Raw genomic sequence first — 142,202 nt, 5'->3', positions numbered from 1 at the left:
TCTCATACGTTATCAGACCCTCGTAAGACATTGATATCAATATCTGAGATTGCACACACAGCTTAACGAGACACGAGACAATAAGAATCCACACTTTATATGTCTCCCCCCCCCCCCCGGTTAGGGGTGTATCAAGCAGTTCTATAGTGAGACATTACATAAAAGTCAATGCGAAATTTCGGGTACATGTATTGTATCCTTCTTTACTACTATTTCCATTCACTTTTTAATTACTTTTTTTATGTCAGGTCCCAGCAACTCAACTGAGCCAAGTACAGTACATGTGACATGAAACAAATGTGCGCGCGCAGGTGAAACACAATGTCTCTACATAAAGCAGTACGAAAGAGCAACAGTGACGAAGTTCGAAATCTACTGCAAACAGAAGGGACAGCTGTAAATTCAAGAGATAGTTATGGCAATACTCCTTTACATTTTGTAAGCGATAAGACCATTGCTTCTCTTTTGATTGAATCGGGTGCCGACCTAAACCTGCAAAATCGAGACGGTGATACAGCACTACATACTTGGCATAGGCCCAACTTTGAACAGAACGATCTTGATGATCTTCTCAATACTGCACCAGAGAGGAAATTAGAACTCATCTCCCTGTTATTAGAATCTGGAGCTTCACCGAACATACAGAATAATTTGGGCTACAACGCCCTACACTCTTCGCTTGTCTATGGTGGTATCGCAGGGATACCCTACGATGGCCACTTTATGAATAAAGTAATATCTCTTTTAATCCAATTTAACGTCGATGTGAACATGGGAGATTTTGAAGGCTGTACGCCTTTACATCACGCAGTCAAAGAACCCCATGTGTTCAATGCAGAGACGCTTTTGGCAGCAGGAGCTCTGGTGAATGCAAGAGACTATCGTGGATTGACTCCTCTTCAGCATATCTTCCACTCCGATAACACAGATATGGCACTACTATTGCTGAAATACAAAGCTGATATAAATGCGCAAGACATGGATGGCCGATCTATGCTGTCAACGGCGGTGGAAGTGGGCAACGAGGAAATGGTGCAGTTTTTGTTAACAGACCCGCAGGTGCGTGTCAACCTTGCGGACAAAAACAGTGTAACTCCCCTTCACCTTGCTGCAGCATTTAAACGTGTGGATCTCACTGCAATGTTGATCCAAGCTTCAGCCGACGTAAATGCACCTGATTCACGTAACGCAACCCCGTTACACTACGCAACCTATGGGGGTACACCAGAAATTGTCACATTGCTGATAGAGGCTGGTGCAGATGGCAAAATAAAAGACGATGCTGGATGGATGGCAGTACAGTATGCTCTTTCTAGACACTACTGTCACACTGCTCTACCATTTGGTGAAAAATATCTAAGAGATTGTCATGCAAGTAGCACCAGAGGGCATAGGAGGACTGCAGACACTGCGTTGGACGATATTATATTGGGGAGCCTCCCTGCAGACGACATCTTTACAATAGTGTTGTCCGCATCCCAAGTCCGCGCAGGTCCGCTTGAATCTTCAATTAAACTTGATGATTTGGTTGAGTACACGAGGGCCAAATCAGAGGGACACATTTCCAGGTACTTACATGACATGTGTACCGTGCCTGGAGTTGGACGAATCCCAATGGCCATTTCAGAAGTCAAGTTCTTGAAGTCGGAAGTCGAGAATGCACCAAACGATGCTGGAAAGATGGGGCTAGGAGCTGAAAGCTCAAAGAGAGAAGTTCATGAGGAGAAACCAGAAGTTGGTGACACGAAGGTTGCAGTCGATTACATGAGGAACGAAGTTGAAGATATTCGGGAAAACGTTGAAAAATTCATCTCCAAGTGGAAACAGAAAATAGCTGAAACAGATGCGAGGTTCACAGGCACGTTGCTTCAGTCCGGAAGCGTCTACGAAGGTACGAAGGTTGGTGAGCCAGACGAATTTGATTACATGTTGTGCTTAGAAAGGCTAGCACCAGTATGTTCGGTTACATTTGATGAGGTAACAGAATACGATAAAGTCATAGTCCACAAAAACGTGGAAGGCTTTGAAAGTAGTTACGAGGGATTTTTTGACGGACAGCAACTGGATAGTGGCAAAGTTATGGGATTGTTTGTAGATGTTGCCAAAAAGGCATTAACAAGACTGGACTATAGTTTGGTGCCCAGTGAGATGTACGTTGAAGGCCTCACAGAGCATACCCTTATTGAAGATACTTGGGCTTTGCACGGCACAGTAACTTGTAACTTAAAGATCAAATGGTGTGGTCTGTATTACAAGCAGCTCGTGATTACTGTAGATTTAGTACCTGCCATTCCGATTCCAGAGTGGCCCCAAGTGGTCCGTCAAGAAAGCTATCTATTGACTGAGGATATTAGACTCCGGGGTTGCCATTTGGTACCAAAGTCTGGTTATTGGAGACTTTCATTCTCTCTGGCGGAGAAGCTGATAATGCAAAGACTGCCGTGGGAACAAAAATCGGCGTTTGTTGGAGCCAAAGTCATTCTTCATCCCGCTGTTTCTTGTAAGTTCATGGTTTATGATGACAACTATGCTCTCGATGACGACAGTTTTCCCGTTCTTGGCGATGTTCTGCAAAACGTTGGTGACTGCGATGGGACTGTCCAAGACGACGCCGATGAGTGTGAGGGCGTCATGACAATGCAAGGTAACAAAGAGGCTTCCACTTCGTCAGACGAAACTACCAGTGTTTGTTGTTTGGATGAATTGGGTGGAATCAATCAAGAAAAGTTTTCAGTACCAGCAACTATTGTTGGTAGAACGGCATTGTCGCAGTTTGGTGATGGTGCAACCATTTTAAAGTTTGCAAACGCCGAAGAATTTCAAATTGTGCACGAAAAGATGCAAAGTGATATGGACGAGAGAATTGCGATTAGTTTTCAAAAGCAACAAACGACAGACGACGACAGTGATGTCCCTACCGAAACACTTCTCCCGTTTAATGTTTTATCAACATATTGGCTGAAGAATTTGTTTTTCAACTGTATTGAACAAAACGCCAAAGATACTACGGGAGTCGCAGTCACAACTAAACAAATATTTAGCGAGCTGTTTTATCATTTAAAGGAAAATCAACCCATTCCCTATTATTTTATGCCAACTCAAGGTTTCTGTGGGTTCGAGGAATCCAGTGACGATTCCCGTTTCGAGAAGATGTTGGTTGCCAAAATAATGAACAGTTTACTAAGTCAGGTATAACTGCAGGTAGGTTAAGAGAACAAGCCTCAGTTGTTTAAAAAGATGGATAACGCTATCTACTAGTTAAATCTCTATCCAGTGGATTACGCAAATGGTTTCCCTAAAATAGTCACATCCCGTTGATACGGACACTGAGGGGACCATAGCAAGTGTCCGTATTAATCGGGTTGAATTTAAGGAAAATATAAGAGCTAGGGACAAGGCCAGTAAATCTGTCCGTGAACTAAGTGTCCGTATTTTAAAGGGGGTGCCCGTAAAGCGGGGTCTATCCGATGCCGATAGTGTCATTTTTCACGAGAACTAGTATTTTTTCTGTCTCGTCACGCAACGCTCCTACTTAAGAAACTTGAGAGGAGCATTGCGGAGGGAGGAAAATAACGACCGACGAACGAAAAAATAGTTTGATAGATCAATGATCATTAAGTAGAACTTCCCATATGCGACCACCCCACAATCCCGACACATCTACTTTTTGGAAGAGGATGTATTGCGTGCAATTTCTAAGGCCCGGTTCAATCGTCTATTTCACATGTGCCGAATTTAGAGGGTCCCCAATAGTTTTTTCGGGATCCGGGATTTCTCTTTTTTGAAGCTCGGGATTCGGGATTTTCTTTATTTGAAACTCGGGATTCGGGATTGAACGAAGGCGTAGGAGGGGGTGGAATGCCAAAAATAAACCTCCGCATTACGGGAATTCCCGAAATTTTGGGTCGGGACTACCGGATTGAAGAACGCTATTGGGGACCCTCAATAGGCCAGTTTACAGTTGTGTGCTTAGTGTCCTAGCCTTTGAGTGAACGTGAGGCTGAGGTTGACCTTGTTTTGATAAAAACCTCGATCCTTTTCTAATGTAAATTTTGCTTAAAAAATACTAGTTAGCATAAGAAAAACATGATTTACATAATAGAGCAGGAAGGGCTGTATCAAAACAAGGTCAACTCCAGCCTCGTTTTCACCGGCAACTGTAAAATGGGCTATTAAAAACGTCTTGTTCAAGGTCATTCGCACTCAACCTCGTTCCCAGGAGTCCTGTCCTACGGACGGGGGCCGACTAAGAGAGAACCCTGGGAACTAGGTGGATTTGTTACTAAAAGGCATTCTACGAGTGGCGTAGTCATGAAGCAGAGATCAGACCATACGTCAAGTGGTCGCTCACAAGTGGTTAAAAAGAAGCGGTCGTTTACGAGAGGTGGTCGTTTAAGAGAGATTTCAATTAAAGTTATTAAAGGCTTGACTTGAAAATTTTTTGTTTTGGATTGGTGGTCGCACATGGAGGTTGCGTTTCCTTCCGGATCGGACCTGCGATCAGGCGGTTCTTCTTCCCTCGGAAAGAAAAAAAGACAAAGACAAACAATACAACAGACATCGAAAACATCGTTGTCCCGTCACGCGTAAAAAGGTAGGTCACGCAATCTTCTCTTCTGCACAATTTCGTGACAAGCCAGCTATTTGCTCGTGCAAGGACGAAAAAGGAACCCGATAGTTTATTCAAGAAATGTTATAGCAGTTTTGAGAAACTAACAGGAAGAGAAATAAAGCTAATTTTAAAAAAAGAAATATCTTAAAACGATCGTGACTGTTAGCTGACACAGCGAAGTACATTTCATTTTCCATATATGGTGTGCTTACGTTTGGGTGTGCATCTGTCCATCCCAAAGCCTGACGTGCATATAAATCCACTACAAAGAACGTTTAGAGATCTTGACAGTCCACGGGTTTGAGAAGCAAAATGTCCAGCAAATCTAAAACCAAGAAGACTGCAAAAAAGAGGGCTCAAAGAGCCACCTCCAACGTCTTTGCTATGTTTGAACAGTCTCAAATCCAGGAATTCAAAGAAGCGTTCAACATGATTGACCAGAATCGCGACGGGTTTATCGATGCCGACGATCTGAAGGATATGTTCGCTTCTCTCGGCAAAGACGTTAAAGATGACTACGTGGAAGATATGCTTAGCGAAGCGAGTGGGGCCATCAATTTTACAATGTTTTTGACATTATTTGGCGAAAAAATGAACGGAACAGACCCTGAAGATGTCATAAGAAACGCGTTCGCGTGCTTTGATGAAGAAGGGAGTGGGAAAGTGGACGAAGATAAATTGGTGAATTTGCTTCAGTCTGTGGGCGATCGGTGAGTTGTTAATATCATCCGTGATGTTTTGGTCCTTGAGACATCTTAAGTTCAAACCTGGGCACTTTTCACAAGTGTGACTCGAAGGCACTAAAGTTATGCTTCACTGGTAATTTCTTGTTTAATTGCGCGGAGTTTTAAAGTATGAAACAACAACCCTTAGTTTGACCTAGTTTGTGAACTGACCCACGGCTAAATCTTTAAGTAGACGGGTTGTAGTTGCTTTTCTCTTAAAACTCAGCGTGAGTTTTATTGCTTGAATAAAAGGCCTCTTTGTGCCGAAATTATAATTCATATCCTTTCGAATTCTCCGAAAGACCTTTTGCTCCGCATGTTGTGTACATTTTATGCACAGTTAATGATTGTTGATCGATTGCACAGTTGAAAATTGCTCAGCGGGTTATCAGAAAACGGGTCTGCCAATTCACTGATCCGTTATCGTTGGCAAAATAAAGATAAACCGTACTTATAAACGAAGAATTTTCACATTTTCGAAGCAGATGTTAAGATTGTTAAGAACTGGATACATTCCAAGTGTGCTGTATACAAAAATATTCACACTCCGGTTAATTACACCGCAACATTCCATTACGTCCGCTGTTCGAATTTCCCATTTCTGTCCGTCCTTTTTTTAAGCGAAATTACTATAACAGTTCATTTTAACGTTAATTTTAACTAGAATGTTGTGGTTTACTGTGCCGGTTTTTAATAAACTTGGAACAAGTTGTTTGCTTTCTGACGCTTTCTTATCGCGGTTTGATCAACAATGTCCAATATCCATCGAAACATACAATTAGCATGTCTGTAACAACAGAATTCTTTTCATGTGTACATGAGAGCAGTATCGATCGTATCGTTTGTGAAAGCCCTCGCCCTCCATAATTGTCATATCTTTAAAAAGACAGACATGACAACTAATCAGAGACTTCACAGACTCAAAGCAAGGACTTGACGAACTCCTTGTCGCGAAAGGGAATAAAAAGAACTCTGTCCGTTTGCCGCATCCTTAAATCCGATGAGTAGTTTGGGGGGGTAATGTAGTTTTTTGGACCGAATGTAATTAGATGTTCTGCATAGCAGTTCTCTGGAAAAGTAAAAAGCAAGATTGGCAGTTAATTAACCTTTAGTCTGTCAGTATTGACCTATTCAAGATTGCCCAGTTTAAAACTTAGCCATGATCTTATCCCACAGAACAAACATCTAATTGATCAAGGCCACTTCCAAATTTGACTGTTCCATAGCTTCAGAGGTTATTGTTACCTCTTACATATATTTGCATAAAAGTAATGCACCAGTCAATTGAAGCCACTGCCCCCAGCCCCTGGGACATAGTGGGGGATTAACGGGTACATAAACATGGAATTGCACTTTTGTAACGCTTCTGGGAGGATGGGGGCAGTTATGATTTGTCAAATTAGCGGGGATTTTTTCCTGAGGCTGTAACAGCCATGACAGCAGGACTGGGCCAGAGCAGACAAGCGCTATTGTCATTGTTGCAACTACTTAATGCCGCAATCACTTTGGCATCTAACACTCTGTGATCATGTAAATGAATTTAGTCTATTATTGGTAGTTTAATAGCCTCTAATAAATTGGAGCATTGTTTAATATGTTCTAAGGTGATTGCCATAGGGAAATTAGGGATTGAGAAGAGGGTGGGTGGTAGGGCCTGTGGATAACGCTGATGCCTCCATTCCAGGCATGACCTTGTTAACAGATGAACAGAATGGCTGATTGGAGTGTTGAAGCTTTGTCCAGGGGGCCTTTCCCTCCCCAACCCCCCCCCCCCCCCACCCCCGCCTGTCAATTTGAGTATTTCAACTGATTACTTTTCAGAACCTTCAAAACTACCCCATACCTCTAAGCTATTGCACATGGCAGGTACAAAATGCAGTCACAGGTCACAAGTGCAGGTTAGAATACCAGTCAATGTGCTACAAAAAATAAAGAACGGTAAAAGAGTCTCCTAGCACAAATCACAATCCAGTTTTAACTAGACGGAAACTGCTTATATCAGTTATTTATCGATAGAGCAGTGATCAGTAGTTGTGATCTGTGTTTTGTCCTGTCATATTGCACCTCTGTTAAAAATCTTCAGCATTTTTAAACTGAGTGCTGTGACTAATCATTTTCCTTGTTTTGTTCAACAGGTTTACAGATACAGAAATCGATGAGATGTTACATGGAGCACCTGTTGATTCCAAGGGCCTCTTTGATTATGTGAAATTCACCAAAATTATCAAGCACGGAAAGGATGATGATTGACGAGGCATTCTCTGGACGTCCTGACGCACAAAAAAACTTTCCTTTATTTTCTTATTCTCAGTAAGCTTGCTTAAAGTATTTTTTGCATTTTTGTATGAAAAGGAAGAAGACTTATTTAATCATAGTGATCATATTATTTGTTTAACAAGTTACATGATTAAATTTCACATCTCCTTGTTACAAAAAAACTAAGAAAGATTGTGGATATAACTCTCTTTTTTTTTCTTTTATTTTGCCGAAAGTTGTTAACAACACACGTTGGGAGAGATGTACCAATAAAACCAATATCCAAAACCCCTCATTTTGAAAATGACGCCAGGGACATCACCTTTTATTTAAAGCACAGGCTTGGAGCAACTCAGGAATTGCTCATTATACAACATCCAAACCTCATCTAAATGCCAACATTTTCACAACTGTTTACAACATTTTCATTTTTGGGGCCTCTCTTTTGAAAGGAGGGAACCACTGTGTCTCATCAAGTACCCAGGCACTAGCCTGTTCCAGGCGTTCAGATAGTGGGGAGCGGTGCGAAGTAAAGAAGGAGATGAAAATTAGAGGGGGAACTCTCCCCCTCCCTTTTTTTTTTCGTGCTCCTTTTTACTTCGCACCGCTCCCCACTATCTGAACGCCTGGAACAGGCTACCCAGGCACTCCCTTACCACTTTTTTGTGTGTGGGTGTCTGTGAGGTCAGTATTGATATTCATTGAAGGGTAAAAATTTATTGAGGGGTGGAAAGTTTTGAACTGCCACTCAACCCGTTCCCAGAAACCCAGAGATGCCGTCCACTGAACAAGGCTAAATTTCCACTGAATATTATAAGTTAAATAAGGGAAGTCTCTTGTATTCCTTTGGTGTTTTCTGTTTGGTTATTCACAACCAAGAATGACTCAAACTTTTTAAAACAAGAATGCATTAAAACCCTTATACCGTGCACAATCACAATGTAACACAGCCAGCAAAAGTGTTGTTTATTCACTCACTTTCAATGGATCAATGGTTGTTGCAGATTTTACATACCCCTGGTAGCATTCATTGTAACTTGAGATTGCAAAAAAAGTTAAGACAATAAAACTAAAACGAACTGTGTTTTGCCAAAAAGAAGTAAGCATAAATAGTGACAATGTATTCTCCTCATTGTTTTTTTGGTCTAAATTAGTTCACTTTTATGAAACGGAACAATTCTATGCTCTTTGAAAAGTCTAAAAATTTAAAAACACAGCCTTTAAGAGTGCGAGCAGTCTCTCTTTTGTTTGAAAACCTGTGTGAGCGATTATTGCGCGCGTGCTTTCACAGATCTTCGAGCAAAAGAGGAACTGCCCACATTCTAACAGCTTTAGTGCACACCATCTTGAGCGCAAGTGGTGAGCATGCGTCACCTCTTTGAGGCTTCAATGACTAAGATGTCTCAAACGCGCTGATACCAAGTACCTGTAATAACAACTGCACGAGTCTAAACCGTTGATTCTTTTTGCCATGAGCTTTCTTGCATTCTCAGAAACATTTTGGCTGACTGGTCATAGCTGCTTTTTCTTCTACAGGAAGGCCATGTGTTTTCTTCCCTTGTATTCCGGTTCTTTGCATTTCTTTAGCTCATTTACCAGCTACCTAGGACATAAATTGTTCAGGAAGCTAACAAGAAGAAGACCAGCTGGTTCATTTAGCCTCCTAGCCTGCAAATTATTTTTACTAAATTTAATTAATCTTTTCTGAATATATTCCCCAGCATGATTTTAAAAAATCAACCATTTACATTGATTAAAGCACGATGAAGATTATTCCTATTCGTCAACGGGAAGTGAGGCGTTTTCCTCTTTAATATATCTTGTCGGTTGTCGCTGCCAAATTCATAATAATTCCTGTCTTTTATAGAAAAGACTTGCCCAAAAAACTTAGGCGAAAAGGGCCGCAATTTCGTCCCCTTCCGGTTGACGTGCGTCGCTCAAAAACTCTCTTATTTTCTCCACGCCCAACCCCCCCCCCCCCCCCCCCCTTCCCCTATCGTCGGGCGTGTCCCTCGCTCTACGTTGGCTGCGCGCTTGCCTTCGCCCGCCTGAAAAATGTGAAAAAATAACGCCTGTTCTGAAGATTACATAGCCTGCTTAGCTGGAGGAATTGTTGCGCCCGGGGTTACTTTCTTGGCGAAGGGGCCGCCACTCAACGCCCACCACATTTCATATGTATTTTTGAGTCAGGCCCACTTCAGGCAATATTTCAATTTGACTTCCTACAGTACTCGCCTGCTAATCCCGCCAACTAAGTAGGTTACGAAATACAGGTTTGGGGTCTTCCAGTCATATTTAATGTGGCCAAAGTTTGCTTAGCCTGCAAACCGCAGACGTATTTCCGGTCGTCGTTTCTCTCCCTCTGTTATCCCTCCGTTATTTTTCGGAGGGAAAGAAGCGACGACCGGAAATACGTCTGCCTTTCGCAGGCTAAAGTTTGCTTTGCTATACCTAGAATAAAGTTTAAATCGCCCTTATTTATATTGATAATATTTGTGTTAGCTTATTACATTAAAGCACCAATGACCATCATACATCCTTTGAATAAGCGTCAGCTTTTCTTTTGCGCTTTAACTTCCGCTAGCCACTGTTGTATTCTTTCCTTTAACTCTGTGTGCTTCTGAACCATGCTTAGTGTAAGAGGACTGCGATTGAATGGATCCTTCTGATCGCTATAAAACACAAAAAATTATAAAACATGAAAACCTCTAAGGGACAAATAGTTCTCATAGAGAGCTGAAAATGCCAACCCGAAGTTCACAGAGTTAGGCCGAGGCCAAACGTCGAACTTTTCATGAGACGAATCGAACTATAATTTGGGTCCACCTAAATTAAGTTAAGATCGTTTGCTGGATCAGACGTCGAACTTAGGACGCGTCGAACCAATCAACTGAATCAGACCAAAAAGGAATTTTAATAAATTTTTTCCCACACGAGGCTTGATATACGTTATCATACAATTTTTTTAATGTATTAGTTTAGTTCGGCGCACGTTTGTCCCGGAGACGATCTGCAAACGGATAGAAAGTGTTGGACGATCCAAACTCATTCAGACGAACTAAACTGAGCGAGACGTCAAACTTTGCATGTACTTAACTCACGAAGTTTGGTTCGTCTCATGAAAAATTCGACGTTTTGCCTAGGCCTTAGTCTTCCGTTGGATTTAAAAATTTCGTAATCGGCAGCGGGAATTTGCCATGTGTTTTCGTTCATCTTCGGTGCATTTTTAGAATTCCCTGTTAAGTTGTTCGAAGCCCGATTAACTTTAATCCTGGATTAAACAGGGCAAATCAGTTGTTATGGTAAGTAACCTGGGTTTTGCTTTCATCATCTAACAAACAACTCGGCCCAGGGGCACGTTTCTCGAAAGTCCAGATAATTCACGGGCTCGTTAAGCTGTCTCCGTTTACATTAAAGATAGAGGATTCAATAGTTTTGCATCTAACATGACAACACTATCAGTTAATGAAACAAAATGGAGTAGTTTGCTAGCCAGGACCCGCGCTCTTATTCTTTATATTTCGATTTGAACATTTGATTTCGGGCGTGAAAAGTTACCGGGACTTTCGAGCAACGGGCCTCAGCGGCCTCAGTTTGGATATTAGATCAGTCATGAGGTCCTTTTACAAAAGTGTAAACAGACAAACAAGCAGAGACCGTCAGTAGAGGTGAAAGGCTCACTTGGCCCATTACCCCTTACGAGCACTTTTTATGAATGACAAGAAAGACTAGGGACGAGTTAGGGTGGAAGTCCATGTTTCTGTCGCCTTAGTAACTGATGCCTAAACGAAGGATGAAATGAATATCTAGGACATGGCGATCACCACAAGTTAAGTTACTCAAAACTGAGGCTATAAGGTTAAAAATGGAAAAAAAGATAAGCATACAAACCTTAATAAATGGCGACAAATGGTCGACATGTCCACAATGTTATTTGAAGTCGGGAGAATCACAGGATCGGACATCAACATGTTTGTTATAGGATCAACAAATTCTTCTGGTGGCTGAACGAAAAAAAAATATTTGTTATTCCATACTGCAGAGTTAAATAGTCACCTCCATTTTGCCAGGAAATAAACAAACAAGCAAACAAACAAACAAATACGGCCACAGTTGCTCTAGACCACAAGAAGTCCCCATTTTTCCTCAGGAATAGTGGAGTGAGCGAAACGCGAGTGCGCGTGAAACTCACCTCACGCGAGAAAGGCGAGACGAGGTGGGGAGAAAGAACTCTCACCGCCACGTCTCGCCTTTCTCGCGTGGGGTGATTTTCACGCGCACTCACGTTTCGCTCGCTCTACTATCCCTGAGGAAAAATGGGGACTACTCGTAGTCTACAGTTGTTCAAAAGGTGGATAGCACTATCCAGTGGAATAACCAGAAAGCAGGACGAGAAAGTCTCAACATCAATATTCTCCTGACAGTATCACTACATCATGGAGAGGAAAGGTTAGGAGTATTTGATAAATAGTCATCCAGAGGGAAGGTTTTGATCTTCCGTTAAATTCTCTCAACTGACTCTGTAAGGTAATGTATGGAGATCACTCTGGAGAATTTATATGTAGATATTATAAAGGGTCTTACCTCTGGCAACTCCTCTTCCTCCTCTTCCTCTTTTTGTGCGCACTCTTCAACGCGGTGCGCAAGTTCACTGAGTCGGAAAATTACAGATGACGGTCTTCCAATTAATCTGGAAAATGGGATAGAAAAGCAATCTAACACCATACTCCTTTCGCTCTTAAAAGTACCCGGAAGAAGACAAACACGAAAAATACTGAAATTAAAATTGTAAAATACCAAAAAAATAACTAGTACCAAGAAAGTGACACTACTGCTCTTGAACAGGTTTCAATTAAAATGGTCTCACTTTAGGATTTCATTGTCCTCAGACTCAAAAGTTAGAACTACACGCTAAATGAATAGTACCATGTGAAAGTACTACTGAAGAGGTTTCATTTGAATGGTAACACCATAGTATTGGGTCCTCAGACTTGAAAGTTAGAACTACATACTAAATTAATAGTACCATGTGAAAGTACTGCTGAAGAGGTTCCATTTGAATGGTAACACCATAGTATTGGGTCCTCAGACTTGAAAGTTAGAACTACATACTAAATTAATAGTACCATGTGAAAGTACTACTGAAGAGGTTTCATTTGAATGGTAACAACATAGTATTGGGTCCTCAGACTTGAAAGTTAGAACTACATACTAAATTAATAGTACCACGTGACAGTACTACTGAAGAGGTTTCATTTGAATAGTAACACCATAGTATTGGGTCCTCAGACTTGAAAGTTAGAACTACATACTAAATTAATAGTACCACGTGACAGTACTACTGAAGAGGTTTCATTTAAGTGGTCACAACAAAGCATTTCATTCAGAGACTCAAAAATTAGAACTACATACTGATAACTAGACAAATAGTTTCATGTGAAGGTACCGTTGGAAAAGTTCATTTACATGGTCAAACTACATGATCAAAGTCGAAATTTAGAAATGCTACACTTGTGTCCAGTATTGCTTCTCCGAATAGAAGAGTTGATCAATAAACCGATGCAAGCACTCGGAAAACCAGTTTGACAAGAGAAAACAAAATTGACTAGTCGAGAAGTTCGGTCTTCGGCGACTTCAAAGGCTTGAGGCGACTTGGGCAGAGCCCTCTTTTCTCTAGACTTGCTACAAGTCGACCTCTCTCGCGCAGCGACCGAGTCTCGAGGTCGACTTGTTTCGCCTGAATGGATTTGAATTATATTATAAATTCACGCGGGGAAAAAATGATTGACATATGCTGTGTCGGGAGCGGCGTGAAATATCACTAACTGTCCTATTGGTCAATCAGTGCCATGACGTCACCGGTAGAAGTTTCGACCGGTGAATTTCGCGCCAAACAGGTGTGAAAAGTCCTTTTAAGGGCATAACCAACCAGGAAGCAAAAAATAAAGGACTTTTAGAAAGTCTAACTTTTCTCCTTGTCAGTCAAGAAGACAAAAGGAAATTCTGCTCTCAGGTTGCCAAAGAACTTACTTTAGGACTCGCTCCGACTGCTTAAACAAGTTAGGAGAGTAGGATCTCTTGTCTGTAGCCACTGCATTGCAAAAGGATTCATCTTCACCCAGGTTAAGGTAGATGTCAACAATATCAGAAACCAGCTCCTGGGGCTTGAAATGGAACTCCGATAAATTCTTCACCTACATAAAAGTAAATAACAGTTTAAAGGCAAAGTTAGTACTAATTTAACTTGATGCCGGCCGGCCCCCGATGCGTTTCCTATCACGCATTCGCTGGCATTTCCTTGATAACCAGTAACATTTTAGTCACGTGCGACACAACTTACATAACCGGTTTTCACAATGACAACTGTGGGCTAAGAAAGTTGCAGCGTGCAGTCTCAGCAGGGCACGCATATTCCACATTAAACGAAACCAGTTTTGAAAACCAGTAAGTCTCGGTCACAAATGGTCGGCGGCTACATGAAAGATTGTCGTGAGGGACCTCTGCTAGCAGGAACCTACTTCCTCTTTTCAAACTATTAGATCCACAACTCCGACATGTTTACTCCCATAGTTAATTATGAAGGCGTGTAATCTGGTAGCCTGCGAATGCACAGGTAGCATGGAGAGATGCGACGACCGGATAAACGTCTGCGTTTGCAGGCTACCAATGTGAGTCCTCAACTTAGAATCTGTAGTGTGAAAACCATGGAAACCCCCTCCACCAAGTACTCTTACATGTCATATTTTTAATTTGCAACAAATCAGTTAAACCTCTTTTATGATATCCTTTTTTATCAATATGAATTGTTAAAGATTCGGGCAAGTCTTTCGTTTCATTTTAGGACTTTTTCGCAGACAAAAATCTAAACTCAGTATCATATCTTGCTTGTTTCGATACCGCAAACTTTCGCCCGTAAGCTCCACCCACACCCCCCACCAGTTATAGGCCCATCTACGAGTAAACAAAAAAATACCTCCGGTAATAAGCCCCCTCTAGATTGTATGGAAATGAATTCGATTTTTTACGACCTTTTGAAGCTTAAAAAGCGAGTAAATAAAAAACGTATTTTAATTTTCTCTTGTCAGCATTGCTTTGTTAGTCCGGTTAAAAGAGTCCCCCCCCCCGCCGGATACAAGCCCCCCCGGTTTATAAGCTCTCATAAAACCCTTTACGAAGTTGTATAGTCCCAGGGTTTATGAGCGGAAGTTAACAGTATGCTTATCCCGTTACAGTCACTTTCGTATGACCTTGAAAAATGGTTTCGGTGAGTGTTCGTTATTTGTTTTATCAGCCAGTAGGTGAAAAGATCAAAACATGGCCTCCTCGTTTTCCCGCCAAAGAAAACCCTAATATGCAGAAGGCATTGTTCGATTGGCCAATCGAGTTGCAGTATGACGTCAAAATAAAGTATCGGATGATTTCTAGAAAGTTCTCGGGCAAGAAGTTTTTTCACCCGAGCGTTCGCTTTACCAACCAAAAGCCACGAGCGTTTGTATCCGTTCGATAAACCAATCAAATCGCTCTATTTCCGTTCGTTTGTTGTTTCTGTTTTGTTCGCACTTTTTCATGTCAAGGTCATACGAAAATCGCTCTATTCTTGGATAATTAATTTAATATACTATTACCTTGAGTTCACCCATTTTCGGTCCGACCAATCTCAGGAGAAAGTAGTTCAACATGTCCGCCATTCTCCTTATGAGGCACCCGATAAGAAATGGTCTGAAAGCCAAAGAAGCAATGATAAGTTAGTAGAGGGAATATACTTAACCAGCAACACGTCTCCTATGCGAGGCTCTAAAATCCCAAAATCTTTGCGAGGGCAACACAACAAAATCTGTGAGTTCGGAGGGTTATAGAGGGGTGTTACTGGCAAACGTTGTCCGACGATTGTAACTGAAGACTGGTACTAAGGAAAACCGCTGTTTCTCTAAAACCTTTAAAAAAGTTAACTGCATTCTTGTTTAGTATACAGTCACAAAATGCTAGAGTTAACAATGAACGTTACCACACGGAATACATTGAACAGAACCTACTTTTTGATCTCAGCTGTCATGTAACTCAGCGCACGGACTGTTTCATTAGCCAGTATATTGTGACTGCGTGCCATTCCACCGGTATGTTGAAGCTCTTGCTCCTTCTACAAACAAAACATTCAGAACAGGAAAGCACAGTTGTAAAGAATGAAGAAATACCCAAGACACAACAAAATGTTTTTGGTGGCTCCTACAAATTACTGGCTTTGAGGCAAAGTTATTTAAAAACCATGAAAGATGATTTCAAAAACAACATTCATAGCCGTGTCGTTCAATGGACGATTAGAAGAAACCCTTGTTTAGCTACGAGAACTGACTCGTCCTCAGCCGTCACTTATTAGGGAGTTTAATCAACGAAGACGACGATTTGGACCATGTTTGCAGAGAAAGGGTTAATCTTTAAGGTGTATCACCTGTTGCCTGGCTTGCTCATTTAAGCTTTCCCACTCTCCACTGTCTTTTTCTGCTTGCAGCTTCTTCAAGGTAGCCATATACTGCATAACAAGTTATACTGGTTAGAGTCAACATCAGCAACAACTAAGAGTTATTTTCTTATCATCAGGAGGTAGCCTGCGATCAAGCTCTCCGGGGATCTCTTCCCCACCCCCCCCCCCCGTACCCCCGGAAGCCTGGGGAGCCCCGGGAGAGCTTGCTCGATGGCTGATCAGGGATTTGAGAAGTTAGAACTTTCCTTTAACTATCGTTTCATTTTACCATACCTGAAGAGCTTCATCCAGTAGAAATATAGAATCATTGATCAGCAGGTTAAGGAAGCGAAGAAATGTAGGAATTTTTAGATTACTCCGGTTCTTTTGTACATTAGATGCCTAAAAAGAAAAGCAAAAATAGAGAAACTCAGACCCTGACCACGCGCATCCGAATAATTCAAAAAACGGAGATTAGTTTTTTCCTACATTTTAAAACATTAAGCAGCAACCGGAAGTGAGCTTTGCTCTCTTTTAATATGCTTTGACGCTACCAAATTTGTATTGCTAATTGTCTTTACCCTTGCAGAGACGATTTGTCCTAGAGTTTGTTCAAAATTACAGCTCAAGTGTGCAAAAAAATTCCACTTCCGTTTGACGTGCGTCGTTCAGAAACGTCGCTGCTTAAAACTCCCTAGTATATGGTTTATGACAACACCTCCACTTTCGTTCGTCCAGATGCACGTAAACTTAAGGGGCCGACCATTTCACTCTTGAGGGGGGGGGGGATTTCTGGTCACCAAGAATTTTTTTTCTAGCAATCTGGTGGGCAGGATATTTTTTTCCCTTTTATTCCCATAAGCTTTCTATTACATTTGTGCTACATGCAATTTTTTTCTTCCGACAAGCGCTTGCAGGAAATTTTTTTTCAAAATCACCTACCCCCCCCCCCCTCCACCCCAACCCCCTCAAGAGTTAAATGGTCGGCCCATAAGCCGGCGTTTTCCAAAATCTCCATCCTGGGGACCTTTTATGAAAACCTGCCTTTTTGGTGCCCGAAAATGCTGTTTATGTGTGGACGGAAGACTAAAACGGATGAAAAAATCCCCGTTTTCAAAAATATACGGATAGGTGTAGACGGGGCCTCAGTAATGTGGGATGCAAAGGTGGGACTCTTGGAGCGAGGTTGAATTCAGACCCAGAAAAGGGACGGCATAGTTTTTAGGGAAAAATATTAATTATTTACCTCGTCAGCCAACGTCCTCAAAGTATCTTTGTACTTATCTTGTTTCCACATGTATTGCAGCACTGAATACATGTGATGGCGGTAACCTGACAAGTCAAAGAGAAATCAATAGCCAGTTAGGTTTACTACACATTGACGAGATAACTATCTGGGTGTCCTGTAGGTATTGCTGGTTGCTCGTGACGTCATGGCGCCCATGTTGGTGGTCAAGAACAAAAGCATTTCTCTCCGCTGGGAAAAAAACTCTATTTCCATGTAAATTCTTCGAAAAAAAATTATATTGTATTGACCACCAACATGTTCGCCTTGTCACGTGGTTGCAAACAAAGAATTAGCTCTTATGCCTCTATTCAAAAGCTGGACAATGCTTCATTTACATGTATCCAGTGGATGAATCACATTCGATTACATAAAAGAAAATCAGAACAATTCGGGCAATTGAGTGGAGCTTCCATTTTTGAGGGAAAAATTGCTCTAAAATGTGTCTAAAAATAAACCGGTCCGTGAAAACGACGTGAAATAGGCTCAGTAAGGGAGTTGCTGGCTCAGGGTTATGGACAAAGATATATTTACTTGATATAATATTTCACAATTATTCCTCGAGCCCAAATGGGCTGTGAGTCAATAGCCCATGACGCCGAAGGCCGAATGGGCTGTTGACTCACAGCCCATTGGGGCGAGATTGTTTTAGTGAAATCCAACTAGTTGGTCAATAATATCGAGACAAAAAAACCTTAGCTAGTTAAAGCTAGACTTTAATCCTTTTTTGCCGCCAAAAAGCCGGCGCTTTTTGCTGCTAGTAGGCTCTAACATATAGCCTAGTAGTAGCTCAACCAATCAGAACGCAGCATTGATAATAGACCACTAGTTGGATTTAACTAAAGTGAAATATGGCCTTCATAGTGCACAGGACAGTCAGGCCTGCAGCGAAATTCTATTGGGCATATTCTATTGTCCTATGTACATTTTTACATGGATTTCACGTCACCATTGCTAACTCTACATGTGATGCAATTTGCCACTTTAGAGACGAGAAGGGGCCTGGAGCCGAAATAAGTGACGCAATTGCTTCTGGGATCGTTACCGGGGACACGCCGGTCAGCTATTGGTCAATTTTTTTTTTCGTGCCCCTAGCAACAGTCCCAGAAGGCTTTGCGAAAGCAAACTCGACCCAGTCTACTTTTCATTTCTTAAGTGGCAAATTTGTTGGACTTACCAAACTTCTGCTCAAACTGCATAGCATGACCTGTGAACTCAATGTCCACAAAGAGCTGTAACAAGGCCTGAGGGAGGTAGAATGGGGCAATCTTGTGCTGGAGGAATGCATTTTGTCTGTTGAACTGCAGTAAAAGTAATCTAGTCAATCAACTGGACACCTTAGAGAAGTAACTCATCCTTACACTGGCTATAACTCAAACGAACACTACAAAGTACCATATAAATGCAGGGTTCTATCTAGGGTATTTGAGGGGTAGAAGCTTCCTTCCCAAAATGCCTAGCTACTCCCACAAAAATGCTGTTATTATTACAGTATATAAGTAACTATATCGGAAAAATCATCCAGACGTACCAAGGCCAGTGCACACACTGTAACATTTCTCAAAATTGTGTCTCAAAATGCACCAGATTGCATCTCAGCACATATTCATTTAAAAAAATTTCTGGGGAACCCCCCTAGGAAGCTTGTTGCCTTCAGCCACTTGGGACTTCTCCCCCAAACGATAAATCCTAGATAGAACACTCTGAAATGGTCGGGAACCACAAATAATCTTCTTGTAAAACAGACAGTAGCTGACAAGCTAAGGGGACAAGCAAAATTTGGGGAGGGGGTGATAGTCAGCACAATTTTCCAGATTTCTGATACAAACCATATTAACTGAGGAAGGTGACAGCAGTCCAGAGGAGTTCTGTGACCTGTTTACTGGGATCAATGCTTCCAGTGTTTCCGCTAGTTTTGCCCTGAGATGTGGATTACGTACTCGCTCTGGGCTCCTACATGAACGATAATGGTTAGTCTTAAGCCTGCAGGTCCCAAGAGTGATCAATATAAATTTTTTCCTAACAAATATCAATACATAATTAAGAGAAAAGTTCATGAGAATCAATGAAATGATCAGCTAAGTGAAAATGCGTTGATCTTTAGACAAATTCTCTCCACAAGTTTTTCAAGAAAATGTATGGAGATCAGTATGGAGAATTCGTATGTGGATATTGGGGTTACGTGTATCGCAGAACCTCGCGAAGCCCGGGACAGGAGCCAATGAAAAGTCAGGGATGGGAATGTAGAAGAGAAACAGAGTCAATTGTGTTAGTGGGGAGGGCAGATTTTAAAACCCGCTGTAAAGCAATAATGTCCTGTAACCTAACAAGGATAATTATAATACTGAAAAGCTGACTTACCCCATGTAGATAACAAAAAATGTTACAAGATGATGCAGAGATCGTCCAGCATTCTCCAGGGTATCTTCACTAAAATGTCTACAAAAATAAACAGCAAAGCAAAGCTTTGATTAACAATATGCAACTATTCAAAGAGATTAGATGTGCAATTTATGTACCACTTTATTTATCAAAATAAATATTGCAGATGAGTATTTTTTTTTTTACAAGAGCATTCCTTTACCTGAGGAAAATTATAAAGTCTGCCATAGTCTCCACAATGAATTCAGGAACAAAAAGTAATCCAGCTGGAGTCTATAAGGAAAGAGAAAGTGAGTTTTGGTAAAATATTGAAAAAGAAAGCTGCTACCCAAAAAACCAGCAAATTACAACTGGTTTCATTTAAACAGTTACTATATAATAACAAATGAATTATTCTCTCATGGGAAAACGTTCACTGATGGGTATCCACTTAATGGACAGAGGCTGATGGCTAACAATATTATTACCAACAAACCTTATTTCAAAACATTCTTAAAAACTAAATAATAAGTTTAAAAGAAAACAAAAATTTATAAAGATGTACAAAATCAATTTAATGGATTGTCTACCAAAATATATCTACATTTTAAAAAATACCCCCTTCTAATAACAAAACAAACAAACAGAGTAACTATAAGTACAAGAAGCATGAACAAGATAATTTTTCCACACCTCAGTTGGAAGAGGGATTTCCACTTCTTTAAAAGAAGTCATGTCCTCAAAGTTGTCGCCAGCCAGTGCTAGTTGGTTCAGCCACGATGCAGTTGCTATGTAAAACTGCAGCACCAGATCAATCAGTGTTGGATTAAGAAGATGTGTCTGTGGAAACACAAAATATGTCACATTAGAGACTTTAAGATACACCGTCTTTGTGAATGGGTACAGGAAAATTATCTGTACCCGCAGTGATGTGTCCCTGTAGATTGCCTCTCACCAAGGAAAAAATAATGGTGTCAGTGCCATTTATTATCACATAGATCTGGGAAATCATGGTTGACTTTTATATAAATACATTGCAAACATGTTTGCCTACTTGTACCCATGAGCATAAAAAGATACACTCATGTATCCTAAGGTTTTTATTTTCACACTAAATGTTTGTTACCTCAGCTTTTCATAATTTAATACTTGTTTTGCAGTTAATTATTTTTTGCCCTCTTTTTATCATGAAACAGTGCACTGTATTAATGATTTTGTTCCATGAACATAATCATTTTTGATGACTTTCTAAGAGCCTGACTGAATTAAATGACTTTCCAGGTTTTCCCATGACCATACAAACACAAAAACTAAAGATATAATTGCTAAATTAATGAGCCCCCATCAGATTGACTGTAAAATGAAAAAGAAGAAATTAAGAGGTATAATTAAGCTGATGCCAGTGGTACCTTCAGAGACAGCTGTTTAATGATGCTGTTCTCAAACTGAACTTTATGTCTCTCATTCAACATTCCTTCAGTTTGGTACATCTGCTGTAACTGAAAACAAAAAAAAAACTTTGTTCCTTTGATTCTAATATTCTCTTACCATCTCCTATACCATCGACTGATGTGATACAACTCACTTTGACTCTGAAGACTCTTAAGAGGACTACCGCACAGGTTGTCAAAACATCATGCAGTCACTGTCAACAACAGTCCTATTCTGGACTACATTCACCCGGACGATCCTACTCAATCTACTTTAATTTGTATATAATGTTATGGGTCATAATTAAATTCATTTCTAAAATTCTCTATTTCCTTTGTTTCCTAGCCCTAATTACTCAGGTCAAGAGACAAAGGAAATTGAGAATCAACCTAGGTTAAAAAAATTTAACGTGAATTTAATTTTGACCTGTAACATTATGCCAATTTCCTATAAGATGGAGAGGCAAAATAAATAATCTCCATTAAAATTTCTAATTATTAGAAATTTTAACATCAAGAAATACAACTTGGGCGGTAGAACTCTTTTCTCTTCTGACCTCACTGATGCAGTGAGAATACATATTGCTGGCTTTTCCTTTGCGACACATCTACAATAACAAATCCAAAAAACTTATGGTGTTCTTGTGTTGTTTGCAGTCCAACAGTAACAACTAGAGAAAGTCTCTAGCTTGCCAAAAAAATTTTTGCCACAGCAGCTGCAGGATCAATATTGTTAAGATCAACTACCTGTGCTAACTCGTTCATGAGTTTTCTGTACTTCTCACACACTGTCCACAAACCTAAGATTGAAAGAAGAAACACAAGTTTGAGAGGCATTATTTTTCTAAACTAGTCTTCAGTTCAATAAACAACTGCATCACTGAATAGAGGGATAAATTAATTTTAGGTCTCTGGGAAACTGTCCACCTACCCCTCCCCTAAGCTAACATTAACACTTACTTCTTACTTTGGGCAAAATGATGGCTTAGGGGAGGGGTAGGTGGGCAGTTTCCCAGGAACCTAAATTGATCTGAATAGAGGTTGGGTGCCTGGGATGTGTAGGGTCTTTTGAGTTTGAGTTTCCATGATATGGCTGGTAATCCCCACAACCTCACCCAGCCTTGAGCCAATGGGTTTGCAAATCAGCCAGATTAAGTGTAAAAATAAGAGTTCAAGTGAGATGATCATTCTTCATTTTAACTTCTGAATTCTTGGACGAAATCCTATGGCCTTGCCTTTCAATTGAAACCTCCTCGGTGGAACTTCTGAATAGGACTATTTATGTTTGAGATTTTACAAAAAGAATTTTGAAACTATTTTGCAAATTTTCACTTTCGTCACTGTTAGCAGTGAAAAGGTTATTGAAACCTGCGACAATAAAACTATACAGGAAAATGCACCTACTTAAGGAGGAGTAGGGTAAGAGTAGGGGCAGGGTATGATGTTTCATTCACTTACCAATGCTAAGACAATGGTGTGTCATGAAGAAACACTCTGTAACAAATCCAAACGCTTTTGTGATCTTTAATGTGATTTGTTCTTCATCAGGTGGTGCAACCAGCCTTGTTTCACTGTCCAGGCCAACAACATGTAAACCAGTGGATTCTTGTCCAATGGCATCGCTGCCAACAGGCACGGCACAGTACTGGGGGTTGATCTTCAACAGCTTGGGTGAAAGAGGATCCATAAATGGCTGACACATTTTGAGCAGCAAAGTGCTCAGATTAAGAAAAAATCCATCTTCTGCTTGAGAAGTGGCAAGGAACTCAAACATCTGAGCAACCATCTGTGACAAAATAAGACAAAAATCAAACCGTGATCTACAGTGGAGTCCAAAAATCCTTGGGACAGCTTATGGATACCTTCCTTTAACAGTCAAAATGCGTAAAAATCCCCAAAGACGCCAAAAATTCATGACATATGTCCCACAGGATGCAAAGATCAATAATGATCAATCAGTCTGAACATGTGTGTTTAGTACAAATACCCTGTTTGTGTAATTTCTGTGGCAGTTATTACAGCTGAGTGTTTTGATGCAATGGCATGTGATCAAGGTTTTAGCTAGAGGGGTGTCCAGCCATCCTATGGACACCCATTTTTGGAAGAAATACGAGGAAAATTCACTTAATCTCTTGTAATTTTAAGGGAAAACATGCCTTCCGGATGGCCAGTTTTCTATGTTTGGTTAAAAGCCTGCATGAGACATGTTCTCAACCAATAAAACGCAGTTTAATTGTGCAGGAGGTACAACGATCTGCTGCAGGATGTAGAACATGCAGATTTATCTACTTTACAAGCACTTACTTTCTTCCTTATGATATTTCCATGAAGACATGCTCCGATCCAGTAGAGAACTTGGTGCTTTGAAAAACTTGATCGTTTCATGATCTCTATAATCACCTGTAATACAACCAAACATTAAATCAACCGCTTTATTTTCAGAGGTAATCAGGCCTCTTGCTCCCCTGCTTCTAACTTGAGAAAACAGCTGTGATACCACCTCTGGTTTCCCCGCAAATGAAATCTGAGGAACAAGTGCAGAAATTCCATACTGATGACTCCTGACTACCAAGGTCTGGGTGGTGCTTCTGATTGGCTGAAGCAAATTTTCCACGCGGCACAACCAATTAAAAGCCCTACCCAGATCTGTGTGGTGATGCATCGACAGAATGACATTTCTGTGCTTGTTTCTCAGACATCATTTCGTGGGGAAATCTCTTGAAATGCTGGCTGCATACTCAGGCTACCCTGTTTGCTCAGCATGCAAAGAAAGTCATGTCCGATAGCCTGGGTCTAGTCGATTTTGCTATCAGGCTAGTGATTTTTTTTCTTAACTTGCCCAACGGGCAAGTGTTGTTTTGGGGGAAATTCAAATTACAGAAGTATTGTAATCAGTCCTGCTGATTAAAAAGGGTTTGGGGGCTAGTAGAAATGACTTGTGGGCTAGTGCATGCTAGCTACAGCTTGCCCGAATGGCAGCCTATAAAACTGACTTTCTTTGCACCCTGTTGCTGTCAAGATAAATGGTACTGATGACAAAATAATCTTAGCCTTTATTCCATCTGAGTTGTTTGTTTGTTAAAAGTTGTCAAAATGAAGTCTAGGATTTTTTTGTATTTGCATTCTGATTAATCTATACACACCTGGTGAAGTTTGCCTGATAAATCATCCAGATGTGTGCGTAAGTTGGCCATTGTTGCCTGTATCTCAGCATGACTTGGTTCAGTTGGACGTCGGAAGAATTCCTAAAGATTTGCAGAAAAGATGATAATCAATAAAATAACAAACACTGAGACAGTGACTTATCTTTACACAGTTACCCAGCACTGATTATACTTGAGAGTTACAGAATTGTTCATAGTCGCAAATCTGTCAAAAAGAGATGTGTAGAGTATTTAGGAGTAGAGGAGAACCCCACTGATATGATATACAAAGGTTTCCCAAACATTTTGAAGAGGATTGAAGGTGACTACCCACCGATGGTTTGCTCGGATCCCTTGACATACTGGTAAGGCCCAAAAAATACCCCAGAAGGGTTTGTCTTTCAAAGGCATGTCCAGAAATAGAGCCCATGGGAGACGTTGAGGGAAACCAGAACTTTGATGACACAAGTATCTGAAAACAAAAAAAAATTATTACTACACCAAATAGGCCAGAGAATATTATTATATAACTGGAAAACTACTAAGTGACCAACATCAGTTTTCTCCTAATGATATCCATAGACTGTCAAGAGAAAAGATTGCTGGTATGAGAATTAATTACCTGATCTGACCAAAGAGAAAATGCTTTGATTTTTTATCAAATTCTCCACACTAATTCTTTAAGGAAATGTATAAAGATTAGTTTGGAGAATTTGTATGTGGATACTAGAGCTTTTACAAACAAGGGGTAATTTCCTAGGAAGTAAAATGACAATAGCAAAAATACATTATTTCTGAGAGTATGCTATATAAATTAAGTCTTAAAATTAGCACAAAATAAATAAGCAATCACCTCAGCTAAAACTGTGTGCTTTGCAAAGAAGTGAAGTATATTGATGTAAGTGTGAACATCAGACTGAAGTAGTGACGAAACATCTTTGGCCCTTTCTGCTAACATGCTAATTACTGGAGAGAACATGCACAGCTGAAATTGTAGAGACAAAAAAATTGAATACGGGTAGGTGTCAGTTTTGAACACTTTACAAAAAGTGTTGCTGCGGAGAATATTTTCTACTCTTCCCATATAGGGTTTATTGGTTTTACATCCCCACCCAGCTAAAAAATACCAGTTCAGCTTCAGACCAACCCAGCTCCTCTTCATAAGGTTGGAGGAGAAACCTCGGGCTCATTATTATGCATAAAGCATATGCAGGAAGTACAACTGATATTGACAGGTTTATGAGGTATTCAAAACTGGATAAAAGATGAGCACATAACTTAAAGTGTTCATGTGCACACATGAAACAGAGACCGCAAAACAAAATGTCTATTTTAAAGTAACAAACGGGCTCGGAGTGGTAGTAAACCTTGCTTCAGAGATTTCTAAATCAATAAAAATAAGGAAATCTTAAGAAATTTTACCACATTTAATACCAAAACTTTTTTTATGTTTTTTTCCCCTCAAGAAAAAATCTATGAAAACATTGCAGGTTATAAACAAAATTAAAGCACGGAATGTGATGCACCATAATTACACATCTTGGTTGGAACTTGCGCTATAGTCGGGACACTTTCGGGAGTCTCAAAATTTGACTTTTCCAACAATTTTGTGTCCAATAATTCAGTGCAAATACAAAACTTCATGAACTGGCACTGCAGAGGGGTAAACTTGATTGGAAAGACTGTAGTGTGTCTGCATGTATAGAGCAGAATTCTAAAAGAGTGCTTTTATAAAAAGATGTATTAAAGGGGTTAATATCTGTGATAACAGATTTTGCTCATTTAACAATTATGTCTTGCTGGTGAAAATTAAATTGTAAAATCTGCTCTGCACACGACAAACCAGAGGTTTTGACCAGTCATTTATCAATAAAATCACAGAGTATTATCTTCTATTCTTTTTTGCAAACTTGGACACAAAATCAAAGTTTCCCAATTTGTGGCTTTGAGCATTGCCATAAAGCATGATTTTACCAAACAAAAAACAACCCTCTTAAACGTCAATTATTCCACAATGTATCCGTTAAATTTTATCTAAATCCCCTTGAAAACAGCCGAGATATACGCAAAATTTTTTCTTATGAATTTGTTTATAGATAGGTGTTCCCTGCGACCTTAATATTCAGCAGCAGGGCTTCAAATATTTATCTTTTTAGAACAAACATATGTCTGACCAAGCTGCAATTTGAATAGGAAAGACCAGAAAAGCTGCTGGCCATACATTGCATCTACTCTAAATAACTTATTTCAGTTGACTCTAAAATTAATATTCAGTTTCAAATTGCCAGGCATTGTATCTAATATGAGCCAATTTTAATCAGTCATTGTCCAATGACTGCCTGTTATTGGCAGCTGTGCTGTGGGGAAGATTGTGTACATGTAGGTATAGAAATTTTCTAGGATGACACCTGTAAACATCTAAGAAAGAAATAAAGTTTAGTCCTGGAATATCATCAGAAGCACACCATCCTCAAAAGGAAATTCTCCAAGATTACTTTTTGGGGGAACTTTCCTTGGAAATTTTGCAAATGATGAATTTTTTTTTTTAAGATTCAAACAACAACATTTTGAAGAATATTATTGATCGCAACAGATTTTATTCCAAGAGGATAAACTGCAACCTTTTTCACTAAAAATTTCAACCTAGTTTGGAAATTTCAAGCTAATTTGAAAAATTTAAACTGGTTCCAAAAAAAACATTGAACTATAACAGATAATATTATATCGTACCATCGAAAAGAGTTTTATTCTTCCACTGAATATCCCATTAATTAAAAAAAGTCAAAATTTGGTTTGTCCAGTACCGCCATTGTTTGTTTTTTTCCTCAATCAGCAAGAAAACCTGTCAAACTGGGATTTTATGAACTTATATAACTGACGGAACTTAAGTACTAACTAAATCATCTCTTCTCTGATGCTCCTGAACAAGGCCATCCATGAATTCAGACAAAACTCTGTCTCCTGTAGGAAAAAAAACAAGGTTGAAAGAAATTCATGTGAAAAAATATCATTTTATTATTATTAATAATATTATATTATTGAAATGTATACTTTGCTGCCCAAATGTAGACCATTTGAAGATACCAGAAATAATGACTATTTTTAACCATGCTGCTGTATTTCAGTGATTCCATTTGTTAGGAGTTGTTTAAAATAGCAAAGCGTAGAATAATAAACGTATTGGATAAGGTTTTTGTGATATTCGGAATAATCAAGGTCGAGGTAATGAGTGTTATCAGCCGAGCCAAAAGGCCGAAACTGATAACACTTACAGGGATATCACAAGAACCGAATCTAACAATTTTTCTTATACATTGTTTTGAAATAAATAACAACAAATACAACGTCTCACAGAACCAATTTGACATTGCGTGCGCAACCTACAGATTAGTCAGTCATCTGCTAGCAGATAACTAACTAATCTGTAGATTGCACAGATTTCCAAAATTATCTGTGCGCTCTTAGCCAATGAGAAGATAGATAGTGAATACAATGTATAACAATGAAATTTATCAGGGATAAGAGACTGTGGAGGCCCTTTGCTGCTACTCATTCATGTGGTACAATACCATCATGCTGGAGAGCAAAAGACACACAGGGAGAAGAGAGAAAACAAAGAGCTCACATCATTTGAAATGGTTATTTCCTTTGTTTCTCTTTTCCCAGGGTGTCCTTTGCTCTCCATCATGGCAGTTTTGCACCATGAGGATGACCACCTCAGTGTTCTTACCACACTGTGGCATTGCAGCATTGCCGCACTTTTTTGGGAAATGCCACACTTATAATTATCCCAAGGACACAAAGAAGGGAAAAAACCTATTACAAAACATACGTACTCATACGTACATTTCCTTATAATATTAGCCAAAATTTAATTGGCTATCGTGTCTTTAGAAAACACCCAATCAGTTGGGTTAACTTTATCTAAACATTTTGACCCACTTTTCTCCCTAATGACCCCCTTTTCGCTTTCTATGGGTCCTGAGGACCCCAGTATAGAAAATCCTGGTAAGAACACTGCCACCTGCAAAGGGCATATCCTGTGTTAGATAACAAAATTGAGCTTTTACTATAGGTCTATGTTTTGCTTCATAGCCTGAGAAAACAGCCAACATGTTGCGACGCCACCGAAATGATGTCTTAGAAATGGGCACAGAAACCCTTCTTCTGATCGGTTCTGCAGCATGAAAAATTTGCTCCAACTAATCAGAAGCACTACCCAGATCTGGGTAGTGATGTGTCATCAGTGTGAAATTTCTGCGCTTGTTTCTCTGACTTAATTTTGAGGTAAACCAGAGGTGGCATCGCAAAATGTCGGCAGATTCTCAGGCCATTTGCGTCATTGTCTCATATAATAAGTTTTTTTCCCAAACCTTGTATAGCCAACAGTAGTTGAAAGAGTTGTTTGTGAGGATCTGCCTTGGAAAACATTTCAGGGCTCAACAAACATGTTCTACAAAAGAAAAGCAATGATTTGAGCTTATTTCTCAATATCTGAGGTGTAACAATGTTTGCAGTCATAGCTAATTAATTTATGTGAAACAATATTAAAATAATAATACTAGACAGCTACCAGCCTTAACATGGTGGGGAGGTTTGTTTCCCTTGATGCTCCTGGAAGCTACCCTGTATACCTTTTGGGGACCTTGGTCCCTGCTAGCTTCAACTGTGCTAAGCAGGTTTTAGGTGAAAGACCCGACAAATATCGCTGCCCTGTTAGCTCAATGAATTATTGGATAAGTGCCGGTCTGCTGAGTGGGAGGTCATGGGTCCAAACCCTGGCCAGACCTACACTCAGGGTCTTAAAGAGTCTGAGGAGTGACTGAGGAGAATGTGCTACCTTGGTTGTGACATTAGTCCTCTCGGATAAAGACGAAAAACCGTAGGCCCTGTCTCACAGCTCTTTCACTGTTCTGATTCTTGTGGGACATAAAAGAACCCACACTGTTGTTTGTAAAGCATAGGGGGCGTAGACCATGGTGGTGTGGTACAACCATTAAATAGGGTGGGTGGGAAATGAAGGGGTTGATATCAATTGGGACTGTGTCCTGTGTCACTGTGTTGAGTCACCGTGGCCAATTCAATAAAGAACTTGAAGAATATTGCAATGCCTGGCCTTCCAGGTTGGTGTTTCATAAGCATCATCATCATCATCATCATCATGTCTCATCGCACCAGTACACACGTAAGGTCTCCATGCTGTCTAACAACACTTTCTGTCTTGTGCAACCACTTTGGCTACTTCCCAGCTCTTGAACCCCACTTTGTTTCACTCTTTCTCAAATGTCTGTCACTTGGGGGCTACTGTTTAAGATAGCATTTGGCGGAGACTATAACTGTTGAGGCCTTGAGTGTAAAAGAGCCCAACGAAGTGTGGTATGAGGTAGACCAGTCAGTATGAAAAAATGACAACATGAACCAAAAAAGTACCATCTGGTAAGGGCTAATTATACTCAGCTTGGTGAGATGTGAAATAAAACAAGACTGACAGTCACAAAGATAATGGATAAAAAACAAGGTACAGCCAAACTCTTTTAGATCACCTTTGATTTCTCTGGATATGAGATTTAAATCTGCTCTAAGTTAGCTTAGTTAGCTTCAGCTCTCAATTCAGTATAATAATTGTAAAACATACTAAAAGAACCTGTTGAATTTTACACGGCTGTACAGACATATAAAATTTCTCATTGTTTTTGTTTTTCCAAGCAGCCATGTATCATATAAGGACCAATGAATACCATCAACCATTTCACTTAAATATTTTTTTGCTGCAAAAGGCACAATTATTTATCATGTAGCCATAACAACAGTGATCTTTTCACGTGAAAGATCACCTGGTATTTTATTGGTGGTTAAATAATAAAATAAATTCCTCACCCTGCATATGAAAGTGCCAGTGTTTTTGCTCTTTCTGCCATTTCCAGGAGAGTCAAATCTTTTACCTTTGGATGTAAAATAGTAAAACAATAACAATTGACCTTTTACTACACTGTACATCACTCTCATCTGACATCACTGTTTGTCACAGTTATTACCAAAAACCAAATTGATGAACTCAAAGAGCCAAACACTGTCTATTGTAATGTCCATGACATATTATTATGATAAATGGACAATTTACAATGTAAGTGTGCTTGATGATATGGTTGACTTGTCTTTTCAAATAATTATAGGAGCAGTACTTCTGGGAAACTTAAGCTCTTGCTGCAATGAGCTAGAACCAAACAAACAAATGTAACAAAGGGAACTTTGACAATAATAATAAGCTTCAAACCTTCCATTTTGAGCATTCATCAAAGGCTCGTCTATAGCATGAAGCAAGGTACTTTACAATAGCCACTTCGCCTGCTTCAATCTCGGCAGTGAGTGATGTCAAGCGGGCACCACCAGTAATCATGACATGGTTCCGTGGATGAGACATTGACAGTCTCTCCATGATAGCCTGATGAAAACAAAAATAAATGTACTTTAATAGCCTCACAATGGACATAAAATCTATCCCAGAAAAATAATTATCAAGCATTTTTTTGAAAAGAACCTCCCCCTAGCCATGATCCCCAATCCAATGTAATAGGAAAGTGCCTTGGTGATGTTGCCTCGCCCTTCACAATCAATATATGGAACCATGCTAACATGGTGTACTTACAGATGTAACATAACATCTATATCAAGAGCTTTCAATTGGCGAGATTTACTATGCCTTCATATTTAAGTATAGAAATCTCAACTACCGCATGCATTGTTTCCTAACAATAGGCTATTGTTGAAGAAAATTACTCAAAATAAAACAACTGTAACTATTATCTTACTGTAATAAGGACTTTGCAAATTTGGAACCAGAATGCTAACAGTTCTTGTAAACTTATCTTAGCCCTTTCATAAAACAGTAGCTGTTGCTTTCAAGACTAGGGGCATTGTTTTCACTGTTGAAAGGTTTACAAGCCTGTCAAGTACAATGTACGGTACATGTAAGATGTGATTTTAACCACATTTACAGGTGATAAAGCCTTGAAGATTCAAAAGTCACTTTGGAGGTTTATGATTGTTTTGTGAGCAGAAAATATAACCACACACCTCATCGATGTTGATCCACTGAAGGACTGGAACTTCACCATCAGAAGCAGTGTTCCTCAGATATACACACCTCTTTGGTAAACCACCATACTGTCTTTTCCCTATCCTATCACTATCTAAAAATAATCAAGAATTACAATGTCAAAGGTGGCCATTACTAAGTATTACCATTAATGTTTCAGTTTAATACAAATTAATTATTTTTATAAAATTTGTATCATCCTACGACCAGTTGTTTGAAAAGTACATCACCCTATCCAGCTGATAATATTAATCTCTGTCCAGTGGATAATGCAATCATAATGGTTTCCCTGATATTTATCCGCTGGATAGTGATTTATCCCATGGATAGCATTATCCAACACTGAATATCCAGGGCCTGCATTCTTCACAGTGATTAGCCTTAAAATCACCACTTATAGAAAAAAATCTCCCCTTCTCTATCAATATTCCTTTTGATAGGAGTCATTAGGTGACGTCACACTATTGAAATTATTTCTTAGAAGATCAAATCATAAATTATCATCATTTATTAACTAACTTGATTGACTTTTGGTATTACCAGACAGGATTTTATCAGCAGTTTGAGGCTTGAATACTGACTTAAACCATTATTCAGCTTTCATAGTCATACAAGTAGTCAGACATCTGACTATGAAGAGAAGAATTGGATCGAAGGAACAAAATTTTTCTTCCAAAATCAGGGGCAGATCCAGGATTTTTTTTTAGGGAGTGGGTGCACTCGTCTCCTGCTCTACTTCAACACCAATAAACCACATAGTTTTTTTTTTGCAGAATACCAGTTGTATTAGAAAACTGCAGGTCATCTCAGGGGGGGGGGGGGGGGGGGTTGCACCCCCTGCACCCTCCCCCTAGATCCGCCCCTGAAAATGTTCTGCTCAAAGAATGCATTCTGCTTCTAATGAAGTTTAGTGTAGAAGGAAATTCTTTGGACAGATATTAATTAAATATCTAAAAATAGTAGTTAGTTATATGCCACTTATTAACCAAGAACGAGGTCGTTACAGGGAAATTGAGTTGTATACTTGAGCCCATGATACAGTCATGTGACACTGGTCACCAGATTCCCTTTTTGACAGCTGTCAATTGACCATTAAACATGGATGTCTACAAGGATGTCCACTACCAAGTTGAACACAGATGCATATCATAATATGCCTTGGACACCTAGCTAGTAATGCCCGGTCAATACAAGAAAATAATGCTAATCAGAGCGCACCTAATATTGGAGCAATATAATACATAGAGGATATTAATTATTACACGGTGGCACGAAGATATGAATTTTATTTTTGAGTGGCAAAACATTATTTGTTTTTGTGTTGTTATTGTCATAATTATTACCATTATCTACTGTGATGAGAAATACACGCTGAAGTAGATCATTCAAGATCCAAGCTCTTTCTTTCTCATCAATGACGATATCTGCAGTAGTGGTGTGTCCTGCCTCATTTTTAGATTCAATTTCTTGGACGTCTCTTAGCAGCACTGATATTGGTTGTATCTTTGAGACTGTGTTTTCCTTTGGACTATGGACAGCAATGACTTCACCATGCTGCTTTCTGTACTCTTCAGCTTTTTCAACCGATGGAAAGAGAGCAGCAAAAGGATTTTGAGCAACTTCTGATGGGTTTTTGTTTTTGTCATCCATGACTGTTGTGGCTAGGTATCAATGCAACTATCTGAAAAAAAAAGAAGAAAAATTGAGTTAATAACAATCTCTGGATTTTAAAATAAAAAACTGATACCATAAATTCCCGGGCGGGGGGTATACTGCCATATGTGGGCTATATAGGTATGTGCCACTGTGAAGGGTATGGTTTTCAAGCAGTTTACTCAAGGATAGGTTATATAAATCAGAGAGTTTGGTTCTAGAATAGGATGAACATTTTCCACGAAACTGATCAATTAATTGGAGATTTTAGTCTAGACTAGAGAAACCGGGAATTGCCACTCAAAAAAAATCAAATCGACAAGTTTAAATTTGTGCAACTCAGCCTAAAAGCTGCTATAGGATAGGGGGTGGGGGGGGGGGGAATTTGGGGAGTTTAGTCTGGTGTAGGGTGGGAGAATTCAGCTGAAGTAGCTCTGGTATAGGCTAAGGGTTCCATGGTCCCAGTGAAACATCTCCAACCAAAAAGTCCTAAAGTACCCCCTCCCCGCCCCCCCCCCCCCCCCCCCCCCCCGCGTAAACTGCTGCTTATAAACCTTCTTCCCGGTTATGGCCCATATACCTGCAAAAAAAAATGTGATAAGCCCCAGAGCAACTCTAAGTAAAGAAAAGTAGAAAACTTTGTCTGATCCAAAGCACCAACTATCTTTTTCCAGAAAAACTTCTATCTGGAGAGGAGTGTCCGGGGGGTCTGCTATTTTGTGTTCCCCTCCCCCATCATAACGGCTGTACACTCGAAATGTGTTACCGAGAATCGGCAAGAGACGAAAAAAAAAACAAGAACAAAATGTAAAACAATACTGTGTATCAGCCAACAATAGATAAATAACAAAGAAAAGAACTAACCATATTCCACACGGACGTAAACACACTACGTACTCAAGACAACAGTACTTTGAAAAAAAGGCAAATATACAAAGTTTTGATATGCATAAGCTTATATAAACAAAGGAACGTTCTCTTTCTTACCTTTGATAAGTTCAATCACTTGTCAACATCGTTTCAAACCCATTGATACTCCTTTTGAGTTAAAAACCGGTAAAAACTCGAAGAAATTTTCTCACAGACGCCACAAAGTACGATGCATCGTCATTGCAGTCAGCAGTCTACTACCGTTAGAAGACTGGGACTTTTCGATAATTGATTGGTATGTACATGCAGTACGCACTGGTCTTTTGTTTATCCGCTAGCCAAATAATCGCAGCTTCAGAAGGACATTTTGAGAAATGCTGAGTAGAACGTAAAGGGATACTGTTGTGCAGATGTTTTGGAAAAAACTGTCTCCTTTTTGTAGTAAGAAATGATAACTCTCTCAAAGAAGATTAAGGAAGAAAGGGACAAGAAGGAGAAGGTGAAAAGTACTTCTGGGAGTTCCAAAATCTCGAGAATATCCGTTCGAGATAAGTTACTTGTCAAAGGTATGCTCATATACTTGCATAAGACATAGATCGTTGTTGTCACTGAACCAAATTTATGAGTTCAAAAAGCTTATATGTCCAGGTTACTACCTAGCGTTGGAAGCCTAGATTTTTATTGCAGTTTTTATGTTTTGTCTAATTTTTGCTAGTTTATGCTCACACTCAATACGCCCCGGTACTTGTTTTTGTTTTTCCGCTTTTAGAAGTGACAGAACTGGAGGAAAATGCGCTTGGTAAGAGCTAAATATGAGCCTTATCTGCTGTAATATCGATGCAAGTTTGGGATCATGAGGCGTTTCTGGGAAACTGCCCACCTACCCCTCCCCCAAGCCAACATTTTGTCCTAAGTGAGAAGTAAGTGTTGATGTAGGCTTAGGGGAGAGCTAGGTGGGCAGTTTCCCAGAAATGTATTAATGCTTACAATCTTGTAACAGAACAGTCCTTGTCACTAAATATGCATACTTTTTGTGATGTTTATAATTAAATAAACTGCTTCGACAGTTTTTTGTTTGACATTCTCCCCTTGGTTGGGATTTTTATCAATGCAAAGGTAATAACAAGCTAACTTATGACTCTAGAACAATGAAGACTTGAGAATCTCAGAAAATATACTGTTCAGATTCCTTGTGGTCTGCCAAGTCCTGAGGGAATGGTATTTAGCATACTTGTATGTGCCCCGTTCCCCACCCGGAGGAGTGGGGTGGGACAGCTCCAAAGCACCTAAAGATACCACATTTACTCAAATAAGCACTATCCTTGAATAAGCAACACATTTGGGACAACAGAGTGAATAAATTTTCTGCATGAACAATAGAAAACATGAGCCTTGTAAGGCATAAGGGAAAGATTTTGTGACAGTTTGAAAATTGTTTTTCGTGTTTACAGAAAGTTGATCATGTGATCAACTATTGCAAACGGCCTATAGAATGTTTTCACATGTTTTTCGTGTTTACAGAAAGTTGATCATGTGATCAACTATTGCAAACGGCCTATAGAGTGTTTTCACATGACGTCATGGCAGCCATATTGGTGTCCCAAAACAATGAAATGGCGGCAATGTTGGTGTCCCAAACCAATCCTGTGGGAGTTGAACTCTTTTCTTATGCAAACGCTTTCTTTTTTTCTAATAAATTTGCGTAGATGCTGGCCACGTGAGTGAAAACACTCTATTAGCAAGCATTGTACATCCGAACCTTGATTATAACAAAACCTTGTTACAGCAAACAAATTTGGGCAGTCCCTTTACCCTTTGTTATTGAGGTTCCACTGTGCAAGTGCAAGTGAAGCCCTGGTGGCAGCACTTGGGTTTGTAGTGTACGTGAGATTGTGTGAATCTGGACAATAAGAAAAATAAAAAAGATGATCGTCTGCCACATTGGAATGTTGGTTCCCTCCCTAATGCTCAGCAAAGTTTTCCTCTTTACTTCTGCTTGCCTCTCTCCTCAAAAACCAACACTTCAAAATTCAACACACGGACACATTTAAATAAGTTCTTAAGAACTCATACAGTGTAAGTGCTCTATGTGCAAATGAATTACAATAATTACTACTATTTACAGGTGTTTCACTGTATGCATTGTCTTGTGCCTGTCTTTGTATCTTATCATTTGTAGTCTCCCTTCTCTTTTTATAACAGAATCTTGCAAAGTTGAGTTTAAGGACCCAAATGTTCTTCATGAATTCACTCTCACCATAACTCCAGGTAAGAAAGTAAACCTTTTTCCTTCATTTTCTGTTCAGACGTATTGTACACTTTACCTTATTCATCAATTATTATTTTCTTAATTTGAAGGAGAAGGCTACTGGAAGGATGGGATTTTTATCTTTCATGTCCTTATACCAGAGGATTATAACATAAAGGTCAGCAAAAAGTGTTAATACTTTTATTATTAAAGTTGGCGTACATGTATGTGTTTATCAGTTTTTTCTACAAGCTGTTCCTTATTATGTTTTTTTCTAGTGTATAAGATCATCTTGTGAAGGTTCAGTTATTTCCCTATTTCAATTTTTATTAGGATCCCTTTGGCACAGCTTAAACAAAATTAGGTTTGTTTTCTCTGTCCAAAAAAGAGAAAATGGTGGACACACGACCCACAATGCGAGACAGAAGTGATTATATATTCAGCATGCAAAAGTATGATAAAATCTCTTCCACATGAAAAAAGAAAGGTGCAAATGAGTCAGACTACTGATGTATGACAAATGATGTCTAGATTTTGAGATCAAACCAAAAGTTTCCAAGACCAACCATTTGCCACTCCCCCACCCCATAGCCTATTAAGCTATGGACTTGTGGTATGCTTCTTATAATTCATCATTATTCTGATGATGAACTTCTGTGGCGTCCTATCCTGGGTAGGGATGGGGGGGGGAGGGGAAGGGGGCCATTTTTTTCTTGAATTGAATCTAGTTGACCAAACATTAATGCTTTGATGAATTCTTTTTCAGCCACCACATGTCTGGTGTGAAACAAAAATTTGGCATCCAAATATAAGTGAGAATGGTGAAGTGTGTTTAAGGTACGGTCAAATGTGGTTTGGAATGCTCTGACCCTCTTCACTTTGATTTAATGCTTCTTTAGGTTTTCAATTCCTATCCCAAACTTAATAAGAGGTTGAAATGCATTCCATGTGACATGTTGTTCCAAAAAGCTCATGGATTTGATTATTTAATAATTACTAATAAACCAATTATTATTTTGACCATTTGTTGCCAACTGTAGGTGTATTAAATTATTGATACAGAAGTAATTAATTGAAAGTAATTGCAATCATAATCTCCTGGTTGATATTTCACATGCATTGCATGTATGTAGCCAGCATTCATTTGGACTTCCACTAAGAATGAATGGAATGCACCGAACCCAATTTGATCACTAGCGTCTCGACCTTCCACCCTTCGTAATCTGATCACACATGTTTTGACCATCTGTCACTTGAAACTTAGCAAAAGCATTTGGATCTTCAATCGTTGTCGCCCACACTCCCTAATCTTTGGTTTTTACTAGTGTTTAATGTTTTTTTTTTTCCATTCAGTTTGTTGAGGGAACACACACTTGATGGTTCTGGCTGGGCTCCAACTAGAAAATTAAAGGTACAAAGTTAATAATTTTATTACAAAGCCTCAAAAGTGACCAACACCAATTTTCTCTGGACAATATCAATACAGAATTACTAAAGATAATTAAAGGGTTATGGGAATTAATAAAATATTCATAAAGAGAGAATGCATGGATCTTTTATCAAATTCTCTTCAATAATTCCTTAAGGAAATATATATGTACTCCAGTCTAAAGGTCTATACTGATATTTTGTTAAGGTCATTTGGTGATCACATAATTATACCATAGTACACTGTATGTTAGTATGTTCGTATGTAACAATTTTATTCATGGGTTTCCAGTACGTTACTTCCTTTGTACGGCACTTGTGCACTTAAAAAATGGTACCAACGTCTCACCTTAATCAACGACTGCAACCTGGGCCCTGAAAATTAGCACATTAAGTCCCCTTGCTAACAACAACAACAATAACAAAAACTCAGTAGTCCTGCCTTAAGATAACATCACAGGGCAAGATTTCACATCAATAGTGTTATCAGCAGTAATTTTTCTTGTGAATTATTAAGACTTCCTTCTTTTTGCCTTATTGTTGTAAATTATTGTTATTTCCCATAGGATATTGTCTGGGGACTGAATTCTTTATTTACTGTAAGTGCTTTTCAATGGTCTAATTCTAGTCTTAACTAATAAACAATATTAAAAATGGGTAGGTTTTAAGCTTGTTCCCAAGGGTTCTCTTCCCAGGGTTTTCATTAAAATTTCTAGTAGGAGGAGAAAGGTGTAACATTACAGGAGAACTTTTAAGCACAAACAGCAGCACAACATTGCATGAAAGGGGTGGGGAGGGAAAGTTTTATTCTCCCTTTTTAAGTTGGCAAAACGTCAAAGAGGCTCTTTAGGGCAAATGTCTCAACTAATTTTGTGGCTGATTGTAGGTAAGTGATCTCCAACCAGGGGTAAAATTACTTGGTAGATTGCTGGAAGATCATGCCAGGGGTAACCCTGCAAAATATTATAAGCAACTGCTCATAAGTGCCCCCACCTCTCCCAAAAACACTTACAACCCCCATGGGTATAGGCCATCTATCTGTTCACAGAAAAATACATTTGATTTTTATTCCCCATTAATTTTCTTTGTTTGATTGATATTCAGCACTCTCACAACTCCATACTACTTCAAACAGAAAGTTAAGAAAAATTAATGCAAAACAAACACTACCACTTTATTATGTTACTTTATAAACCTATAACTACAGTGTATCTTGTGAAGATGGCCCATAAAAGGCGTTCATATTCATGTTGTTTGTTTGATTTTGTATCAGTTAGTATTGAAATGAATTTTACCATGTTTTACAGCTTAAGCAAAAACCAGTCACTGAAAAATGTCTTTCCATCAATTGTGTTCCATGTATAGGCTCATCTAAAACCCTGTTGCAAAGTTGTATAAGCAGAGATGTACTTTACAGTAGTAGATTTCCTCTCAACATGTTTTATGCTACCAGAACCTGAAATAAAGCCCCAGCTTTGTGGGCTTCCCAGCAGTAACAGGAGTTTAACAGTGAATAGAGGCCCTGCCAGGGTAAATTCCGACAAGCGACATGGCCCAAAAAGTAGTGACAGCACGTAAAATGAAATCGCGACAAGAGACAACCTCCCTTGGCCAAATTGCGACAGTGATGGCAAAGCCGACAATAAGTGACAAGCATTTATAAACACTGACACAAGACATTTTAAAATTCAGACGGGCAACATGGGACCCCCCACCTGGCAGGGCCTCTGAATACTTTCATTGTACTTTGTCCAAATGGATACCCCCCTCACTAATGTTGGGTATTGCTTGTTACTTTGTATTTCGAATCCAGGACTTGTTAAACTTTGATGATCCACTAAATGTTGAGGCGTCAGAGTTGTTTTTCAAAAATAAGGTAAGAGCTCCTATTGCTATTTCTTTCAGAATGCTTTTTTTACGTTTTGATAGCTTGACTAATGCCCGCCAACTCTTAAGTTTTCAGATTGAAAACTTCAAAATTTCATGCCAAATCTTTCCATCACAGTGTGATTAACAAACTCACACCTGGTGAAAAAATTTGGGCTGACACATTTTCAAAAAATTTATACGTCCAGTATAAGTAAATTCAAACCATTCCATAAAAAGAAAACGACATGTGGACAATCATACCTCCCCAGAAATCTATGATTTATTAACCCTCCAAGTCAAAAGAATTAGATGTACCCACAATAACTCCTAACAACACCAGTACAGTCATAGTTAAGATAATTAATAAATTGATCACCAAAGGGAAACTGTTTTAACAAGTTCTCTCAACTAACCTCATAAGAAAATGTATGAAAATCAGTCCAGAGAGGTTTGTGATACTGTTGCTCTGATTCCTAGCCAACACAATATCCATACCAAAAATATTATTAACTTTCAACAGGAGTCATTTCGAAGAAGAGTAGAGGACTACATTAGATTGTATGCATCACCCAGGAGATAACAAATGTGCAGGATTAATTAGCGAAATCAACTATTGTGTCTAAATATAGAAAATGACAAGGAGACCGAGTTGTAAACAGACAATAGCCTCAGAGAAGGAAAACTTGAAAGGGTGATGAATTTTGAATCTTTTTCTTTTTCTGAAAGTCCAAGACATACATGTATGGCTGAAGCCAAAATACCAGATGCAGAAACTGCTCAAAAAGATAAACAAAGGTTCACTATTTTGTGAGACCTTCTATACTGTCACCCCTGTAAATACACTTGTAGGTTAAATTTGTACAATATACAAACAAATCGTTACTTTTTGCTAGGTTTTTGGTGTAAGTGAGGAAGATGCAAGGCAAGACTAGGCTTTGATTCTGACTTTACTGACAAGAGTCATTTAATGTGAATAGGCCAGTGTACATTGATGATTAGTCAGTCAAATGTATCCTAACTACATTACTTTAATTGTACTAAAGTTTCTGGGCAAGAACATGTCTGCCCCTCCAGAAATAAAAAGCCACTAAAGAAAACACATGTTAAATTAGCCAAAAAATAATTGGAAAGCTTTTCCTTTTCTTATTCCGTATCTTCCCTTAGGAAAGATTATAATAGAAATATACATTAAAACATGTGTCTCATGTTTAATATAATTTAATTGCAAGTGCTTTGTAAGAAACCACATGATAATAATTTTGTGCAAATAAACCACTCGGGAGAAAAAAAAATGTGAGCTAGAAGACTGACCAACATTGAACAACACAGAATTTCTGCTTAATCCATAATATAGTCGCTTCACTGTGGGCACCTTCCAAAGACCCATGGCTGGAGACACATATAATCGCTTGCCACCTCACATGGTCTCAAAGGCTGTAGTATGGGCTGGTGTAGTAGCCTGCCACTCGTTCGAGCGCTCTTTTGCGTGCGTTTTTGTGGCTTTGCCACTCAGTAGTGCTCCCAACAAATTAAAACCGCCTTGCTACGCATGCTGTGGGTGTAGTAGTTGTATTACATGTAGCTGTAGTATGCGTGGTGTAAAATAAATCAGCCCTTTGCCGTATTACCAGCCTTGCACTCAGTTTGGTTTTAATTCCCACTTCAAGTGACATCTGGCATTTGCATCTCTACATAAGAGATCCGGCAAGAAAGACCCAGTTGGTTTTATTTACGAGTTGAGTGGCCCTCTGCATCCAAGCAGTTCTAGAGAATGTGCAGTATTAGGGTGTGAAAGGGGGCACTCCCTTGTATGGCTTGGATGAGTATGCGCCACTGAACAGGGTATGGTTTTTAGGGTCTTGACTCTTAACAGCTTATATGATCTCACTATTTAGTGTTTTGAACAGGACCGGGTGTCTTCTTGGACAGCGGTCTACAAGATGTTTTCTACTGTGTGTGGAACGAAATGAAACAGAGTCATGAAATTGGGTCTTTTGTCTTAAACAGGGTCATTGTAGAGAAATGAACGATTCTTGTCTTAACCCTTTACGTCCCAAGAGTGACCAACATGAATATTCTCCTAACAACATCAGCAGATCATCAAGAGTAAAGGTTATGAGAATTACTAAATTGATTACCAAAGGGAGAGTGCTTTGATCTTAAACCAAATTCTCTTAACCATTCTTATAAGAAATGTATGGAGATCAGTCCGCAGAATTTGTACGTGGATCTTTTGGGGCTTAAAGGGTTAAACTGGGTCAGGGTTTGAAAGGCTTGGCAGCACACCTCTACACAAATTTCCCTTGAGTGCACCCCCCCCCCCCCCCGGGAATTTAGCGCAGAGCTGTATGCATTATCAAATACAGATTTAGCCAGGGCTAAAAGCGAAGCTCTGGTTAATAATACTTGTAAACAAAAAAAATTAAAAGAGGGACGACAATGAAAACGGCTTCAAGACTAATAGATCTAATTGGCAAAAAACAAATTACACGTGCAGCACACTTTTCCTTCTAATTAGCTAAAAACAAGCACGCTTTTTTGTCTTTGCCTTGCCGTTGTTGCACGACTACAACGCTGTTTTGTACGACTAAAACGTCAAACTTCTTAGTAACACATTATTTTCAGGGAGGAATTGTCGTATGTGCTTACCCAATATTTTGTTTCCTGTGTGCATGTTCCCTTTTATGTTTTACTGCCGCGCATTTTCACCTTGCTGGCCGCTCCTTGCTTGGCGCTAGCATTTCTCATTTTCTCACCGCCGCTTTGAATTTCCATGTTTTTCTTCCTACGAAATTCGTCTCCTTTGTTTTCAATAACTCGCTCTAGCTCTTTCTCTGTTAATAAATAACGCCGAAAAAGACACGACTTTGCTGTTGCTTTTTTCTTTCTAAAAGTTCCGGGCGGCCTTGTGATCTCCTTCCAAATAAAACCTTGAGTTGCATTTGGGTTGCCATACCTGTTGATTGAGTTATTTTACATTGGTATGCCTGTGGTGCGGACGGACGGACGGTCGCTGGCTCACTCGGTGTACGGTCACGTGATTACCAAATTTTCTGGGATGGGTAGATCACCAGATTTCCTTCGCGCCGCGCGTGGAGCCCCGCCATGATGTCCAAACTAAAATTAAGGTTGATTTCATGCAACAAACGACTGAACGAAACTCTACAAAAAGCAATATTGTAGGAAGCAGGTCTGAGATTACGTGGAGATTTCGATTGTCTGACTCTCCCATCCCCTCTCAGGCTAGTTTATTCTCTCTTTCAAGATCGTCGAGGGCGCGTAAGAAAATAAAAAACGCGGGATATTTCTTGACCCTCAAGCGCAAGGAAGCGTCTGTCGACAGGCTAATCTCAGGCCTTTTGTTTTTCGTGATACGACTCAACAGAGTCTTGTCACGAGGGATTGTTTAACTGTTTCTGTTGTAATCCATGCAATGAAAAAAGCAAAGTTTCAACGCAACACAACAAAAAACAACTGAATTCAGTTATCCTGCAACTGGAATAGTCCAGGATCACTCTTTTTAGTGACTGGTCAAAAAGTATAGGGGGGGGGGGGGGGGGGGTGGGCCGGAGCATTTGGAAATGTGGTTGATAAAAAACACATGGCCCACCCCCTCCCTTCGGCACAAAAATGACTGACCCACCCCTAAAGCAAGGTTGGAAATTGCATGACCCACCCCCTAGTTAAAACAAGGATGTTTGGTTTCCTCTAAGGCCATCCCCTTTTTTCTCTTCGTTTACCGTCGAATGCGTTTCCTGATATTGGCTCGGTCGGTCGGATTGAAAAAGAAAAAACTTTTTAAAAAAAATCAAAAGAAGTCTCGGAATAGTAGGCCCTGGTACCCCAGAAAGACGTTAAAAGTTAACATTCACATTATTGGATTAACAAAATGTAAAATATACTGTGAAAAATGTTCATGTTTTTGTTCTTGTTTTTCTCTGTGCTGTTACTATGCTCATTTTTCAGATTAAAAGAATTATTTCAAGTGAAAAATGGTGTAACTACGTCGTTACTTTTTTTTAAAAAAATGCCAAAAATTTGGGTCGGTCGGACGACGGTAAAAGGAGAAAAAAAAAGAGGATGGCCTAACCTTGTTCTGTGCTTGACAAAATTTGTTGATACACTGCTACAACCAATATCAAAATCACAGAAATCATACCTTTTGCTGAAAAGACAAATGTGAAAAACCGAACATTTCTTGTTTCGATGGACGTTATGAGTCTTGACACAAATATACAGCAAAACGAGGGTATATTGAAATTGTCTGTCACAAAGCATATGAAAATTTCTACAAAGACAACCCATTCCTACACATTACTTGCCGGAAATTCTTGGATTAATCCTCAAAGAAAATTTCTTCCACTTCAATGGAAAGCACTACCTACAAAACCATGGAACTGTAATGGGCCCAAAGACAGCAGTTTTGATTCCTTTGCCAATATTTTCATGACATATATTAAAACAACAACTCTAACCAAAACTGTCTTTAGAACAACAGTTTGGAAATGCTACATACACGATATCTTTTCTCTATAGGACATGAGTAAACCAGACATCGAAGCCCGCATTGAACAAGCAAACTTACATCACCCAACTATTAAATTCATGGCCGAAACAAAGGAGAAGCCTTGAGAATCCAACGAAAAAACTCCTCAGAAACAACCTTTGAGGAATTCAAATTAAAAAAAAAAAAAAACGCTTGATGGACGGTGGCTACCCACAAACTTTGATAGAAGACCTACTATCAGAAATGAAATTTACAAAAACGAGTCTAAGCTCCTAAAACAAAACATACAAGGAGGGTAAAGAAATATTGCCACTTGTGACACAATACCAGCCCTCAGTGTCTACTATAAAGGAAGCTTAAATAATAAAAATGGAATCTTATACAAAACCAACCATAACTTTAATAAATTTTGAAAGAACCACCAATCATTTCCTTACAAAAAAGGAAAATCAGTAAAGGACATGCTCGTTAGAGCAAAAAAAAAAAGGTTAACAAAGGGTTCACGGGATGTGCGGCCTGTCATCCGTTGCATTTTCTCGCACAACAGGTTTGTGAGTATTTTAGCAATTTAATTCCAGCTGCCTGTGTTTTATATAACAAGTGTGGTCAACTGTCTCGTTAGTAGTTAGTGCTTATCTATGTAACAAAATAGGTTGACCCACCCCCTAAGGGAAGCTGAAAATTGCACGACCCACCCCTTGCACGAGGCTCAAAACCTTATTACCCACCCACTCTCTGCTCCGGCCCACCCCCCGCCCTATACTTTTTGACCAGTCCTTTAAAGAAGAAGTTACATATTACATCTTTTTTTTTTAAACTGCTTTATTCATTAGTCTAAACACAGAAATAGCCTAAAGGCTATCCTGGTTCAGCAATTATTTTTTTTTTAAACTAAAAAGCAAAAAGGAGGTTCGGTTTTGGCGATACTTTTATTCTTTAAATTATCAAACTACGAAGTAACTCATATGGCTATATATTTTATGATTTTACACGCCTTTGAACCAAAAAAAAACCAAGACCTCAGGGCAAATTTCGAGTTAGCGTTTTGGAGGCAACCTGACGTAACTTCCACGGCTGCAAAACAAAATCAGTAGAACTCACTTTTAGTGGAGTAGGTGATGATATCTGGATTAACACATTAGGGCCATTTATACGAGGAAAAATAAGACGCGTCTTACATAGGACGCGTCTTAAATAAAACGCGAACTTTCCGTATAAACGGCACATTTCGTCTAAAATAAGACGTGGCTTAGCTAAGACGCGTCTTATTTTAGAACAGCCCTTAACACCTGTTCTTAGATAAGACGCGTCTTAGCTAAGACGAGGAAAACTTCGTATAAATGACCTTCGCGTCTTACATAAGACGCGAACCCATAGTACGCATGCGTTAATTTTTGGCGCGCCACGTTGGATTGACGTTGCTACGGGCAACATTTACATGAAAACGAGTCAAGAACAGAAATAAGACGCGAACCATTTATACGACCTGTTCTCGTCTTAGATAAGACATGCTCGTGTCTTATTTAAGACGCATCTTATATAAGACGCGTCTTATTTTTCCTCGTATAAATGGCCCTATTGACACTTATGGGTCCATCATCCGTAAAAATATTGGAAAAAGCAACGTTTCAAAAAGGGGAGCTCAAGCAACGATGACATCGAAGACAGTGGCGAAAACGTCGCTCTTATTATTCCATGTCGTTCAATTTGTCCAGTGTTGGTAGATTTTTCTGGAGTTGAATTCTAAAAGCTGTAACTGACTTTAAAAAGGCCGAATTAGAAAATTGTTGTCTTACGTTAACGTCCTCCAAAAAACTGATAATTAGGCAGTTTCACGTCGTGGTCGTGCAAAGACGTCAAAGAAATGTACAAAAAAGCGTGATGCACGTGAAAAATTGTTGTTTTGTCAATCCAAACCTATTGCTTTTTTTTCGTTCTCATTGCTGCTTCGTCGTCCTTGGTTAAGCTCCCTATGTAAGTTTGTGAACAGCTTTCGTAGATTTTGAACTTTTTGCCTTGTTACCCTCCTCGGCTCTCCAGGGGGGGGGGGGGGGTACTCCCTATTATGGCCTATACTGGAAGGCTCCGCCCGAGGGCGATACCTTTCCAATCTTCAGGTATATGGAAGGGTAGGGATTTCACTTATTGAACGGCAGGCTCCTATTGACCACTCCAGAAAATACCATAACACACCATAATGCTCTTTGTTTGTCACCCCAATTTTTGCATAAGCATTGTTTTCAGTTTCTCTTGGGGCTACTTTAACTCCCAAGAGAAACTGAAAACAATGCTTATGCCAAATTTTGGAGTGACAAACAAAGAGCATTATGGTATATTATGGTATTTCTGGAGTGGTCAATTGAAGTATATGAAAGGGTAGGAAAATCCGTCATTTCGGTCTGTAAAAGGACCTAAAACGGCCAACAGACGCATTTTATGGCTGTGAAAAAGAAAAGAAAATTTCCTGGTTTGGTGATTTATTCAGATTTAAAAGACGATGCAGTTACAGCAGTTTGAAGGGATGCAGGGTCGTAAACTAGTATGTGAAAGGGGTACCATTTGTCAATAGAAGGTTTACGAAAGGGGTACCTTTTCTGCGAAAAATGGTATATAAAAGAGCTTTAGGCGTCTTGTTTCCTTAGCAAAACGATTGCAAAAGTAATATGCTGAACGGAGAGCGCGCTTTTATTTGGAAGATAGAACAGATAGAATAGACTCTACAATCAGGGTTAAAAGAGCCCGGGCAAGTCTAGGCAAGCCTATTGTTCCTATTGTAGTAGAATGACGCTCATTAGTAAACCTATCCACTTCATTATATATGGAGGAAGGCACTTAATTAGTATGCAGGAAATCCAAATTAGTATGCGGGAAGACAGTGAGCAGGCTTTTATGCCGTTCAAACAACAAAAAATACGGCAACCTACCAGAATGCTTCGTTAAACGAGACAGCCAATGAGCGTCTTTCTAATTCCGGTCAACCAATCAAAACAACCATGACATCATAGTACCCCGGAATACATATGACATCATCTTCCGAAAATAACTAAAACCTGTCAAACCGGTTATACCAACCATGACGGCCACAAGATAGAAATAGAATATGACATTATTGATAAACCCGTCAAACTGGATATACTTAATGAGATTCCACCGCAAGTTAATGATACCACAGCATTTTATTCATGAGATCAAGACAATAGCCTATGACGTCACCTAGTTAATGTCTTCCTGCGCACGCTAATGAGATTCCTGCGCAAAAAAACGGCCTAACCGGTGTGCCCTATACTACTCATTAATGGCGCAGTACGGTAAGAAGCATTATTTCTCGTTGATGTCCACCCTTTTTCTTAAATATCTATCCAAGATTTCATTCAGTCCAAAAGTGACTCAATTACGTTACAGTCAATAATTCAAAAAATATTTTGTAAATTTTTTGGATGATTTTTCCGATGTTTTTAATGTATAAAATTTGGGAAGGAAGATGTTTAAAATTCTGAGAAAATGGCAAAATATTGGATCAGGGGATTGTTAAAAATTAAAATATGAAGTGAATAATTATTAGACAATTACCAGATAGTCCACCACCACAACAAGGTGCCTCTGATCCCATTAGCGGACTAACTGGTTTGTGTATACCTTTTCTAACCTAATTCATTTCCTTCCCAAATCAACATCATTTTCCCAATAAACCCAACCGTAATGCCTCCTTTACTACGTCGTCATGAACAAAGACGTAGCAAAATGATTATAGATTTCCCATACAAACTCTCACAAACTCTCTCTGATAGCGGCCAAAGTGAGGGTTAGGATATGGCAATGCGAGCCATACGAAAAACTTCAACAAAAATCGAAAAAGAAGCAATACAGAAAAATAACTGAAAGCTTACCATTGTAAATGATTGTCAAACAGCGCTTAAAAATAAATAATCCGTAAATGAATGAGTACTTAACCTTTGTCAGTAAAACTAGTAATAGTTGGCACCACAGCTGCCCCCGACTGTATGTTGTCGGCTAATTACCCCCGCAGGGATTTCACCCAGAAGGCGAAATACCGAGAAGGCATCCTAGTAGCTCGTGCGTTGGGTTGGTTTCGAGTGCGAAACAACTATTGGAGGTCGCTACGCCATCCATAGTCGCAGTTTGCAACTAACTAGGATAATGGGTCTTTTCCACTGTCTTCAATAAGATCCTCTTGCCAGACACAATCCAGGAACAAGTTACTTTTGAATCTGCACGGGCCGAATCCAACATCCTGCTGCCAATGTCTTCACCGTAACCCAGGATAGCTGGCTAAGGGGCTGCTGATGCTTGCCAAAGGCATGACCCCAGACTCTGGTGGGCGGGAACGTCCATCTTCCCGAAGTAGGTTGAGGTACCAACCTGTCCTGCCCTAGCGCCCGCTGGCACGTATATGAAGGAAAGTACTTACAGTTGAAATGTGCAGTCGGTATACCAGAAAAAATCTCGATTTGCTTGAACAGGGTCCGGGAGGAATCGTTGGGTAATAATGACGTTTCCATTGTTCGCGCCCTCAAGTAAGAAATGGTTAGGATGACGTAAATTAGAAAATGCCCTAAGGGACCGCTTAGGTAGATTAACAAACAGATTCCATGTTGCCGTGCGCCTGTTCAGAAACAGATCACAGATGTCGTCAAAATGTGGTAAAAACAATGAAGTGGCACACGAGCCGCAGGCCAGTGTGTCGCGGTACTGTACAGAACCGACCGGTTTGGCCATGTAAATAGTAAATAATCGTCAATTTGCGGGGAAACCAGCGATGGCATCGCGGTTTTCTCAGGCTAACTAACTCTGGGTTATCTAACCCAGATTTGAGCAACCCGTCCCAGGGGAATTACAGGAGTATAGAATGGGCTTCAATAACCGTTTAAGCGCCAATATTCCCGCATGATTTCTGTACATTTTCCTACAGAATTAGTTGAGAGAATACGATAAAAGATCAACGCGTTTTCCCTTCGGTGATAATTTTATTAATTCTCATTACCTCTCTTTCTTGATTACAGACTCCTACCCAGTCACTTCTCTGTATGCACTGTGATTAATGGGAAGGATTAAGTGAGTTCGCCGTGCATCAAACGAAGGAAGGAAGAATTCTCCCTCCTTCCAAAGCGCCTTTGCGCGCGTCAAATTGCCTTCCCTATTCCTTTGCGGGAATTAATAAGTGGCGACTGGGTACGAGTCTGTCTTGATTATGTATTGATGTTGTTAAGAGACTCTTGATGTTGGCCACGCTTGGGACCTGAAGGGTTAACTGAAAGTCATTCTTGGATTCCCTCCTTTGTTCTTTGAAGAAGACAAGAAACAAGCATAAAAGTGTTCTCCTTTTCAAGACCATCCACAGTTGTAAGAGAAACAGCAGGCGCGCTAGTTGTCACCTTCTCAAGGCACACGTGTATGAAGTCCTGTGCCCTCCAATGATCCAGGACATCTTTGACATAAAATATCCTCATGTATATCACATCAGTAATGTCCATGCTGTGTTGTGAGGTGCAGCATTGTAACTCGCTTATAAGTGTCTCCATAACTTCCTCCAAGTTGCATTCACTTGAATCACTTTCTGTAAAGTGCATAAAGGACATTGATTACGAGTACAGGCGTGGGTACTAATGGGGAGGAGGGGTGGGGCTGTGATTTGTACTCTTACACACCACTAGGAAACATGTCAAGCCCATGGAAGCAAGTCTGACCTCTATTCTCACAATTAAGACTTTAAAACCCCCCAAAAAACTTTATGATCATTTTTCAGTTTTTCATGTTTGCTTCTGTTGAACATTAGGATTACAATCCTCCACACACAAAAAAAATGTACACAGCACTGAGTAGTGATGGTGGTCTCCATCTTTACAACAAATAATTAAACAAATTAAACAGCGGAATCTGAAAGTGCACCAGTCAGAGCATTACCATACCCCAAAAACGAAAGGGAATAAAAAATAAACCAAGGATAAAATTGAACCACAACATGTACAGGTATATTTGTCCCTCTCCTGCATCTTCCCTTCCCCCTCCTCTATTTTAAACCCTCATCCTTTCCCTTGAAATCATTTTTTGGACTTGCCCCAACTCCCTGTTAGTTTCAGCGTCAAACATGGAGGGAGAGAACTAGTCTAGCCTGCTAGCAAGCTCTCCTTTTATGGCAAGTGAAGCGAGCCGCGAGAGAACGCGCTGCTCTTGCGGGACTTCTCGCAACTGCCCCAAATAGAGAGCTGGCTCACAGGCTAGAATTAGTCCCAAGAATAGTATCATTGTTCTTACTGCAAAGTACAGCCGCTTTGCAGATGTGAAAAACTGTCTGTTTTGTGATCCTCTAGTCCTGGGTTTAATTTCATGTACCACTGATAAGGAACAATTCTCATTATAATTATGGGTAAGGGTAGAATCAAGCCACAGGACTTTAGTCATGCCTGCGAACCTGAAAAATACAAACTCTCTGTCCTGCAAAAGAATTGTGCAAGTTATGACAAAGCAAAGTTCGTCTCCGAAACAATAGAAATGGAATGTATACAACAAACATACCAACTTTAAGGTTAACAACTAGGCTGTTGCTACAATTTCCCTCGACAGCAAAACTGTGTACACCAACACTGAAAATCTCCCTTGATGTGCATGTGAAATTATCTACGTTAAAGAAAAGCAACTGTCAGGATGTCATCAATTCAATTTTTAACGATATTGCTACTGATCACAGTAGCAGTATACATGTATATACACAGGCTTCTTGGGTCCCAAAGATGACAAACTTCATACATTTCATTCACAACATGGATACTATTGTAACAGATCTAGGGGAGGTGGGATTGAGGGTTTGCAGCCTGCATCCCTAAAAACCCCCAGCCGCCCCCCCCCCCCCCCCACCCCCGCGAACCGAACCCAACCATGATCACTTTTTACAAATACCTAGTCTTATAATTCCTGATTCTACAACATTTATAAAATGACTTAATTGTTGTTTTATAAGAAATTAAACCCCTTCTAAATTTATTAAGAGATTACCAGCTGTTATTGCTGTCATAATAGCAAGTTTAAAATAGTAACTTTATTATTTTAATCTAAGGCACAAAATAGCATTTAAATATGATCTAATGCGCTCAAGAAAGAAACCAGAATGTTCACATCTCTTTCATCAACAATAGGGACACACTTGCCTGCAGCTTGTGTGCCAGTTTTTTCACTACATTTTGATGTAATCTGTGATCTGTAACTGAACAGATGCGTGGCATCATGGAATCTATTTGTTAATTAAACTTTTGTGCACAAACATCAGGTTGGCCTTTACTTATGCAATGACTGTCACAGTAATTTACATTGTTAGCATCATCATCATCATTATTATTATTATTATTATTATTTCGGCACTTAGCACTTTAAAAACATACATGTATGTTGGATATGGTTCTCTTGTGCCACAACATGCCATTCCACCAGGGCTCCTTTTGGTAGAGCAGGGACAATGATGTATGATATTAGTCCCTTGTGGGACTCCAAATCTTGTTCCCCATACTCTGTGGTCTATACAAACAAACTCAGTTAGGGATCAATTTTTTCCCATTACCAATAACCACGCAGGGCTCCAAAAAAAACGCCTGTCCAGTAGTCTAGAACAAGTAGAATTTCTTAATGGTAAGAAACTTTTCATGCTCACTTGCCCAATGGGCAAGCCCTCAGGCAAGTTATCTGGTGAGTATAAAGCAAACTAAGATAAGCATACAACTGACCCTGAAACCCCTCCCCGAAACCAACATTTTGCCGTAAGTGTGAAGTAAGTGTTAACGTTGACTTAGGGCAGGGGTAGGTAGCGGTTTCTCAGAAACGTTAGGGTTAGGGTTAGGCCCTAAAGTACCTTAACTTTTGATGCTTTACACCAAACATTTTTAGCAATGGACACATATGCAGCTGATGTCAAAAAACAAAATCCATGAATGATACTTCTTAGGGATTCCCCAGGAGACATGGCAGATATAACTCTTCCAACATGTTGCAAAGACAGAGGTGCCTCTTTTGATATTCCACCTGACACTATTGTCATAGTTGCAGGCAGCAAGCCAATAGAACCAGAGACAAACAAGGTGTCTCTAACCTACAAGACAAATCAAACAAAACATTATTGCACTGTATACCATCAGTCAATAATCAATAATCATTACAGAAATCAATGGCAACAAGAGTTTAATGCAAAGAAGATCATTACAGCTGTAAAATTCAGGCTTGTGCAGAGTTCCAATGCTTCAACTGTACAGGTTGTCGAAACGCCAGTCACTGTCAACAAAAGTCCTATTCCGGACTACAATGAGGCCCTGCCAGGGTAAATTCTGACAAGCGACATGGCCAAAAAGGTAGCAACAGCACGTAAAATGAAATCGCAACAAGAGACAACCTCCCTCAGCCAAACTGCCAACAATAAGCAACAAGCATTTAAAAACACCGACACGAGATGTTTTAAAATTCAGACGGGCGACATGGGACCCCCCCCCCCCCCTGGCAGGGCCTCTACAATTGCCCAGACGATCACACTCCACCTACTTATCACTCCTGGGTTCAAACCTTTCACAATCCCAATTAAGCTACAGATCCGTAAAAGACCTAAAGTTCTACTCATACAACACACCTTCTTATTACCTTAGTTGCTTGGCTGTAAGGGCCAATATTTGCAGGAGCCCAGTGAGAAATGCTCTGAACATGCATAGCCTCTCGTGATGAAACCTCTCTGTTGCTAGGGCTATAAACAAGACAATCAACCTGCATGGCAATGTCGTCAGGTAGGGTTAGCTGGATGCATGCCCTGTAAAGCAAATGAAGTACAGTCAAACCTGCTTTAACGCCACTCACTTAATATGAACACCTTACTATTACAGACCGTTTGCTTTGTCCTTGGGGAAAGAAACCGCTGCCACCTGGTTAGCTCAGTTGGGAGAGCGCCAGTCTGATGAGTGGGAGGTCGCAAATAACTGAGAAGAAAGCGCTGCCTTTGTAATGACATCTGCAAATGGTTAGACTTTCTGGTCTTCTCGGATAAGGACAAAAAACCGTAGGTCCCGTCTCACAGCACTTTCACTGATTTGTTCTTGTGGGACGTAAAAGAACCCACATCACTATTCGAAAAGAGTAAGGGTCGTTGACCCCAGTGGTGTGGCCAACCTTCACGAGGTTGTGGGATTGGGTAGGGATGGCACCTTGCATGGGACCTGAGTCCCTTTCATGCACATTCCCTCTGAGCAGGCCCGTGTCCAGAAAAGCTGGTAAAATAAAATAAAAAAAGCCCTTACATTTCCTCTAAATTCAATCCGCTTTGTACGGACAACCCCTTTAATACGGACACTTTCTATGGTCGCCTCAGTGTCCGTACCAATGATGTTTGACTGTATAATTTAATAGTCTCCTTGAAACAAAACATCAAGTGTAAGAAAAAATATATATTGAAATATTATATAAGAAACCTGCAAATGTGCCCCACAATATTGTATTAGGAGGAGTTGTATTCCCAATGTCTGAAGTTCAGCCCTGGCCAAACTTTTGGCCATTAATTCAGTAATTATCCATTCAAGTTATAACAAATCAATAATATTTTGCATCCAATCTGTGTGGGCCTTTTGGCTTGCAAAATGTAAATGCTCATACAAATCTCCCACTCACACCTTACATGTATGTATTATAAGGACATTTGGGGCAGTGTTTAATGTCGGGTTTATACAACTGGCCCCAGGAGTACTAACACCCCAACCTTGTTGAGTGGCACATATCTGTATAGCTATTTTCAGGTACCCTTTTGGGGTGGGTGCTACCAAGATGGCAAACAGATGCCTAGCCTAAAAAGACAGCTGACATTTCAAGACATCACCACTGGTTTCCCTGCAAAATGATATCCAAGAAAAACAGAGGAGAAATTCCATACTGATGGTGTGTCACTACCCAGATCTGGGTAGTGCTCCTGATTGGTTGTGCCACATGGGAAAACAGACATTTGCTTCAACCAGTCAGAAGCAGATTTGGGTAGTGGCACATCACCAGTGTGGAATTTCTGCAATATTTGTTCCTCAGAAGCCATTTCATGAGGACACCCGAAATGGATCAGGAAATCTTGGCTGTTTTCTATTTCTGCCATTAAGAATACTTTTAAATACAGATAAATGTTTTCTGTGCTGTGACTTGCCTTGCAGGAGGGTTAACTGTTATAAAGGTTCTGTACACTGAGTTCACTCGAGCAAAGTCATCCATGTTCTTCACAAACACATGAATTATTAATCCATTCTTCAAGCTTGCTTTCAAATTACTTAGTGTCTCTGTGGAAATCAAAATGGACACAAAGTTTCTTGTGGTTCCCTCTGAGTTTTAATATTTTAGAATGTACTAACCAAGTCACTAACTTTAATAATACTGTTATTTTTTGCACTAAAAATAATTATTTGAAAATGGTCCATTCTGCTTCACATGGGGGTTGTGCTTAGGCAAAAGGCTGAATAAAATAAGAGGGCGAGAAAAAGATAATTATATCATGCATATTATTTCAACCCCAAAAGCGATTGTAATATAGAAGGAGGAAAAGTTGAAAAGTGGGGCCATTATTTACACCAAATTATATAATCAGTGAAGTAATTACCATGGCAACAGTATAACCAGCTGAAAACACCCTTAATTTTATTCATACTTTAAGTGAGTTTGGTGTCTTGGATTATTTGTTATTGTTAAATAAGCATGATTACTATAGCAGTGTCATTTGCGAAAGAGTTAGAAAAAGTGATCCATGAAAGTGGTACTGCACACAAATGCTGGAAACTTTTGAAAGACATCTATACACTACTCACTGAGTTACGTACCAGACAAACTCTGTAGGACTGATCTTGTAATATCTTCAATAGATAGTGTTTTCCCTTCGACAGTGCAATGCCCATAAATTCCAGTAACCCAAACATAATCACCACACTTACTGTAAGACAAATGACCTGTCGAGTAAACAGATTAAGCCAAAGAGAGTCGAAGAAAAAACTTACACACTTTCGCTCCCAGTGGTAGCAAAAAAAATAAGAAATTCACTAAAATGTAAATAGTAGCATGTACAAGGTTTGCATAGAGGTTTCATTTGAATGATAACACCATATGATTTTCTCCATAGATATAAAAAACAGATTCTTTATAATGATAAGATCTAGCAGTGAGAAAAATCCAGACATGTGGTTCTTAAAGTCCCAAATTTTTCAACAGAGGTACAAATTAAAACTGGAATTTCCAGGGATGGGGTGGGGGAAAGCAAAAAATCCTCAACAGGGAAATATGGATATTTTCTAGAGTAACACAATAATAAAATTATTACTTTGTTAATACAATTCTTAACACAATAGAACCAAAAATTCGTTGCTCAGTAGTGCTCAGTGGTTACACTATAAAATTTTATCCACAGACTCAAAGATGGAATAATTCTGTACATGTTTTGGAGCAGTTTTGGTTTCTGGGAAACTACCCACCTACCCCTCCCCTAACCCAACATTAACACTTACTTCTCACTTGGGGCAAAATGTTGGCTTATAGTCAGGTCTCTTAGGGTCAGGATCGTTACAGAGTTGACAAAAGCACCAAACTTTGCACAGCGATAGCTTATTGCAGTACCATGAATATTAGAGGGGGTGCCCAATGCAAATATGCCACTGAAGCGTGCTAAACAGGATTTAATTATTGTAAATTTTACCTGCTGGGGTGCCTGTGGTGTTTTGATTGAAAATTGTTATTTAATACCTTAAATCACTCTGAATTCTATTCTCAGGTTGTAAACAACAATTTCACTCGAACATCTGGCATTCCCAGCCATTTTTGCTTATTGATTGTGTAATTAAGTTGATTATTACTGTGCCCTTAAAGCAAGTCCACAGTCCGCCCACATTTTAATAAGTTTTTTCTAAGATGGCCTCGTCTTTGCTTCATAACTTGCAAGTACTCAGCTTCTGGGGTCTCTTCTCCTTTTTTAATGTATTTCAATTAGAGGAGGCCTTATTGTGTGGCTTAAGCCTTATTTATCAAGTATTACTTGTCGTTACATGTCACTTTAAGCTGAAGAAAGCAAACAAAATTTCAGAAAAAAGAAATTGTCAAAGAGTCTGTTGTATCACATATTATCAGGGATTTATGACAGCTATTCATGAAGAGCAAATAACGAAATGACAGAACCCAAAATAGTTCTTTCCTAGGGAGGTAATTAATTTTTCAGCTTAACATAGGCCTGGATGCCTTTCAGTCTCTCTTTATCCAGTTATCTGCTAGACGCAAGTGCATGTTTTGACAGAGAAGCAAGCACCGTGGCACAAATCATATCATTTACAACTTCCGCAGTTTGACTAAGCTTTACAAAGCAAAAACAAACAAAAAAGAATCTGGTCTCATAAACGAAAAAAAGAAACAAGTTAGCCCAAGCTCCAAAAAACAGCACACTTTATCATGAAGCCTCTACATTTGGCACTGAAGCACTCATGTCCAAAAATAATAACAGCTTATCAACTCGTAAAAGTGAGACTCAAGTGGTACAAGATTGACTCAAATGATAAATGGTGAATAGTTTAACTGCTGAAACTGTAGAAAGGGGGCCGGGCTAACTTTTAGGGCCTGTTTACATGAAGGAAGGGGACCCCAGGTAGGAATGGTAACCCACTTAGGTGGGGTAACCCGCCTGTCCATATAATCTCTCATTTTAATTTGATCACGTTTACATGATAGGTGGGGTCACCCTTCAAGGTGGGTAGCCCAGTCTGCCCCACCAGGTACCCCTCTCAGCTGAGGTCAAATTTTGCCACGTCAACGTTTCAAGGTGAGGAAACCCAGGCTAGTCGGGGTCGGATTCGAGATACATCAAATTCGCGCAAAATTCACTTCGGCGCTGGGTGGCTTCACATAATTATTAAAGGTAACAATAGAAAGCCACAACACTGAAGGTTGCAGCAAGAGCAGCAATTGAGCGTAGACGTGGTTTGCCAGCATTTTTCTTGTTTACATGGTTAGCGACCATTCAATAATCTTGAGAAACTGCACCCCAGGATGGCGGGGTTGTAAGATTGCATGTAAAGGAGGGTTATTTTTTTATCCCACCTAAGCAGGTTACCTCACTTACCTGGGGTCCCCCACCTTTATGTTAACAGGCCCTAAGTCTCAGGAACCGTGAAACTGGTAATAAACGGTATACCTAACCCGGGACTAGCTGTGATACTACCGGCCATCTTCAAGAACGTCAGCATAGCAGCCAAAGAAGCCATTATATCGGTGTAAAACGAATATTAGATTGCGGTTGTTTCATGCGTCTTGTTTTGTGACTATTTCTGTGTTCGTTTTTGTCACCATCTCTAAATATCAATCATGTTCAAAACACCCCTACTAACAAAATATTTCGTAAAGCTCTTTAGAATGATATTCAGCAATAAAAACAAGGTGTGACCAGGAGCCGATTTCTAAGCTCCTGGTGTGGCAACATAAGCATAGGTGAATGCAAAGTTTTGCAGTATGTAATCTGTCAAAAATCTGTTTGAGTAGTCAAAGTTGGGGCTGATGGGCTTCTTTATCATGACCACTCCATTATTATAAGGGACCAGGCCATAATTATTGTTGACCCTTGCTTTTTCGGTATTTTAGGGAATTTTCCACAGCATTATTTTGTGAAAAGCTGGTAACTGAATTGCTCTTGAGGAATTCATGATCGTAAGATTTCATAACCACGGGGTATTCGCCTAATTGCATCAAACAAATTACATTCATTTTCATAAATGATGCATCATTGGTTGGCTAAAAGAGGCCTTGTTCCTGTAAATTTCAGCTCTTCTGAAGTTAGTTTGTTTGTAAATTGTAACGCACGCGACGACCTTCCTTTTTTTTGAAAGATCATATAGACGTACCATTAACACTCTGTTCCAAGGGCTCTGAAGTGAATGAGCCGCTTACAGGTGTATAGGCATGCAGGGACCTCATACACTTCTTTTTAAATGCAAATGTGCAAAAAATAAAGAGTGTTAAAAATTCCTGGAGAGGCATGTTTTACAACCTCGTCCCCAGGGCTTAATAAAAAGGTAGAAAAAGGTAAAGTGACCATATTTTACGTCAATAACTCGTGACAGCAATAATAAGTGATAAACTTGAGGTCGACGGTGCGCTCCTTTTACCCCCCTCTCTCCATTAATTCTCCGTTTTAAAGGTATTTAAAACTAGTCAAAGCTACACAGAAAAAAGAGAAGTTGAAATAAGGAGGTGTTGACACCGGGCTCGAACTCGGGACCTCTCGCCCCGAAGGCTGCGCACTAACCAACTGTGCCACCCTTGCTCCTCCTTTTCCCCCTGAGGACGAGGTTGACATTTTTAATCATTATCTCAAGGACAGGGTTACCAACGAAGCAAATTATAATCTAATCTTAGCGGCACAATTACAAAGTGGGCGCGTTATCAGTTACGGTTCATGAGGTCGTTCATGTGGCATGTCAAACTTTACGATTCTATCGTTTAGGATGTGATACATATGAGTTTATGTTATTGTATGACATCTCTGAAAGTTGGCTTTGTGATCTGTTTAAATTGATATGTAATGATATTATCACTGGCAAGTCTTAGCAGTGACACTGATAGCCGCACAGTCCGCACAATGAACATGGCCACACTTACCGTGTGGAGACTGGGCACTAGTCAGTATTATGTACATGTAAAACTATTTTGAATAGTGTAACAACAACTAAACATTACCAAATTAAAAACTTAAAAATTTGCAACAAATGTTTTTTAGCCAAATCAAACAAGAAGAGTACTCACCACAGGACACCCAATATGCTATTATAGGTAAAAGTTAACCCCCCCTTTTATCTGTAATTAGGACCATTTGTAACGGGCACCCCCTCCAGTATTAATCGGTAGGTGCTAAGGAAGCTCTGTGCCAAATTTGACACTTTTGTCACGTCTGTAACGATCCGGCCTATATTTTGCACTAAGAGACCTGACTATTAGGGGAGAGGTAGGTGGGTAGTTTCCCATGTTTCTATAACTGGATTTTAGAGTAAGAGGAACAAATCTCCCTTACCTTTCCCGTGTCCTTTTGATTGTACAGGGATCTTTACCTTCAGCTCTTTTCTGAGAGCTCTAGGAATCTCAGCACCATTTAAATTACCTGTCTTATTAAAGAAAAAAATGTTAGTGTATCCTGACAACTATGTCTTTCCTTTTTGACCCCCACCCCTCCATCAGCTGTAAATTGAATGTCACTGGTAGTCTTTTACACCAGAGCCTAAATAAGCTAAGAAATAATTCAAGACAAGTAAATTTTAAATACTTCAAGTAAAATAAAGCTTCACAAAGAACCGATTAGTTTTTATTTCAGGTTAATTTAAGGCTGTTTTCCCATGCAATATAATTAAGATTGATTGACATGCTTTGCCTTTCTCAAAGCTCAAGAAACCACAAGTTTGCAAAGTCAGTTTTAAGGATGGTTTTCAAGTCCCCTGAAACTTTCCTTGAATGGTTTCAACTTTCTGACTTTAATGGGATGCAAAGTAAGAAAACTTATGATTTTACTTAGGCCTTCACACGCGCATCTTTGGTTAAGCAAAACTGAGCAGCTCTTAAGTCTTACTTGAACAGCTGTGTTTAAAGACTACCAATATCTGTAAAGTGACGAAAGTATAAGTCCTGTACTATAAATATGTTGAAAAATTAATACATGTAACATGAAGAGTCAAAACTGTAATGTTTAGACTCTACATATATGTTGCAGTTAATTTTTTAATTCAGTTAATTTTTATTTTTCCTTTGTTTTGGGTTATATATCGTATATATCTTATATATCCTGGGGTATATATCTCTATATCTCTTGGTGTGATATCTTAATGATTTTACCGACCTAATACATGTAAATGTAAATGTAAATATATTATTGTGCTAATGCAGTTGAAACAAAACACAAAAATTAACTGAAATAAAAAATAAACTACATTGTACAATATTTAAATGTGTGCTCTTTTTTGCAGAATTAAGCTTTCACTTACAATAATAATATTGTGAACATGTTCACACATTCTACTTTTTCTACTCAGAATCTACCTCTATTTCTAACTTGTCAAAATCATCCACATATCTGTGGTCTTGAAGAAATGCTGAGCTGACCTAGAAAAGATAAATTATAGTTACAAAACTCAAAGACTGTACTTTAGCAATGCCCAGTGACTTCCTTTACTTTCGATTGATACAAATATTACTAGTGCTACTGGCGACAAAATTATTATTAGTTTAGACACATCATCTTCCATAACAAACCAAGCCAGCCTTCCCCCACCCACCTCCCCTAAACAAATGCATAATGTACCAACTCTCCCTGATACTGCATTAATTTCCTGATCTACTGTGCCGGTCAGCAAATCTCTCAAGTAAAATTGAATGTTGAGCTCAATTTCTGCCTTTTATTTTGGAATTTGACCTTTTTTTTCCCAAAAATAAAATAACATAAATTGCGATTATACACTGTAGCATCAGTGGTTTCTGTGGCAATTTTTCTGTCTTTCATCACTGACTAGGTTATTTTGTCATTTAAAATACCATGTGGACATATGACCCACTTTGACTAATTTCTAGATTGAACACTTGTCATCATCATGGCTGCTTACGCTCATTAATAACACAACAACATCTTCAACCTACAAAGATTTCTTAAGGAAAGGCTACTTTTGGAAAATATCCGAAATAGGTTAGAAACCTGTTCTTTGTCCTCCAAATGCATTTTCTTGAATTGAAGAAAACCAACAGGAGCAAATGCATCATCAGAGTGAATGACAACTTCACTTTCATCTCTGCAAAAAATATATTATATGCAGTAGTTTTTAAATAATTACACACTTGGATTTTATCCAAAAACTCAATGGGTAGAACCAGCTTAAACAGGAAATTAAACTGTACCACAGGAAGTACTGCTCAGTAGCTTTCATTTGAATGGTCACATTGAAAGATTTCATCCACAGACTCAAAAGTTAGAACCACCTTGTACAGCATGATAAACCTTAACCACAGGAAAGTACTGCTCAGCCGCTTTCACTGGAATGGTCACACTTTTTAGGATTTCATCCACAGACTCAAAAGTTAGAACCACCTTGTACAGCATAATAAACAGTACCACAGGAAAGCACTGCTCAGTAGCTTTCATTTGAATGGTCACATTGAAAGTTTTCATCCACACACACAAAAGCTAGAAGCACCTTGTACAACATGATAAACCTTAACCACTGGAAAGTACTGCTCAGCCGCCTTCATTGGAGATGAAGCAAATGAATATTTTTTACTCAAATATTGTAACATAAGATATGTATTTTTTATCTTGTGTGGAAATAAAGACTATTATTATTATTTATTATTATTATATTATTATTGGAATGGTCACACACTTTAGGATTTCATCCACAGACTCAAAAGTTAGAACCACCTTGTACAGCATAATAAACAGTACCACAGGAAAGTACCGTTCAGTTGCTTTCATTTGAATGATCAGACTATAGCAAATCATCCATGGGCTCAAAAGTTAGGTAAGCAAAGAACTATGATAAAAAAGGTACATATTAACACTAATCTTCTCACTACTTAAATAACTACCTAAGGTATTGGTTACACATACATGATTATTTTCTTCTTGAACAATGGACAGTCTAATGTAAAGGTTTCATATTCTCCTCCTTCACCACAGACATTTGAACCATACTTGCAGTTCTAAAAGACATGCAATAATCATCACTGAAGTTGAGCCTCCTGTACTAACAACCACCTAAAGTGCGTAGATTGTTGTTTTAGTGCTTACAATAGTCATACCACAGGGTATAGACTAGAAAGAAAAGAGTGTAATATGAGTTGGGCCAAGTTGTCACTAAATGCACCTCAAAAACTCTGAGTTGGGTTGTGCATACAGTAAATGCAAATGGTTGCATTCAGGAGGTCAAAACAATGGAAAATTGAAAACCTGTCAACCAAGAAAGTGGTTGAAGTTTCTTTAGGAGCTGGTCATCGTTGAGAGGTACTGAATGACAATGCCTTTTCTGGTAAAATTGCGTTGTCTTGGATAGGGTTAGGTTTGTGGATTGCTGAGAGAGCAGTTTTCCATCAGGGTGTAAAAAAAAATTTTAATTCCAGCTTGTCCCTTGGTCAAGCAGCTCTTGCATTTTACTTGCCCAGGGTCACTTCTTGCTTGTCTTAGTTAATGATTTTGTCAGAGGATGACTTGCTGGGATCCTTGCCCATTGTTCAGGTAAGCTTTTTAAAGCTTACCTGAACAATGGGCAAAACAAGTGACTTGCCAGAAAGAAAATCTACTTGTCCCAGACTACAGGACGAGACTTTTTTCTGAGCCCTGTTTCATGCTAACAACTCTTAGGATCAAAACCGACTAACCAAGACTGAGGTTTGTAATGTGCCAATCACTGACAACCACATTACTACTTGTATTATTATCAGGCCCTCTTAAGGGAGGGCGACATATCTCCCTAGTCTGAGTTTCAAGGCCTGTTGTATTGTTTATTAAGGGGGAAGCCATTTTACTATTGAATTCTTTGTCGCTGTCTCAGTTTTAACAATCTTTCTGTTGTTTATTGCCATTTCAGCTGTCCTATGATGCTGGTTTAAGGCCATGTTTCTTGTCAAAATTTTAAACTAAGAGAGCCTTACATGAAAATAATGGACAGCACCACCTGATGAGGAGCAACAAAAAAAAAAACCAAAGATCGCAACCAGTAGTTACTGTCATGAGACAAATGATAAGACCCCATCACACATGTAAGTTGTTACTACAGTGCTGTTACTGTTTGTATCTTACCAGTTTACACATTAGAGGATACACTTCTGATATGGACAGGCCTAAATGCTTGTGTGGATTAAGATCTTGAAAAGAAAACAGAAATCACAAAAACAGTTTTACTTTGGTATAACTTAACATCTTTCAGAAGATAAGATCCAGTTAACATGTATTAACACAAACAGTGATTGGTTAGGGGCAGCATGGCTGAGTGGCCTCTGCATTGCAACTTGGACTCGCAATCCAGGGTTTGAGTCCCACTCTGGCCACTTGCTGAATTTTTCTCAGTCATTTTGAGTTCAAATCCTTGGCTATACTTGTAAATAGCTAACTGATTGCCTCCTGTCAGATGTGGTTTTAGAGTGGGGTGCCTGTAAACAAGTTGCATAAGCTAAGTGTACTTTCCACTATAAACAAACCCTTAACCTCTTTTTAACTTTTAGAAACAAAATAAAATAATCTTTATCTTTGGTGCTCTGTATAAAAGTTTTTTAGTAAACACATTGACTTTCAATTCACTTTTGTGGGAATATCGTGTAGTCCAGGTTCTACATGTATTAACATTAGTCTTAAAAATGTCTGTTAAAACCTGGGAGTGTCTTATTGGAACAAAAAAGTCATAGTCATATTTTAAGAAGTAAGTTTTTATCCCACCAACTTATACATAAGACCCTATACAAAAAAACTACTGCCAAATAAATAATATTGTGAGATTGTTATTTGTATCAAAATAAGATTAGCAAAAAGTGACTTGATATACCCATTGCAGCAACTTTGACCAAAACAGCTTCAATTCCTGAAGAGATCATTTCACTGAGCAGCTCTTGTTGGTCACGTCTCCAAAGGTAAGCTAATGAAGACAGTCCTAATCTGGAGCAACTGAAAGTAAACGGTGTTTAATTTTAAACCTTGTTGCCCTGACCACAACTCGCCAATCATACACAACCTAAAACCCCACAACGCCATTGATAAAATTGCTTGATGTTGGTCCTATTCACTTTAAACCTTTTTATGACATCAATGACAGGGCTTGAACCCCAGGATGGTAACGTAAAAATTCTTCATAAATTTGGACCTTAAAGACTTTTTAAAGAGAATTTGATAAAGATCAAAGCATTTCCATTTGATGATCATTTAATTTGTCTTACAACATTTTCTCTGGAGTTTTCTCTTAAGTCTCAAGAGTGACCAACATTAATTTTCTCCTTACAATATCATTAAAAATCAAGAGAAAATATTGTAAGACAAATAAAATGATCATCAAATGGAAATGCTTTGATCTTTATCAAATTCTCTTTAAAAAGTCTTTAAGCTCCAAATTTATGAAGAATGTTTATGTGGCCATCAGGGCTTAAAGGGTTAAGGTAAGGATGGGGAAGAAGGGATTGCACAGAGGTGAGAGGACTCGCCTTGGGGTTCAAGTCCTGTCATTGATGTCATACAAAGTATAGTTTGTTGCTGGTTCTTTTTTTGTATGAGGGGTTTTGCTCTGGGTACTCTTTTTTTCCCTCTCCTTAAAAACCAACATGTCCAGATTTCCATTTGATCTGGCATGTGTCTTTACTTGGTTGGGGATACTTATATAGTTAGAGGGCCATTGGTTTACCACTGCTTGGAACTATCAAGTTTCACCTTTCAAAATAATGAGTTTGGTTTGGTTTATGCCTTGAATTAATTTGCCTCTTCATACGAAAAATGTAGAAACAATTTTATCAAGGCAGATGAAAAAGAAGATCTTTAGGGAAGGAGCTTAGTTCTTGCATGGACTTAAGAGAGCTGAAAGCTTATATGTTATATACAGATAATGTTAATTACATGTATGTGATTCACAGCTTACACATTCTCTACTCTGACTCTTTGGTAATCAGACAAAATTGCTCCAGCTGACACTGCATCAAAAGCAATATCCTCCTATAAAATGAAACAAAAGAAAGAAAACAAAACCCCGATTTCTAATTAGTCCACCATTTAGAAGTTGAACGAAGTGAAGGGCTGCTACAATGCACACACAAATCTGCCATGAAGATGTAAGACATAATAGTTGTGACGCTGCACCAGAAAGGGTGACACATTTTCTGCTTTTGCATTTAACTCTTACTAAGCTAGATTAACCTATAAGTCCACCTTAGTAACAACAATTTTTGCCAGCTCTGAATATCTTACATTAGTTTTTCCCCCAACCCTGCAGCTCTCTATCAGCCGGTATCATTTGGATAAAAATTAATACTAGAAAGAAATCTGATGAATGCATCCTGCACTTGGAAGTTTGATTTACAACAAGACAGCATTATGCACCTATCAATGTTGGTCTGGAGGGAGTGAGGGGAGGGGGGTGGGAGCAGGTAAAGGCTGGAGATTTGACAAAGGAAGTTGGCCCATGGTGGAGACTTTTGAATTTCATCTGTTTGGATTAGAAGCTGACAAAGACCTGGTTACTAGTTGGTTAACAGTTGCATTACCAGGGAGATTGGCAACCAAAGATGGTGGCTGGGATATGTGGGTATTTTTTATACTCATGTGCAAGATGACAGCTGAGGAGAACGTGACATGGTGTCTATTTTTCTCCTCTCCATTCTTATTTAAATGAATACATCCATACGGCCCTGGGGTAGGGCATTTGACCCAATAATTGCTCCGAGTTCAAATCCCTGGCCTTTGCCTGGCCTTCCACCCTCCACATTAACATTGATAGGTGCATCATATTAAGTAACAACACTGTAGTTTCATAAATCCCAGGGACTAGCTGCTAAGTAAGAATCATTCTTTTGTAACTAAACAAGGAGATAGGAAATTAAAACACACACTAGTACACCATACTTTTATTCTCTTGAGAAGTTTGTAGAGGTCTTCAACTTCATCTTGGTCTGTTTCAGTGTACACTTTGCCTTGAGCTACTGACGATCCATGGATCAAGCCACGATACAAGGGTAGATCCATAGCTTGTGCATACAAGTCGATAGCATTGTGCCCCACTGTCTGGTACATGAAGCTATCAAGCTCATCAGCTGTCATCGTAAAAATCAAAAAGGAAATAATGAAAATCATTGAATAAATTGCAAGAGGTGTGTTAACAGAATTTAAGAAGGATGCTTAGGAAGGATAACTAGGTAAAAAAAGAGTATTTAACCATTTCTGCCCAGGGCTGAGTTATGGTGAGATGATTAATTGAAATTCCAACTTTTAAATCTGTTGACGACATCCTATGACGTTACCATTCAAATGAAACCTGTTCAGCAGTACTTTCACATGGTACTATTCATTTAGTATGAAGTTCTAACTTTTGAGTCTGTGGATGAAATCCTATGATGTTACAATTCAAATGAAACCGCTTTGGCAGTACTTTCACATTTAGTATGTAGTTCTAACTTTTGAGTCTGTTGATGAAATCCTGTGATGTTACCATTCAAATGAAACCTCTTCAGCAGTACTTTCACATGGTGCTATTTATTTAGTACGTAGTTCTAACTTTTGAGTCTGTGAACGAAATCCTGTGATGTTACCATTCGAATGAAACCTCTTCAGTAGTACTTTCACATGGTACTATTTATTTAGTACACAGTTCTAACTTTTGAGTCTGTTGACAACATCCTATGATGTTACCATTCAAATAAAACCTCTTTGGCAGAACTTTTGCACAGTATTATTTACTGGTTAGGATTTTACAAAAGGAAATTTGAATGTTTTTTGGCCACTATTTGGAGATAAAGCATTAAGACAATTCAAGGAAGCTGACTAAAGCTTATCCTGGATGACTGTGTTGTGATTCACATTTAGCCTTGGTTCAATGTTTTGCCTTTGTTTTTCCATATTGGAAATTAGTTTGCTGATGTGTTCAAAACACAGGAAAATAGCATTCTAACCATGGAAAATCGGGCCACAACATACACCTGAAAGACTTGAGTGAGGATCTCATGGCATCAATACCAATATTGGAAACTAAAAACTAATTAAAAAAGCACCAGCTAATTATTTACTTTCTTAACAACCACAGGCCACTTAACCATTTAAAAAGAAAAGTCCAGTACAGTAACCCCAGAGGCCAGCAAACTGACTGATAACTGGGCTCTACTTTTCAGATGATGCAGATTTAGCAAAGACTATGTGATGACTGTGACAATGGAAGGCGCAGATCTGAACCAGCTTGACCAAGAATGGCACAATGGCAAATCAAGCACTGAAAGTCGCATTCAGTCTTTTCTGCACGCTTTTCCATAATTGAAGTTGTGTTGCCTTTGCTAAATCTACCTATTTTTCAAATAATGCAACGGTACAGCCAATCACATTGATGAAAATATCTCTACCTCCATTACTAGGCTTGAGATTTGCCAGTGCAACAATTACATGACCATGTTTCACACACTGCATCATGTTGTAACAACTGTCCTTTCCACCGCTAAAACAACAGAACAAAAAAGGGCAGTCACAACAGAGTAATTTCAGAATAGTATACAGCAGTATATAGTGGGTAAAATCCAGTGTAAGTAAGACCAGAATCTGTCTCCTATGAATAACAAAAATATTATCATTATCATCATAAAAAACACCTTTTCTAACTTCAGCACTCCTTACTCCCTCTGGATATCTTCTTGCAACCCTTACAACTCTGATATTGGGGGAAGGAACATTAATATTGCAGAGTCTGAAAAACACCATTTTCAGTCTACAGAGTTACAGTGTCTTGAGCCTTCATGCAACTGGTTATAGCTTGTGGGGAAAAACAGGGGGGTGGGAGCCTGGGTTAGGGGTTAGGGTTTGGGGAAAATAAGGGACAAGAGGGGTCTGGGAGGTGGGAGACAGAGGAAAGAACAGGAGGTGGCAGGCAAAAGTGGGTTGGAAGTAGGAGAAAAAGGGGGAAAGTACACAAAAATACTTAATATTTTGCCATCAAAAAAGGGGAAGGAAAGGGAATAAATAAAGAAAAAAGGGGCAGGGCAGGGCAGGGATGGAAGGTACATCAGGTACATATTAAGAGGTTTGGATCCCCTGGAGCCTCTGTTCCCCCATAGCTCGTTCATGGAGAAAATAACCTGTTCATACTGTCACTTCTTGATAATTTGTCGTCACTAGGGACAGTGGAGCTGGGAGAGGCTGGAGGCTTTTTCTGGAGAAATACCCAGGATCATTTTATGTATCTGGGTAACTGACCACCTACCCCTCCCCTAAACCAACATTAACACTTACTTCTCACTTAGGGCAAAATGAGGGCTTAGGGGAGGGGTAGGTGGTCAGTTACCCAGACATGTATAATGATCCAATAAACACTTACTAGGAAGAGATTCTCCTCAGCTTCACTACTTCAAGTCATAAGTCAGCACCAAACCCGATTCCCCCCCCCCCCCCCCCACCTCAACCCGTCCCTCTGATAATGCTTCACTGTTCCTGTATGCGTCAACCAAATCAAACCATTTGCTTACAAAACGAGAACTATGCACAACTGGGATTGGCTGGCGTACGCATTAGGTGTAAGAGGCAATTTCGTTGAAAGCGAGCGTTCGCATGTGGGGGTGAGCAACTGAGCTCATGAGTCGGGTGCCTTTTTAACTACAATTTACATTTACATCCACAAACTATTGCATGTAGGATTACCTGATCAAAGCAACGACCCTCATAGCTGCAGGGATAGAAAATGTTCTTCCACTGTCTCGAATATAACAGAAATATGTTGATATTTCAACTTCGCGAACCACTGGAAGGCGCCATTTTGAAAGAATGCGGGCACACACTCAGCGGATATTCACAATCTGCATGTGCGCCAAACGCACGTGAAATGCTCCAATGCGCAGGTTTATTTTCCCGGCATCTTCCCGCCATATTTGAATAACGGAGATTTCAAGATTTATTTATTTGTTTATTCATCAAAAAATGGTTGAAAATCCGAGGGTAACCGATGAACAAAATGGGGCAGTGATAACTGAAGATGAAGCGGCGTTGTATGACCGACAGATCCGACTCTGGGGACTTGATGCTCAAAAAAGGTTAGAAATATCGAACGTGTTTTCGTGTCGTCAAGATTCATTTAAGCTTATATTCGAGAGCTTTTGTACTGTATGCTATTGAAAATTTCGTGTAAAATTATGTTATTTCCATGCTTAATATAAATATAAACATATTGATTTGATCGTTTACCTATTTGTGTTGTTTTGTGTTTTGTGTATTTCGTGTTTTGAAGACTAGACCCTTTTATGAGCGTAATGACCGGAAGTATACATGAGATTCTATACCCAAAGGGTTAAGCCCCAGTCTTTATAGTATGTGATGTCAATCCGCAAGTGCTGCGGATACGTTTCCACGTGACTGAACAACTGCCCATATCTCCAACATGCAGCACAAACTAATGCAGCTGTAGAATTCACCAATTTGCTACCCTTTGTGGGGTCGCATAGAGAAAGGGGCAGAAATGCTTTGATCAGTGTGAGATTCTGAGAAATTGCCACATACCCCTACCCCAACCCAACATTTTGTCCTAATGGAGGGGGTAGGTGGGAGGTTTCCCAGAATATTATACTACTCCAAGTACTCATCATAAATCTAAAGGAGACCAACCTGGGTGTGGTACTGCATAATCAGCTGCGTAAAAGACAGTTTTGAGTACTTTCTTCCATTTTTTCTTCCTTTCCTTCCTTTACACATAGCCTAAGCAATAACTGCTTACATAAAAATGTTGGTATTTTGTCCTGCGCAGCACAAGTGATACCAGAATAGTATAAGTATGGTAGAATTTACACCCCTAAACAAGACAATGAACCTCCCTCTTTCTCCTTGGAATTTCCTTCCCGGAACAGGGTGACATGTTTGTAGCCTTACAATGTACTGTAACTATGCATGGACTTCATTCATACTATATTCCAGGCAAAAACAGTTAGTACTATAACTAATAGATGTGGGGTTGGAGAGCGTAGGCATTATTAAATCTGTGTGGAGTCTAGCCACAAATCAGTTCAGTCACATTGGCCGTTTTCACACTAGAGACAGATTATCCATCCGTCTGAGACGGATAACCCTCTTCAAAATCCTCAAAATTTTTCGGAAAAACAGATGGATAAAGTCAGGTGGATTGTCCATCTAAAATTAAGACCGTTCCATTTTCAAATTAAGATGTATAATCTTTCTGATGTGAATTATCCAATGGATAACCAAACCCATCTCAGACAGACAATCCATCTCTAGTGTGAATTTGGCCATGAATTGGGTTTTGGCTGATGGACGTTTTATTACTATTTGTAAATATGATCAAACTTTTTCTTTTAGACTACGAGCATCCCGTGTTTTGCTGGTTGGTATTAAAGGACTAGGTGCTGAAATCTGTAAAAATCTTGTGCTTTCCGGTGTGAAGTCTGTTACAATCGTTGATCCCGACCCTGTGAATGAAGAAGATTTTGTGTCACAGTTTCTAGTACAGCGGCAGGACTTGGGAAAAAATGTGAGTGTTTTGAGTCCAGGTTTTACGTTCTTTTCCTTTTAAAGATATTGTAGTTTTGTAAACATTTGGATCAGTTTGTGTCTAATGTTTATGTTGTGGTTCAATTTTAGTTTTGGTTTAAATTTTATTTTCCTTTGTTTTAGACTCATTATCATACATTACCATACCCCAAAGCGAAGGGAAACAAAATTTGAACCAAGGATAAAATTGAACCACAACATCTTTGTTACAGGTCATAATTAAATTTGCGTGAAAAGTTTTTAACCTTAGTTGATTCTTGAGAATCAACCAAGGTTAAGAAAATTTCACCTGAATTTAATTATGACATGTAACATCTGCACCTGTTTGCTGTCTGTTGGTAGCGTGCCGAGTCTTCACTCCAGCGTGCCCAGCAGTTGAATCCAATGGTTGAAGTAACTGCTGATGTTGAGGGTATCTCTAACAAAGATGACAGTTTCTTTCAGCAGTTTGACTTGGTTGTGGCAACAAACTGCTCTGCAGATCATTTGGTAATATAATTCATCATGTTAAGTAAATACTGACCTACTTTGTGATTGTAATTATAATAATTATCTTTAGAAAACATCCTAGTCTTGTGGTCTGCCTTTTTGAATAGGGAGCTTACAGAACCACAATGGTGGTGGCTGCAAAAGACATCACTTCAAAAGTGCCTTAGTGGTCAGCAAAAATATTACTGACATAAAATGACGACCTTTATCTTTTTGGGGCTTTTCCTCTAGACTCAAAGCAATACCTTTATTGATATTATGAGGAAGGCAATCAGAAGAGCCTTTTTGCCCAAGAGACCACAGGCTGTAGGCAGGGTCTAAGTTAGCTGCAATGTGCCTGAGGAAGATGGTGCTTACATTGTGTATATTTTTTTCCTAGATTCACATTAATGAAGTGTGTCATGCAAATGGAGTCAAATTCTTTGCAGCTGATGTTTTTGGCTTCTATGGATTCATGTTTGCTGATCTTGGAAAACACAAATATGTTGAGTATGTTTTAAGATAATTATATCAAAATCATTGGCACATGCTTTTTGTTCCACACGATACCTCCTATCTCTCTACCTCTTCAGAGGCAACATGATAAAATTTACAATTGAAATGTTGTTGTTATCAGGGAAAAGCCCAAGGTCATTAAGGCAGCCGAAAAGAAAAATACCAGATCAGATGGAGAACCAGAGGCCAAAAGGCAGAAAATTGATGTGAATGAAACCACTGTGGTACAAGAGGTAATAATACATACTGCAGCAAATTACAACAATTTCTGAATTGCCCATAACTGACTGATGGGACAGTCACTGTTAAAAAACTAGCCTGTGAAGAGTCTACCAATTGCAAAAATGAAAATCTCAAGCCGAGCATGACATGGGAGAGAAAAAAGGCAGGGGAGCCTGTAGACTTTGTTTCAATGCCACCCATCCGTTATTCCAGATTCGTGCATGATTGGTCAGATCGCTGACTGTTGACAAGACATTAGTGAGTGATGAATAATACCTGCGTGCGTGTGAATGTTATTAAAGCCGATGCATTCCAGCATAAAAAACATCATAATTTGACAGCTGGTCTAATTACCTTATAATGACATTTCACATAAAAATGTGTTACAGGATAATTGCAAGTGGGCGGATTGATGGCATCAAAACGATTAATTCTACAGGCTCCCAAATCTTTTTTTTCTCCCAGGCCATTATTAGGCCACTATTGTCTTTTTCACCCTGTTCAACTTGGGAGCCTGTTCGCAGGTTATAGTATTATTACTATTTAGTTATTCTGATTGCTGTTTTCATTAGTTTGCAGAGTTCTTCAGATTAAAAGCTGCTCTGACAGCAAAACTGGATAACAAACCTGCAAAGATTTTAAAAAGATTACCCTCTGTATATTTTATAGTAAAAGGTTAGTACAGTTTAAATTGAACATTTTTAAAGTCCACTTTTTGCACTTCATTAGGAACTGCTGATTCAAAAGTTACATGTAGAAGCACCTTGCACAGCCCAATCATAAATGGTACCTCACAATCAGGGATGTACCAAGCAGTAGCTTTCATCTGAATGGTTACAGTTAGGATTTCATGCAAACCCCCTTGGACAGTGAAGGTGTTTATAGCACAATATTGAATAAGGATTGGTCTCCCAGGCAGGAGGGCATGGAGTGAAACCCAGGCTGGAGCAACACCTGTGCGCTGTCCACAAAAATGCACATTTTTTAAACAACTTTTTTTTTTGCAGGAGTCAGCCTTCTGTCCAAGCGCAACCACTGAAACGACTCACCAAAAAGGGGGTCTAAGAGAATAGTACCACCAATGACAACATACATGTGTACATACAACCCAAGGTCAGGCTATTTGCTGGGTGCTGGAAACATTTCTCGCTCTGAACTTGGATGCGAATTCACTCGGACTTCAGATAAGAAATCCATATGCAGGTCACACAGTTCATCCACAACTCTGGACTTTTCTATCACTAACTTATTTCTGACCTAGTAACGGTTTCAGCACCTGGTAAAATAATAGCCTGACTTCTGGCTCTAAGAGTGTTGTGGTCTCTTTTCACTCAATTCCTTTTCTTATCTATATACATGGTGCTTTGCAGTTATATTATGCTTTCAACGCCAGTATGGCCGGCTTCCACAGACTAACAAAAATCCTAAGGAAAAGGAACATTTATTAGTGCTCAGAGATGAAGTCATGAAGGAGCTGAACCTCGACCAAACACTTCTTCCAGATGAATTTGCTAGGTAAGCAAACAAAACTTATAAACATAAATTTGAGCAATGATAAATCAATTGACTCCTGAGATACAGATATATGGATGAGCTTAAGAATACTAAGTGTGAAAGAATCATGAACATGTCTCCAGGGGAAACTGTAACTTTTTGTCTTTTTTTCTAAATTCTAAACATAAAAGCATTTGTTTGTAGCTCAGGGTTACCTTCTATTGTTATAATAATAGTCATTCCCTTTATCATTGTGGCATATCATAGAAAAACTGTAGTCACCAAAATTGTTGTTTACACAGTTCTCCCATTCTATATTGAGTTTGCTTACAAAAGTAGATTATTGAACCTTTATGACTGCTATTCTCCATTAACCCATTCGCTCCTGGAGATTTTGCCGAAAAACGTGTTTTGAAGCTAGTTGAGTGGTTTTCTGGTCACTGTCATGCTATAAAGAGCTAAAACTTACCCCAAACCGGTTTACAGGTCGTACACTTCATGGCCTTCTGATCCAGATGCAAAATATCAGCTTGCGAAGTTCGGGCATGCACAGAAAGCAAAATTTCGACATAGTTTTTGGGTTTAAAAGTGACACAGCAGTCTTGACTTTTACTTTTCGCTTTCTCTCCTCCCCTCTTTTTTCGCTTTTCTTGCCTCATTTTTTTTTCTCTTGCTGGGCATTTAGTAGGCTTCATTTTGGTGGGAATAGTTTTTAGGAAAGCTTTTAGGATCTTAGGATTAGGTCAAAGGAAAGGCAGGTGGGCAATGGAACAAGATTTCCATGGAGATTTTCAGGTCAATGTTACCTGGTTTTTTGCCTGTTTCTCCGGTGTCCTTGGCTGAATTGTGCTCATTCTGGTATGGTTTGAAAGATCTCTTCACTCTGCACAAGTTAGCGGAAAAAGTTGTCCTTGACCGTAAAAACTGATGACGTCACAAAGGGTAGAAAGGACGTGGATCCGCACGGGCGGTTACGGGCGGTTCAGGGGCGAATGGGTTAAGTAGGTTTGTATTTTCCCAGGTTTTTTGGCTCGATATGTCAAGTTTTCTGCGAGAGATTAGGGTGGTATTGTCAAGCAGAATAACAACTGTATGCTAGGTTTCCTTAGCATAGTGACAGCCAAGTAATAAATGTGATAAAGCGATTAACATACTCATTTTCATTAAAAAAAAAACTTTGCCCATAAAAATGTACCTTCAAACATTTCTCTTGACAGGCTTCATTTTTAAAAATGTCTCTCCAGTATTGTTTTCATTAAAAAATGAGGGGATTGTTAAGTGGCGAATTTACAACTTGGTAATTTATTTGAATTTAATAGCCATTGTACAGCACAAGTGAGTCCAGTGTGTGCTATTGTTGGCGGCGTTGTGGGACAAGAAGTTGTGAAGGTATAAAGATAATAATTTTTAATGAGGTTCTGCTTTAATGTTTTGGTTTAAGGCGACAGCCGACATTTTGCCAGGCCACGACTGGTTCCCCCTTTAAGTGACATCTGAGAAATGACCATAGAAATTCCATACTGATGACATGTCACCACCCATGTCTGGGTAGCACTTCTGATTGGTTAAGGCAAATTTCCCATGCGGCACAACCAATCAGAAGCACTACCAAGATCTGGGTAGTGACAGATCATCAGTATGGAATTTCTTCACTTGTTTCTCAGACATCATTTCACAGGGAAACCAGTAGTGGCATCACGAAATGTCAGCTGTTTTCTCAATTGAGCTAATAATGAAAGAAGGAATTAAAATTAAAAGGAATATCAATAAGACAGCTAATTTTGACCCTTTCACCTTGAGACCAAGATATGTTGAGATGATTTGTCGCCAAATTCTATGGTGTTACCATTCAAATAAAACTCTTTGGCAAAACTTTTCCATTGTGCTACTTCTTTGGATTTTACTAAAAGGAATTTCCAATTTTTGTGAATTATTTAATTTGAGCTTTCATTGAAATTAAAACGAATGTTGTTGAAAATGCCAAATCATAAGACAGAGAGTAAAATCAAACTGCTCTAACCACACACCTTACAAGACCTTGTCGGATGCCTTTATCAATCTTACTGTAAGTGGAGCCATTTTCTAGTTTCGTTTGTAGCAAACACCCTTAGTGTTAGTAATGTTAAAAACATATAGTATGATTTTTGTTTGTTTGTTTGTTTTCTGAAATTGTGTCAATTTTTGTAGGCAGTCTCTGGAAAAGATGCTCCATTAAATAACTTCTTCTTCTACGATGGTTTAGAGGGGCATGGAAGTGTAGAGTGCTTCAAGTGATGTTTTCAGAAACTGTTGTATAGTGTCCAGAACATTTAAGTATGGAGATACCGAGAGCCATTCTACTACAAACAGTGAAGTTTAAATTTAACATTCAGTGGCTGTAAGTGAACATTATGAGTACTGAGGTGATCACTGCTGAAGTACTTCAGTGAATAACTTGCATCTGGGATAATAGACATCAAAATAATACTATTCAAGTTGCTTCCCAAAGGCCACTGTATACGGTAGCATTTTGATGCATGCATGCAGCCTAATAGGTTCAATAACCTGTACAGTAATCTTACACAGTGAACTGGGGCCCATTTCTCGAAAGTCACGGTAACTTTACAGACCCGAAATCAAATATTCAAATCGAAATATAAAGAATAAGAGCGTGGGTCCTGGCTAGCAAACTACTCCATTTTGTTTCATTAACTGACAGTTTTATCGTGTTAGATGCAAAACTATTGAAACCTCGATCTTTAATGTAAACGGAGACAGCTTACCGGGCCCGTTAATTATCGGGACTTTCGAGAAACAGGCCCCTGGACAACGAATGAGGCCCTCTTGGGAGGCGGGGGGATGTCTGTCCCTGGGCTTAATTTCATATACGGTCATTTCGTGTTTTAAGGAGTAGACCATGTCCTGGCATGTCAGTATTAACCCATTTTTATATCATTTGTCACTATTTCATCTAGTTTTATGTCACTATTTCAAGGCCATGTTGCTTGTCGGAATTTTACCTAACAGAGCCTAATGAGTGAAACTAGTCAGTAGATTTTAAGATTTATCAATAAATCAACTTTATTTAAAAACGGTAAATGGTTCAGCAAGCTGGTTTTCAGACATGCCGTGTGATAATCATCAAGGTTTGAATTACACAATGCTATTTGTATAAGCTTTGAAAATAGGGAGTTTTGGTAGCATGATTTATTATTTTTGGAGCCAAACGAAACGACATTTCCATCTTCCATCTTGATTAAGACCCTACAACAAAGATGATGATCGTACATGTAGCTACATTTTCAGAATAAAAATGAAACCCTCCTTGGTGCTGTCAAAACTGCTACACTGGTTATGTTCAGTGCCACAGTGCTAATTAAACTGCCCTAAAATGGCTAAAAACATAAACATAGGCATAGTTGCAACACCCACAGTGGTGTAGGCATTTATTATGTTGAAAGTTTTATTTTTTAAAACTCTGTTATTGTTTAAAACACTGTTTAAACAATCTCATTTAACAATAATTGTTAAAGTTGAATACACTTTATCAACATACAATGGTCAGCCCTTTTAATCAGTGCCACTTTGACCAGGAAAATTGGCTTCTTTTGTCTGGTGAATCATACACTGGACTAACAAAAAATTAATAAAAATAATTAATAAAACTAACTTTTTCAAGTTGAGTCTTGTGATTTAGCAAATAAATATTAATTTCAGACTGTCCAACTTTATGAGTTGGTAAAATCAGGATATTAATTTTTTTCATGCAAGCCCCGAAGGGGCGAGCCGTAAGGGGGTCTGGGGGTATTCTCCCCCAGAAAAGTTTGAAATCTTGGTCCTTCAAGATGCCATTTCTAGTTTTCTGAGAGCAAAATTTTTGTCTCAAAAGCTCACTAAATCAATTGTGATTTTTATGCAAAATTTTTTTGTGCGGGGCTTCTTGTATGAGTATTCGATTTTATTTATTTTTGTGCGTTTCAAAAGTTTTTTGGTGTATCCGTTTTTGTTACGTATACCCTGATACCGGTATGTGTTCTTGTATAGTATCATACGAATTCATTTCAAAATCATGATTTTCCCTATCCCAATTGCATAATATGGTCAGGATTCAGGATATTCAAGCAAAATTAGGATGGTTGCACAGTCTGTGATTCAATTTAATATTATCAAAAGAAAGGAAGAAGACAGTTTATACTCTTAAGGCATTCTCTAGAATTCTACAATTTTCTTGTATGCTGCCTATGTTTTTAGTTGAGTCAATCCCCAAACAGAAGTTATTAAAAGGGCTACATGCTACCACTGAAACCATGCAGCTGTCAGAAACCTCTGTTGTTTGTAGGCCTCATGCATTGATTGTGTTGGTCATTCATCTATCGCATCATTAGCCATATGTAATATTAAAATAGCTTGTTCTCATGCAACCTTAGCAAGAACTTTAAAGTACATGCGCCTCTCTGGCTAAATGACAGAATCTTTCAGAATCTCTTCTTATAGACAGGGTCAGCCTATAAGAATGTAAACCCATTATTTTCGATTAAAAGTGTAACCTTGGGTTAGTTCTAATAAGCCTTTGAACTGGGCCTTGATGTTTTAATCAGCAAAAAAGTCACGATGAGTTCATTAAAAAATAACCTGTTCAGCAGTAGTTTCCTGTGGTTGTATTTTTCAGTATATTATGAAAATACATATTATAATGAATTCTTCACCCATAAAATCAGTTAGCATTAAATTATTTTTAAAAATGCTCTTCCTTAGTGGAGCAAAAATATACAGTTGAAGAAGTCTGGTTAGAAGTTAAAAAAGGCACAGGGCTGTCACTACGATTTCTAGTTACCAGGTATAGGCAATTAGTAGCTGGGGAATTAAAGAACTATGAAGTTCTTTTGGTTTTATATTCCATTTGTTCCCTATCAATGTAACCAGGGGTCATGATTATAGTAGACCGGGGAAATCCCTTGCTCCCAGCCCCTAGCCCCCAGCTCTAAATGAAAGCCCTGATGCAGGACCCTGATTCCAACATAAATACAAGCCACTTTCATTAACTATTATAAAATAGAATCAGCTCGCAATAGTAATGCCTTATACCCTAACATAGTGTATATTACGTTATTTTTCTGCTACCTATTACAAGATGATTTCATTTTTGTAACTTTGACTAAGATCTTTGTGTGGCAGGACGATCGAGTTAAGAACTATGACCTCTCCTGGTATCGTTACATTTCGACCTGGAAATGAAAAAACAAAAAGATCACATAATACTTGAAACATCAATTTATTGTACTTAGTGAACAAAAACGTAGCAAATAGGAAAAAATGGAAAATCAGAGGGAAAACAGAAAGAACTAAAGTTTGAGCAAGTTTCTTACCTAGTATAGTGATTGATGGAGTTAACTTGCCATTGTTACCAAATAGGGATTCTCCATCTGGCTTAGCAAACTCTTCATTTGGATTTGGGTCGCATCGACTGCCCTCTACTCGTGACCACACCCCTATGGAACAATTCCAACCTATGATGCTATACAAAATGCAGCAATGATCCTGAAAACACAGAAAAAAGTCAAATAATGTGAATGCTATGAAATATCTTGAATCTGCCTTCCCACCTCAAGCTTTTAAACACAAAGTTTGAGGAGAGCATTAATCTTAAATGAAGTCCCTGTTATCACAAGATTTAGCTCTCATGGTTTGTACAACTTCAGACAAACAAATTTCACTGATTTTTCAAGGATTTTTCAAGGCCAAATAACAGTTTTCAAGGGCTAATATTTGTTTAATAAATCAGCATTCTTTAACCCCCTTTTGATCACCCTATTGGCTAAAACACGTAATGGAGTCATTTACGATTTTTACTTCTTCGGCCATCGTTGATCACATTATTTTATACTACTTTCTTCAACAACACTTTGCAAAATGACTGGGTATGACTTGCAATTGCATCTGAGGTACAGAAATAGCATTTAAAATAAAGGAACAGAAATAAAATATTGCTCATGCACAAAAATGTTTAAATTACATAATTATGTACGTTACCTGTGAGTTTTGCAGGTTCTTACAATGAGGATGAGCCAAATTTTCCCCCACACAATAATCTAATTTTACAGAAAATGGTATGGCATAGACAAGGTAGTGAATTTCAAAGACTTTTCAAGATCTAATAAAGAACTTTTCAAGGACCTTAAGTCAATTCAAGGACTTTTCAAGACAACTACTAAAATTTGAGATTGTACAAACCATGGCTCTACAAACAAGGTTACTTCCAAACCCCATGTTAAGGTTGTAATCAAGTAAAAGCACTATATCCTACCTTCCCTGTAGATTTTTTGGGGGGAGGGGTTGGTAGGGCAAGCTTAACCCCACCCCTCCATCTCCCTTGGAAATTTTAGCTTTATACTGTCCTCTAAAAACCTCAGAGTAAGAGTGCCCCTCAACTGACCCTCTTAAAAATTTCTGCAGGGGAAGGGTAGGAGTGTGGTTACATATATATGAAGCCCTCTTAGGGGGTTACATATGTGCATATTTCCCTAGTCTGAATTTCAAAACTAGCTGTTTCGCGTATAATTGAGGAGGATGCCAAGTCACTGTCGGCATTTTACTATTGTATTTGTGACTGTTCTCTTAGCTGTCACCCATTTTCAACCCATCTTCAAGTCATTTCTCACCATTCTATCTCAGAGTTTCTTATCTCACTGTTTCAAGGAGATCTCGCTTGTCAGAATTTTACCCTTACAAGGCCGCCGCCTCTGTATATCCTAGCTGTAGCCATGAATACAAAATATACCTTGAGTTCAGCTCCATCAAGTAAGATTGTCTCCCTGACTCTGGCTCCAGCACCTATTACTACATTGCTACCAACAGATACATTGGGACCAAGCTGGAAAAGAATAGTAACAGCACCAGTAAAGTTAACAGGTTTGCACCTTACATCAGTCTCCTCATTATTTTAACCAAAAATAAAATAGTCACTAAGGCACTCATTAAGGCACTCAGAAATTTAGAAGCAGAAAGATTAAACTATTTCCATGCAGTTAAATGCAGTAAGTTACTAGGGAGATTAAGCACCAACGACGGCAATGGCTGGGAAAATGTCCATTTAAAATTGAATTTGCACTGCTTTAAACTTTATTGTGCTTATTTCATCTCTTTCAGAATGTCAAATGTTGGCAAACCTTTTTTGGGTTGAATTCTAAAGGACTGTATTGAAGTTCAAGTAGTAGTTGTGCAGTGATGGCAAAGAAATGAACAAAAAGCTGGATACATGAGCAAAACTGTTGTTTTGCTAATCTAAACCTATTGCTTTTTCGACCTTATCATTGCTGTCGCCATCAGCATCCCCATTGCTTTTGATTTGCAGCCATTTTATTTTTCGCATTCAGTTTATTTCATTCCCCTCTCCATTTCCACTTCTTATCAGTGTGAAAGGTGCTTTTGCATGCTTTTGCATTGGGCTCATGGCTAAGGTACACAAATTGCTACTGGATGGGAGCACTACTTGACCTATAAATTGTGTACAGATGCCCCCTCCCCTCAAAAAAATTCAGGGAAAGAGCTAGACATCTGTGTTGCGCAGACGCTAGTTGTGTTCCACAGATGTCTCCCTCCCCGACAGTTTTTTTTAGGGGAGGGGGCATTGCACGCAGGCTACTAATTTTTGATCTAGGGTCTAGTTCATGTTCAGTGATGAAAACCCCTGGAAATCGCAGGCTTCCAGTACATGAGTAATGTTCGCTATTAGTACAACAAGAAATCATACCACTGCTGTTGGGTGAACAACTGCACTTGGATGAATGTACACATCACCTTAAAATAAAAAAAAACAATAAATTATATCAAGTAACATTTATGATCTTTTATGTTCTACACATAAAAATTAATATCTAACTGGACAAGTTTTTAGCAAACTATAATCTTAAGGCAGAAGTGGATGGATAGATGGAGGGGAGGGCGGGCAGATGGACGGATAGATAGATAGATACTTTGATAGATAGAGATAGATAGATAGACAGACAGACAGACAGATGATTATGATGAACAGAGAGAACGGCCCTTTTATACACCCATCATCTATCACTGAGCTTACATCATTAGTTTTTTACGAATTCTGCTTTTACAAATGAGGGAAAAGCTCAAGTTATACCTATTATATGAGGTTTGTCCTTTCCATTTTGTGCCAGGAGATCTGGGTGGGTCTTGTGATACAAAGAAAGAACATTTCTATTTGCGTAAATTGCAGACCTGTTAAAAACAAAAAAAAAGCATGTTATTTTATCTTCTATATACCTCAACAGCACATTAAGACTGAGAGTAACTAAAACTTACAGTTAAACTCAGGAGGATGCCTCTCTGATGACACAAAGGTAGCCGGTGCTTAAACATCATTTGGCATTCTTCTATATTCCCTGTGAGGGGGGGGGGGGGGGGGGTACTTCCTTATAAGGGGCTAATGGGGATGTGCCGCTGGATGGGGTCGTATTTTCACAACTGTATTGACTATAATGGGGTCGCATTTTCAAGAGTTACTAGAATGGGGTCACACATTTTCAGATTTTTTGGGGTAAGACAGTTATTCATATTTAGGGTTAACAAATGGGAACTTCAGCAACGACGACAGCTGCAGCTACAAAAATGTTACTCAAAATTAAAAGTGTGTTCATGCTGCTGCAAAGTTTATTGCACTTATCACATCTTGTTGATTTCATCAAATGCTGTTCAATCTTTCGGGAGTTGAATTCTAAAGGACAGTATCAAAGTTCAGGAAAAGAAAAAGAGGGTCATCTTGTGTTCAAGATTTTTCACACCGTAGTCGTGCAACAAACGGCAAATTAATGTACAAAAGAGGGTGATGCACTTGCAGAGCTGTTGTTTTGTTAATCAAACCTATTGCTTTTTTGATGTTGTCGTTGCTGTTGCCATCGCCATTGCTTAAGCTTCCTAATCTTGAGAAAGTGCACCCCAGGATGGTGAGGTTTTAAGATTCACTGATTGCATGTTATACCATAGGTTATTTTTTTCACCCCACCTGAGCAGGTTACCTCCCCCATTTGGGGCCTTCACCTCCATGTTAAAGATTAACACAGGCATATATCTCTAATAATTCAAGTTTCTTTTAGTGAAACTAAAAGTTTCAGTGTGAAGAAATCAAGAAAAGATCATTACCCTGCACTTTTGATGCTAGTCCAAAAGTTACTTGTTTTAAATGCATTCAGGGTCCCTGAATTTGCTAAACTGGCAAGAACATCCTCGCCCATCCTGATTGACTCGACATTACCAGCAAATGGTTCAACACTGCAACAAAAAAACTTATTTTAGAATAAGGATTCTGTGCTGAATTAAACTAGGACAGCTGTAGTTTGAAACCATTTTGACCTGAATTTCATTTTGAAATTCACCAGATATTCCCTATGCAGGCATCAAAACCTAGACACCCTGTCTAAGGAAAGTTGATGGACACATGACTAACCTGCAGCCTGAATTCTTGTAAATTATGGTAATTCATGACATTTCTAAACAAATTGAAGAGTGTGTGCGTATAGGTAAAATCTTGGCTCGTAGGCACTTACAACATGTAGCCGTAGCTATAACTAGAATAGAATCATAAACTAGTACCTCATTTTCTGGTAATTCTTATGAAGTACTTCTCCCATGAGTTTGAACAAGCTAGCTGGTGAGAAGATGTAAATACCACAGTTTATGACTTCACTAACAAAAGTTTCTGGCTTTTCAACATAATGCAACACCTGAAAAATAACAATAATGAAATAATTTATATAAATGTTATACATGAATATGTTACACTGGTCATTTCAAAAATAATTTGAAATGTTTAAACTGTCATTAAATCTTGCCCTTCTGCATTTAAGCGCTCAAAGTGCCTATTATGAATAAAATGGAGATTTGAGTCCCAAAATGCTTCAGAAAATATTTAACGACAGTAATGTTTGAACATTTTGAAATTTACAAGGATTTGTTTGGAAAACTACTCAAGCGTGATTGGGTGGCAAGAGTTGTTTTTCCCATACAAATTCTTCTATTTTTCAGCAGCCATTGTAATCGTTATTTTTGAGATATATGGCTGAAAATTTACGATTACCTAATTTTAATAATTATGCTCTTTCAGTTTCTGCTAACAAAATTTCTCAAAAGTGAACTGTTTTCATGTTTACAGAAAGTTGATCACATGATCAACTAATGCAAAAGACCTATTTTATTGATTTCTCCCTCAAGTAACAAAGCTTGCTGAAGGTGAATGTGGTAATGAATCTTTTATCACATGTGCTGTAGCACAGAAAATAATAATAATTATAATAATACAGTCGAAACTCCATGTGCGACCACCTCTTGTAAGTGAACACCTCCCATAAGCGACCGCCAATCCAAAACACCAAATTTTTCCTAGTCAAAGCATTACAGTTGGAACCTCTAGTAAACAACCACCTCCTCAGTCATGGAAGCAACCACGAACACTTTTTGTGCCTGACAGTTAATGACTTTCCCCTGTTTTTTAACCTCTTGTAAGCGACCACTTGACGCTTTCTTTGATCTCTATGTTCGTTGTGTGCACTATGCTATTAAGAATGCGTGAAGAACTTTAGTGACAACATGGAACTACACATGGCATAACTTAGACATTGTATGCAATAAAGATCTTTCATAAAGTAGATGTGTCTGGACCTCTTCTCAGAAGAGACCCCTGTGGTTCAATTCTTGTAAGCGGCCACTCAGTCTTTGCATTTTGGGTGGTCACTTACAGGAGGTTCGACTGTAATATATTTTTAATATAAAGGTTAGGACACATAGGGGGACATATTGCAAAGATTTCCTGCAATGTGTCCCTCAGTGTGTACTACACTGTAAATAGAATACATTGAAAATCTGGGTTATTTTGTGCCTGCTTCATGGCGCACAGATTATTATCAGTCGAATTCCATGCAACACATTACAGGGACTCACTGTAACAGGCATTTTCATATCAGACAGTAATTTGAAACAAGTTAACTTGTCGTACTGCAAAATCTTCATGTTAATTCTAACCTTGTGTGTGTCAGGGTCTTCTACTAAACAACCAAAGTTATGAGCTTGTTTTCTGTTTGCCTGGGGGATAAAGAAACATAATTTACTATTATAAGTGATACTTTTCTGTACTGGATTAGTTCTACACTATCAAATAGGCTTAAGAGTAACATAAACTCAAGATGAGTCCCAGGACTCACCAAAACAATTACTATTTGTCACAAAATCACTGCCAAACACAGGTTTCACGGTAACAACAAAATGATTACAATTTTCACTGTGATAACAAGATTCTTACCTCTGTAGCCAGGATTGAATGTTCACCCAAATGCTGCTGGTGAAATTCAACAAACTCCTGTAAAGGATAGTCACCCATGATGTCTGCATTCAGGACCACAAAAGCATCTGGATTTCCCATGGATATTTGGTCACGAAAGTGATACAAACCACCTGCAGTACCAAGTGGCTGGAACTCTTGTAGATATCTGTGTAAAAATATTTATACAGTGACTAACTATCAAAACAGTAACTTTGACAAGGAAGGACTGCATTTATTTTTACTCTTTTATCACTAATGTACATTTGTCTCTGGTATGTTGAAAACTTAAGAAATTTGATGGGCTCTACAAAATTACAAATTCTTATCAACGTCTGAATGGTGGGGAAAGTTTGAACCACCCACCATACAAATGGCTGTGAAATTTTGCAAATTTGCAAAGCTACATCTTCATAAGCTTCTGACATACAGTCAAACCCCTGCTTTACAGACGACCCCTTAATACGGACACCTCAATATTACAGACAGTTTGATTTATTAAAAAGAAGTGACTTGGACCCAGAGTTAACACTCAGAGTAACTCCATCAGTGCAAAACTCTTTGTTTGACTGGTAACATGTTTTTATATGTTACTTTCCTTTTAATGAACTATTGTTTTTCTTGTATTTATAGAACATTCACATTGCATTTTCTTTTCACTTGATAATGACGTCCGGTAACGTCAAAGCGTCATGTATTTTTTAACTTATTAAAACTTCTTAAATGTTTTTAAGAAAAGTTTTTATGCAATTTTTTATAGTTTGATTTATCCCTGTCAAAAAAAAGCCACACATTTTCTCTAAATTCAACCCAACTTAATACAAACACCCTGTTAACACGGACACATTCTATGGCCCCCTCAGTGTGTGTATTAACTGGGTTTCACTTTATCACCCTCAAACTTGTTAAGTTTACACATTTTGAGGAACTGTATGCCAACTAGTTCATGTCAACATTTAAAACAAAATGAGGTGGAAACGTCTATTCAAGCCCCTACGAGCTGAAAAAACCATTACAATAAGCGGTGAAATAGTCATTTACATGTAGGTCAATAATGCCGTCAGCCTTTATCATTTTTACTATTGATAGTATTTCCAATCAAAAGCAGATCTGGAGCCAAATCCTTAAAAAGGTCACTATATTATTAATATAATAATGACTTTCAAGAGTACAAGAATTTATTGTAGAATACCTGATAGGAATATTAAATTCTTGTTGGGCATTTGTGATAAACTTTGACAAATTTTCACTAGACTGGTAGAATCCAATCAAGATTATTTCTTTGAGGTCTGGAATCTGTAAAACATGTCAGATTGAAAATCAAATGAAAAACAGCTCCTTTAATAAAATACTGTTGGCCAACTGTCAGTAGACAAATGCCAACAAAAGGTCTAGTAAGTTAAAATAAAAACTGAAAAATTAATGCATCATGCTATTTGGCTCATTTTCTATGCAATGCTCTGCACAGCTATGGCATGAAAATCTCTTACGATGTGACATGATGTACAACAAGCAAATATTGCCTTACTTTTCTACCTGAATTTTATTTTATTAGGAATTCCTTGGGAAATATTCAACTTCAGGAAAAATCCACCTGCATTAATTGAGCGAGTTAGAATATTCAGATAAATATTTGCAGTGAAGTTTAAAATAAAGAACGGGAATTAAATTTATTGGTACTTTTTTTCCTTCTGATACTGTTGAATTTGTTCAAGTTCCCTCACAAGAAAATAGGATGACAGCTTACAATAGTTGAGTAGAAATGTCAAATTCTGCATTTGAACAATAGTAAGAGAAAACATGTGTTCCAGTAAATTCTACAGCCATACGCTCCCTTCTCTTCACTTTTTTATTCTCTGCTTAGAATACAAATATAAGAACCAGACTTGTCCCCATACTAAGATACATCCCAAAGTTCGTTTGGAAATGAAGAAAACGTGACAAAGGTCAGGGGTTTTTTTCGATGCGTAACGGCTGTTTTTACTGGTTTTTGCTCATAGAATTAAATATCTAGAATTCTATTCAGACGATCAATACTTAAAATTTGTTCAGCTTGCTTAAGATTTATTTATCGGATCTCTTTAGCGTTAAGTTATGAAAATTTCTCATAAGTGCAGTAAAGCTATAGTATTTTAATGAGAACAGCTGAATCATCTAGATTCCAAAAGATTATACCTTCCTGCAAGCTTCAATGTGATGATACACGACTGGAAATCCTCCGATAGGAAACAATGGTTTTGGCAATTCCAAAGAAAGAGGCCGGAACCTTGTCCCTATAACGATGAAAGAACGAAGTTCAAAATACAAATTTGAAAATAAGCTGCATGCATGTCGGAGTATGCAGCCAACTAGAGTTTTTGTGTCTTGCAACAGAAAGCAATAATTTACCTTTCATAGGACCTCCAATGAGTATAACAGCTTTAATCATGGTTATCTCCACTGCTGAAGTCACTTTACTGTTTATAACAAGATTTATTCAAAAGTTTCTATGGGAATGCTCCCCCTCCACAAAATTGCTGGCCACGTAACATTTATGACAATACACCTAGGCATACAAGAAGTACTAACTGTCCAACTAGTCAATCTTCCCTTCCCTATCCCTGTTGGATTTTGCGTTACCATCTAGAGAGGGGTAAGGAAAAAATACCCGCCAAATTGAGCACGGCATCACGGCATCCTGGGTACCACTTATTCCATTCTCCCACGTGCAAGGCCGCCATCTTCGAAGGTTTTCATTGCGATTGGAAAAACATTTTTTTCAGTAAAATGGCAGATAAAGGAAGCGATTCGGGCGAAGAAGAAGATCCTACTATTGCCGAGGATGTCGTTGTTACGAAATACAAGATGGCCGGCGATATGGCAAACCGTAAGTGTGGTGTCAAGTTTTTAGTGTCTTATTGATTGAATATTCCAAATATGATGTCAGCTCGTACCGGCGTGTTCGCTCTACAAACTTCCTCTTGTTTTGTCGGACCAGAAAATCTAACATTCTATGCTCATTTATCTGTTACTCTATTCCCTTCATCCGTTGGTGTAACCTAATTTCCCTCCACTCCTTGTACTTTAAGCTTGTCGCGTTGGAAAAAAAAAATGGCTACAAAGCTTGAGTAAAATTTTACCGTTAAACCATGTACAAACGTTGTACATTTGATATAACCTCGTCACGGATGTCCTCTCGTACTCTCATCTCGTTATAATTTGATAACCTTTTTTCCTTGTCATTTCAAATTATAGAAATCGAGCTTCAATCATGTTTGGATATTCTTACTTTAATTAAGTATATCATAATTAAGTAATAGCTTCTGACAGGTACCTCTCATATCATGTAGGGAATTAATGTCACCAATGAGTTTTATAATCTTTTATATGAAGCTGTGGTTAAGAGGAGGCTTTGCTTCGATCTAAAACTGCAAATGAGTCTCAAATCTTCCATATTCAATTATTGTGGATGAGAGAACAACAGATGTGTCTTCTTTACATTTTGTTAATGGCAAGCTCGAAATTCAGCATAAATAAACCTTGTCACGGTTTTCAATGCCATCTTGACGAGTAGACAAACGCGTGAGAAATTGCAGTGTTTGTATGAGAATCTAATGTCGAATAATTTCCGTAAAATAGCTCTTCTGAAAAAATATGATTTGTATACTAAAGCTTCGCCCCTAAGGATTGAACTGAAAAAAATCAAGGGCGTTACATGCACTAGAAGACCCTGAACCACTTTTTAAAATTATCTATACATTTGTCTGTAAGAAAGTCCCAGGAAAATTACAGACAAATATATGGAAAATCTAAACCAAGCCTCTAGAGAAATTTAAGAACAGGTACACCCCCAAAGTTGTTTAGAACAATCCTTTGCTTTGTAGCTTTAGTTTACAATTGATATTTTTTTCAGAATAGCCATTTTGTGGAAATTATTCAACATTAGATTCTCACACAAACACTGTAATTTCTCACACATTTGCCTACTCGTGAAGATGGCGTCGAAAACCGTGACAAGGTCTAAAACTGTTATGCCCAGAATAACTAAAAAGAAGAAAATATGGATTTCAATACAGCAATGAGTCCAATATGATAAAGTGCAACCATTAAAATATAAAATGCTGAGCAACTAGTCTGGAGAGTATGGCAGTTTTCAATGAGATCTCGAGCACAACAAACGTTTTAGCAAAAAACAAGCCTTGTACTTGTTATACACTTTGCAGACTGGCTGGGCAGTATTTTTCCTGTGATACTGGTTATTATGCTATATAAGATGGTTAACTTTTTTTAGTAAGTGGATAAACTATAACTATTCAAGTGAAAACCTTTGTCTTAATTTCATGGCTGCTCACTTCTCCAATGAACAACCATTCTCTTTTTTGGCAATAGTGTATTATTAAGCTTTTCATGCACAGTGATTGGCAATTGGTTTGCTCAGAGATGATTAGCCATTTGCTATTCACGTCCAAGCAGCCAGCATGCATGAAATTAGAAATTTCTGAGGCTAGGCAGTTTTGTAGACTTGGCCTTACCATGGATTATTTTTTTGTGTGTTGTATAAAAGGTATACTTAAGAAAATCATAGAGGCTGCAACTGCAGAAACTACAGCACGAACCCTTTGTCAGTTAGGAGATAACCTTATCGATGAAGAAACTGGTAAAGTGTATAAAAAAGAAAAAGAACTCAAGAAAGGTAAAGTGGCGACTTTTTATCTTGATCTTCTTTCTCTCTCTTTTGGAGTCAATAATGAAGGGGTGCCAGGAAAATAGCCCAAAGTGACTGCTGATAATTATTGGCATTCTCCTTCCAAGTTCTTTTATGTTTTCTTGTGAAACAAGGGAAGGATTTGTCTTTAGATCAGTACTAATCAAATTTTGAAGAAGCCTTGGGCCCATCTTCTACCCAGCCATTCAACTTTGGAGGTGTCTAATTAGGGTTTGCAAATTTCTCTCACCTCTTGATGTCAGTTGGTTGAAATGCTATGCTGCGGCCATTTAAATGAAATTTTCTTTCAGTATTGGTTATATCTTTGTGCTGATGGTTCTCCCTTTTTATCTTTTTAAAGGTATTGCATTCCCAACATGCATCTCAGTAAACAACTGTGTTTGTCATTTTTCACCTCTTATGAGTGAGCCGGATATCACTTTACAGGATGGAGACCTTGTCAAGATGTAAGACATTGGCAATTTATTCATCGTTAATTCATGTAACTGGGGATTATAAAGTGTCCACACAGACAATCCTTGCAACTTTTTTATAATCGACGGCGTGAAAGGAAGTAGTGTCTGTTAGCCCAGGACTAGTGGATTTTGCTATCGGGGTAGTGAATTCTGTTCTTAACTTTCTGACAGGCAAGTGAAGTTTTTTGAGGAATTCAAATTACGTAAGAACTGTGGAATCAATCGTGCTCATCAAAAAGTTTTTGGGGCTAGTTGAGATCAATTTTGAGCTAGTGCATGCTAGCTACAGCTTGCTTAAATGGCAAACTGTAAAACTGACTTTCTTTGCCCCCTGATAGATAAATATTAGATCTTCTTTTTGGTGTCAAATTCTTGGCAGAGTTACTTGAATGATGGGTGCAGGGCTTTTGAATACCACCAGGTCCTTTAAACTAGTTGCCCTCAAATTTTGCGTTCCTGGGTCAATTACAATTTTTCATAAGTTTATTTATGTTTTTTTTTTATGTCCATGCCTTTGCCTGGGCCCTTGCCCATTGGACAAGTGGGCAAGGAAAATTACTCACCCAGCAGGAAATCCACTGTCTTGTCCCAGACAACTGGATGTATCCTACAAAAACAGCTGTCTCTCGTCGCTCCTTGCTGCTAAGGATACTTCGCCTGAGGGACATCTGTGTCTCAGTAACAGAAATTCCGTACCAATGACATAAAATCTGTCCAGAGTCTGCTCAGGAGCTCTGATTGGTTGATGTAGTAGTTACGGCATAGCTACTGTTTATGAATGGCAAACAAAAGACAAAAGGTCACAAAGGTTAATGTAAATGCCATGAATCTACGACAATACAGTCAATATTTGAGGAATATATATATTTCTTTAGATGAAGCATTTGAGTTTTCCTCGAGCTTGTTTGTAGAAGAACACAAAACTCTACCATAATCAACTGGGGAAACATAAAACAGAACAAATTTACATTTGGAACCCCCAAGCTACCAGATTTATTATGGAAACATTGATTTAAGTCACCAGTATGGAATTTCAGTGGCTAAGGGGCAGACATCCCCAGTCAGTGGTGAGGAGCAAGGCTGTTTTCGCAGGCTGAACTGGTCAGGCCTTTTTTCAAGTCCACTGCATGGGTGGAGGAGAGGGTCAGCAGATTATTATGACAAAACTTTTTATGGGATAGTCTACTGAAATAATCAGAGGGTAATGATGGACAAAGAACTTTTTGCTTCATGCTGTGAAGTTTATTATTTTCCTTCTCTTCTTTCAGAGACTTTGGTGTTCATATTGATGGATATATTGCAGTAATTGGACATACAATTGTTGTGGGAGCATCAAAAGTAAGCTGAAAATGCTACATAGCTAATTTCCGTGGTTTGTGATGGTGGAGGGGGGGGGGGGGGGGGCGGAAGTTGAGCACAGCGCTGAAAATCCTGGGGTAATCCCATTTGATTGTTGATCTACTTTCTTGGATTATGTGACTAGGGTACTCTCAGGAGAGGACATATCTTCCCCTTCCCTATCCAGTCAAGTCTTGCCATCCTTCCAGACAGTCTAATATGGCAGTGATGGGTGAAAAGTTTTTGACATTCTTTGGTTTCCTATGCAGCAGACAAAGGTTGTTTCCTGTCATATTCAGCTCAGCTCACCTAAAAGGTCCTGGTGCTTTTCCAACACACTTCCAGTGAAAGTGGTGAATCCAACCCCCATATGTAGTATTAACACTTCATTGACACCATAAACATTTTATAATATAATAATGTTTCACAGGACAATAAAGTGACAGGTCGCAAAGCTGATGTGATTCAAGCAGCATACTTAGCTTCTGAAGTAGCTCAAAGACTCGTCAAGGCAGGTAATGAGGTAAGGCATCATCTCATTATAATAAAGGTTTGGTTGTATCTTTTTTGAAGTAACAGCACCAGTATTGTAATCTTAGGCTGGGTACCCTGTGCATATGCCACAAATGAATCGACCCTATGCATCATTCAAAAGGTGGCTGCACAGGGTACTAAACAGGTACTGCACATTACCATATATGATGGGATTCTTATATCTGGAATTTGTTGTGAGATTTTTATGATTTTACATGGTACAAGGAAGATCTAACCTTCAAATCAGTGTGTACCATCCTCTGGTGTTCATGTTTTTTCTAGGTCATGTGGTATTGATTCTTTAACATATTTTTTTCATTTTTTTAAAATAAGAAATTGCAGCTTGACACGATGTTACATTATTGTTGCAGAACTATACAGTAACAGATCAAATACAAAAAGTAGCAGAGGCATTTCAATGCAAGCCTGTTGAAGGTACTATTAAGTATTCTTGGTTGTTATTATTAGTAAAAAAAAAAAATCAGCCTTTGTAAATTACACATTCAGGTGACAGGGATGTCATGAAATTGCCAGGGATTTCCCCAGCTCACTATGAGCATCGCCCATTGGCTGTTTTTATAGGGGAAAAGAGGGAAAGAGATGTTCAATTTCCCAATTTGCTTATACAACTGAGTTAATAGGGTAGATTGGTCATTGTAGGAAGATAGAGAAGCTGAGGTTTTGAACACTAGCCCTTCATTAGTGCAAGCAAGATCTCTGTTAGAGCTAGGTCTTAATGGGCTACTCTAGCCCTCTATGGTGGCCAATCTGCCTTATACCAAATCTTTGTATTTCACTCTGGCATTAATGCAACAGCATACTTCCTCTAGAAACTAAACTCTTCTTTTATTTGTTGAATTCCCTACCTACTAATTATCTGGTAACTTGAAATATCTGTGACAGCTACTGTGTCTGTGGTACATGAAGTCACTGCACAAGTGTAACAAGCACAAGAGATTGTTTCAAATTTTTGGCAGCTGATAATTCCATGTCTCAGTCGAGAGACAGTGGTAATCACAAGATATAAACGTAAATGGCTTTTTACGCCTCTCATGGAGCAGTCTTGTTCCAACTTCAGTTACCATATCTGTCTAGTTTTGGTTCTTGTGTAGTCGCAGTACTCTGTTAAAGTGCTATTCATCAATTTCATTGAATAATATTTTGTGAATATTAATTTAGTTTTATTTTGCAAGGTATGTTATCGCATCAACTGAAACGAAACATTATAGATGGAGAAAAACAAATTATTCTCAATCCATCAGAGCAACTCAGGTAATCCATTTTCTAAAGGGTAACATTACTGTCCATGTCACTTTGGTCATTATTTTATCCACAAATTTTGCTTTTTGAGGAGGGAAGCAGCTTCTTTTATAGAAAATAGTTTATGTTTGAAAACTAGAAGAGAAGGGGCCACAGGATGCTTTATATGGACAGAACTTTTTGATCAATATAAGACTGCAAACAGCCCATGTCTTGCATACGTCAAGAACACAAGCAGTCAAAACAATAAGAAGTGTGGAGGGAAGGTGAAAACAGAGAGTAAGACTATGGAGGGATGCAAAAGAAATGGAACAGACTAAAAAAAAATATGGGTGTCTAGCTGAAGCCTCCACACCTCATGCAAGAACCTCTTGCTGGCACTTTATACCTTGCGAAACCAATTTTGAGATAAAAATGCCTTTTTTGTAGTCTATAGAATATATCTGCTATTAATATCTTTTAAAAGTGAGCAGCTGAAGTCAATTTCACACAATATTTGTCTGTAAACTGTTTCCCCTAAGACTTCGATTTTTGCCAATCAAAAAACAAGTTGAACTATCTTGGTGAGATTCCACTGCACTGGGTTTTACTAGGCTTTGTTCTTGTTAAAAAGGGTTTGCAGCAGATTTCCAGTTGAATTAAGATTTTAGTTCAATGTTTTTGTCTGTCTTTTTTTTACCTATTTTTGCCTGGCCATTTCGACAGAATGTAAGTAATTAGAGTTGTGTTGTTTTGACAGGAAGGACCATCCCAAATGTGAGTTCGCTGTACATGATGTGTTTGCAGTCGACATCCTTGTCAGCACAGGAGATGGGAAGACTAAAGATAAAGACACCCGAACAACAGTTTACAAGAAAACTGAAAATGCATACAGCTTGAAAATGAAGGCATCTAGAGGTATGCAGACTTTAAAAAAATGTATAATACCGGGTAACTAAAGTACTATACTATTAATTTTGAAGCCCAGTCGGCTCTAATCCTATGTGGGTTACTGTACAATGTAAATGCTTAAATGTGTGAGTTGTCCTGGAAAATTTACCATCCATGGATTACATTTAGCACGTACATGAATGTTAAGCCCCTCAACCAAGGCATTCTTTCTTGCCAGGACTATAGCATAGGGAAAAACGAGGCTAGCAAAAACCATTTTAATTTCACATAGATCATTTAATTTACATATGGTTTTTGAAAGTAATATTTTCTTGGACAAGTCTCTAATGATTATTGCTTTGGACTCCTCATTGACCTCCCTCTCTCCCATACACACAGTGTTACTATATATCTCCAGCCACAATTGGAGTCTTCGCTGTCACACTTCTTTCACCTACATATGACTTCCCCCAAGCTGTACCCTGTGCTTTCTGCACTTAGCTTAGTTGTATTTGAGTATGATGTCCAGGCTCATCCCTGCAGGCTGGGGTCACTATGTTGTATTCTTGGTCAAGACACTTTACTCCCAAAGTGCCTTGCTCCACCTGGGTGTTTGAATGGGTACCAGCAAATGCTGAGGTGAACCCTGCTATGGATTAGCATGCCATTCTGCAGCGGGGAGTAGAAATATTTCTAGCTGCTTCATGCTTTGGAAACTGGGATAAGTCACCTGGCTAAAACCCCAACTGGCTTTGAGGCACAGTTTCATAAACTATTTGGAACTATTCTTAAACGACATCTTTTTGTTGCAGTTTTCTTTAGTGATGTGTGTAACAAATTTACCAGTATGCCTTTTACACTTCGGTAAGTATTCTGTTGCTTGTTTCTGGTTCCCATCCTGCTTTTTCTGATTTTGACTCCTGATTTCAATTGACCAGGATGATCAAAGGATTCTTTGGGGTTTGAAATTTTAGATACTGGAATTTCTTTGGGTGGCTTGATTTGATTAGAGTTTTTTGGGGTATTCAAAATAATGTGAAGTAGTGCCTGTGTATCCCAGCCTGTGTGCCTGCGTGGTTAAGCGCCTGTGTATAGCAAGCACCTAGGCAACAATGGAAAGAGGGAAAAGGCATCTTCCCATAGTACCCCACCCACTTTCTTATTATTTGTAATCTTTCAACAGAGCATTTGAAGATGAGAAGAAGGCAAAAATGGGTGTAGTGGAGTGCAGGCAGCACGGTCTTGTAGAACCCTTTAATGTCCTTTGGGAAAAAGAAGGTTAGTTCTGGGCTTAAACTTTAAGCTTGCACATTATTGCAGCCAAGAAGGGATTTTAAACTTGGACTGAAGGGAGGGAACATAACCCAAGTTCAGACAGAGATAGTAGATATTGATTGCCTTGCTGTTCCTTTTCTCAAGTTAACTTAAGATTTGGCCATTTCATGTCTTAGTTCTCCAGAGATTGCATATAAATATAAGTGTGAAGCACATGCAGAGTTTTTGTTTTGCTTTTTTTAAGTCCCAGTTGCCATCGCTGTCATCTTTTCATAATACTCTTCTCTTCGTGATCATTGACATTTTTCTCTTTTCAGGTGAATATGTAGCACAGTTTAAATTCACACTGTTACTAATGCCCAATGGCACAAGCAGGTGAATAAGAGTTTGTCATTACTTTGTAGTTGCCCTGTAAGTGGTCCTGTGATTTAACCATTGCTGGACATTATTTTGAAACCGGCTATCTTGACATTAAAAAAAAAAACTGCATAAAACCATCAAGGAAAAATTAAAAAGAAAAGGAAAGACAAAAAAGTCACCTGTTCAGGCGCCAGTTTTTTTAGGGCAAAGGAACAAATCTCGAGGATGCGCGAGAGGAGAAAAGGAGAGGGTGCCCCTTTGTGTGTTCCCCTCTCGCAGCCTGAATAAAATAATTACTGGCACCTGCTATGCAGGCTAACAAAAAAGGCACAGGTGGACAATATGAAAGATTAACAGGTTAATAGACTTTGCTGATGAGTGGGTGGTTTTGCATTGCTCTATGCAGTGTACCAAACAGAAAACACCTCAAGAAAGTAATGGGCCAAATTTTGGTGGCAGGGAAACACTCTAATCTTGGGGTAAGGGAACCAGGAGAGAAGCCATCCTGGGGGAAGTCAAGATCAAGTGGTACCGCGGGTAACCACCCTGGACAGGAGTCCTGATCAGTCTCCAGGGTGGGGGAGGGGGCGCAGGAGTCCCATATCCCCTCATCTCAAGGAACTAAGGGGAACCAGAAGGGGGGCCCTCCTGGGTGGAGAACAGATCAGGCTGGTCCATTCTCTAGGGCCTGGTTCCTTGTTTAACCCAGGATTAAGCAAAATTTTAAGCAAGGGTTTTCTTGTATAAGAACATGTAACTCAAGCTTACAAAATACTGTTTGGGCTTTACTCCAAAATACAGTAATGATAGCACAAAATGTGACTCTGAGCAATTCATAGGAAGGTAAAATACAAAAATGGAACAAGATTTTAATCCTGGATTAGTGCTAATCGGCCTTTTAGGAACTGGGCCCAGGTTAGCATTTCTTCAAACTTAATCAGTCCCTGCCATCTCTGACTTTGAATTACAAGGAGTTACCTGCGATTTTGTCACTTAAATTATTTCTTTGCTAATGGTAATTTCCGTAGCTAGTAATACACTGGAGTTGTGGCCAATTTTTGGCAAAACTAAACAAAATTGACAAACTGCCATAATTTACACCATGCAACTGTTTTCTCTAGGATAACACAAGGGCCATTTGATCCAGAAATAATTCAGTCAGAGTATTCAATACAAGATGAGGAAATCAAGGTAATATTTTGACGCATACATTAGTGATCATCCAAATTTTACACAAACCTGAATTTATGCACTTAGTTCTTTCTATCGTCTCTACCAAATTAAACAAAGTTTATATTAATGAGAATGAAGAGAACAATATAATTTGTTGTCAGAAATAAAAGTAGTGCTTCACTTTTTGTGCAAATTATCTTCATTAGTTCTGTTAAACAGTGTCACCCCTCCCCCTCCAGTTAATGAGTTTTCTTAAAAGGTGTCTAATGCTTCCTACCTTAGTCTTATTTAGAAAAGTAATTTAACAGAACCCACTTTCCAATCAGGATCCAGCCCAGAGTTGGCTTAATTAAATCAAGGAATAAATTTCCTGAAATGCGCATCTTCCATCCAGCCCAACACAACAGCTTGCCAGGGCAGGTTACTATGTGGAAAGAAAGTACAAGCAGCCTAACCCCACCTACAATATAATGACATCTTCTAAGATCAGCCTATTACAACAACCGTGAACTATTTCAGACTTTGCAGTCAGAGTACAAATGAAGCTGCGCTGCCTAGGAATTGGCTGAACCATTTATAATCTTGTGCCTTGGACTCAATTTGAAGCATTGAACTGGACCTGTTATAATCAACATTACACCATTAATTGCAAAAAACATAATAAGGGACCGGGAAATAGTTAGGGTTGTAGTGTTGTAAGAGCAGCAGTATGGAATAGCTTGGTCTGATGGTTTAGATGTTATCAAGATGTTATTAAAAATTTTTGCTTTGGTCTTCGACTATAATTTCCAGGGTATCCTTGCAACATCAGCAAGTCGAAAAACACAAAAGAAGAAGAAAAAGAAGGTAAGAAAAGGAATGTTTAAAGAGTTTGAGAGTCATAAGTGCATTCTGTGCACATGCAGAGTGACTGAGTTTTAGAATTCATTGCATAAGTCAAGTTATAATTACTGGCTTAATTTTTTTTTTTTTTTTTTTTTTTTTTTCATGAACATGACTTAACCAATGAGGTGCTCAAATTGATTTTTACATTGATTCAGCTCTTAGAGTCTGTTATAACAATGATAAATATTTAATAATAATATCCGAGGTTAGCTGAGTGTGATAATGTAGAACAGTGAGGCAGTTTTGGCGGGTAACACCCCTCCTAAGTTCCTGTGCCTGACATCATTCTTCATATTACAGGGTAAATTTTGAAAGCCAAATTCAGTAACGTTGTTTCATAATTTTACTTAAAATTAATGTTTATCTTCCATTGTCAGCTGCAGTGGATAGTTACAAAAAAATTAGCCTGGAGAATTTATGCTAATCAGTGACAGAGAAAAATAATGATTAATTTAAAATGAATTATTTTTATTCTGTTCTACAGGCATCAAATAAAGCAAGTGATGCGGTTGCAGCAGAAACTAAGAATGATGCTGAAGCTGACAACTAAACTGACCACTGCCATCTTGATTTTGACTTTACTTCTTCTGAAGAACCAGATTGCTTTTTTGCAACATTCTTGTCAGACTGTCGTGAAAGTTCACCTGCATAATTGTCTATTTTGTCATCCTCTTTTTGCTGATTGAACAACTGCCACCCAAAAAAACAACAGTAGATTGAATAAAATTTGCTCTTACTCTATTTGTGTCATAGTTTTTACATATCAGTTGTAAAGTTTGGGGGCTAGATATGAATGCTACCTACGTTAAAATTAATATGCTAAGCATTCTCAGCAATAATCAACCCATTGTTGAATCTGGCTTAAGCTAGACCTCTTATTCATGTACTAAACAGCAATTTATTCACCTGAGGTAAGTCAATGGGTGTCCTGTGAGGCTTCATTACTTGTGGCATTCCTGTGTCAATAATCATAAGTAAGTAGCCCAAAGAGAGAACCCCAAAAACTCTTTGTAATAATGTTGTTTGTTCATTTTCTTTCGTTTTGAACTTTTCACACCGTAGGCATGTTTGAAAGTACAGTTGAACCTCCATTAAGAAGCACTCTTGAGGTAGCCAACCTCCATTTAACGGCTACTTGTCGGTGCTCAAGAGAGGTTCGTCATAAATTAGCAAAATTATTAGTAGAGAAATCACTTTATTTTGAAATAATTATGCGATGGGAGCAGCATTGCTGGTCCAGAAATCGGTTGTCACCTATCTCGGACTGTATTTTCCTTTATCACATTCTTGAAATGATACCAAACTTAGTGTATCAAGCACTTGATGGCCACTTAATAGAGGTGACAACAATGGGAGAACTCTCGTTAGGGAGGCCAAGAAGTGGCCGTGGTTCCTTAATAGAGGTGGCTGCCGTATAATAGAGGTTTAATTTCCCATTCTTTTCTAGAATGATTTCGTGACTTTGATTACTGGCCGCTTAATAGAGGGCGGCTGCTTAACCCATTCGCCCCTGAACCGCCCGTAACCGCCCGTGCGGATCCACGTCCCTTCTTCCGCTTGTGACGTCATCAGTTTTAATGGTCAAGGACAACTTTGTCCGCTAACGTGTGCAGAGTGAAGAGATATTTCAAACCATATCAGAATGAGCACAATTCAGTCGAGGACATGTAACATTACCCGAAAATTGCCATGTAAATCTTGTTTCACTCCGGTCCACTACTCACCTGCCTTTTCTTTCAGTTCTTTCGCCTAATCCTAAGATCCTAAAAGCTTTCCTAAAAAAGTTTCCCACCAAAATAAAGCCTACTAAATGCCCAGCAAAAGAAAAACAAATGAGGCAAGAAAAGCAAAGAAAGAGGGGCGAAGAGAAAGCGAAAGTAAAAGCCAAGATTTAAACCCAAAAACTCTCGAAATTTTGCTTTCTGCGCATGCCCGAACTTCGCAAGCTGATACTTTTGCATCTGTATCAGAAGGCCGCGAAGAGTACGACCTGCAAACAGCTTTGTGGTAAGTTTTAGCTCTTAACAGCACGACAATGACCAGAAAACCACTCGACAAGCTTCAAAAAGCGTTTTTCGGCTAAATCCCCAGGGGCGAATGGGTAAATGAACCTCCCTGGTATTACAAACAATTTTCTTTTCCCCGGTGTAACAGTAAACTGTATGGGAAACAACCTCAATATAGTGAAACCTCGTTATAGCGAACAAATTTTGTCAGTCCCTTGGCAGTGGTTAAAACAACACTCACAAAAGTGTCAGATACTCAAAGACTTCACAAGTGTCAATATTATCATGACAGCACTGAATGTATTTTTCATTGAACTAACAAGTCTATCACCTCACTTTTTCAATACAATGGTAACTGTTTTACAAAAATATTTGTAGCTCATTTGTGGAGAGGAAGAAGAAAACGATATTATTATCACAAGCACGACTATGTTGACCTGAAAAACTACTTTCGGAAGCCTACAGATAAATCTTTCACTTTACACTACATCAGGTATAATTTGAATGACTGATGATTTAACGTCAAGGATGTCACTGACTCTTGGCCAGGATTAAAAAGTACTAAAACAAACACTGCAAGAAGATCTGCAGCCCCATTATAATTTGACAGCAGAATACATTAGAGGGATTTGTAGAATGAAGCCCCAAGTGACTTGATAAACTGCTCAATTCCTTCCAATTTGCTTTACTTACATCGTACACTCATGAATAAAATGGGAGAATTTAACATTACATCAGGCCGAGTCAATAACAAGAGATGACATCAAAGCCTCGCTATTACAATTCTTTTTTTTTTTCCTTAAAAAATACAATAAATTTTAGACATGCTTGGTACAAAAAGTCAAGAAGCTAGTAAAACTAGGTTTGTAAACACTGGCTAGACTACAAATAGGTCCTGCCCATCTACCCCTCCCTTAAGCCAACATTTTGCCCTAAGTGAGAAGTAGTTATTAATATTGTTTTAGGGGAGGGGTAGGTGGGCAGTTTCCCAGAAACGTATAATGATCCCAGGGTCATGCTCTAGCAGAGCCCAATGGCCCCTGGCCATGGTGCTCAACTAGGAAATCTTACTTTTTTCATACAAATTAAATGCTGGGCACCCTAAATTTTACAGGTTCAGAGCACTGGGCTTCCTTCAATTTTTCTTAGAGCGCAGCCTTACAGTGATGATGACAAGAAAGTAATTCCCTGGAAGGGTGGGCGATAAGGTACATTCTGAGTCCCGTTAAAGGGTCTTTGTCATGCTTTTTGCTATTGGCCTTAAGGGTTATAGGGTCATGACAGCACTACCCCACGTGGGTGAAACATTCCTGGAGCCCCCACACCTCCACCAGGAAAATATAGACCATGGAAGCTAACAATGCCAATTGTAGAAAAACCCTCATATTTTACATGTTTTTAATTCGTTTAGATTGTACAGTAGTCCCAGACTGTTTTCTAAAACTATTTTGGGGATACTAAGAATTGAGTAGCCAATTACGAATAGCCTACATGAAACAATTACATTCATCAGAGATAACCAATAATTATAAGATTTTTTCCTTAGCTCAAGGGACAGCAACAAAATCTATGTGCAAGTGTTTTTAAGTACAAAGATTTGCTTTAATTTGCTTTGTATTAATATAAAGTAACAAAATAAATTGGGATCAAGTTCAGTTTCTGGGATCAACTGCTCACCTACCCCTCCCCTAACCCAAGATTTTGCCCCAAATGAGACACAAATATGGACGTTGAGTTAGGGGAGGGGTAGGTGGGCAGTTTCCCAAAAACCTAAATTGACCTATTCTAAGAGGAGGGACATACACTATGTACCACGTTGTACCACAACCACACTGATGCAAGAAAACACTTTTTGCTTAAAAAAAAATTGTCTGGTTTATGTATGTTGTTGAATAAAAGAGTCCTACAAGTTCAAGGGAATATTAATAATAATGATATAATATTACAATATTATATAATATTAATAATATTGTTGCTACAACTTTAATTATTGAGTCATAAGAAATTCTCAGGGGAGGGGTAAGGGTTGATCCTCATACACTGTAGTGCCATTCTGATGGGCCTGGTGCACGGTTTTTAAGGCCAAAAGTTTCTGTGGCATGAGGCATAAAAATTTTCTTGAAAAACATAAGACTCTGCCATTATTTTTGTGAAAAAATACTGTATTTTTCCAGCAAAAACTAAAAATACAAAAAGGTTAATAATTCTGAATACTATGGTTATATTCCCACTCCCTCAGATGCCACATAACTGATTACAGGCCCTGATAATTTGCTTTAAAATTGAAAGTGATACGAAACCACTATTTTGTTGCTAGGACACCACTGTAGCTATTTATAATATTTGAAGGCAATAAAAAGGTTTCCAAAATTTCAACAATCCTATGTACATATGAGTAAAAATAGTACAATCATACTATTGAGATAAAAATATATCAAACTAAAAAATCATAAAAAGTTTCTTATTTTAAGGTACAGTTATTGCTCCATGGTTAATTATAGGTAATAGGCACCGCCCATAACCAGTGCATTAAAATTGGTGTTTCTTGGTGTTGCAGATATTGTTGTTGGTTAGCTATTGTTTGTGGCATGGGTATATTGTTCATTTTACAATAACTGAACAAATCCTCGCACGCTGATTGGTCGAGAGCTATGGTCTATGAGAGTATAGACCATGGAAATGACGTAAATCATGCGGTGCCAGTTGTTTTGTTTTTGGTTTTTCGTAAAAATAAATGTTATTGTAAAAAACAATCAACTACCATTTTCCATGGTGTACACTCTTATGGACCATAGAAATGACGCCATAAAATGTTCAAAACTTTGCAGTGAAAACACTCGCCGTTCCACTTGAGTTTTGAACATTTTATGACATCATTTCTATGGGCTATAAGAGTATGGACCATGGAAAACTGTGGTCGATTTGTTAAGTGTCTTTACAATCTTTTGTTTTACATCATTTGGAAATAATCGCCCATCCTCAACACCAAGAAACTACATGAGTACCTTAAAAATTGCAACTACTTGAATGCCGCCATTCAAGAGTACGTTGCATGTTACTAACTAAAGACAATTGTAGAAAACTCTTTTTAATGATGAAGTTTCCCAAGAAAATTAGCAAGCAAGCTGCACTGTGACATTCAAAATTATCTGTACAATTTCAGTGAACTGCGAAGCTTATCTGATGAGCCAAGTTTCTAGGGCTGACACTAAAAGGTCTTTTTGGCACAAAAATTAACTCAATCAAGCATGGCCCTTTGAGATTGTTAAAAATAAATGGGAAGATTTGTCAGTGGAATATACTGTAAACTGCTGCCTATAGCCTCTCTCCCCCATTTATAACCCCCTCCTCGCTGTGGATATAACCAAATGTGTCAAAACTGAATTTGATTTATTATGATGTTTTGTAGCTTAAAACACCAGCAAATGCAAAATACATTATTTTAATCAGCAATGCTATAGCTCTATTTCAGTTATAAGCCCCCTCGCATATAAGCCCTTTGAAGACCCCTTACAAAGATGTATAAGCACATGCAGGGCATATCAGCGGCAGTTTACAGTATATCTGATAGTCTAATCTCTTTGTCTGAGAGGCTATTACCAGAAAATCAGCAGTTTTCACACATTCCAACTGACTGATGGTGCCAAACGTTTTCTGAATTTTTTTTTAGCTGCACAGCTTTCCTGTGAATGCACATTGCTTGCCAATATTTATCATAACTGGGCCCAAAAGCTGGATAATGCTATCCACCAGATAAATCACTATCCAACGGATAACTTTTTTTTAACGGAAACCAATATGGAGTTATCCACTGCATGCAGTGGATAGAGTAATATTCATCTTTTGAACAATGCAGCTAGAGCCAGATCTACTGTACAACTGGGCTGGGCATCCCAGTATTTGGTGAAAATTCCTACTTTAAAAAAAATGCATTCTCGACTTTGTAAAAGAATAACAACCGTTATTTTTCTACTCGAGGCATTGTGCACGATTGGAAAAAAAAACTTTCAAAAAGGAATGAAAACTGTTGATAAAATGATTTACTGTGAATCAGCTGGTGTCAAAAGGATGGCACCTTGTCTTCAAAGTATTCACGTTGTCATTTCTCAAAAATGCACACACGTCATCGACTTCATTTAACTTCTCCAGAAGGGGTATCAATTCTAAAAGCTCCATGTCTGAAAAGTCATCAAACCAAGACACAACTGGGACCTGTGTAGAAGGCAAAAGACAACATTATTTAACCCATTAAAAAGAAAAAGTGTCAGAGATATGGTGTGACAAATGCCCTTGAAGCTGTGAGCAAAATCCAAAAAAGTAACGTATATGCAGTTGTATCTCCCGTAAGCAACTAAACAAAATGTGGAAACATAGTGGTCCCTTACGGAAGGTGGTGGTTTACAAGAATCAATACCACATGGTGTCTCTTCTGAGAAGAGGTCCCTACACATCTACTTTGTGGACGATAACTTATTGCATGCAATTTCTAAGTTACAATATGTGTTGTTCCATGTTGCCATTACAAGTTCTTTGTATACCAGTACTTTATGTAACATAGAACAAACATAGAGATTAGACCATGCGTGCAGCGGTTGGTTACACGGGGTTAAAAAAAATAGCAAAATTACTAATTTCGTCATCCGCAAAAAGTGATGGTCACAGTCGCTTAGAAGAGGTGATCTCTTACAAGAGGTTCCAACTGTAAAGTTTTATTATTTTTGATTGGTAGTTGCTTATGGGTTGTTGTCGCTTACTAATGGCAGTTGCACTCTTACTAATGTTCGACTGTATTTCTCCTTCTATACAAAGAAACGTGTTTTCAAGTTTTCAACCGAAGTTGATCCTTACCGCATTCTCTGGGTGAAAACTGTATGACGCTGGTGAATTATCCACAATTAAAACATGCTTTAAATCTCGTCCCAGTTTACTCAAATCCTAATAGACAACCAACAATCTGTTAAAATGCGTAGTACTAATATAATGTATTTAAATATGCATTTTCTGTTCATAGTAATTTAAAACCCAACCTTTCAGTTAATGTGTATTGACTTAATTATATACAGGTTGTGTTGATTTCTATTAAATTTGCAACTTAAGTTTAAAAGTCGATAAGCTTGTTGTATTAAACACATTGTGACTCACTCTCTACACAACTAAACATATAAATATTTCTGTTTTATTTCAGATGAGATCAGTCTTTACTGTCCTTTTATTGATGTAAAAGGTTGATATTACAATCTTATAGACGAACAAAGTAAGAAGTTATTAATTAATTAAAATAATAATTAATGTACAAGATAAATAGGAGCTCAATGCACCATTTGGTTTTCTTGTTAGCTCCCTAAACAATTTAGGTTCCAATTAGCAGGTAACAGTTTAGCATTTACAGGGGCAAGCCCCCGCTTTAATTAAAAGGTTTTTACCCTTTCAAAAGTAATAATTGCGGCCATAGTCGACAATTTTAGCGTCAATGGTGAGAAGGCTGGAAAACATGGCCCGTACATCCGCCATGATGGCATAATTATGCTTATGCATAATTGCTTATTATTAAAGACACAAAAGAAATGGGTAATTTCACTCTATCATGTCTATAGGCTTGATGGGCTTTAAACAACAGCCTGCTGTTGTACCTTTACATAGTTTCCTCTGTGAAATACACAAGACTCTCTAAAAAGTCTTGCACGGAATGTCCCCCACTTGTCCAGCAAGTCTGCAACTGGGTCAGCATACTGATAAAAAATGCAATATGAAAACATTAATAACAATAATAATAATAATAATAATAATAATAATAATAATAATAGTAATAATAATAATAACAGGACCTGGCTATAATAGGAAAAATGTTGTGGACACAATGTTTCTCCTGATGCAACTCCTTGAGTGACAAACATTGTTTTAAAACCAAACTTTGTAACCAAGGAGCAAGAACGTCTTTACAATGTAACTTAATCTATGATGTAAAAACAGTTCTTAATAAGGGTCAAGGAAGCACCAGTGGCTAAACTGAAAAACATTGCAATCTTACTACAGCACTGATCTGACTTTATGTCTCAGACAATCCTTTGGAGGGAAAAAGTAGTGCAATTATGTATTCCTATGATTTCACTAGTTAATCTAAGCAAATCCAACAAAAACTTCCAAAGAAACAAACAAAGTCAAACAAACCTTTGATAAGCTGGCCGTGAATAAAACACATTCAAAAAGCTCGCCAACTCTTTGTAAAAATTCATCCACATGGGGCCGTTTTAACACATACACCTGAAAGTCAAACAAACAAATGCTTGTTTTGAGGTTGCCCAAAAAATGTGTCATAATTAATAATAATAATAATAATAATAATAATAATAATAATAATAATAATAATAACTCCAGGAGTGATACTGAAGAACTTAAGAGGGAAACCGGACTCCCAATTATAGGGTCAGAATTTGCTGTACTTCTTGGAACGCCCACCATATTGAGGAAAGGGTTCCTGAAGTCTAAAGGCCTCAGGACAGGACAGGACCAGACCAAGAGTAGAAAATGTTGCTGCTGTGCAAATTAGAAAAACAATAAGAGTAATACTCTACTCCATTTCATTTGATAATACCTGGTGTATTGTGCCATCGATCTCAACAGGGACAATAAAATCTGCATTATGAACAGGCTGCAATAAAACAAAGAATACTCTTCATGAAATCCATGACCAAGACTTGGTCACTCACGGACATTACTTCGCTGGACAGCCACCATTTGTGTTTGAGAGGCTGGGGGGCGAAAAAAACATTTTTTGAATTTTTCAAGATGTTTTTATTACTTGACTCATTTTGCCATGTCACCTCTGGTTCCTCAAAATAATGTCTAAGGAATGATTGCAGAAATTTGGTACTGATGATGCCTCACTAGCCAGACCTTAGAAGTGCTTCTGATTGATTGGTTGAAGCAAATTTTCATCCAATAAGAAGCACCACCCAGATCTGGGTAGTGACAATGTGGAATTTCTGTGCTCATTTCTCAGACGTCCTTTTGCAGGGAAACCACAGGTGGCATCACAAAATGTCAGCTGTCAGCACATAGGGCAACACATGCCGCTAAAAGCTTCCAATAAATGCTGTACCAAACGACAAAGAAGCTTACCATCAGTGATCACAAGGCTTCTTTGACAATTCGTAGTTTTTTTTACCATTGTTACGATTGGCATGGTGTGCACATTTTGATTTATCATATCCTTTTGTGCGTATTTGACATGTGTGAGGATTTTAGGAAAAAAATAAATTTTGGGGGAACACGTTTTTGGTGCCCATTATTCTTGATAGTTTAAGGATTAAGTAACCCATTAAGTTCCAAAAGTGACTAACATTAATTTTCTCCCAACAACATCAAAACATCCTCAAGCAAAAAGGTTATGAGAATAAAAAAAGATCACCAAAGGGAAATGCTTTGGTCTTTCATCAAATTCTCTCAACTAATTCTTCAAGGAAATGTTTCAAGATTAGTTTGGAGAATTTCAGTGCCAGATCCAGACCTTGAAATAAGAGGGGAGGGGGGCGGGGGTGGTCATCCAGACCCTTAGATAAGGGGAGCATGGGGACCTGGTCTCCAATAAAAAATTTTTCAGCCCTTTAGGCCTCAGTTTAGTCTAAAAATAAGGGGGACCCAGGCACCCCGGGCCCCTCCCCTGGATCTGCCACTGAATTTGTATGTGGATGCTGATTGCTTGCTTTTTTGACATTCACCACTACTATCATTACTTTCTCAAAGCCATGACTGTACCTTAAATGAGCTATGTACTAGTGTTTCATCAAGGTCTATAACTACACATTTCTTATGCATATCCTGGTGTCTGACAGCAGGAAGGAGATATTTACAGGGCTGCAAAACAGAAAGAAATTCACAATGATACAGTCAGTACTTGCCTTTGTTCTGAACTATTAAATCATGTCACTAAAATTAGCATTGTCTAACATTATTTAACTTTTTTCAAGTGAGAGATTTTAAGGCTCTTGCTAATAATGTTGACATTAAGTTTGATAATACCGTAAAATTCCAAAAGTAAGCCCCAGGGCTTATATTTTTCAAAGGCCATTTTTGAGGGGCTTATTTTTGGAGGGGCTTATCTATGGAGGGAAATTTGCATTTCAAAATCGATTTGGCTAGCCTTACAGTTGAAGGTAAATTTACCGTTTTTGCTTTGTTTTACTTTGTATTTGAGGGCAATATTCCAAGTGCAAGCCCTCAGGGGGCTTATATTTGGAGGGACGATTTAACGGAGGGTTTTTTGCATTACCCGTTTGGGGGGCTTATAAGCGGAGGGGCTTATTTTTGGAATTTTACAGTATCATGTATAAAAGTTATTCAGCCATTTTAAAGTGAGAGTAACCTTTTAGGCTCTTGGCAACAAATCAAAAACCAGTCATAATAATTTTATTGATTGTTTTTATAAATACAAAGTAAAGATATTGTTTTAAGTTCATTAATGATTCATAAGAAGATTTCAAGCAAAGGAAAAATAACCCTAATTATGACAAAAGTTTCAAAACAATATTTACTTGATGATTATTGATAATTTTAAGTTTTATCATATCAAACTCTCAAAAGAGTTTTCATCTATATTATATATTCAGACACTGAGTTTGATTCAAATAAGTGGTTGCAATGATCTATTTAATCAACCCTGTCCGCTCAGATGAAACACTCTTTCAGGTGACTTGTTTGATGCATTACATAACACTGCTCTAACTCTTAAGATTGAAATAAAATTTGCATGGGTAGATACCAGAAATAAAACAAAAAAATATGCAATATGTAACTTATCCTTTGCTCACTATGGGCTGTTTTAAGAGTTTGTTAATGCTTAAGACAATATTCAACTGTCAAATTTTAAGAGTTAAGCAAAAGAGATACCACTGGACAAGGCATATTTATGATCAACTCTTTGCCAAGAAAGAAAGTAGATCAATATGATAACAACCAAAGTTATCAACTTCGAAATAATCAAACAGAGACGATGTTTACAAGGTAGTTTTTCAAGACTCGTGATCCGAGTGTATAGTTTTGCTACCCTGGAATAACTATACACAAATTATTAACGTACAAGTAGTAAAATATTGTAAAACAAGCTAAAACGCGGCTGATCTGATATAATTTTTAAGTCAAATATTTGTTAGAAAGAGCAATATAGGGTATTTCCTTTTGCAGCAAACATGCAGAAATTAATTTACACCGACAAGGAACCAGCCGGAGTGATCACTTCTCTTCCATGAACCGAATTAATTGGTATTGTTTTTATATTGCTGTACCATATAGCAATTTTTAACTCTCAAGAAACAAGCTCTGTAACATCGATCTCCGAAAGCTGCAAAACCATAAGCGTCACTGAGTAAAACGTTCGACCGTGGAAGAAACCGTCACGAGGTGTCCGTTTCTTCAATGAAATTGACAGTTTTTGGATGTACTTGAGATCACGAAACGCCCGGCGTGCAAACTATGATCAACGACAAACTCGAAAATCGAATTTTTACTACTTTGGAAAGAGCTGGAAAGAAGCTCTTTCCACAGCAATTCGAGCTACCAAGGGAAAGAACTGAAGCCTTAGAGAAACAATTTGCTCTCAGCTTAATGAAAACAAAGGATACTGCGTGTGTGCATTCCTGGGATAAATTAAAGTAAGGATTTTAAAAATTAATAGACAGAGATCCAGACCCTAACAAACAAAACCCCTTTCTAAGTTGAAAGATAGAGTTATGCGAACAGTAGTTCATCAAAATTACAGTTAAACACCTGGCAAGTAACCTCGACGTACGGAAATACCAACCTTCGAATCAGTCTTGTCTTCGGTGATCGAATTATCATTGTGGTTGTGGTTGTGATTGGAGTGCGAAACAGTTGTACACGGACTTCCAGCAGCTGTCGATTGGGCGCCAAAACAGCAGAAAAACGAAGAAAATATGTTCCGACTTCTCGGCTTTTTGGAGAGTGAACCAGGTACTGTAAGTCACCAGAAAAAGTTAGTGAACTGAGTGAACGTGCAAGGGGACAAGAATAGCAAAATATCAAACGTATTAACCAAGCGGGAGCTGACAATTTAAATACAAATGTTAACAGCACTTTCATTAACTCAATGACGGCAATCGGAGATTCCCAAGCAAACAAGCTGTAAGAAAGCTTGAAATAATGTGCTTAAAGAATCATCTCAACCGCTGAAATTTAGCCGGTATCGCTCTAAGCGCCTCACAAAATTCGCGCCGTGACTATGGCTATGACAAAATGAGCAATGCAGTGAGAGTGGAAGCCCCTACTCACACTTGACTTGATTATACGGGTTCACCTCCACAGACTCATCGTCCCTTGTAACCTGCGTTATAATGGACGTGCTGTCCATGAACGCGTTTAAACTCAGCCCAAATGATCAATCTTTTCCTCACAATCAGTGTTCATTTGTTTTCACCTCAAAGTGCTCAACTTTGAAACGAACAGTTACAAAAAATTATGGGCTGTCGGAGACTCCAGGGGCTTTTTGATTGACAGAGAATATATTACGGACCGTCGTGATTGGAGCAAATCAACTGATATTTAGCATAATTTGATCTTTGTGTATGTGCGCTCTTTGGAATTCAAAACTCACCTGGCATTTTTATCTCATTTTCCGTGATTTTCACGCCTTCCGAGCACGCAAAAAGACAAGCGCTTTAGAGCAAATCTATTGTTTTACACAGGCTAATATATACTTGACGAAAGTATCTTTGAAACAAAAAATAAATATTAGTGTGTATATTAATTTCTCGTGATGGCCCGGGTGCACGCGCCACACGCACGTTCACGCACACGCTCTTATAAAACTGCGGAAGCCAAAAGTCAAAACATAAAGGAAGAAGCTTTTTCTTTTGCATGTTTTCCCAAATACACCTGGTAGGTTCGAGGAACTATCCCAGCTCAGACAACGGGAAGGTTTGGCCCTGGGAATATTAATGTTTACTTAAAATAGCCTATATACGGGTCGCAGGAACCGGGGGGGAAGGGAACACTTTGGGTGGAGGTGTGCCGCCGAGGCCTTCCGGTTCAAGACAAGGGACCTTATTCATTTCGTTTTGCTCACAGAATTAAGTTATTTTTTAAACTAAACTAATTAAGTAATTTTTTAAACTACAGCTGACTACCGATAATTCGAACCTACAAGGGAAATAGAAAAAAGTTCGAGTTATCGGGAGTTCGAGTTATCGAGGGTAAAATCATGGATAATAGAAAGACCCAGTCTTTCTATTATCCATAGTAAAATTATATAGAAAACGAGAAGCTTCGAGTTATATAGGGTTCGAGTTACTGGGATTCGACTGTAACTTCATGAAATTAGATCCTCTTGAAAAAGCTCTATTAAAACTATAGATTTAGACCGCTCATCGGTCGAAAAAGACACCCTGTTCAAGACTGAAGTCGACCCCAAAAACCATACCCTGTTCAGCGGCACCTACCTTTCTAGGCTGCTTATTGCTGTTGCCTCAGCTATTGACTTTTAACTGCTTCCCATTCGCCTTAGATGTCAAATTGTTAAAAGTGCACTTGAAATTTCTTAAGGCACGTTTTAGCAAATCCGGACAGATGTATAAAATCTCTTTAAAAAGGAATTGAAATTACTTTCGAAGCTAATAAGACAATGGAATTTCTCAGAATAAAATCTCATTGTAGCGTGGTGTCGTGCAGTGGCAGATCCAGACCTTGAGATAAGGGAGGGCGGTCATCCAGACCCTGACATAAGGGGTGGGAAGGCCGGTCTTATAAAAAATCTTTTCGGCCCTTCTGGCCTCAATTTGGTCTAAAAATAAGGGAGGGACCCGCCCCCCCCCCCCCCGGGCCCTTTCCCTGGATCCCCCGCTGTCGTGACGTATCGAGGTAAACTCTTTTCTTCACGGTTTCAAGTCGTATAAGGCCTGTTTACATGGAGTGGGGGACCCCGGTCTGGTGAGGTTGGTTTCTTTCGTTTTCACGCTCTGGGGGACACAAAACAAAAGAAACTTACCCCACTAGACCGGGGTCCCCCACTCCATGTAAACAGGGTCTAAGATTGGTGAGTACACAAATGACCTGTCAAAATGAAATCAACGTGCCCACGGTTTTTTGATTTGCAAAGAAATTTGCATGTGATGAAAGGAATTTTAGTATTAGTTGCATAAAATTTTAGATGCAATTTAACGCATTACGAAAATCTTTTTTTTTTATTCCTCCCTCCTTACATTTTTGAATCCGAAAATTTTAGGTTTCTTTTTCCTACGAAAAATAGGTTGACCTGGGCTGTGAAACTTCAGAAAATCGCAGGGAATTTATAAGAAAAGCTCCGAAAATTGTACATGAATGTCATCTAAACATTTTTAGCCTTCCTCAAGTAATAGAAAATTCTAGGCAATATTTGCTTCTCCGAAAAGATATGAAACAGTCGTTGGGTAAGTTCCAGTATGTCGCCGCCATATTGGGAAACTAAAAGACGTGGGAGTGTCCCTGCGGACTCGGTTGCGCAGGCTATTGGGGATCCGGCATGCAACCTCGTCCCCAGGGCTTTTCCTTTAAAAAATGGGTGGGGCCACTCATTTTTTAAGGGAAAAGGCCTGGGGACGAGGTTGTCCGGCATGATTACCAACCGTGTTGTGTGCCCACGTTAGTTGAAAGGAGGGTGCAAAGTGAACTGGTTCAAGCGGCTGGAATTCGAGCCTACACAGGCTATGAATAATAGGGACCTTACGATCAGACAACGGCGACGTTGTACGTTCATGACAACGTCGCTGAAAATAGACTCCGTATCCTTTCAAACCATATCGCGATTATCACAAGTCGCCCAAAGAAGCAAATTTATGTTGGAGCTGAAGAGAGAGGGCCACGCTCGAGTTCAGAAAGAGATAGTAGAATTTATCGCCTTACCGTTCCCGTCCTCAAAAAAACTTTTAAATTTGGTCATTTCACGTCGTAGTCGTGCAGCCCGGCAAAGAAATGTACAAAAAAGCGTGATGCACGTGTAATTGCTAACTAATCCTATAGATGGTTTTCACAGTGACGTCATCAAAATTGTAAAGTCAAAATAGCGAGGCTTTACGAATTCCTATTTACACTAGGTTGAAGATAAACAAAAAGTAAATCTTTGTACAAGTTTCCATTCCCGTAGCATATTTCATTATGAAATTACAGCAATTTGAACTTCCGAGTTTTTACAGTACGTGACACCAAAATGGGAATGCTGTCTCGTTGAAAAAAGTCTCTCCTTTTAATTTTCGGCAGTATAACCATTTCAAGTATTAGAAGATAAGTTTATGCGCACGTATGCTAGTTTTCGAGTGAAAAGAAAGAGCTTTTATAGAAAAAGTGAACTCCAGATGTTTTTGTTGATTTTCGGCGGCCATATTGGTGGGCCAAAATGGTACACCAATATGGCGTCTCCATATAAAGCTCTACAAAGGTACATGAAACGATTCGGCAAATAACTCAGAAACTGTGGGCCACAAAGACCTGAAACTTGGACAAATCGTTTATATATTAGTCTTTTACATCATTTCATTTTCTTGGCCTCTTCCACTGGACGGTTTCCAATTTATTTTTTGCTACGTGACAGAGAGAACGATCTATTGCTTTTTGAAGCTGCCGTTGCCGTCGTCGTCGAAGTTTCGTAAGGTCCCTATTGTCAGACAGGAGGAGGAGATTTCCTAGCCTGTTCCAGGCGTGCAGATACTCGAGACGGTTCAGTAGGGCACGGAGCAGAAAAAAAAGTTCTGCTTCTCATTTGGACGCGTTCAACTATCTTACCAGCTGGGAAGAGGATACAGAATTGAACTATTTGCAGGTACATCGTTCATTCAAAGGGGCCTGAGCCAATCAGAGCAGAATAAGATTTCCAACAATTGCGCACGTGATTAGCCGATTGTAAAAAACACCTTAGAACTATTATAAAGGAGAAAGGAACCTCTATGTCAGAAGACTGTCATATTGGATTGTACATATGTTTGTGAGCCAGAAATTGTTTAGGGGAAGGAGATTTTAACTTAGGCTCAGAGTCTAAGCGCTTTGACAACTGTTAGTGGCCGACGGAACAATGTGTTGGCATGCTATTTAAAATAACAGTCGAATCTATACTTTGATGTATTTTTACAATACGTAATGACAAAGAGTTTCGTCGACTTTTATTGCCAGGTCATGTTTATGTTAAGGTAAAATTTCTTCTGATTACCTTGGTTAATAGCTTATCTTTTATACTTGATTTGAACCAGAAATATAGGACCAAAAAGTCGTAAAATAATGGTAAATTTGATGTCAGGAGGAGAATCCGCTGCGTGTTGTGAGTGCAAGCGGAAGGGAAGATCAATCAATAGGGAACTTAACCAAACAGGACGATGTCGTCAGCCTGAACGTAAAAAGCAAGAACAATTGATTTTATAAGCAAAACAACATGCATAGCTCTGCACACGCATCACGCGTACGCTTTTTAGTACATGACCTTTAAGAGGGACCTTAAGACGGCGACGACGGCAGTAAAAACGTGGCCAAAAAAATGAATTTGCGTTCCTTCAAATTAATCCGTCTATTTGGACCCGCTCAATATGTCAAATGCAGGCGACTTTTCCTGGAGTTGAATTCTAAAGTATGTTTTATTCAGGTTCAAAAGGGGAAGGAAATTTCGACGTCGTATGTCCACGTCTTCCATAAAACGTCAAATTAGGAGGTTTCACGTCGTAGTCGTGCAGTGGACGTCAAAGAAATGTACTAAAGAGCGTGATGCACGCGCAGAGCAGTTGTTTTGATCGTTAAACCTATTGTTTTTTTAAGTTGTCGTTGTGGTCGTCATAGTTGCTTAAGCTTCCTCTTAAGCAACTATGACGACGACGACAACGACAACGCCAAAAAAAACAATTGGTTTTATGAGCAAAACAACAACTCTGCACGTGCTTCACGCTCTTTAGTACATTTCTTTGACATCCACTGCACGACTACGACGTAAAACCTCCCAATGCGACGTTTTATGGAGGACGTGGCCATGGACATAAGACGACAAATTTTCTTTTTTCTATTTAAACATGGATAAATTAAAGCCCTTGAGAATTCAACTCCAGGAGAAGTCGCCTACATTTCACGTATTGAGCGGTTCCAAATAGACGCGATTAAGTTTGAAAGGATGCAAATTCTTTTTTTTTTTCAGTCACGTTTGCACTGCTGTCGTCGTCGAAGTTGCTTAAGGTCTCTAAAGACGTTTCATGGAGGACGTGAACACACGACAATCAATTTTTCCTTTCTCTTCTTTGGAAATAAATTAAGAGTTTAAGATTCAGCTCTCGGAAAGTTCGCCTACATTTGACCATTGTTATGTTTTGACAAATTGAGAGAGGTTAAACAAACACAACAAAGTATCATAAAATCCCAATTTCATTTTTAGTCACGTTTTCGCTGCAGAGGTCGTCGTAGTTATTTAAGCCCCCTTATCTAGTCTCTGAACGGTATCCACTTGTAACAAAAGAGAGTAGGATCTGGTGGTTGAAAAGTAGGTTGAGTTATTGACATCTTTTGCGCATGCGTTTACCCCTGCTTAGAACAGGCAGGCCGACCCACTGTATGCCAGGAAAAATATTAATTGGAGAAAAGTTTGAGTGAGGAATCTTCTGAAAAATGCGATTCTCCCAACTTCTACTTGATCAGACAGGGGCACCCAACGACAATTTTCGGAAGAATATCTGCTCGGAAGACGATTTGAGATCTAGAATTTTCGAAACATTTGTGGTAAAATTTCTTGCTTGTCTGCCTCTCCTAGGATTTTCGAACTTGTAAAAAATGGTATAATTGCCTATTTTTAACGGATTTTTACCTTAAAAAGGTCACCTAGAATTTTCGGGAGCCTTTTTTCTGGCTGAAATTTTCGAAAAAGTAAGTTTTGATCCCTATTATTTTCGGATCACTAGACTTTCAGCTAGGAAATCCGAACAGATGAAAAATTTTTAGGGGATAAAAATATGCCTATATCTACCGTTTAAATAATGTGCAAAATACGTTTAACAATGCTATATTCTCGAACTATATTGAACTATATTCTCGAACTATATTCTCGTTGGGTGCCCCTGATCAGAGGCCGTATTTGCACATGCCTGATCAATTTTATCATATAAAAGCGATTTATTAATTGCGGAAGTAAAAAACTTCAGTTATTTTTCACTGTTAACCACAGTGACTTTTACCATAGTGATTGGATCCACAGCGACTTTTATCGGATTGGAACCGTGTGAGGAAAAGAAAGCTAACAGCAAAACGTCATATAATATCAAAATAAATGCCATCAATCTCTCAGTAAAATCAAAATAGGGTAAAAAGAGCTCAATACATACACACGAAACATTTTAAAGTCGCAACCTTGCTCCCAGGGCTATCTCCTACTATTCCGTCAATTCCCGCCCCCGGGGGGACGAACAGAAGAGAACACTGCCAATGAGATTGTACAAAGACCTTAATTTTTTTTCCGCTAGTTTTTAGTATGAAAGTGTAAATGGCTGAATCCCTTGCGACTATATTACACTGTCCTGTAAGGCCAGGTTTTAAATCTCTTTCTCAGGAGTCCTTCATGTTTATGAATCATACTGTCACACAGTTGTTAAAAATTCGTCGCATTGTTCAGAATGTTGCGCTGTTGTTACGGAAGACTCCCATTGTAACATTCCAGACCGATCACTGTTATTATTGGCTTGTGAAGAGTTGTTGGTACTGTTACAAAGCGTCCCGTTCAACGAAGTATCGCTTTGCCCACAAAACGAACATCCTCCAACAGGCTTCGCTTTTGTTCGCCGTTTATTTGTCCTCATGTTATCCTTTCTTCTACTGCCTTTGATCTTAAGAACACAGTCTATCCAGGAGCGGAAGTAATTCTTGAAACCCTCCCTAAATTGTTCGTTTACAGCGCTGTAAATGAGCGGATTGGAGGCACTGTTTGCATACACACATATCTGACACAATGCCAAGATGCCATCCGCGTTCTTGTTACTAGCTGCAAAGGAAATTATTTATTATACATTAAACTCATTATCAGTGTTCTCACTGGCCAAGAACCTACAGTTAATGCTGGAATTAGGCATGATTTCCAAGAGCAATATCAAACTGTGTTCCTTGCGACGGTATATTTGTCGCTATTTTCTTCAAAACAATGTATATTAAAACAGTTATTAGATTTGAAACCAATCAAAAAATCGTTTAATAATTCTTCAATCGCCATGGTCTTATCGTCGAGAAGTATGGTGCAGCCCTGCAGGAGATGAGATTAGCAATTTGTATTTCAGTTGTATCTTTGGTACGTATGCGCGCGCAGTTTTGTTTTGTGCGCGTGCATTATTTATTTATTTATTTAATTGACGTTTTAATTTTACTTTGCGTTATTTTCCTCACTTATATGTGTTGTCTGTGACTGTGCTCACATTGTAGGTGGCTCTCCTTAAAATGTTCTTCAATCGGTATAGGATTCAATGGAGCCGAAACCAATTGTGGAATTGCAGACATTTTTGGCATCCGACTGATGAACAGTTACGACACGTAGATGTATTTTTTAGCAACTACTATAATTTGCAGTCTGTCCACGTTGAATAATTAGATTCGATTTGTGTGTTATTCCAAATAATCAAGATCTCGGTAAGTGTTATGAGCATTGGCCTTCGGTTCGGCTGATAACACTTACCTCGACCTTGATTATTGCGGATATCACAAAAACCTCATCCAATCATTGTTTATTATTACCATCTAGTCTCCCGTTAGATAGCCTCCCACGCAGACGCTCTGAGGGGTTCGTCACACGTTCCTGGGGTAGGAACGCGTCACGAACCACCCAAGAACGTCTGCGTGGGAGGCTAGCCGTTAGACAAAGGAGAAAGCATCCTAATCTTGGCTTTCTAGAGGCAGTGTTGCGACTCACTGAAAAGAAAAAACTTCGATGACTATTCCCTGACCGGCTCTAACAGAATTTTACTGGCTTTACATTTCACACTTTCTTCAACTTTTTTTATTACCACCGGGATGAAATGTCGGCTCCTGCCAACGCTTAATTTGAGATTTCAATACTTTTTTTTATGGATAGATATTCAACTGGATTTGGAGAATCAAATATAAAGAATTTGTTTCCTCGAATGATGTCAGCGGTTGCAGTATGAACACAAATTTTTCCTAACTTTATCAAGAATCAAATTTCTCTGACTTCTTATGCAGTGAGCAATAAAGAATCTGGGCCCCTTTCCTTTGCACGGTTTTAACGTATCCTTGATAACATGTGTAGCTTTTAATCCACGAAACTCGTACACCCTTAAGCTAAGTGCAAATGGACGCAGCAACTCCCAACATTGTCGGGCCAACATTGTTGGGAGTTGTTGCGTCTGTGTTGGCAGTCGGGTGTGCAAACGGATGCAACAACTTCCAACAATGTTGAGACCTGCGGTGCATCATGGGAAGGATACAATCTTTGTAAACCATGTGTAATGCGCGTGTGAGGCCCCAACAATGTTGGAAGAGCTGTGTAAATGGATCCAACATTGTTGCGCTACGCTTCGGCGATCCCGGAACAAAAGAAATGTTGGGAGTAGTTGGCTCAAATGCTTGACCGGTTTCAAACTTTCTAGACTACCAGTAGTCCCCTATTTTTCCTCAGGGATAGTAGAGCGTGCGAAACGCGAGCGCGCGTGAAAATCACCCCTCGCGAGAAAATGCGATACGCGGCGAGTGATTTTCACGCGTGTCGCCTTTTCTCGCGTGGGGTGATTTTCACGCGCGCTCGCGTTTCGCTCGCTCTACTATCTGTAAGGAAAAATTGGGGACTACTAGTAGTCTACAAACTTTCCGCAACAACTCCATTCAACACGCAACAACATGTAACGACATGAAAAGGGTGTGCAAACGAACGCAACATGTAACATCCAAAATTGAGTTGTTGGCAAACAATGTTGCGTTTGTTTGCATGGGGCTTTCTGTAAGTTACTTTATGTAATGGTATATTACCTCCATCGCCAAAATCAAACCAGAGAAAGACGATGTGGTTAGGAAGCATAAGAAGCGCGAACACTATGACAACAACTGTTAGGATTTTCATAACTTTATGAGCCTCTCTCTCCTGGTCTCGTTGGAGAGTATCGTTTGAATAAGAACCCTTGTCTCTTCGCAGATCTCTGCCAATTCTGTAAAGACAAACATGTTTTAACAACAGTTTGAACGATAACGTATTATAACCCTGCCAACAAGCTCTTCGAGACTATCACACGGCATTTTCATGGACCGGTTTATTTTTAAATACATTTTAGGATACTTTTTCCAGCGAAAATTGAAGCTCCACTTCGTTCATGTGCTCATTATAAATATAAGATGAGACAAAGCAAAATTGAACGTCATTTATAAAAGGTCAGAAATGACATTTTCAGGGGTTTTGGTTTTGTGGGACCTGAAAAATATTCTAAATGGGCGCCAAAATCGTTCTAAAAATAAACTGGGAGTGAAAACGCCGTGACACGAGTACATGTAAGTTACTAGCTCCTGCTTATGGGCTCCTAGGTCAACGAGAATGGGGTTTTCGATCCTTAGCTTGCGACGCGGCTCCTTTCTGGGGAACTGAAAAAGGACGGGGAGAGCACGAAGAAAGAGGGCTTCCCCCTCCTCAGTCCTTTGCACGACGCGCGACTTCTTTATCAGCGACGAGATGTATGTCTCATTGTATTCGAAGTGGGTCTTCGTTACCTCAGGAGGTTTCTCCTGTCAAAATAGGAAGTAACCTTATCAGCCCCTAAAGGCTTAAACGTGTTTTTGTTATTAACAGTTAACCAAGTATATAGACCTTTCCCGCATTCCGCTTGGCCTGCATAGCAGGGCGGTTTTGGTTGGGCGCGCTAAGTAATAAACGCGGGAGGGCAGAGAAACCGCGAGGAGATTGTGGTGGGAGCAACGGCTTTGCCGCTCGTGCGCCCGGCTCGACAAAACCGCCATGCTACGCAGGCTACATTCCGCTCCAATAAGCAAACATAAAGAAATGACGTCGATAGACTGCGAGCAGTCCCTCCAGTCAGTCGAGTCTAAGCTCGGCAGGACTGGAGAGAGCCAATTGGCCTCCTGAGGGACTGCTCGCAGTTTATGACGTCGAGGTTCGGGTGGACAGTTCCATAGAAATCATATTATTTTGTCCACCCAGGCCTCGACTTAGTGCCTTTGTTTACAGGAATGAGGGAAAGGTCTATTAATATTATTTAGTTTCACAAGGCTCTACTTAAACTAGCCATTCTCCCTTTAAAAACTACTCAGTAAACAAAAAATAAACACCAGTTTACTCACCTTATGTACGACAATCCAATAACTGATAAAGGTACCACATACTGAAGAAGAAAAATAGAAATTGTATAGGCTCCAGCTTTAAGTCCTTTATCTTCAAATGTTTCAATACACACGTTTTTCTTATTTAACTCTAATACAGCGATGTATGGTGACACGAGAGCTAGTGCAAACAGCCAGATCACACCGATCACCTTTTTGGCATCGCGTGTTGTTAGTTGAGGACGTAAGGGGTACACTACTGCCATAAACCTACAAAACATCAAGAGAGAGAGATTCAAGCTTAGTGTCATGTGGTTTGTTGAGTACAAACTGACATTGCTGGATACATGTACACTATTTTTGTTTTAGAAGAACGTTCGGTTTTCTAGTTGAGCCTGCATGGACCGCTCTTATTTTCTGAAAATTTCAGCCTGGAAATGTTCTTACGGATGTTCTTAAATTTCAATAACAGAAATCTGATAACTTTTAAGCTACATATAGCCAAGATAAGACAATGATTATAGTTTTCACATTAATGAATTGTACAAGTACAATCTAAGTGTATTATTGACCATACACAATAGGAATGTGTTGAAAGAACAGGGGCACCCAACGACAATTTTCGGAAAATACCTGTTCGGAAGACGATTTGAGATCTAGAATTTTCGGAACAGTTGTTGCAAAATTTCTTGCTTGCCTGCCTCTCCTAGGATTTTCGAACATGTAAACAATGGTCTAATTGCCTATTTTTAACGGATTTTTACCCTAAAAAGGTCACCTAGAATTTTCGGGAGCCTTTTTTCTGGCTGGAATTTTCGAGAAGGTAGGTTTTGATCCCTATAATTTTCGGATCACTAGACTTTCAGCTAGGAAATCCGAACAGATGAAAAATTTTTAGGGGATAAAAATATGCCTATATCTACCGTTTAAATACTAAACTACGTTTAACAATGCTATGTTTAAGTGGTTTTGAACTATACTCTCGTTGCGTGCCCCTGAAAGAACAACATTTTTACATGCACCGTGATTCCATGTAGGACATTATGTGATTGAGTTTTTCTTGATTTAGGAAAGTAAAAGTAGTGAAAAAAAAAACATCTCTTTTCTGAGCCTCGGGTGTGTCCTTTGCATGTTCCGCTTCAGCCTGAAAGTTCTCTTAAAAAAAAGAGAGTAGTGCGTAGCATTTGTGCATGAGATGTCCCCACGTCTGATCGGGACGAGAGATCCCGAGTTCGAGTACCAGGTTTGACCTCAAATTTTTTTCTCGACTTTGGTCACTAAGTAAAGAGTCCTGTACCCAGTTGTTCAAAAGGTGGATAGCGCTATCCATCGGATAAATCTCTATCCAGCGGATAAGTATTAAGGAAACTAATTCCACTATCCACTGGGTAGAGATTCATCCGCGCTATCCAGCTTTTGAACAACTGGGGCCAGAATTTTAAACAAATTCCCTTCATCAGTAAAATGATTTAATTTGTTTTGTTTACCCGAGGGTGGCCTGTGATGTTTTGCTTTGAAACTGTACTGAACATCAGCCGTAAATGAGCTGTTAAATAATTTTTAAGTGTATTTACACATCTGTTTATCTTAGTACCTGAGTCTGGAAGATTAGTGTAAAATGTCAGAAAAGTTTGTGACCGAAATTTACTGTGGCTATGGAGCAGTTTATCTAGCTGTTATAGCAGAGTGGTCCGCCTGTTGTACGTTGAAATACTAAAAGCATATATATATATCTGGTCAATCACAACAGCGGCTAAGAATCCATTGAACCAATTACGGCTCAAATCAAATAAAGCCAGCTGCGGCAGAGCGCTGGAAAACTCGTGCAACTACATCTCAGTTTCATTGTCAGATTTCTGATTACTTCTGATTGCACCGTAATTTTTAGGGACTAATTATAACTCCAAAAATGGAGTAAAAATTGTAGGGACAGGATAACCCCTTTTTGTCGGTTACTTTAACTCCTAATTTAACTCCGAATTTGGGCTCATTTTTAATCCTGAAAAAGAGTTCTTTTTACTCCCGGTTTGGAGTTAAAATAACTCCGAAATGGGGTTATTTTTACTCCTTACACGGGTTGTTTTTACTCTTCTTGGAGTTAATTTAACTCTGAAAGTGGAGTAAAAATTTTAGGTACAAGATAACTCCTTTTTTGGGGTTATTTTAACTCCTCAATATCTGGGGGCACTTTTACTCCCGAAAAAGAGTTCTTTAAACTCCTTTTTGGAGTTAAAATAACTCTCCCAAAAATAACTCCACTGTAAGGAGTTAAATTAACCCACTAGAGGAGTTATTATAACTCCTTGAAAATTACTGACAATGTGGTCGAGAAAGTGATGCTCGATTGTTTAGCCAATCACAACTGAGCATAGCAACGGAAATCCACTCGAAGAGCGCAGGAAAACGCGTGCAACCACATCCCAGTTTCATTGGCAGATTTTCGGTATCTCTGATTGGTCGAGAAAGTGACGCTCGATTGTTTAGCCAATCACAACTGAGCATAGCAAAGGAAATCCATTACAGAAGAGCTTTAACCCCCGGCTTCCTTACCCTCCCAATAATTTGAACCTTCCGCAATCAAACACTGCAATTTAACCCTCGAGTTTTCAAAAACCTTCCCACAAATTAGAACCGATTGTATTTTCTACAAGAGATTCCGAAATCACAACCTTAATACCGCCTTACTAATGTTTACTAAGAAGATGGAAGTTGTTATCAAGCAGGTTAACAAAAAGTCATATTTTTTGTCTTTGGCAAAGTGCTTATCGAGATGATAAAGCTACGATAGTATCGATCATAGCCAGAAAAAAAGCTATATGAAATCTATATCTATAGAGGTATCCGATCTCTCTTGCAAAAGGCCAAATTGGATCTTTGGTCCATGCTGAAAAAATCATCTCGTTAATTTTGAGGACAGAATTTACTTCTCCAGAATTCTACCACTAAAATAAAACTCTTTGGCTATTAAAAAAAACGCGGTATAATTTCGCTTGAAAACATTTTAAGAAATTTTTGAAAACGTTGGAAAACATGACGACGTTTCTAAAACTCTCCAAGATCATTTTCCAGTGTAGCGTCAAAACCAGAGAACTAGTGTACGCCGGATCATTTTGTTTACGATTGCTTTGAAACTGGGGTGCTGATACGCAAAAACCACCTGCATTTGACTCTTTCGATACCCATCCAAGATTTCGCCTCAAGTCAGCAAACTATCTCGAAACTATATTATCTATAAGAAAAGTGCTTATCAGGTTCGGAAATCCGCTCGGAGGAAAAAAACACGGTAATTATATGGTTTGTAATGATTTGAAACGCTTTTTAAGCACAAAACTTCAGCAACAGTTATGTAATCAGATAAAGACAGCAGTAAAGCTTAAGAAACTCTCTGAGCTCCTTGTTATATGCAAAAGTCAGAGACAAAATCCCTTCCTTTCTTGAAGGAAGGAAAAAAAGTCAACAATGATAATAATAATCATAATAATAATTCCCAAATCATTTTGACTAATAGTTCTCCTTAACCTCGCTTACGAGTTATTGTATTGCACCAGTTTTAATGAAAAAAATAATATTTTCTTTTGTCACAAAAGCCCTTAATGACCCCTTTTCAAATGACCCATTTTCGTGCCTTGGTCTTAATTGCTATTGTGAAAGACAGCTAACAAGGTTGAGGTGAATAACGCTTTTCACTTAGAAATTTGTCTTTGATTAATTGCCGTGTCTAGTTTATAAAAAGCAAAAAAACCTGGATACAATTGTAAAGTCTCTATGAATACAATATCTGACCCTAAAACCAAGCACGTCGTTCTTATGATAACTCGGTTTTTTTTTTAGCCAAATCTTATTTGGTTGTAGATGGTTTTTTTTAGCCAGATATAAAGTTGAAAAGCTAAGAAACAAAACTATAGCAAAGAAAAAAATATATCTATTTAATTTCAGTGGGATCTGTTGTTGAGCACAAAGGCTGAACTCCACCTCGGTGACGAAAGTGGGCACTGACGCAAGAAAGCTTTTAGCAGAGGAACAAAATCATTGTTAAAATACATGTAAAGACTGTAAACGAGATTAAGATCTTTGCCTTTTGGCCTTACATTCAAGAGGAGCTTCATTTGTTTTGTACAAATCTTCTTAAATATTTTTTTATAAAAAAATAAAATAAAAACTACCCATTTTCTAACATAGTTGCACGAATGGCTTGCTTCTTCTTTATATGTAATTTTAATTAAAGGTAAACATATTTGCACTTCTATCGAGAAAATTAGAAATCCATAGGAAGGAAGAAAAAAAACACTCGTCGGTAACGGTTGTGGAGTTTTTAAAAAATCATTAGACTTTAGAAAGATATCAGTTTTTTTAAGTCAGTGACACAGGCGGCACGGAAGAAAAAATACCGAGTACACCGAAATAGGATGTGGATTGAACCAAAGACCTTGTGGTTTCTTGTCCAGGAGCTGTACCACTGAGCTCGGCTGCAGGGGACTGTATTTAACAGCCCAGTTGCCAATAAACCTATAAACACCATACAAGTATGATTATCGAAAGACAAGGAAACTGCAAAAGGACTCACCTATTAAGACTTATTGCAACTAGCGTTCCAACCGACGCAGTTGTAGCGAGAGTTTGAAGAGGATAAATAAGTCTGCACATAAACGCGCCGTAGGGAAATGTCTCCGTTACAATCTCTCCAAAATCGAATGGAATACAAATCAGAAGCACTGATAGATCAGTCACGGCCAAATTGAATATAAAATAATTTGTAACGTTCTTCATTTTTCTTTGCCGGCAAACCACGAGGCAGACCAGGGTATTACCAATAACACCAACGATGAAGATTATCACGTAACAAGAAAGCCGTGTATAGTAGATTGGTTTTCCGATATGTTCATCGTCGGCGGGAGAAGAAGCGGAGGAAGCGGAGATGTTCATCGTCTTATTATCCTCCATCTTGACAGGAGTTTCGATGATCTGGGAAAAAAAAAAAGAAACAATGCTTTTTATGTCAGCATGATGAACCTTTCCGTAAGAGAGGCTTTTCGAAATGTCACGTCGTCGCTTTGATTTCGTTGAAAACCAAATTGAATTAGTCATAACACGTTTAAGAAAGCTATAGATAAAATATCGAATATTGAAAGGTTAAATGAATGAATAAATGAGTAACCAAAAGGGGAACGTTTTGTTCGGTGACTCTGCTGTTATTGTTGTTTTTTTCTTTCTTTGTTTTTTTTTTCAGAAATAACCCAGGAATTGGGTCAAGGAAGGCCACAGAAAAACGGTTTACCAACTAAAAGCGTTCCTCATCTGTCTCATCCAATTAATGGTGAACTGTGTAGTCAAAAATTGTCCAGAGAGTAAAACGCACAAGAATCCTTCGTTGTGTGGCAACAAGCTAAATGTCTTCTGTGTAATTACTGCCGGCTTTGAATGATATATATAGTAAATTTGCATTCGGGTAACACGTTTCGGCCGCCAACCTAAATTGACCACTGAACCAACAGACCTTAGGAAGCCACTTTTGTTTGGTGGCGATTCATTATCGCATTTATAGACGGAAATGAACCATTGTTTAGGAGCAATTATCAGGTTATGTCGCTATTATGGCCTTAAGACGTTAAACCTCCAGCAAAACTCCTTTCCGATGTTTTTTTCTTCCATTTGTACCACGCGCGAGAAACCCTTTTTTTTTTCAATCTGAGTAGGCGCAACCCCTTGAAGCTATTAATTCCGCTTTTTCTATTCATTTTAATTAAGCCGTTTTTCGTAGGCATTCACGGTTTTTTGGTAGAGAATAAAATAAATAAGACCACCATTGACGCTCCATTAGCAAAATACATTCGCTTAGGACGAAAACATAAGCTCAGCCGCTTTGATCAAGAGTCTTCCGCTTTCGTAAAGATAGTTTCGTAATCTTGAAATACGTGCTTGAGCAGCTTGACTAAGTGGCGAAGATTTCGATGCCTAAAGATGAGAAATTTCATTCCTGCTTTTGCGTGATTTTTTCTTATTATATTACATCACGCAGCTCAATTTTTTTCTGTGTTATTAAGAATTTGATGGGTACGTTGTTCGTAATTGATTATGTTTATTTCGAATTATTAATTATACACATTGCGGCAGCCGAAATGAAAAAAGGAGCAAATAATTGAATACAAAAACATTTTAAAAGGTTTGAAACGATTAAACATTTAAGACCCTGCCGTGGGCTAAAGGTTTTTTTGTACTGCACCTTCTCAGAAGCGACTCAATTTATGATGTATAAACTAATGGCAATTAAAGGACTGATAATCTTGGGCGTTTTAATGGCAAGTCAGTATTCGTTTTCCAGAATACTGTTTGAATAGATCTTAAAGGAGATTGAAACTGATCTTCTTAGCTTTTCGGATATGCCATTTTAAAAGTGGTAAGCACAATTACGGATGATAGATAAGCAGTTGAGAAAAAATTGAAGGTCAATTAAATGCCAAAAACGCGACCGCGTACCAAGTTCATACTACGTCAAATCTTCTGTCTAAGGCTACTAAAATAAAACATTTAGCAACATTTTGCACTATAAAAGTGGGAAGCAAGTGTTAATTTCGGCTTAGGGGAGGGGTAGGTGGGCAGTTTGGGCAGTCGAAACGGATTTGTCCAGTGCCGTGTGAACGTGGCCTAAGCCGAGTACATTGCACACTAGCGGACCCAGAGTCTTAAGCAAAGGGGCAGGCGGTGTGGAGGGAAGCTCTCAACCGGGCCTTGATATAAGAGATCACAATAGGAGGCCTGCCCTGCAAAAAATTCATCTCGGCCCTGCTGACCTCAGTTGGTTGTAAAATGGGGGAAGAGGATTCCCAGGCCTTCGGAGCCCCACCCCTACATACACCTGTCAGAGTTGCAATGTGACCCAAATCCTAGTCTTTTGCTTTATTTATTCTCGTACGCGCGCCAGACGAACTCTTAAGAAAAAAATACAAGGTCTTTGAAAGGCTGGTTAATCCAACTGTTAAACATTTTTTAGGGTAGGATCTTTAGGGATTAGGGAGCACCATGATCAGGAAATATACACCCAGGGTATCAGAAGTATATTCTCGCAGGGTCGACGCATCTTCGGCGCCTAAGGCCGAAGCCAAGAGCGGTTAAGTCATTTTAAAGACTTAACCGAAAGCAGGGAACCGCGCATAAAAAGTGTCTGGCACCCAGGGTAACTTTATGTGATAAGAAATCAAAGGACACATTAAGAAATTACTGAAAAAGATGAAGAAACAATTTCATATAAAACATAGATTGACGGGTGTAAAGAAAAGATATAACTTGTACTGAAAACAAATTCGCAGGTGTATAGTAATTATATTAGGTGCTAAAATGAACATATATTACACCGAGACGATAGCGGAAATTAGAACTGCCTTTCAAAGTATTTCAAGGAAATTTCGCGTGAATTAAGAAAACTGCCTTCACCGTGGCTCTAACAGTGGATTGAATGGAGATTTTGGGAGGTCAAGTTTCAACATTTTCAGACAGGAGTCTAATTTAAGGCAACAACATTTGAAAGCCACTTTAAACAACGAGAAAAAATACGAACCGAAGGTGCAGTTATTCAAAGTCACTTCGTGGTCAGCCAAATTTGAAAGGAAATCACTCTAAAATGTGAAAATCATGATTGAAAACAAAACGTTTATATTTCTTTACGAAATAAAACTAATCACCCGGTGCTTAAAATGATTTTTCTGTATAATAGAATTATGGTTAATAGTGTTCCGTTCATCAAGTCTTCATATGCCCCATTAAAAATGTAATCGATAAAAATTTCAAGCAGCTTCTGCAAATGTAATGGCAGCGACAAAGAAAGCACCTGAGAAACCCAAAAAAACGGGGGAGGGAAAGACAGAAAGAAAAAAATAATAAATATTAGTGAAAACGTTTACATAAAAAAGAAAGAAAGAAAAACAGGCGTTTTCACGTCGTATTATCAACACTTTGTACATTTTGTAAATAAATAAAAAGAATCAGAATGTTTGAAAACTTTACACACAAAACTGGTGAATGGTTTTTACAACTCGATAGCATGAAGAACTCTAAGTTCCACACGTTTATAAAACGTGCCCAAGACAACCGTCCTCACTCAAATCAGCGCAAATTGAAAATTTGGCACGAAGGGCACGATTTCTTTCTCTAAGAGAAGCTTTTTACGCTTCTCCGTCATGTCGCTAATCAACAGCAACAAGAACATGCCATATGGTAGAAGCGTTCAGTTAAAAGGTTATGGCTGCCAATTTCAGAAAGTTTATTGAGGCGGTGTTTAATATTGGTATCTATCAGATAAATGACTAAATAAGACAAAGGGGATGAAATAGTGGAAAACCATTGAGCAGGTCTGGGTTACCAATATCACCGCTAGCGAACTAATTATATTACAGTGGAACCTCGATTTAACGAAGGGGCAAGGGCCTGCAAATTTATCTTTATATCGTGGTTCTTTTTCATATATTTCACTATTACTGGGGTAAAGAAAATCGTTTGTTATGTCGAGGACTTCGTTACATAGAGGTTCGCCGGTTAATTCGTGGTTTCACTGTATTGGCTTTCGTGTAAACAGCGTAGAGAGATATTCATTATGCAGACAACGACGAATAAAGGACACATATTTTGCCAATATTCAGAATGGAATGAACAGGATGTGAACCGCGCAAATACCGCAAATTTTTAAATGAAGATCAAATGACTGTCGCAGTTTGTATTTCCAGAGTTCACATTACCTAATTCCATGTTTCAATCCTTTCACGAGTTAAGATGAACTCAATAAATTGGTCTGATCGGTCGGCTCCCAATGCATGGGTCTTCATAGTTCAACTGGGTAAGGTGCTAGCGCGCTACTGCACTGGATGATAGCCTGTGTACAGAGGCCCCCCGGCCTTTTCTTGAGGGAAGGGAGCGTCTGCGCTCAACCTATAGAGCTTGATTGTGTTATTTGGGAAAAATCCCCCCCCCCCCCCCCCCAAAACTATTGATTTATTGGCATGCGTCTACCTTAGAGACTGATTTTTGTCAGTCGGCTGTTTCGTAGAGACTACTTTGTGAATAAGCGCAATTCAAACAAAACCATGCCGAACTGTTTTCGTAACACTGCTCTTTCAGTTAAAGTATCTTGGCTATGTGTAGCCTGGACGCAAGCTCTCCATTTTAAATGACAACTGAAGAAATGAGCGCCAGCGAGCGGCAAAGTGGGGTTTTGCTTTCACGGGCCGCTTCCGAGTGACTTCTAGCTACTTCCCACGATATCCCCCAAATAGATCAGCTCGCAGGTTAAGCTTTGGACAGCTATGAGCTGGCCAATCATAGGAGATAGCAAGGAACTACCTCGGGATTTTAAAAAAAACGTGTATGTTTTTGATTTTCAACTTGTCTTAGATTATTTTAGGAATAAAAACCACAATTAGCACCCAGTAGTGTGTCGTCATCTACATATAAATGATATAGATGGAGGATCACAACTATCAATCGACTTAAGCGTCCAAAAATATAAAATTGTGTAATCTACGAGTTGTGGTTATTTAGTTTTCATTATGATTTATTTAAAAGTGAGGAGTAGCACTATTGAAGGGAATAAAACGAACTGGTGGATAATCAAAAACGGATAGCTGGTGGGGCGCGAAACAGCTTCAGCTCGCTGACTTAACAAATTAGCAATTTCAAGCGGTTTCTGATAATGAAAGAAAAAGCTATTAAAAATAAACTATTAAAACTGTGCAACATTACGCGTGGATAATTCGTAGCGCAAAAAAAAAAAATCTAACCTGTTCAGAAATCTTTCCTGAGAAGTACTGCTGCCGATCTTTTTCATTCGCCTTGAAGAGACAGAGCAGTATCTTCGCAAACAAGATTATTAACATCTACGAAAGTAAATATTGATTAAATCTTTAGCTCATGATAGGAATATTCAGCCTCGGAGGAGACAGCGAAAGAGTGATTGGCATTAGTCTATCTTTATTTCAACACGGGAGAGTAGCTTTTCTCAGCCATAAATTGGCTTGTCTGATTGTTTTTTTATCAACTTATATATTTCAAGGTGTCAACTGGCTATCATGTAAAAAAGAAAAAAAACAGGACCAACAACAGCTACAAGAAGTATCATTTTCTAGTAATGATTTATAATAAGATGATCACAATCAATAATATAATTTAATGAAATTCATAAAAGAACGGAAAGCCAAGAAAAAGCTGATATAACATAGGGTTTATAAATTGATTTAGTAGTATAATTCGAAATCTTGCTTATAAAATACGAAATGCTGTGAAATAGTGAAAACACTTCATAAGAAAGGGTGGCTGATTTTCTATCTTCTCTAATGAATACTAGAAATATTGTATGCGAAATCGATTCTTTAATATGTCTCTACGTTGCCTAAAGAATTTTTTTTATCTTTCCGATAGCCTTATATTGTTTTGCAAGAAAAGGTTAGAAAAAAATATCGTAGACTTAAATTATTTGTTATGGTTTCTTCGCTGATTCTTTTTATCTTTTCGATGACCTTATATTGTTTTGCTAAGGAAAAGAGTGTATGCACCATTATCGATTTTGCAGGCCACTTTGAGACGCGAGTCTTAGCGGAATACTTTGTGAAAACCCATATTCACAAATACTGTTACTAGGTTGTAACTCTCCTCAATACAGGTTAAAATAACGTGAGAAAGAATTAGTTGTCCGGGTAAAATAAGACTAAAAAATATCCGGAGCTTTAAGGTGTCAGATTACCATATTGTAGAACTTAATAGTGTGAAAGTCGAAGCTTATCAGTGAAAATTTTTGTTTTATAAATTTGCGTACATAAAAAAGTAAAATCAAACGAACAAAAACAACAACAACCAGGCTCCGCAGAAGGGGGGAAAGGCAAAAAACGGGGTCATATTTTGAAAATATCGGCGAGCGAAGTGAGCCCAGCGGTGGCCTAGCCTCTCTAGACTACCATTTTTTTTCCTTTCTCCGCCAATGCGGAGCCTGGTCCCAGGCTAACTTTTACCCGTCCGCTCTCCTTTGCCAGCCAGCTCTCGCGTCCTCTTTCGCGTGCTGCTAACGGTGAGAGCTCTGGAATATTAGTCTGTCGTAAGGGAAAGGGTAGCCTGTGCCAGTCTCTCAGATAGTAGAGCAAACTTAACCAAGCGAAAATAATCTGCGAAAGGGACAGCGATGGGAAAAAAAGCCTCATCTCTTCCTAGCCCCCGCCCTTTTTCGCCTCAGTTTCCCGCCACATCTCTGTACATTACTATGCCCGTAACAGGTTAAAGATCTCTATGTATTACTATGTCTGGAAAAGCCTAGTGAAAGGGCAATCAAGCAAGAGAATAATTCGTTTGTGGTTTTTTTTGCCTTTTTGTGTGTCCTTTGCAGTGAATCTGTTCACTGCACGGTCAACATTCCTGAAATATTTCAGGTTTTCACGGAGTTCGACAATAAACAATCGCACCGTTACAAAGTGTTTTTAAAAAGAAAACCTTTCATGAAATATAGCGTTATTTCTCTCTTTTTCTTAAATTTGCTGAATACAGTCATGAACCCGTCGCGTTTATCTGACGTACCTGTTTTAATAGTTAAACATCAAAAACTGATTAAAATGTAAATCATGAATATTAAAGCATGCTATTTTGACAAGCATAAGCGTTTGCGAATATTTTGTGTTAATAAGTGCAGACACACTCATCATGCAAATTTAGTACAGGCAACGTTTAACCTCAGTCACGCTTAGCTCGGATTAAGCGAATCTTCAGACAAAGCATTAATCATTGTCATTAAAAGTCATAGATTATCAATTAATCTTATCTCTCGTTTCTTCTCATTAAGTACTGTTATTAGCTTATATTTATTAAGCAAGACCTTAGGCGAATAACACGATCGTTAATGTATTTTCAAACTCTACCGGGCGAAAAACCGAAAACTTCAACATATCAACGCAACGTTGTTGATTTGCTTGAAGTGTTACAGATTTCTGTAAAACCCTTCAATTTAATAGTTGATTCAGTAATCAGATGAACTCTAGTTGGATGGACTCATTAGACTATTGCCAAGGAAGGCATCAGCTATTTCAAGTTCCCACAGCTGTCAATATAAACATGGTATGAGTAGCAGGTTTGCCTGATTTGTCGATGAATGTTACTTGCCTATGAAATTGATAAGGGAGTCGTTACTCTAAGGAATGATCCACCAGCCATTGGAACTAGCCGAGGATTGCAAGGGTTGACAATCAGTTGAAACGAAATTCATGGAGTATGGTTTCAAAACTGAGGAATCGTAGTTGTCATTGTTTCAATTATATCCAACATATTTTAGATAATCGCTCGAGCCCTTGTTTGCACTCGTGCAAATTCCAATATGATCAAGGATTGGGGGTCACAATTTTCTAATGTACTATAGGAAACACTACTTTGATAAGGGCTTCCATTACACTTATCCGCCACACTCTAGACTACCACTCCATGGCCGTTTCTTGATTCATTACAAATAATCTCAAGAAGATCGACAAAACACGAGAAAATTACTACTTACCTTCAGGCAACTCGTCGGTCACTGGAATCAAAAAGGATAATTTAAATCCTGCTTTTGATAGATTTTCGCGAGAGCCAGTTCCCCTTTTTGGCGTACGGCACCGTGTAAACCTGTTACGATTCCTGCAGCAATTTTCTGAATTCTAAGGTGTTGTTTTTTTAAACAAAAATCTGTGGTTTGCTTTCAAAAACAACGAACTTCCAAGCGGGAAAGTTTTCGAGTTTGACAGGTCTGACTTTTCGGTGGAACGTTTTTGTAGATATGCAAATAAAAATCGTAATGGTTGAGCGATGAACAATTAGTGTAGGCGGTGGAGCAATGTTTACGGCAACAAAACCAACTTAAAGGGAAATTTCTCTACAGGAAATGTCCGTCCTGAAGATAATTATTTGTCGCTGTAAAATATATTTCTAAACGAACGGCTGATACACTATTTGTCCGTGGAAAGCGACGCGGAGGAGATTTCACAGGAAGAATTTGAAAATACTAGGAAGTTATAACGAAGTCTATTTTGGGAAAATATGGAAGATATTAATTTTTTGGCAACTCCATTTACGTCTAACAAAGTAATTAAGAACTCTATTTCACTGACTTTCAATCTTATTTATGACCCTATATTTACTGTTGAGACAGTTCATATTTTTTGCTGTGACTATTTTGGTTCGATTTTGTTATTCTATATGAGATTTGCATGTCGCTGAACTTCTGACATTGACGGCTCAATAATATTAATAATGCGTGTTGAGCTTGACTGTATAAGATCGACAAATAGATATTAGTAACTGTTAAAAACGTCCTTTCTAAGAACATGCAAGAAGTTAAAAAAAAAAAAACCTTATTGTTCTCTACCATTATATGTAACTGGCTAAGAAAAAATATTACTCGGGACTACCGACCTAATAATATGTGAGAGCAACAACTGCAAAGCCATTGCAGTTCATTTTTTTGCACCTGTTTTTCCAACGGGCTAAACAAAGAGGGTAACGTCATAACATCAGTTCTATCTCCAACAGACCTATTTAAGACTCCTCTCGGCCAAGTAATGATATTCAACAAATCCATTACATGTACTCGGTATAAAACAACTTTCAAAATCCGAACGTACCCCTAGGGCAATGTTTTGAACCATTCTGTCGCTGTGAACTACTGTGAACTATAAGGATGGACGAATGTTTAATTACATTGAACCGTTAACGGCACAAAATTGTCTTCTTCAAACTCAAGCATAAAAAAACTTTCAAAATTCGTACGTATAGCAAGGGCTACGTTAAGCCATTCTGTCACTGTGAACAATTAGAGCATTCATCAATGTTAATTTACATCGAACGGTTACAGCATAAAATTGTCTTCCTCAGAATTATGGTCAAGTTCACATCCTTTTTCTTAATTAACGTACACCACTGTGCGTAATTAACTTAAGAACATTTCAGAATAAGAATCAGTTTCAGAATCGGTTTAGCCTCAGATTAGAAGTCAGAATCAATGGAAGCGGAAGCGGAAGGATAAACCAATCACAATGCACGTTCCCACGCTTTGTGATTGGTTTGGTTCTTCTGCTTGTGCTTCCCACTCCGACAATCTGGTTTTCACTAGATCATTCATTTGAATGGCATTTGACACTTCTTATGACTTTATCTATTGAAACCTGTATTAGGCGGACACCCTGTATTAAGCGGACACTACAGCATTCCCGGGCGAGGGTGTCCGCTTAATAGAAGTTTCACTGTAGGGTTTAATTTTTGGACGACCGCTTTGGTCTTTTTCCTTCCGTTTGTAAACTTATATATAAGATATTGACCTTCCTGGACCCATTTAGCTTTCAATTTAAGCTATTTAGTTGGTAAGCAGCAAATTTGGCAATGATAGATCTTCATAGATACTCTTTTTGGATATTCCGAATCCTGCTAGAGTTACACAGAAATAAACCACGCACCATTTTTGGGAAAAATCCACTACCAATTTGGCTATTCACCTAGCACTCTTTACGGATTAAGTTTGTCCCTTTCCTAGACAGTCAACCACTACCAGTCGCAATTCCATGCGAAACGACGATAATGGAGGCGCTACAAAAATTTTGGTTTATGCGCATGCGCCGTAGACAAACTGTTCCTCATTTGCTACGGATGAGGACAATGTGTTTAACAATCACTAATTTGTACTTACTAAATAATGTCCTTTATTCTCATCACCTTTATGTTTGACTACTAAAATGATATTGTAAGGATAGTCGTATAAACATAACAACTTTCTTTAATTTTCCAGACATGCTTCGACGGTACATCCGTCATCTTCAGTGTTACATATTTTGAAATCGCCGTTGAATTTAAAGCGCGCGCGATCTTACAAAGTTCGTTACATCGCGTTGTCAATATTGCGCACTAAAACAAAAAATTAAATGAGTGACGTTTAGTTCTTTACAGCAAGAGAGTCAGGTTAACGTGTTTCGCCTGCTGGTTGAGATCGGGCTTCTCCCATTTTATAAACGTGGATTCCTTAAGCTTCACTTGGTACTTAGTGGCTGCAGAGTCCAGGATCTCGAAGCAGTCTGGTGTGCAGGATGCTCTACAAAACTCTGAACTTAAATTCAACGGCGATTTCAAAATATGTAACACTGAAGATGACGGATGTACCGTCGAAACATGTCTGGAAAATTAAAGAAAGTTGTTATGTTTATACGACTATCCATATTGTTGCTGCTATCTAGACATATTGTTAGGAGAAATTCGGTATTGGTTAGTCTTAGACCCTGTTTACATGGAGTGGGGGACCCCGGTCTAGTGGGGTAAGTTTCTTTTGTTTTGTGTCCCCCAGAGCGTGAAAACAAAAGAAACCAACCCCACTAGACCGGGGTCCCCCACTCCATGTAAACAGGCCCTTAGGGTTTCTTAGGATTTATAGTCTCAACACGAGAGAGCTCAGTGCAGTAGTCAGTTGACACAGTAAAAACTCTATCAACAAATAAAATTGACCTAAGCTAAAGAATTTGCTGATGAAGACGCACAAAAAAAAACTATCAACAATAAACTTTAGCATCGACCTAAAGAACTCAGTGCAATAGTTTTCAATACACATAAAAATCAGCAAATAAAAATCGACCTAAAGAATTTGCCCATGAAGACACATTCAGAAACTATGCCAACAGATAAAATCGACCTAGAGAATTTGCCTATGAAGACACAAAAACATCTTCCCTGCTACCAGGTCTCTTTTCGGTTCATTATATATTTCCGGGAAACTGCCCACCTACCCCTCCCTTAAGCCAACATTAACACTTACTTCTCACTTAGGGCAAAATGCTGGCTTAGGGATCGGGGAGAGGTAGGTGAGCAGTTTCCCCTCTTTTCGCTGGTATTCTTTCCCTCTCGCCGGCCAAATACTAAAGAAAAGGGGACAAAATGCCCACCTACCCCTCCCCTAAGCCAACATTAACACTTACCTCTCGCTTAGGGCAAAATGCTGGCTTAGGGGGGGATGGGGTAGGTATTCTTTTCCTCCCGCCCGTCGAATACCACGGAAACGAGACCTTTACTAGCAGGGAACACAAACTCTATCAACAAATGAGATTGACGTAAAGAATTTGCCCATAATATTCGCCTAGTTTCAATTGTCTTTTTCTTGCAGAACACTTGGTGGTAAATGATTAAATTCCGAGTAACCAGTCGAGGCCAACATGGGAGTTAAGATGAATCGATAATTAAAAAAGTTAAAGTTTGTTGGTTATGTCGGCCACAAACTGAAGGGAACCTAAGATGTTACGGTCATTGATTTCTTGAGGAGAAATTTGAGGTCTTTCGCATGGTTAATTTCAGCAATGGGTTGAATTTCTTTCCAGCTGCTAATAATTTCGGGCGAACTTATGACTGAAAAAATGCGAAAATAACTACTTGCAAAAAAAGACCTCGAAAATTAAACACGCGAAATTATAGCCTATTTCAGGCTGCCAGTTTGTCGGGACCAGCAAAAAGAAATGAAAAGCATGGTGGGGGAGGGTCTCCAGGCAAGAACTTTAATTTTTTTTAATATATATAGCATGTAAGAAAATATAAAAAGGCGAGATAGCTTCATTTCACTAAATGTTTCACCCTTTTATGAGGGAAGTCGCTTCTTTCCTGCGTTTTGACACAGATCTTAGACAAAGATTACCATTTCATTCAAAATGTAATTCGGCTGTTTGTTATGTCTAGTCTATTTTGCACAATTGGGATCTTCAGTAAGCATGCAGTTTCAGGCAGATTAAACCTGCCACTAAGATTGACTCGGACTTAAACAGGGCTGTATTCATCTCATTCATAGCTTTTCAAATTATTAAAAAGTGTTTAGAAGATATTTTGTTGGACGAGCCGGTCTAGAATTCCAGCTAGGATCTAAGTCAAATTTTTTTTCATGTAAGCGGCCGTTCAGTCGACAACAAAACGAAACGAAAAGTTTGTAGATTCACGAGGACAAGAGAGCAACATGAAAATCTATACAAACGTTTGGTATAGTGTTCTTGTAAATAAGAATTAGAGTATTTATTCCTTTTCTTCCACCTTTGTGATATTAAAACATTTGAGGCTACAAGAATTATACACAACCGACTGCCAAACAAAAACGTTTTGTTAGTATAATGTTACGTTTACCCTGTAGCAGTCATTGCTAACTACAAATTGTGGTCAACATTCATTCTGAGTCTCAACGTGAGTGATTTCTTTAAAACAGAACTGAACTCTGAGGTACAAAAACATACTCACAAGGCCTTTTCATTATAATTCAAATTTGTAAAGTTAGAATTTTGTTTAGTCTCGAACGAAAGCGTTTAAAAAAGACACAAGAGAAAAGAAAAGATTAAGCGGCCACTAAAAACGACTAAAGCAATCGTTAATTTTCATACTGAAAGTAATTTGCATTCATCTTAAAACTGGCATACCTCTTTGAATTGTTGCTGCTATAAGATCTTCATCATAGAAGAGTGTTGCTGATTTTTTTTGTTAAGAAAGATAAAATCAAGACACTATGAGTGCTGCAACTGCTGCTGAACACTGATCCAATTACAGTAATCACCTTCGGCGGTGCCGATCGCGAACGCATTCATTTTAAAGACAGCAATGGGGGCCTTTAATTAAAATAAGAAATAATTAAAGATGGTGGAAGAAAAAAAAAACAAACTTGTGCAGTAAGAATTACTTATTCGGTTAGCAACAATAAGTTATCTTACCTCTGCCTAAAACTACAAATAGTTTCGTCTGAATTAGGATTTTGATTGAGAAAATACCGTCCTTCGTCAACAGATATCATCTCAGTAAATACTCGGGCAAATGCTTAAAAAAACAGAACCTACTGTAACAGATGGGAGTTTAAGTCGATTGTCATTTGAAACCCATGCCAATCTGGTTATTAGTTCCCACGGCTCAAATTTAAGAAGGGAGAAAATTGGGAGCAAAGATGCATGGCCCTCAATACTCATTTCAAGGAAGTAAATTCTGAAAAATCTCGAGGCAAACATTTCCTACCCAACAGAAATCCGAACATTTAATGGAACTGAAGTTTATTGGTGCAGTAACAAGTTTAATCTATTCAACGTAAATTTTCGACAGCTGTGTTCAGCTTTCAAATTTTTTTCACCTTATAAATATTAATGCATACATTCACTTCGTGTAATTAAAACTACTACCAGAAGTGTGGCTGTGTATTATGTTCTGTTTGCACATTGAGTAAGATACGTAAATACAGCCCTAAAAACACCCGAAAGCAAAATGAATCGTTCGAGGATATATATGAAAAATTTCTTTCCTACTTTTGCAACTTGAAAAAAGCGGAGAAAAATAGACCCCTGTTGTATTGCACAGTGATCTCGGTGTCTTTCATCCGGGACATGCTGAAATGAGGGGCGGGCGCGGGAAGAGTCTTCTTAAAAGAGCTTTAGGGCGCCCCCCCCACCCCCCCCCCCCCCCTCAAAAAGATTGTGCTGAGTTTTACAAGCCGTTTGTAGCACTTGTTTCTCTATGCCTGATAATTTTTAACTCTGTCAATTCCACAGGAAAAGACAAGCTAGAGCGAAGTAGTACACTGGTGTAAACCATGTGGCAACTCTTGGCTGGTTAAACAAATCTGTACATTTTTGTGAAAATTATGCCTACTGCTTATGTTAATTCGTTTTCTTTTGCAAGAAACAGCATGAGTTCTTAAAAGGAACAGCTCTTTTAAAATCTGCACTCGGATTGATGCGGAGTAAGTCGGTAAATTGTTCTACACGTTTTTATGTGGATTGTTTCCCTTGACTCTCTGATTGTTTCTTTTTTGTTTTTGGAGCGAGACGTTTACCACTTAGAAGTTGAAAACTGAATTAAATATTTATCTTAATGTAATAAATGTTTTAAAAGAAACTCCTGAAGCTTATTTGTCGGTGTTACTCATTACTGGCTTCAATTAAGAAAAAAAACATGAAACAATAAAATTAAGTAGGCCATTTCCGAGTTCCATTTTAAAGCAAAGGTGGGTGCGAAGCCTTTGAATTTTTTTTCTTATTTTCATGCAAATGAAAGCCATTTTCTCAAGAGAGGTCTCACACTTGGCTCCATTTTGAAAGTAAGGGTTTTTGGAACTCGAAAATGGTCACTGTTTTGTCTGCGGTCGACAAATGCGAAAGATGTGACTCTTTGCCTTGTCCAGTTTTCTTACGATTTTACCCGGCGAGCCAAGTTTAAGACAACGTGAGTGTGCACAAATCTTTCCATTGACTCTTTTCATAAACTTCAGTTGCCTATGTAGTCAGTTATTAATGGGACTGAAAAATAATCAGGGATTGTAGGAACAAATCTCAATTGCGTTTCGCTCTTCTGCGTACACCAGAAATGAGAGGAACAATTGCGCGAATGTGACACTTCAATAAGCTTCCTTCCAAACGTTTGTAATTGTTGCTCGGAATCTTAGCTTTGCTGCTTTGCTTATATAAAAAAAAATAACTTACCACCTTGGATAAAAAAAAACCCTCCACTATACTGTAACGACTCCAGAAAGTCGGTCAGAACCGATTGTCGTGGCAGCCTTCCCCCAGCTGTCAATAATAGGAACTTGTTGGATTAAGTTTGTCGTGTTAACAACGGTTTTAAGGGCTTGTTTTGACCACCGCAGTGGTGTACAGATTCCACTCGCAGCGATCCAACCTCACGGCCGTTAATCTGCAAGCAAAAAAATAAAAAAGTGCTGTCTGAAATTACATTCAGCGAATCAACATAGAAAAATTATATTAAACTCAGTTTTAAAATCAGTCATATTACTTAATTATAACATGCCTTATTGGATAACATGGCTTCAGGGGTTAAGACCAATTAGCACTAATTAACGATACTACAGTCGTGTGTTTAGAGTTGATAGAACAATCCATTCATTTTTTTTTTAAAGACGGGTGGATTCCTCAAGGGTAAATTTAGCCTTCGATCATGCCCTTCCCATACCAAATCCATAATATGTATTTCTCAAATGAAAAAAGCCTGATGATACTTTATTTAAGTTATCAAAGAAATAAAAATACAGAAATAATACCCTGAAAAGGAAATTAAAGAGGTGGACCCTATATGAATTAACTTCCTAAAAAATAAAAACATTTTCTAAGAGGCATAAAAATTCAAATAGAAATAGAATGAAATTATGAAATACACATATGGTTTAAGATTAGCCTTAAAACGTCTTAAATGATGGCAGATTAGAGTAAATTTCCCAGCAAATCTTAGGTTACGCTGATACGATACCAGTGCGAGAGTTTCTAGTTGACGTTACTATTCAATTCCCATGAAATTTTTCGGAGTTTTTTTTTATCAATTTCCTTGCGATTTTGAAAAGTTGAATTTTTCACATTGAACTTACCAGATCCTGCTATTATAAGTAAGAACTCACAAAATTTTGGGGTTTCCAATGCATTGACGGAAATGTATAAATAGCATGTTAAGATATTCGGGAAAATAATAAGAAGGTCATTGATGACCTGAAGAGGATGACCGAAAAGACAAAAAAGTTTATAATGCCGTTTATAGTTTACTTGCAGAGGGTTAAAAGCACGCTAATTTTTTTTATTTAAAGACGAACGCATTTGAGAGAAAGTGGTCGTTATGATGTTGTAAGCTATCCATAGTCAAAGTATTCAACAGCAAAAAGTTCGCTTGCTAATGGCTCTGAAGTCACGTAAAGAGAAACGATTCACCTTGACAAAGAACCACCTCTCGAACCCTCAACTTTTGCGCTCACCATTGGCTAAGTTGCATTGTTGACCCTAAGACCCCATTATCTGGTAGTAAATAGATTTCATTAACAAAGGTTTTACCTTGTCAGTGTGATGATCGGTTAAAAATCTTAACTTTATCCTCGAAACTCGAGATTAGGCCATTTCCGTCAGCGAAATGCACCAGACCCCCTTAACTCCTCATGCAAATTAAAAATCACTTTCGGAAGAAAGATTTAGCCATTGGCCCTGCTTTGAAAGTGAGGGCTTCTGGAACTCGGAAATAGCCTACTATTACTACACAAGAAAACGCAAAAGACAGAAAGAAAAACAGTTTACAGAGGGTCCCCAGTAGGTTTTCCGGGATACGGGATATCCCTAGTTTGACGCTCGGGATTAGGGATTTTAAAGTAAAATCAGGGAGGGATTCGGGATTAAAAGTATGCGCGGGAGGTGGGATGCCAAAAATAGCCCTCGGGATTACGGGATTGCTAGAAATCTTAGGTCGAGATTTCGGGATTGAAGAACCCTATTGGGGACCCTCTTTACAGTAGTCTAGAAATTAACCGATTTATTAATTCAGCGTAGCTTTAAGTGTTTCCACTTGTTTATGTACAAGAGTTTTATCAACCAGTTCTTCATCTAAGCCTGAAAATCAATAACCTAAGGCTGGAAAGAAAGACCCGTCGAGACTTACTAGTAAGTGTTATCCAGTGCTTAACGCCTATTGTATAGTGGCTCCGATTGTATTGTATGCGCGTGATTGGCCAGGATTTATTTTTGGCGGTTTTTCCACTTTGGAATTAGAAACCGCACTTCTTTATCCTTGGCCTAACGAAAGCCAAAACAGCTATAAAATGTTTTTAGGTGGATTATAATACGGAACCGACCAAAAGAATTTAAAGTCTTCAGTCAAAACTTCATTTCCTTACAGAGTATAAACAAGGGGCCTGGTAATCTTCATCTATAGATGTCCTCAGTTTCCACGGTATGGTGTCTAAAACTGAGGTTTGGATTTCTCTTGACAGTTTCTGCTTTTCTTGGCAAAATCGCTCCGAAATAATTTAACCAGCGTTTGTCGAGCAAAGTTGACGAGCGCGATAGGACTGATATTTGTAATAGTCTCACAGTTCAATTTTTTAATTTGTGTTTAAAAAAACGAGACTTCCTTTCGGTCTATACACTTCTGTGTCATCCATCATATATATAACTTTGTTAAAACCCAACAGCTCCGGATTAAGTGTCAAAAAATATTGTTAAATTCTTGACGGGAAATTTAAAAACGTAAAACCGTGTACTATTGAACAATCGAAGCCAACTAAACAGTGTAACTTCAAACCAGGCAAACATCATTTAAATCTACAACAAAAAAATTTCTAGGTTTTAACCAGATGCTCTCAAACTCTAAAATATGTAGTTACATATAAATTCATGAAAACAAACGGAAATTAACAAGCACAGACGGTTAGTCGATCCGAATGCGGGTTGAATATGAGCTGAGAACCCTCCTCCGGCTATCTTCTGAAAGCTACCAGCATATATCTTCATATAGCACCTCTAGTGGGTTTTAGAATCAGCACGTAAGCGTGGCCCTTTCGAGCTATTTCCAGACTACTGTGACTTTGGCAGAGCCTTACCTGATTAATTCAGCCCCAGTTTAACACAAAACTCATATAATGGTGTCACAATAATGACTAAGAAGAGAAATAGGTTTTCGCTTGGACTTCTCGCCTTCAAGTTTTACGCTAAATCCGAGAACCAAAACGAAATCAACTTCACTGTTTCCAAAGTCAACTCAGCTGTTGCTCAGCCGGTGAGAACGTGCTTTGAACAATTCGGAAAGCAGGTGTATTCATAGAATCAATATTGCTGTGTTTCTCTTGTTTTGGTTGCCGGTGCGGTTTAGTCTTGTGTGAATTGGCCTGTCTGTAGCAACCACAATTGCTCTAGTTATGCACATAGTATACAGACATACCACCGAGTCTGGATACAAATATATTTTTTTATGATTTGTTTTATAAGCCAACTCAAGTTATCACGTTTTTTTGTGTGTGCAAGCCGAAGGCATTTGAAGATTTTTTTCCTTCATTGTTTGAAAATAGGTAGCTAATCAGGCTGAACTACATCAGACAGAAAGAAAAGAAAGAACTCTGTTGGATGTTATGCGAATGAGATTTTCCTAGCACAATAACGAGTCAAATTTACAT

At 38.6% G+C, this 142,202-nt stretch overlaps 10 protein-coding genes across 12 annotated transcripts; 5 read left to right on the top strand and 5 right to left on the bottom strand.

Annotated features, from left to right (window-relative positions):
- The first annotated feature begins 244 nt into the window (after positions 1–244).
- Positions 245–4,437, top strand: LOC140925098 (uncharacterized). Its single transcript, XM_073375045.1, has one exon. The coding sequence runs from the start codon at positions 322–324 to the stop codon at positions 3,193–3,195; it is 2,874 nt and encodes a 957-aa protein (XP_073231146.1). The 5' UTR covers positions 245–321; the 3' UTR covers positions 3,196–4,437.
- A 401-nt stretch (positions 4,438–4,838) lies between these two features.
- Positions 4,839–7,775, top strand: LOC140924797 (myosin regulatory light polypeptide 9-like). The gene is made up of 2 exons (XM_073374803.1): positions 4,839–5,322; positions 7,473–7,775. The coding sequence occupies exons 1-2, from the start codon at positions 4,925–4,927 to the stop codon at positions 7,585–7,587; spliced, it is 513 nt and encodes a 170-aa protein (XP_073230904.1). The 5' UTR covers positions 4,839–4,924; the 3' UTR covers positions 7,588–7,775.
- Positions 7,776–9,769: 1,994 nt separating this feature from the next.
- Positions 9,770–34,143, bottom strand: LOC140924384 (ubiquitin conjugation factor E4 A-like). The gene is made up of 28 exons (XM_073374418.1): positions 34,007–34,143; positions 32,710–33,047; positions 31,345–31,460; positions 30,545–30,712; positions 30,148–30,212; positions 28,644–28,723; positions 27,167–27,231; positions 25,124–25,255; positions 24,605–24,742; positions 24,271–24,372; positions 23,432–23,527; positions 22,586–22,913; positions 21,875–21,927; positions 21,107–21,196; positions 20,391–20,537; positions 19,921–19,991; positions 19,698–19,775; positions 19,166–19,289; positions 18,514–18,637; positions 17,298–17,383; positions 16,346–16,453; positions 16,040–16,120; positions 15,627–15,730; positions 15,219–15,312; positions 13,624–13,787; positions 12,178–12,283; positions 11,485–11,597; positions 9,770–10,265 (listed from the first exon to the last, which is right to left on the bottom strand). The coding sequence occupies exons 2-28, from the start codon at positions 33,014–33,016 to the stop codon at positions 10,145–10,147; spliced, it is 3,261 nt and encodes a 1,086-aa protein (XP_073230519.1). The 5' UTR covers positions 33,017–33,047; positions 34,007–34,143; the 3' UTR covers positions 9,770–10,144.
- Positions 34,144–34,263: 120 nt separating this feature from the next.
- On the top strand, positions 34,264–40,720 carry LOC140924263 (NEDD8-conjugating enzyme UBE2F-like). Of its 2 annotated transcripts, XM_073374297.1 has the most exons (9): positions 34,264–34,455; positions 34,659–34,688; positions 36,092–36,157; positions 36,248–36,315; positions 36,904–36,974; positions 37,491–37,548; positions 38,132–38,164; positions 39,379–39,441; positions 39,955–40,713. In XM_073374297.1, the coding sequence occupies exons 1-9, from the start codon at positions 34,338–34,340 to the stop codon at positions 40,012–40,014; spliced, it is 567 nt and encodes a 188-aa protein (XP_073230398.1). In that variant the 5' UTR covers positions 34,264–34,337; the 3' UTR covers positions 40,015–40,713. The 2 variants fall into 2 exon arrangements, with proteins under 2 accessions (XP_073230398.1, XP_073230399.1); XM_073374298.1 differs by lacking the exon at positions 34,659–34,688 and having other exon boundaries at positions 39,955–40,720.
- An 8,379-nt stretch (positions 40,721–49,099) lies between these two features.
- Positions 49,100–68,441, bottom strand: LOC140923977 (uncharacterized). Its single transcript, XM_073373989.1, has 17 exons — positions 68,315–68,441; positions 67,030–67,121; positions 65,546–65,733; positions 64,566–64,639; positions 63,489–63,607; positions 62,750–62,814; positions 61,562–61,653; positions 60,653–60,746; positions 60,004–60,066; positions 58,988–59,078; positions 54,771–54,896; positions 54,107–54,236; positions 52,576–52,738; positions 51,800–52,036; positions 51,336–51,468; positions 50,476–50,577; positions 49,100–49,516 (listed from the first exon to the last, which is right to left on the bottom strand). Exons 1-17 carry the CDS (start codon positions 68,335–68,337, stop codon positions 49,218–49,220), a joined length of 2,091 nt encoding a protein of 696 aa, XP_073230090.1. The 5' UTR covers positions 68,338–68,441; the 3' UTR covers positions 49,100–49,217.
- A 76-nt stretch (positions 68,442–68,517) lies between these two features.
- On the top strand, positions 68,518–75,408 carry LOC140924529 (SUMO-activating enzyme subunit 1-like). The gene is made up of 9 exons (XM_073374548.1): positions 68,518–68,703; positions 69,977–70,148; positions 70,511–70,657; positions 71,037–71,146; positions 71,274–71,385; positions 71,947–72,049; positions 72,745–72,889; positions 74,188–74,257; positions 75,056–75,408. The coding sequence occupies exons 1-9, from the start codon at positions 68,591–68,593 to the stop codon at positions 75,140–75,142; spliced, it is 1,059 nt and encodes a 352-aa protein (XP_073230649.1). The 5' UTR covers positions 68,518–68,590; the 3' UTR covers positions 75,143–75,408.
- A 2,419-nt stretch (positions 75,409–77,827) lies between these two features.
- On the bottom strand, positions 77,828–86,715 carry LOC140924528 (mannose-1-phosphate guanylyltransferase regulatory subunit alpha-A-like). The gene is made up of 12 exons (XM_073374547.1): positions 86,559–86,715; positions 86,346–86,443; positions 85,363–85,466; positions 84,153–84,339; positions 83,876–83,935; positions 82,451–82,581; positions 82,001–82,129; positions 80,982–81,079; positions 80,598–80,644; positions 79,626–79,718; positions 78,214–78,385; positions 77,828–78,072 (listed from the first exon to the last, which is right to left on the bottom strand). Exons 1-12 carry the CDS (start codon positions 86,596–86,598, stop codon positions 77,972–77,974), a joined length of 1,260 nt encoding a protein of 419 aa, XP_073230648.1. The 5' UTR covers positions 86,599–86,715; the 3' UTR covers positions 77,828–77,971.
- Positions 86,716–86,861: 146 nt separating this feature from the next.
- Positions 86,862–97,766, top strand: LOC140924103 (proliferation-associated protein 2G4-like). Its single transcript, XM_073374105.1, has 14 exons — positions 86,862–87,036; positions 88,714–88,842; positions 89,216–89,321; positions 90,599–90,668; positions 91,099–91,191; positions 91,574–91,637; positions 92,396–92,474; positions 93,202–93,359; positions 94,145–94,196; positions 94,516–94,610; positions 94,925–94,982; positions 96,089–96,158; positions 96,933–96,986; positions 97,510–97,766. Exons 1-14 carry the CDS (start codon positions 86,937–86,939, stop codon positions 97,573–97,575), a joined length of 1,194 nt encoding a protein of 397 aa, XP_073230206.1. The 5' UTR covers positions 86,862–86,936; the 3' UTR covers positions 97,576–97,766.
- Positions 97,767–100,611: 2,845 nt separating this feature from the next.
- On the bottom strand, positions 100,612–109,498 carry LOC140924296 (carboxy-terminal domain RNA polymerase II polypeptide A small phosphatase 1-like). The gene is made up of 8 exons (XM_073374326.1): positions 109,316–109,498; positions 108,828–109,000; positions 106,787–106,885; positions 105,624–105,680; positions 105,200–105,292; positions 104,662–104,760; positions 103,880–103,966; positions 100,612–103,243 (listed from the first exon to the last, which is right to left on the bottom strand). Exons 1-8 carry the CDS (start codon positions 109,392–109,394, stop codon positions 103,082–103,084), a joined length of 849 nt encoding a protein of 282 aa, XP_073230427.1. The 5' UTR covers positions 109,395–109,498; the 3' UTR covers positions 100,612–103,081.
- A 4,681-nt stretch (positions 109,499–114,179) lies between these two features.
- Positions 114,180–138,942, bottom strand: LOC140924876 (galanin receptor type 1-like). 2 transcript variants are annotated; one of them, XM_073374867.1, is made up of 5 exons: positions 138,748–138,942; positions 123,858–124,255; positions 119,315–119,563; positions 117,998–118,173; positions 114,180–116,009 (listed from the first exon to the last, which is right to left on the bottom strand). In XM_073374867.1, the coding sequence occupies exons 2-5, from the start codon at positions 124,232–124,234 to the stop codon at positions 115,609–115,611; spliced, it is 1,203 nt and encodes a 400-aa protein (XP_073230968.1). In that variant the 5' UTR covers positions 124,235–124,255; positions 138,748–138,942; the 3' UTR covers positions 114,180–115,608. The 2 variants fall into 2 exon arrangements, with proteins under 2 accessions (XP_073230968.1, XP_073230969.1); XM_073374868.1 differs by lacking the exon at positions 138,748–138,942 and adding an exon at positions 131,802–131,870.
- Positions 138,943–142,202: the final 3,260 nt, after the last annotated feature.

The sequence above is a fragment of the Porites lutea genome, chromosome 14 (genome assembly GCF_958299795.1).
Source record: "Porites lutea chromosome 14, jaPorLute2.1, whole genome shotgun sequence".
Lineage (NCBI taxonomy): Eukaryota > Metazoa > Cnidaria > Anthozoa > Scleractinia > Poritidae > Porites > Porites lutea.
This window is presented reverse-complemented; position numbering and strand designations above follow the sequence as displayed.

Excerpts from the sequence above, each read along its gene's own strand:
- LOC140925098 (XM_073375045.1), top strand. The coding sequence starts at position 322 with ATGTCTCTACATAAAGCAGTACGAAAGAGCAACAGTGACGAAGTTCGA.
- LOC140924797 (XM_073374803.1), top strand. The coding sequence starts at position 4,925 with ATGTCCAGCAAATCTAAAACCAAGAAGACTGCAAAAAAGAGGGCTCAA. Across the intron at positions 5,323-7,472 it reads CTTCAGTCTGTGGGCGATCG|GTTTACAGATACAGAAATCG; the intron begins GTGAGTTGTTAA and ends TTTGTTCAACAG.
- LOC140924384 (XM_073374418.1), bottom strand. The coding sequence starts at position 33,016 with ATGGATGACAAAAACAAAAACCCATCAGAAGTTGCTCAAAATCCTTTT. Across the intron at positions 21,197-21,874 it reads TCATGAACGAGTTAGCACAG|TTACAGCAGATGTACCAAAC; the intron begins GTAGTTGATCTT and ends TTTTGTTTTCAG. Across the intron at positions 18,638-19,165 it reads CACCTTCCTCAGTTAATATG|TTCAACAGACAAAATGCATT; the intron begins GTTTGTATCAGA and ends CTTTTACTGCAG.
- LOC140924263 (XM_073374297.1), top strand. The coding sequence starts at position 34,338 with ATGATAACTCTCTCAAAGAAGATTAAGGAAGAAAGGGACAAGAAGGAG. Across the intron at positions 34,689-36,091 it reads ACTGGAGGAAAATGCGCTTG|AATCTTGCAAAGTTGAGTTT; the intron begins GTAAGAGCTAAA and ends TTTTTATAACAG. Across the intron at positions 36,975-37,490 it reads AATGGTGAAGTGTGTTTAAG|TTTGTTGAGGGAACACACAC; the intron begins GTACGGTCAAAT and ends TTTTCCATTCAG.
- LOC140923977 (XM_073373989.1), bottom strand. The coding sequence starts at position 68,337 with ATGAGGGTCGTTGCTTTGATCAG. Across the intron at positions 60,747-61,561 it reads TTCAAGAAGAAAATAATCAT|AGATGAAAGTGAAGTTGTCA; the intron begins GTATGTGTAACC and ends TATTTTTTGCAG. Across the intron at positions 50,578-51,335 it reads GAACCATATCCAACATACAT|ATAATTTCACATGCACATCA; the intron begins GTATGTTTTTAA and ends TCTTTAACGTAG.
- LOC140924529 (XM_073374548.1), top strand. The coding sequence starts at position 68,591 with ATGGTTGAAAATCCGAGGGTAACCGATGAACAAAATGGGGCAGTGATA. Across the intron at positions 68,704-69,976 it reads GGACTTGATGCTCAAAAAAG|ACTACGAGCATCCCGTGTTT; the intron begins GTTAGAAATATC and ends TTTTTCTTTTAG. Across the intron at positions 70,149-70,510 it reads GGCAGGACTTGGGAAAAAAT|CGTGCCGAGTCTTCACTCCA; the intron begins GTGAGTGTTTTG and ends GTCTGTTGGTAG.
- LOC140924528 (XM_073374547.1), bottom strand. The coding sequence starts at position 86,598 with ATGATTAAAGCTGTTATACTCATTGGAGGTCCTATGAAAG. Across the intron at positions 84,340-85,362 it reads GAATTTAATATTCCTATCAG|ATATCTACAAGAGTTCCAGC; the intron begins GTATTCTACAAT and ends ATTTTTACACAG. Across the intron at positions 80,645-80,981 it reads GGACAAACCTCATATAATAG|GTGATGTGTACATTCATCCA; the intron begins GTATAACTTGAG and ends TTTTATTTTAAG.
- LOC140924103 (XM_073374105.1), top strand. The coding sequence starts at position 86,937 with ATGGCAGATAAAGGAAGCGATTCGGGCGAAGAAGAAGATCCTACTATT. Across the intron at positions 94,197-94,515 it reads AGTATGCCTTTTACACTTCG|AGCATTTGAAGATGAGAAGA; the intron begins GTAAGTATTCTG and ends ATCTTTCAACAG. Across the intron at positions 96,987-97,509 it reads AAAAGAAGAAGAAAAAGAAG|GCATCAAATAAAGCAAGTGA; the intron begins GTAAGAAAAGGA and ends TCTGTTCTACAG.
- LOC140924296 (XM_073374326.1), bottom strand. The coding sequence starts at position 109,394 with ATGGACAGCACGTCCATTATAACGCAGGTTACAAGGGACGATGAGTCT. Across the intron at positions 104,761-105,199 it reads TCACGGCCAGCTTATCAAAG|TATGCTGACCCAGTTGCAGA; the intron begins GTTTGTTTGACT and ends ATTTTTTATCAG. Across the intron at positions 103,244-103,879 it reads GTTTTCACCCAGAGAATGCG|GTCCCAGTTGTGTCTTGGTT; the intron begins GTAAGGATCAAC and ends CCTTCTACACAG.
- LOC140924876 (XM_073374867.1), bottom strand. The coding sequence starts at position 124,234 with ATGGAGGATAATAAGACGATGAACATCTCCGCTTCCTCCGCTTCTTCT. Across the intron at positions 118,174-119,314 it reads ATTGGATTGTCGTACATAAG|AATTGGCAGAGATCTGCGAA; the intron begins GTGAGTAAACTG and ends TTGTCTTTACAG. Across the intron at positions 116,010-117,997 it reads GTTTGATTTTGGCGATGGAG|CTAGTAACAAGAACGCGGAT; the intron begins GTAATATACCAT and ends TTTCCTTTGCAG.